This window comes from Anthonomus grandis, chromosome 13, assembly GCF_022605725.1.
Source record: "Anthonomus grandis grandis chromosome 13, icAntGran1.3, whole genome shotgun sequence".
Lineage (NCBI taxonomy): Eukaryota > Metazoa > Arthropoda > Insecta > Coleoptera > Curculionidae > Anthonomus > Anthonomus grandis.
The window spans coordinates 16954775-17058398 of NC_065558.1; the positions used below are offsets into that span (position 1 = coordinate 16954775).

The 103624-nt window shown below is 31.8% G+C and overlaps 3 protein-coding genes across 20 annotated transcripts; 1 reads left to right on the forward strand and 2 right to left on the reverse strand.

The window, feature by feature from the left end:
- Positions 1–6747: 6747 nt before the first annotated feature.
- On the reverse strand, positions 6748–57390 carry LOC126743492 (uncharacterized). Of its 13 annotated transcripts, XM_050450599.1 has the most exons (30): positions 57251–57390; positions 56879–57066; positions 53962–54114; positions 53565–53785; positions 53488–53515; positions 53065–53093; positions 52891–53002; positions 41747–41929; positions 36623–36667; positions 36472–36567; positions 36279–36407; positions 28886–28948; positions 28752–28832; positions 28637–28696; positions 28483–28578; positions 28338–28433; positions 28231–28284; positions 28065–28106; positions 20823–20939; positions 20443–20583; positions 20310–20372; positions 20154–20249; positions 19798–19890; positions 19602–19742; positions 15860–15973; positions 14298–15572; positions 14033–14247; positions 10153–10344; positions 7063–7255; positions 6748–7007 (listed from the first exon to the last, which is right to left on the reverse strand). In XM_050450599.1, exons 2-30 carry the CDS (start codon positions 57059–57061, stop codon positions 6855–6857), a joined length of 4464 nt encoding a protein of 1487 aa, XP_050306556.1. In that variant the 5' UTR covers positions 57062–57066; positions 57251–57390; the 3' UTR covers positions 6748–6854. The 13 variants fall into 13 exon arrangements, with proteins under 13 accessions (XP_050306556.1, XP_050306558.1, XP_050306560.1 ...); XM_050450601.1 differs by lacking the exon at positions 57251–57390 and having other exon boundaries at positions 53565–53725; positions 56879–57243; XM_050450603.1 differs by lacking the exons at positions 41747–41929; positions 57251–57390 and adding an exon at positions 37137–37214 and having other exon boundaries at positions 56879–57243.
- A 5-nt stretch (positions 57391–57395) lies between these two features.
- Positions 57396–72933, forward strand: LOC126743502 (WD repeat domain-containing protein 83). Of its 5 annotated transcripts, none has more exons than XM_050450635.1 (5): positions 57396–57579; positions 65590–65763; positions 65986–66282; positions 66337–66445; positions 72344–72933. In XM_050450635.1, the coding sequence occupies exons 1-5, from the start codon at positions 57513–57515 to the stop codon at positions 72603–72605; spliced, it is 909 nt and encodes a 302-aa protein (XP_050306592.1). In that variant the 5' UTR covers positions 57396–57512; the 3' UTR covers positions 72606–72933. The 5 variants fall into 5 exon arrangements, with proteins under 5 accessions (XP_050306592.1, XP_050306591.1, XP_050306590.1 ...); XM_050450634.1 differs by lacking the exon at positions 66337–66445 and adding an exon at positions 72182–72290; XM_050450633.1 differs by lacking the exons at positions 65986–66282; positions 66337–66445 and adding exons at positions 71831–72127; positions 72182–72290.
- Positions 66771–93909, reverse strand: LOC126743498 (Y+L amino acid transporter 2). 2 transcript variants are annotated; one of them, XM_050450626.1, is made up of 9 exons: positions 93594–93909; positions 87862–88090; positions 85985–86100; positions 85592–85717; positions 81929–82070; positions 77976–78099; positions 77715–77915; positions 77402–77663; positions 66771–67063 (listed from the first exon to the last, which is right to left on the reverse strand). In XM_050450626.1, exons 1-9 carry the CDS (start codon positions 93733–93735, stop codon positions 66921–66923), a joined length of 1485 nt encoding a protein of 494 aa, XP_050306583.1. In that variant the 5' UTR covers positions 93736–93909; the 3' UTR covers positions 66771–66920. The 2 variants fall into 2 exon arrangements, with proteins under 2 accessions (XP_050306583.1, XP_050306582.1); XM_050450625.1 differs by lacking the exon at positions 66771–67063 and adding an exon at positions 72616–72908.
- Positions 93910–103624: the final 9715 nt, after the last annotated feature.

Genomic DNA, 103624 nt, shown 5'->3' on the forward strand with positions numbered 1-103624 from the left:
GTGGCTGAGAAATTTAATGTACCAAAATCAACTGTAAGTGATATAAAGAAAAACAAAACTAAAATAAGAAGATTTGTGTCGGAGTCATTCAGTGGAGCAGGTATGTATGATTTAATTTTTATTGTAGGTAATGTTATTATGAAACATATTTTTATCTTTTCAGGTAAAAGGCAGGTTATCCGAAAGGGAGAACATCCCGAAGTTGAAGCTGCTTTATATAAGTGGTTTCTACAGCAGCGTAGTGCTCATGTACCTGTTTCTTCTGATATCTTACGAACGAAAGCTAAACAATTTTATGAAAGAATAACTGGGAAGAGTGATTTTTTAGCGAGTTCAGGTTGGCTTGACAAATTTAAGAAAAGGCACGGAATACGCTTTCTTAAAGTGTGTGGTGAAAAACTTTCCAGTGATGTAAGTGCTATAGTACCTTTTCAAGAAAAATTTCTAGCTGTGGTTAATGAAATGAAGCTAAGTCGTGACCAAGTTTATAATGCTGATGAATCAGCGGCCTTTTGGAGAGCCTTGCCGGACACTACATGGGTTCATAGTCAGGAACAATCAGCACCAGGGCGAAAAATATCTAAAGATCGCGTAACATTCATGCCCTGTTGCAATGCGGCTGGAACTCATAAGTTACCCCTTTTAGTTCTTGGAAAATCCGCAAATCCAAGGGCATTTAAGAATGCTACTTTACCTGTTAAATACAAGGCAACCAGCAAAGGTTGGATGACCAGGACATTGTTCTTCGAATGGTTTAAGACTTGCTTTATACCAGACGTCAAACGTTTTTTATCGGATGTTAACCGACCTCATAAAGCATTATTACTTGTAGATAATGCTCCATCTCATCCACCTGAGACAGAAATAAATTTCGATCCTGATTTCAGAGTCATGTTTTTGCCGCCCAACTGCACAGCAGTTTTACAGCCAATGGATCAAAACTTAATCCAAAACATAAAAGTAGCATATAGAAAGAGGCTACTAAATCACATTATCGCTCACGAAGGTGACGATTTAGTTACAGTTTTAAAGCAATTTAATTTAAAAGATGCACTTGTTAATCTAGATATTGCTTGGAAGTTGATATCTGAAAAAAATATCCAAAAAAGTTGGATAGCATTATGGCCGAACCAAAGAACTGATGCAGAAGAAGAGGAATCTGATGAAGAAAACATTCCACTTTCAGAACTTCAAAGACGACTTTGTCAAATAAACGAGGAAGATTTAAAAACCATTACCGCTTCCTTGCTTGTGATAGATCCTGAAAACAGTTTGAATCGGGAAGAAATTGTTGAATGGGCTTTAGGCAAAAATGAAGTCATTGTTGATTTGACTGAAGAGGAGGTAATAGGTGATGCGCTAAAATCTAAGGATGCAGAGAGCAATGATTTAGATGGAGATACTGAGATTATTGCCACTAAAGTGAAACACAGCGATGCTGTGAAAGCATTAACATTGGGAATTCAGTGGGCTGAAGAAAACTACTTACCAATGCACGAAATATTGCTTTTAAAGAACGTCAAAGAGAAAGCGACTGAATTAGCAAGCTCTAAGGCAGTTCAGAAAAAAATTGATAGTTTTTTCAAAGCCATTTAAACTTGCACTTTTTTGTCTTGTATTTGTAATTTATGTTTTGTCCTACATAATGTATTTTTATTTCTAGTTACATATATGTTTGTGTACCTGCGTGTACAACATGTGTATGTATATGTTTACTTATTATGTATGTTATAATTTGAAATATAAACATAATTTTCTTTTTTAATTAGGGTACAATGATTTATTTATACCTAAAAAAAGCTAGTATGTGGATAGTATATTAAAATAAAACTTTTGAAATAATAATCCAGTTATCCGGACACCTCGCTACTCCGGCGCTGCTTGGAACGATATGTGTCCGGATTATCGAAGTTGTACTGTACTGTCTATACGCAAAACCAATCACTCTATCCCATGTATACACCCAAAATCACTTGCCGCAAGTATTGTCTAGCTAGAGCACTTGCCGATAGAAATTGCTGCAAAAATTTGCTTCAGTGTAAACACTTCCACAAGTTACTCTCACAAGTACTATCGCAATTTCCTATCTCGTGTAAACTACGCTTTAAAGAAGTACAAGAAAAATCTCAGATCTAACGCAACTATCTTAAATTCCTAACTAAATGTAACTTTCTATTTTGTATTTGTAAACATAACCTCTCAAAAACTTCTATTGTTTCCCTACAATTGGCACAACTTAAATTTGTCAGAGTGACCAACATCGAAAAGACACAATCACGCAAAATGGCGACCCCCTAGTAGTGGTCGTTTACTTTTCATTGAATTGAATTGGCAGTCCAGGTCTATTTATTAAGTTCGTGTCTGTCCTCATCCCTGGAAAATCTGCATAAGCGGAATGAAAAACTTAAAGTTGAATTTGAAAACTTAAAAATTAAAGAAGGTGAATTGTTGGCATTACTGAAAGTGAGTGAAAGGGCAAGTCTTAAGTTCAATTCACAAATTAGCGAGCAAAATATCCTAAATAAAAATTTAATTATAACGATAAAAACATTAGAAAATGAGTCTTCAACCTATAAGACTGAAATAAACTTGCTACAAAAAGACGTAAACGACTTAACTAACTTAAATAAGAAGATGTTAGACTCCGTAAAGGCGTTGGAAGTTAAAAAAGATACCTGTTATTCCGACATTTGTGCATTGAAGGAACAGTTACAGATATCTATCTAAATAGGTTGTTATTAATTCTCCAACACAGCTACCAACTAGGCCAAATACACCTGACGATAGTCGACCTAGGCTTCTCTTTGTTGGTGGAAATTGTAGCAGAGTGTTCCTAAAACATTTACGTTTAAAGTTTGAAGCTTACTACAATGTCCAGTGTTTCTTGAAGCCGGGCAGTTCAAGCAGTGAAGTGATTAGGACAGCATCAAATTTAGTTTAAGACTTTACGAAAGAAGATTTTTTAACAGTAATGTTAAATGGAATTTATTCTTCATCTGATGTTTTAAAAAAATTAATTCAAAATCATGTTGATACAAACACTTTAGTGATGACAAGCCCTTATACTTATTTAAACCATAATGTTATCTATAATAGTAGTAAGGCCCTTTATCGTACTTTTCATGCAAATAATATTAATCTGTATGGGATTTTAGAGTCTAATCACGCCAGTAACTTTGGTTCAGACTTGGCATCATTATTACATGCACATATTTTCAAATATTTTAAAATTAATATTTCATCGAATAAATTGTCTTTGAATCATCAAATTAATGAGTCTGAACTGATTACTGATCGTGAATTGAATTCTTCTTTTTTATAGACATGTCCGCGAAGGTTGAATCTCATTCATGTTCATATTCTACTAGTAAGATTGAAATTAGCTCTTCGAAAGGCTTAAGTATCTTTATTCTTAATATACAATCCCTAAGAAACAAGATGGATGAGCTTCATCTTTTGCTGAACACATATAATTTTTCTGATATTGTACTTCTGACTGAGCACTGGTTGAGGCCTTGTGAATGTTTTTTAATATCTGATTATGTTCCTATATCAAATTTTTGTCGTCAGCAATCTATACATGGAGGAACCATCTTGGCTAGGCAAACAATTGAAACGATTTTTTGTAATATTGATAAGTATGATAATCTTCTGTTAGAGAATGTTTTTGAATTCTCTCTTTCTTTTTGTAAGCGTTTTAATTTATATATTCTTTGTGTTTATAGGCCACCTACAGGAGATATTGCTAGGTTTCTGGACAAACTTGAATCTCTTTTATCCCAGTTGTCCCTACACTCTAAGGTTATATTGGCTGGTGACTTTAATATCAACTACACTGATGAAATCTTGCCAAGTACTTCTCTTTTAATATTTTAAATTCTTACGACTTGAAAATGCACGTTCTTTCTCCCACACGAATAACTTCTTCATCTGCAACTACAATTGACTATTTCTGTACAAATTTTGATGACGTTTTATGCACAGTACTCCCATCTGGTATTTCCGACCATGAAGCTATTCTTGCTAAAATGCCATATAATACTGTATTATCTTCATCTCATTATATGGGAAGAATTTTCAGCAGGAGAAATTTCAATGCTTTTTCTGCTGCTACAGCTTCGGTAAATTGGAATGCACTTGAAACGGCTTCTGACCCACTTATTTTAATTTTTCAAGTTCTGTGTGATAAGATCAATCAGTGCTTTCCTAAAATGAGGCTTAAAACTAAGAAACGAAAACCATGGGTTACAAGAGGCCTTAGAATTTCAGCTAAAAACCCTCGTTTTTTGACTAAATTGTGCAAATATACCACAAATGAAAATATCCTTGTATATCATCAGAAATACCGTAGTCTGTACAGAAAGACAATTAAAGCAGCAAAATCTAATTATTTTAGGGATCGCTTAAATATGTCATCAAATAGGCAAAGAGAGTGTTGGTCGATTATTAATGATTTTAGACATTGCCATAGAAAAGTATCTGAACCGGAGTTAAGACCTGACATTTTAAACGACTATTATTGTGATATACCTAATATCTTGCTCAAGGGCATTCGTAGTAACATTGATCCCTTACACTATCTTCAACAAGTGTCGGTTGAACATTCATTTTTCTTTTATCCTGTCGATCTTACCGAAGTAAAAAATGAAATCAAACGCCTAAAAAACCATAAATCATCTGAAGCTGATGGGATATCTTCGAGGTTGTTACTCTTTTTGCCTGATTCAGCCTTAAATGCTTTAGTTTCTGCCATACACAATTCCTTACATATTGGCATTTTTCCTTCTTGTTTAAAAGAGGCAGTGGTTATCCCTCTTCATAAGGGTGGAGATTTGGATCAGCCTTGTAATTTCCGTCCCATTTCTATTTTGTCTACCCTCTCTAAGATAGTTGAAAAACTTTCAAAAAGCAGAATTTTGTCCTTTTTACATCATAATGGCATTTTGTCTGCAAATCAGTTTAAATTTCAAGCCGGTAAAGGGACTCATGATGCTGTTTTTAGCTTTTTGGAGAGCGTCTATGTGTCCTTGAATTCAGGAGAGTCATCGGCGGCAGTGTTTTGTGATCTATCCAAAGCATTTGACTGTGTGGATTATGGAATACTGTTATCTAAGCTCGATAAATATGGTTTTAGGGGCGTAGCATTGCGATGGCTTGAGTCCTATCTATCAAATCGTACTCAGAAGGTTACAGTGTCTGGGCGTTTGTCTGCTTCTAGATCCCTGAAATGCGGCGTTCCCCAGGGTTCAGTGTTGGGACCACTGTTATTTTTACTGTATATGGATGACTTGAGTTCATTGAAACTGCAGGGCAAGGTGGTTCAGTTTGCTGATGATTTTATGGAGCCATAAAAATTCTGATTATATTAAGACTTGTATCCTTGAAGACCTTCAGATTTTATCAGGGTGGTGTGCTTCCAACAGGCTCGTGTTTAATGCAAGAAAGACGTCTATTATGGGGTTTAAGTGCGACGTTCAGGGTCTGATGTTTGACGAAAATTCCCTCTTGCAGAATAAAGAGTGCTGCAAGTTCCTAGGAATTACCATTGATGGTCGCCTTCGGTTTGAAGATCATATTTTACATTTAGCTGGGAAATTGTCTTCTGGATGTTTCGCAGTAAGAATGGCAAAACAAGAGCTGGGAGGGGTGGTTGCACGTTCAGTGTACTTTTCACTTATTGAATCTTATATTCGGTATGGCTTGCCTTTTTGGGGTTTAACCAATAAGGGGCTACTTAACATTGTCTTTGTTATTCAAAAAAAAGCAGTTAGATACCTTTGTTCTGCTAAGTTAAGAGATTCTTGCAAACCCCTTTTCATTTCTGAAAAAATCCTAACCCTTTTTTCACTCTTTATCTTAGAAACAGCTGCTCTTATTCACAAAATTCCCAAACTACCCTCTGACACTGGCCATTTGACTCGTCGTGTAAATGATTTTCCCCTATCTATTGCTACGTCTTCCCTTACCAAAAACTCATTAATTTACATAAGTAAAAAAATTTACAATCATGTTCCTCTATGTGTTAGACATATATCGGATGTTAAGAAATTTAAAAGAGAATTAAAGACGCTTTTATTGGCTAAGGCATATTATAACCTGGATGACTTTTTTAATGATAGGTTTTACCCTTGGACATGTTGGAAAGTTTTTTTTCTCTAGTTTTGTCAACAAGTTTACCTTTATTTGGTAATTGATTGTTTTATTTAGTTATCTTTAATTCAAGTATGTTCAAAAAGTTTTGTCTTCTTGTGTTTAATTTTGTTCATTGTTTTGTCAATTTTTGAAATTGTATTTTTGTTTTGTTTTCTTAGCTTGTAGGATGCTTGTACACAAGATTATTCTTACGTAATATAGCACATTTTCTTTCTTTCTTTCTATTAATTTATGTATTTGAAATTATGGATTTATAAGTTATGAGTTATAATTTGTATATATACAGGAGGTTCTGTCACACTTTTTGCGACATCCTGTATATTTACATTTGACAAAATGTGCCCAATCTAAAAATAAAATCGACGCGTCCATATTTAAAAAAAAAACCTCCGTTCTATTGAATTTATCCATTATTAAATTACGACGCTGTATCACAAATCTGTACCATACATTTTGTGAAATTTTGATAAGCATTTAATAATGCAATTTTGCCTCAATTTATCCTTAACCGACTATCTCCGATGGTTTCCGAGATCCACGCTAGCCACCCGCGAATTTGGGACACCCTGTGTATCTTAAAGGGTAAAAAATATGTTTTGTTTATATCAGTCTTATATTATTAACGTCATTTGGCACACAAAATAAAATATAAATATAAAAATTAACATAATACAAAAAAAAAGCTAAAAAAAAATGGTATATCACTTTTTAATGTCTTTGGTAACCCTGCAGTCCTTTTTGGACCTACAACTCTCGCTCTTCCAAAACCTGTTGGATTTCCTCATCTGTTGCGTTAAATGCTCCAATGTATTTACGCAATAATCCTCTTCAGATTCGTTATCGTCCGATTCAGCCTGCAAAATCCCTTTAAATGGATAATTTGTTTCATTACAAAACAATAAAACTCACTCTAAAAGTGGTCGAGTACCAGTCGTTATTCATGCCAAGATCTGGACTCGGAATTGGGCTCTCTTCATCATAAAAAGACGCAACTCCTTGAGAACCTAAACTGCATGGTGAAGCGCACATATTATTACATGGTCCTGCCCTATTAGATTTAGAAATCCTTGCTGGAGGTCGTTGAATCGGGCAAGGAGTATCTCTGAAAAAAATATTCAAAAATAACTTAACACAAGCAGTTTTCCCAATTGGTACAATTTTTGAATTATTTTTGCATAAATTAATACCAGTTAATCATTTCTTAGCGAGGCATGTTTTTAGTACAAATATACTATAGAACTCTAGGTGAGAAATAGAATGTGATATTAAATAAACTGTACTATTTAAAAAATTATACTAAAAACACCTTGTGCTTGGCCAGAGGTAAAAAAGGTATAAAAATTCTTTAATGATGCGAGGCCTTTCGTATTAATACATAATATAAAAAGAATTTTGAACTATTTTAAAAATTGTACACTTTATCTGTGAATAGAGACCTCGTATTACCAGGCAATTTGTCAAATTTAAAAAAAATTCGCATTTAAATTAAAAAAATTTAGAAATTTCTTAGTGATGCAAGGCCTCTAGCCACGCACAAAGTGTTTTTAGTACAAATTTACGACACAACTTTCGGTGAGAAATAGTACCAAATATTATATATTCACCAAATTGTGTATTATTTAAAAAATTGTACTAAAAATTCTTTGTGCGTGGCCAGAGGCCTCGCAACTCAAGCAGTTTTCTCAATTAATACAATTCTTGAATTTAAGCTGAAACCGGTTAATAATTTTTTAGTGATGCGGGGCCTCACCACACAATTTCACCAATTGTACATTTGCATTTAGATTGAAACATTTTACAGATTACTGAGTGATGCTCGGGCCTCTGGCCCAGATAATCCCGAATTACGTGAAGAAATAGAGCTATCAAACGTACAAATTGAAAACCTACCACTAAACGCATTACCAAACTACAAAAGTATAAGCCTACAAGAAATAAGAGATGTAATTAATGACCAAATGAATAAGAAAGCACCAGGCTATGATGAAATAAACAACAAAATGCTGAAAACACTACCTGACAATACACTCTTGGACATAAAAACCATTTATAACAAATGTATGAGCCTGTGCTATTTTCCGGTCGAATGGAAAAAAGCAATTGTGGTAGTAATACCTAAACAGGGTAAAAACATAAAAAAACCAGACTCAGAAGTTACAGACCGATTAGTCTGCTGCCATCACTGGGAAAAATCTTTGAAAAGACGGTACTAAGCAGATTATGGGAGGATCTAGATGAACTCAAAATAATCCCGGAAGAGCAGTGCGGATTTATAAGAGGATTATCAACTGAGTTGCAGCTTGCACAGATACAACAGAGTCTGGTGGATTCATTTAATGAGAAGGGATCTACCGCCATGATCACGCTCGACATCGAAAAAGCCTTCGATAGAGTGTGGCATGACGGTTTGATCTATAAGTTGCAGAAATTTGGAGTGTCTGCAAGGTTCACTAAATTTATAAAAAATTTCCTGAAAGACAGAGGGAATTTACTGTTAGAATAAATGGAACTATCACCTCCTTTAACAGGATGAGAGCGGGAGTTCCCCAAGGCTCCCCGCTCGCACCAATTTTATTCAACATATACCAAGCGGACATTTCAAAAAGCACACACGATTCGCAAGTCGCATTATTCGCGGACGACACTTGTGTTTTTGCGAGTTGTAAAAATTTAGTCCAGATATCAGCGTATATGCAGAGTCATCTAGATAAAATTATAGAGTGGGCAAACAACTGGAAAATTAAAATAAATAGTAAGAAAACAGAGGCCATTCTAATAACAAAAAAGCATGACAGCAACATCCCAAATTTGGCAATTTCGGGCACGCTGGTCCCCTGGAAAGACGAGATTAAGTACCTAGGAGTATATTTCGACAAAAAGAATAACTTCAACAGGCACATTATAAAGCAAATTAACTCATGCAATGGAACCATTCATGCTCTCTAGTCCTTTCTCTGCAGGAGCAGTAAGCTCTCTTTGACTAATAAATTAATGGTCTATAAACAGGTTCTACGTCCTAAACTACTTTACGCCTCAAACATTTTCTGGAATACCACGAAGATGAACATCAGAAAGCTTCCGGTGTTTCAGAATAAGTGTTTGAGGACGTTTCACAAATGCACCCTTCTTCGTAAGGAATGTTGATCTGCACACTGACTGCAAACTTGATACAATTCAAGAATACATAATTAAAAAACATTCAAAGTTCAAGGAAAAAGTCAGAAGTGTAGACAACTCCCTTTCTCATGAGACCAAGAGAAAACCGGCCATGGAAAGGCGTAATGTGATATTAACCGCCGAACTCAAATATGACTAAAACAGTTCTTTTAGTATCTCAGGCTTTGTTTTCTCTGCGAGGAGTGGGGCTCGGGCTCTTGTTCCACCCAAAGATAACTGGCAATCTTTCCTCGCAGCCTAATTACTATTTCCTATCCTGAAATCAGTTAAAAATCCTCTAATCCAACCTCAGCACCCAGATGCTACAGAGAAAAGTAGTATAGGAGATCAAAGTACCATAGCACGCAGTTGCAACTGAGAAGACCGGCAAGAGCAATAACAGCTAGTCCGGAAGAAACCAGTGTAACAAAGGAGGCCTCTGTCCACGCATAATGTATTTTAAGTACCATTTTACTATGCATCTCTGAGTGAGAAATACTACAAAATATAAAAGAAATTTCCTACTATTTAAAAAACTGTACTAAAACTAGTTTTTATAGTTTGTCCAATTTGTACAATTTTTTCACTCAAACTGAAACAATTTAATACATTCTTAGTGATGCGATGCCTTTAACCATGCATAAAATGTTTTTAGTACAATTTTATTATACATTTGAAAGACCATAGCCTAGAAGGCATGATAAAATGGTTTACATATATACTTATTTGTATAACTTTATTGATGGTTGTTTTATCAATGAAGCGGAAAAAGGACCACCAAACGGCCCAAAAGTGTTAGTTGCCACACAATAACGGGTTAAGATGTCCAGACCAAAAACATACTTAGTTTTTTGTTTAAGAGCATCGATATATTCTTGTTCTCTTTTGGCTATGAAAGAGTTAATTTTTTTCTGCTCAGTCACCCACGCCCGTACATATTTTATCATGTTTTTACTCTCGAAACAGATGTCCTCCTTGTTGCTTTTCAGGCCCTCAATGTCAGCTTCTAGCTGCTTAAGGGAATCTGAGGTCAACCTAAATATATTTATAGGTGATAACAAACATAACATGAAACGCTAAATGAATTAAGTGGTGTGTTAAAAATGTTTTTTATTATTATACAGGGTGATTCATGGTTAATGGTACCTTACACGTTTACGGAGAACGGAAAATGGAATTTTTTTGAAAATTTGGCATCATAGATTTTAGCTGGTGATCTAACGATTAAAAAGATATTAGATCATATAACGATATTTTTAGCGATACAGTAGAAGCAAATGTGGTATTTTAAATGGAATACCCTGTATATTATTTTATTTTCTGGTCCGCTATCGCTTTATGATTGTTTTTTTATAAGGTGTTCCTGTACCTATCTTTAGTGGTTTTCGAGAAATTAATTAATTTGTTTTTTTGACCAAAACATAGCTCCAAATAAATGTTTATTACTACGGCATTGGAACGCGCAGAAAATTGAAATTATAAACGTAATTTACGGAAGTATTGTACATTAGTTTTCACTATAAAAATTTGTTCTACGTTATACAGGGTTGCTCAAAATTAGTGATTTTACCGCTAGATACAACAATTGTCATATGTGCATTTTTTTAAATGGAACACACTGTATATTATAACATATTCTAAAAGGAAATTGAAATCCTTTTCTAACGAGATATCATGTTCCTATATCTAAGTAGTCCGGTTTCTGAAATAAAAGCAATTTTCTGTAAAAATCGGAATATTTTGACATATTTGCTTTCGGTGGCCATGAAAGGTCATGACGCAACAATGCTATGCTATTGATGTTTGACAGTTATATTTAGTTGATTAATAGTAAATACGCTTGGATGTTTTTTTAAAATACTGACCTAAAAATTCATTAAAATGGAAAGAAATAGTTATGTTATATTCAAATGAAGTTCTGATGAATCTATTTATTATTCAGGGGCAATGTGACAAAATTGTAGCAACAACATGCAGAAAGTTCAACGAAATGTACCCCAAATTAGAAAAAAATGGATAAAATAAAATGTGTGCGAATACAAAATAACTTTATACAATTTTATTAACAACTTAAATATGATACAAATTTACCCAAGCCTGTAACGTTCGATGAGGACAACATCGTGAATGTTTTAGCCTACTTTTACGCATATCTACAAGCTTCCATCCGGAGTGCAGCAGATGATTTAGGCTTACTTAATTATTATTCTGTGCAAAAAATTCTGGACGACAATAATATGATTCTCTTTAAATTTTCAAAAGTACATCAGCTGAATGATTACCAACATCGCGTTCGATATTGTGAGACACTTCTGACAGGCACTCAAGAAGATCCAAACTTCAAAAAAAAAAAATGGACAGATGCAGCAAATTTTTCTAGAGAAGCTATTATAAATAGAAGAAATCAACACTTTTGGGCTAATCAAAATCCACATGCGGTTAAAGAAATGGGATTTCAGGAAAAATTTAGTTTTAATATTTTTTGTTTACCAAAAGACAATCAAATAGCTTTTTTCATTTACGAAGGGCCATTAAACTCTCAAAAATATCTTCAGATTTTGCGCTCAATAGTAGAAAATTTTCTGGAAAATTTACCGTTGAAGATTATCGCACTTGCTGGTTCCAATTGGATGGGACACCCGCTCATTGCACTGAGGAGGTGACACGTGAGTTATTTGAGAAATTCGATGACCGCTGGTTTAGGCGTTTGCGACCATGGGACTGGCCTGCGAGATCACCTGATCTTACACCACTTGATTTTTACTTTTGGGGTAATTTGAAGCAAATGGTATACAAGACACCGGTAAACAGTAAACAGGAACTACGTCAACGACTTATCAATTGCATTGGTCAACAAGATGCTTCTGAAATACAAGCAGCGACAACACATGCTGTACAACGCAGGATTTTGAAGTGCTTAGAAGTCAAGGGCAATCATTTTAAAAATTTAATGTAAATTATGTTTAATTTTGAAATAACTAATTAAATTTTATACTAATTTACTAATACTTAATTTATGAAACAAATTGATTAAAGTTATTTTGTGACCAGAAAATAAAATAATAAACAGGGTATTCCCTTTAAAATAACAAAATTACTACTACTTTTTGGTATAAGCGACAACGCTGTATCGCTAAAAATATTTTTAATCATTAGATCACCAGCTAAAATCTATGATGCTAAATTTTCAAAAAAATCAATTTTCCGTTCTCCGTAAACGTCTAAAGTACCATCAGTCACCCTGTATGTTAGGCGATATTATTATTAATCAATTTATATCCAGATTTAAATTATCTGAAATTCCAAAAATTGAGGGATTATGTAATAAAACATAAAGTGGTAAATATTCATTTTTAGAAATATAAAATATAAATATAAAGAAAATCTGGAAAAAGCTAAATATCGCAAATCAGAAATAGATTGTTTTTTATTGTATATAATCAGAACACAAAAATGAACTCATATATATGCCCAATATATTATTGCCATACAAGTCTGAAATGAGATTAATATAATATTACGTTTCGTTGATGTAGGTATAGTTTAAGAGTGATGAAAAGATTTAATTAAAGTGGAAAAAAAATCAGGTCCGTATTTAAAAAAATTAAGTTAATGATGGTCGCTAGAAGCCGAGTTATATAGAGCAGAAAAAGTGGCCATGAAAATGTGTTTTTCATTTTGAGTTATCTAAACAAACAAAGCCAGGAAAAAATAAAAACCAAAATTGAAAATTCCAGTTTTTGTCGAATATCTTCGGAAGTATTCGGAATGTTTTAAAACGCAAAACGGCATTTTATTGAGCATCAAATTACCTTCATTTAACCGACCCTATATCTCTTACAGTTTCCGAAATCCCAATGATGCGCATCGAATTAGAGCCACCCTGTTCGGTACCTACAACCGGAAGATTAGGTTTGGCGTATGCAATTTTGTGATTGGATCAATATAATAATCATCCTGTTGTATCGCGCATACTTTTTACCAATAAAGCAACATTCACCCGTGATGGCATACAATATGGCGAATAAACGTGTGGCATGACATGATCGAAAGTTATTTAATTTTAGAAAATCATCTCACAGGAGAGAACTTATTTTTTTTTTTTTTTTGAAAATGAGTTAAAAACATTACAACAGAAAATTCCTCTAAACATTAGAATTTAAACGTAATATCATCACAAAGGAGTTCACGCACATTTCGCTCGTCAGGTCAAGCAATATTTGGACGAAGAGTTTCCAGGACTATGGATTGGTCGCAGTGGTCCTATTAGTTGGCCTCCAAGATCTCCAGACCTCACACCATTGGACTATTGTTTCTGGGACTGGTTTAAAAATTAGGTATATACAAGGTGAAACTCGACACTCGGGAGGTCCTAATTCGATGCATTAGAAATGCGGCAGTGTTTGTCAAAGAAAAACGTGAATCACTTAAAAAAGCAACAAGGGCTCTTCGCAGACGAAGTAGAATGTGTTTAAAGGTTAACGGTGGTATTTTTGAAGATTTGTTTGAATAGCGCTATAATAAAACCATGTTAATGTAGGAAATGTTGTTTGTTTGTAATTACGTTATAGTTTGAAAACAAATGAGATTCGCATAAGAACATATGAGTTTTTTAATTTTTTTTTCACGAGTACAATACTCATCATAAATCATTTAAATGTTTTTTATGTTTTCTTTAAAGTTCAAAATTGATAATTACTCAAAATATGAATCAATACTCTACCTGTGATGCTTGTCAGTAGTACATGTCATTGACTGAAAGGACCTAAGCTCATACACCAGTTCCTTATTCTTCCTTAACAATGTTTCTTTTTCAGCATTCAGATTCTTAATTCTCATCAAATTCTGCTCAATTTGCTCCTTCAACATCTTATTTTTCTCGTTCAGACAATTGTTGTTACAGTTCAACTCGGCCATTTGCGACTGCAACTCCTCATTCTAAAAAAATAGTAATTAACCTCCGCCTCTGCTACAAATTATGTTCTTACCTCTCTCTTCAAATTATACTGCCTATTTAAAATATTCGTCATGTCATTCTTTAAATTGCTTATCTCCTCTTGTGCGCAAGCCAGCTGCATGCACTTCGACTCGTTAATGTCATTGGCGCTTCTTTTCACATCTGTCAGCTGCAATGATTTCATTTGAAGCTCCTGCTTCAATCTGTCATTTTCACATTCTAACTCGCAAATTCTCCTATCATTTAGTTGTCCGAAACTTAACCTTCTTTCAAGTTCTTCTTTGGCCTTTAGAGCTTGAGCAAGCTGAGAAGATTTTTCTCTCAGTTGCTCTTCTAGAGCTTTATTTGCTTCTTGGGTGTCGCTTAGTTTACGTTTAAGCTCCGTTACAGATTTCTTTAACATATCAACCATTTTTTGATAAAACTCTACCTCGCAAGGACAACTAAGGCAAATATCTTGAGGTTTCGTTTCATCTTTATCGAAATTTTTACGACAACTTGCGTTTTTGCAGGTGGATTTAATATCTTTTTGAGCAAGATTTTTATTGAGTTCAGTGTTCAGCTCCATCATGGTGGTTTTTAAATCAGTAACAATCTTTCTGTACCTTTTGATCTCCAAATCTTTAACAGCCTCTTTCCTGCTCAAATTGGCCAATTGTCCTTGTAAATTTTCGCATTCGCAGCATAATTTCTTGATACTATCCTCACCTTGTTGAAGTTTCTCCTTCATTTCTTCTACGGAACTCACCAGCTCTCGCTGGTTCTCTTGCTGCAACCTCTCGGTCTCTTGCAGCTGTTTCTGAGCAGCCTTTAAGGCACGTTTTTCATTGTTATACGCCATTTCAAGTTTCAGACATTCAGCGGTTTTATCTTCAAGATCTTTCTTAACATCTTCCAGTTTGCAGCAATATGATCCGATTTGCTGTTGAAACTCCAAACAGCTCCGTTTGCTCGCGCAGTTCTCATATTCGTAAGTTTTAATGGCATCTTGTAGACTATTAATGGTCTCGTTTAGTTCTACAATCGTTAGCTGCAAGTCTGCATTTTGCTTTAAAGAATCATTAAGGGTCTTCCGGATATTTAGCATGGTCTCATCATGTTTACTCAGGTTTATCTCTTTTTCACTCACAAGCTGCTGAAGTTCGCAAATTTTGGCCTCATGGATTTGGTTCATTTGGCTTTCTAGTTGAACTTTTTGTTCGCATGCGCAAAGCTGGTTGGACAGTTTTTCGTTGATCGTTTGAACTTCCATGAAAGCCTGCATGATTTTGGAGGACTCTTGATGGGCACTTGCATTTGACAAAGTCTGAAACAAAGAAAAAAAATTTGAAGGATTTGGAAAGGGATTTAAATATAAAACGAGTAGTCTGTGGTGATATTAGTAGTGGGGATGGTATTATGTGTAAAGTTATGTGGGTGTAATAAGAACCTGGAAATTGTATGAAATTCATAAAACCAATTTTAAATAATTATGAAAAAATCATACTTACCTTAAAATAACCACTTTACAAAGATCGCGATATTGTAACGCAATTAAAGTAAAAATCCGTCTATAAAAATAAAGAGCTTTGAAAAAATATAATTGTTACTTACCAAAAGTTCCTGAAGATTATTCAGCTGCTCAGCCATGACGGCCATTTCGTTCTTAAAATATCCAATAATATCTTCGTAGCACTTTTTCTGTTTTGATAACTTTTTTAATTGATCCTAAAAATAATAGAAAGAAAATCTAGTTCTGAGTTATGCTTCATTTTTATGACCTAAGTATAAAGTATGCCTCCCTCTCTTTGGACCTGCAATTTGTATGTAAAAATAGGTATGACATCAGAATGCTAAATTTTAAATTACGAAAAGTGCAAATTACATGGAAAAGGCTTAGGATAATTTTTTTTAAAGGTACTTTCACGTACTTACGATTCCGTAATGTATTGGATGGCCAGGACAAAGGGAACACTATAACTTATTTGCTTTTTAGCAAAACAAATGAAGTTTACGGGAGAGTTGCCTAAAGTGCTTTAACCCGATACTCACTAACTATTCTAATGATATCCACCGTTTACCTGGAACTTTCTCATTAACTCTTTTTTATGTTAAACTATAGTTATTCATTATTATCTTGAAAATAACATAGAAAAGGTAGTATTAAAAAAAAATTTAGTGTCCCGTTTTGCACACCTGGTCGGGTAAAATGAGATAGTGTTGAAAAATAATTAAAAAAATCATGAAAACCGTAAAAAATTAAATATACTGAGCTTAACTGAAAGCAGAACAAATTTGGTGACTTACATTAATATTAAAATTAAATGGATATTTTAATCCCGACAAGAATGACACGAATCCGGCGCAAGCCCAATGTCGACAGTTCGACAGTCCTAGCACATAACCCAGCCGTCTTACATGTAGAGTATAGTTCTTTACAATAAATGCAAGTATCTGATTTTCTCCCAAATTTAGTGTGGGTCTCTTAGTGGGCTCTTTTAATACCAGTTCTTCTTTGTACGACCTTGAAGTTAGCACAGCTATGCAGCGCTGCATTAGCATTCACTTTTCTTTCTGCGCAATGAAGTGGAACTATTTGTTGAGATGTTACTTGAAATTCCGTGGTAGTATACGAACATAAGGCAGTCGCATTTCCATAAAAGCAAATATTTGGATAAACATTCGAATCTTTTCTTTGGCACTGTCATTATACCCATGTTTCATCGACGTTACAAATCCGTCTGATCAAGCACGTTGCAAAGTAAGAAGAAAAATTGTACAGCAGGTCTATTAAAGCCCATAGCTCTAGCAACTTTGAATGTCTCTCTAAGAATGTGTATAACCAAATTTTACCCGCCATTTTTTTGATTTTATTAAATTGATGGGCGTTTCGCTAACTGAAAGTCGAATTTCGGAGATCACTTAAAATTAAATCAAAAAGTCTTGATTCCATATGCAAAATGTTTTGCACCAATTCTGCTTCTTGCTCCTTAGGGAAAAACTAGTCTGTGACGCCCAAGTTCTTTTTTTCCGAAATTCCTCGTTCAAGAAATCTGTGATTTTTAATTTTAATTACTCTCGCTACAATTGTTCGTGGTACTCCAAATTGCTTTGAAGCCTTAAGATAACCCATTCGAGAACCTCTTCTATAGCTTATTGCCTACATTCCTCATTCTAAGACTGTCGATTAGTTTTTCTTTTATATTTGCCCAAGGTAAGACTAAAACAAATATACTCACACGATTGCTAAAAATAGAATTTACCCATTCTCTCTTTTTAGCAGTCAGGTTTTTTTGTTTAAAATCTATTTAATTTTGGAGTACACAATATTTAAGTCACAAATCGAAAACTAGTATTAATAGTATGGCTTCGGAAAACAGTATTGATAATATAGTTTCAGCAGGGTGGGATCAGAAAAAAGAATATGGTTGAAGTATGCGGCATCTGGAAATAGATAGATGCTGATAAAAGTAAATAAATAGGTTAATATTAAAATCTAAAGCATGAAAAAAGACCACTAACTTCGGCCATATTAAGTTTAATAAAATAAAATATAGGCTGTATATCATTCCTGGATTAACTCCTACTCAATTGGTTAAAATTATTGATTCAACAATTTAGCGTCTAGCGTAGAATAAACATATACAGGGTGGCCCATCGAAAAGAGTCCAGCAAGATTTGGAGCCCTTTTTTAAAAAATTACAAATTTAAAAAAAAACGTTTCCTGGTAGATGGATTGGAAGAAAGGCCCGCTATCGAATGGCCTGCGAGATCACCCAATTTATCTCCTCATGATTTCTTTTTGTGGGGACATCTGAAATCAAAAATTTATGCCCCCGCCAAGGGGTTAAAAGTATTAAAAAAAATTGTCCCCCTAAAATCAAAAATCGACGGGTCCGAGAAATTTTTATTTATTTTTTTAAAGGGGCCCTAAACCTTGCTGGACTGTTGTCGATGGGCCACCCCGTATATTATACATATAGATACATCCCAGGTATCCCATTTTACCCAACTGCACATGTTTAAAGGTGCTTCTAAATTTTCACAACAAAAAAAATTTTGTAATAATCACTTACCTCTCAAAATACAGCCAAAGACTTACAAAGTCATAAAACATACACACCTTTATTTAATTGCCGGCTTAACTCCAAGAAATTCGTAGCTGAACACTAACAAAACAAAATACCATAATCTTGCTTTTTCCTACCTATTTTGATTACTCACCGTAATAACAAAATTAATAAGAATCTCCACTTACTACATATTATTTTTAGCGGTTAACACCGTCATTTGACAGACGTCATTTGCTTGTTTTGAGAAAAGAACTGGTATCCTATTTTACCCTGCTATCCTATTTTGCGCAAATCTCCCCTATATGGAGGTACGTTGCATTAATGCTAATCTTTATTATTAAGTATTCAATTTTTTCTGTCACTTTCATTTATTTTAACCCTGCTATCCTATTTTGCGCAAATCTCCCCTATATGGAGGTACGTTGCATTAATGCTAATCTTTATTATTAAGTATTCAATTTTTTCTGTCACTTTAATTTATTTTAACGGAAAATTGCCTTAATTTTCTAATTTTAATTAGGATACCTGGTATATTTTTACATATTTTGATTGAAAATCCTATTCTAAAAACAATGATACCACTTGCCATTTTTTGACACAATGCCGGCAAATTATTTTGGGAAAAAAACTAAGTCTAAAAAATTGCTTCCATTATGGTGCCATTTGATCACAAATTTAATATTTTAACTTATTTTTGAATAAGTTTTAACTTATTTTTGAATAAGTTACATATATATTAAATTTGAACACTATTTTTCAAAACTAAAAATATTATTTTTTTGACGTTATATGCCAATGCGTTTAGATTCTTATTTTACATCAAAACATGTAAAAAAATAGAAGTCAACTTTCGTTAAACCGGATATTACAGAAAACAATCAATACATTAAAAAATGAGCATTTACATAACATTCCCAAACACCAAATTTAATTTGTTTTGCTTAAAAAGAAAAGTTATAGAGTATCCCCTTTATCCTGAGTCTGGTATATACTAATTGACACGTATATCCTAATAAAAGCCCCAGTGTGCCCAAACCCACCAGTGCCTTTATAATGAGATTACTGCAAGAACGCCATTAAGAATTTTTTTTTGTTAAAGATATTTCTACGTTAAAAAATATTCCACTTCAAAAAACCGTGGCGATAAAAGCCACATCCAAACTATACATAAAATAAATGAATTAAGTGAAAATATTTGAGGGGGAGCTATTGTATATAGGTACATTATATTTAACCTAGGCGTGTAACAAAAATATTGCAAAGCAGCAAAAGCAAGCGCTTACCTCCCTAATTTTAGCAAAATTTTTATACTTATACAGTTGCTCTTCTAGCGCCTCTACATCTTGCAAGCTATCGCAATGTTCCACTTCCAAGTTAAAATTTAAATCTTGCAAAATGTCTAATTCCCTGCTTTTAAAATCTGCCTAAAAATTAAATACTGTACTACAAAATTTAGATAAATAATCGCTTTTCCCAAACCTGTTCCTTAATGAAATCACTCTCCTCTTCAAGTTCCTTTAGAAGAGCTTCCAATTGGGTCAACATTTGTTGCCCCTTGATTCCCTGAAAAGTCTATCAAATAAAACTAAGAAACTTATTAAAACTGTATTGAAAAATTAAGTACGATCAAATCAAGCAATAAATTAAATGAACTAAAAAAGATAATACACAAACAGTTAATGCTTAAAACTACTATAGAATTCTACACTAAACTACTATAGGACCCACATTTAAATGTCATGCCCTGATTGGTTATTAATAACAGATGGTTTATTTGAATTATTGTTATTGGTCACATCACTGGCAAGGCCAAACCATGCTGCCCAACCACTCACATTTTCCTGCGATTTTCTTCGCAGTGCGTCTAGTTCTTGTTTGGCCTCTACTAAAGCCTCTTGAAGATTAAAAATTGTCACTTTTTGCTGCTCAATCTTGATAACAAAAAATCTCTTTAATAGAAGCAAAAACATTCTAATTGTTTTCAAACTTACTTGGCATTTGGCTTGTTTGTCGCTACTCTCCAAAACATTGACGGAATTTGAGTAAAGAGTGACCTAAGTGAGCGAAAATTGGCAAGAAAAAATCAAGCAAGAAGCATTTAAAAGTGCGAAGAATACAACTTACGGCTTCCTGTAGATTAGCTGCTCGTTCTTCGCAGGTGGTAAGTGCTACTTCCAGTTCGGTAATTTTATTTTTTAATGATCGGATTTCGGCGTTTTTCTTGTCTGCTTCGATCTTCATGTTTGATTTTAGTTCATTCGCCACCTAATAAAAAAAACTTTCTTAACACCATAAAGTCCCTAATAAATACAAGCAACTTTTTATATATCCAATAATTATTACAGCCTAACTGTATACTGGATACCTGAATTGTAGGTGCTTACTGTATGTTGAAAAAAAAAACGTCCTTTTAGTCCTTAATTTTAACAATAATAAAGTAATTAATATTTAAAGAAAATTAATTCAAAAGTTTATTTAAAATTAAAAAAAAAAATGAAACTTACAGTCTCTTGTAAGTTAGCCGTTTGTTCGAGTTCAGATACTTTATTTTTTAAACATTGAATTTCACTATCTTTCTTGTCTATTTCTAGTTTCATGTTTGATTTTAGGTCATTTGCCACCTGAAATAGACGTAAAAAATTCTTTGGTTTAGTAGATCGGGCATTTTGAACACAGAAAAACTTAGCTCTATTGATTGACTCTCCCCCTAGATCATACTACTTAATGATATAATGTTGATAAAAATTAATCTAAATACCTAATTACAACGCTGTATGTACATATTTATTTAATATATTTTATAACAAATTTTTTAAATCACACAATCTTGTAAAAGAGTGCCTTCTCTGTTTATATACCTACTATAGTTATATACTTGAAAGCTACTATTATACTATGAGTATAAGCTATAAAGCAGCCAAAATGCAACAATTTAAGAAAGTAGTACATTTAATCTGGCATATAAAAAGGCCTGTAACTAAAAAAAACATTCATGCAGTCGTGGTTTTTTATCTACGACGAAAGCTTAAGAACGAAAACATATATCACTCATTAGCGATTCTGCATTACATTTTAGAGAGACAATTAAATTCCTTACAATTTACTTTTTGGGAGTGAATCTGTGCAACAAACGGCAAAAAGTTATAGTACGCCAATGTTACCAAGATAATTTGTTTATTTTTGTTTATAATTTTTTTAGTTACTCAACTTACTGCGTGTTTTTTGTTTTAAAATATTTTTTTTAATAACTTTGACATCCTCTAACTTTATATCTGTTGGTTGTATAGCTTCGCGCCCAAAAGGTAAATTGTAGAGAATTCTCTACGATTTTAACATTTGTACCTGGGAGATTTTAACATCAACTTTTTTAATTTATCTAATCCTATACTGGATACTTTTAAGTCTTATGGTCTGCAACAGCTTATAAATAAGCCTACTAGAGTGACGGAGACCTCGAGCACTCTTATTGATCCTATATTTATCAATAATTTTGACATAGTAAAACAATGTGGACCGATATGTTCAAATGCAATTTGTGACCATAATTTATAGTATATGTTAATGTCTCTTAATATTAAAAAAGCACCTCCTAGAATATTCTCTTTTAGATCATTTAGAAATTTTAATCAACTAAATTTTGAAAATGATCTTTTAAATATGTCGTGGCATCAAATTTTATGGGAAGAGAACTTAGAAAGTAAACTAGAACTTTTCAACCATTTCATTATAAAACTTTTTGATAAACATGCTCCCATAATAGAGGTCCGAGCAACAAAACCAAAAGCTCCTTGGTTAAATGATGAAATTCGTCACCTAAAAGTATTGAGAGATAAAAGTTGGCAAAAGTATAGAAAAACTAGATCGGATGCTGACCATTTACTCTATAAAAATATTCGTAACCAGACATTATCTGCCACTAGAGCTGCAAAAAAGAGATATATTATAAATACTTCTCAATTAAACAATACAGCTAAACTCTGGAAAACTCTTCAAGCTTTAAACGTTCGCTCACAAAAAAAAAACACATTATACCAAGTAACCTCTCAAATCCCTCAAATAATCAAATTTTATATTATAACACCCATATATTCATCCCAGAAATAAACTTCAAATTTTCTTTAGCTACAATAGATGAAATACACTCCGCTCTACATAACATCCGAACTAACGCTGTTGGTACAGATCAAATTAATGCAAAAATGCTAAAAATATGTAGCCCTTTAATAGATCATATAATTTTACACATTGTTAACACGGCCATAGAGAAGAAACAAGTTCCAACAATCTGGAAAACTGCTCTGGGAATCCCACTACCAAAGAACAGTCAGCCCTCCCATTTTTCTGAGTTGAGAATTATAAGTATTCTTCCCACCCTGTCAAAAATTTTTGAGCGAATCCTTTATAACCAAATATGCACTTATTTTACTGTTAATAAAATCCTGTCTGATAATCAATGTGGATTTCGAGAGAATTTTAGTACAGTATCTGCTTTAGCATCTGTGCTTGATATATTCAGGGCCTGCGATGAAGGCTACATAAATATTTTGGAACTTCTAGACTTCTCCAAGGCTTTTGATACTCTGGATCACCGTCTCCTATTAGCTAAGCTAAAATATTATGGGTTCGACGCGGACTCTGTTCAATTAATTAATTCATTTCTAAGCAAACGGTCGCAAAAGGTGGTCTATAACAATATTACGTCGAATGCATTGGATGTTCTGTCGGGTGTGCCACAAGGAGCTATTTTATCACCCCTTCTATTTATTATTTACACCATTGATATAATTCTCGCACCTAAATACTGGAAAACACAAGCATACGCGGATGACACACAAATCTATGTCTCTTTTGATTATAACAAATCGCAAGAAATGGCCGATAAAATAAACGCTGATCTTCAGGTAATTAAAGAATTATCTGCTGAACATAACCTAAACTTAAATTCTGACAAAACTAAACTATTATGTATTGGCAGCAAAATCAAAAGAAACTCTATTAAAAACAACTTAAAATTAAAAATAAATGATACTACATTAAAATTTGTATCCAGCGCAAAAAATCTTGGCTTAACTATCGACGAAGATCTCAGATTTAGTGCACAAGTTCAGAATATAACAAGAAAAAGCTTCTGTGCGCTGAAATTATTATATAATAATCGGCACATTCTTAACTACTCGTTGAAAAAAAGCTTCTCAATACCACTAACACCTCGAATACTGTTAAAAATTAATTTCTGCCAAGGACAAGCATGCATGGACAAAATTAGAAACAAAAACAAATTCTCTATCCCGTTACATAAAACATCTATGTATAAAAGATCCTTTTCATATAATGCAATCACCTTATAGAATTCCATACCTGATAATTTTAAAATATTTAATATTAATAAATTTAAATACAAAATGCGTTTATTTTTATTTAATCAACAAACTCACAATGAATAAGAAAGGATTTTTTTTTCTTTCTTATTAAAGACAAAAAGACACTTAAAATGAGCATGTTTGAGGCAATACTTAATAAAAAGATAATAATAACCAGAAAGTGTATCTAACTTGTGTAATAAACCAACCTTATAATATATTTGAAGAATTTATAAACAGGTATTGGCATTGTATGCTGAACTGGACTAGGCTTTGAAATTATTTCAAAATATAACTATCTACTTTTTAATGAAAACCTCTACCTGCTACTGGATAAAGCTATATTACGGTCTTTTGTATCGCACATTTTTTCGTTGTGTATAATAATTCTTTAAGTAACTTTTTTTTTCTACAATGTGTGCGTACATTTAAAGAGCTATTTGCTAATAAGTGGCATGATATTGTTTTATTTTCACTTCAGAGGGATTAGGTAGGTTAAGTAAGACTAGCCACATGGTTAGACTTCGCCTCTCTTATATCCCTATAGAAATGTATGTATGATAATCACAACTGTAAATTATTTGTTTGTTAAATAAAAGACGTTTATTATTATTATTATTTACGGTTTAGCCAGAAAATTAAAATCAAAGTTTCCCAGAAAACAGTAAGGAGATCAAAACAAAAGCTACAAGGATTCTTATCAACAAAATTCAAATGCCAGGATTGATTGCGCTATAATAATTAATATATCAGATCAAAAAGACCAGTGGATTTGGGACTCAATCGTTGGATTCGATAACTTAACGATTTCTCTAAAGCTTTTGATAAAATAAGATCCCATAGACCTAGTATAATATTTCAGTTTGTTTTATATAATATTTTTTCTTCTTTATGATATTTTGTTCAAGCCAAATGACAAGGGGGGGGGGTATTTATGACTGTTATTTATCACTACTGAGATTTTTTTTAATGTATTAAATAGACGGGATCACCCCATTAAAGCATTATAATAGCAATAATTTTCTTAAATCTAATTATTTACGTTATTCATTACACTCTAAAATAAGGTACAAGGTTTTTCCCCATATATTGATCACCCCTCTACAGCAGTTAATGAAAAACTAAAAAAAAATTATATAAAACTTTTGCGGTTTGACTTTTATTTTTTTTGTCAATTTTCTTTTAGAAATGTCAAATTTTGACAAATTGTCAGTTTTGCCTATGGAACCCCTATATATGACTTCATAGTTAAAAAGACAGGAATTTTCTGATTTCAAATATTTATGGTTTAACTACTTTTAATTAAACGGTTTTGGAAATATCAGGTTCCAAACCTTAAAAAAATAACATATTGAAGATCTTTATATGCTGTTCATTGTTAGGGTTCGACGTTTCTTAAAAAACAAATGATTCAGATGACATTATCATTTTCCCGTTTTTTTTAAGATAAATGAATTAAGTAGAAACAATAACACCTTAAGATTTAATATTTATTAAGCAATATTTAGTTTTTTTTTGAGAAAAATACATTATTTTAATAATTGTTTAACTTTAAATTAAATCGAAATAATTATATTAATACAATTTATATAATCTTGTTTAATTTTTTCTATCGTATTAATTATAAATTGTATATGATTTTGGTCAATACAATTTTAAATAGAATTATTTGTTTCTGGTCAAACAATAATAATGTACCACCTACCAAGATCTTCAATATTTAATTTTGTTTTAAATTTAGAGGCCTATATTTTTAAATATAAAGTCGTATACAAAAAGTTCCATAAGAAACCATCTGTCAAAATTTAACATTTCTAAAAGAGAAAAAAATTTATTGACATCGGATTCAAAAATTTTAAGTAAAACCCCAAAAGTTTTGTATAATTTTTTTTTGTTTACTTTTCACCTTGTAGAGAGGAGCTCAATATATGGGGAAAGAACCTGTACATTATAGGAAACAATTCTAAAGCTTACCATAGATCATAGTTTAAAATTGATTTAAACTTAAGTTAAAAGGACTTATATATTGTATATATTATATCAGTGTGTATTTAAAAAAACCCTATCGAATGGATTATTACAGGCATAATTTCTAGCATGAAACTTTATATGAAAAAGTTCAAATTATTTTAGTCTATGCAGTAGAATATAGAAGTTTATTTTACTTAAGTTCAGAACATTGAATCACGCTATTAAATAATTTATAAATAAATACAAATGCCAAAAGTTATAAAGTGTTAGATTTAATCTATTCAAAATTACTTTTTTGTCTATATTTGTAGCATAGGAATTCCCATTTTATAACCACAATACCTAGGAAACTTATTTTGAACTTTCTCGATGAAATTATTATACTGATCATAAATAGAAAACCAGACCAGCGTTCCATATCCGAGTTGAGAGCGTACAAGAGAACAATACACAACTTTCGTTACATCAATTGGAAACTCACTAAAATTTCTCAATGTAAAACCAAATTTAAGAAATCTGCGAATATGGTCATTGAAATTAATGCTTTCATTAAAAGTGATACCAAGGTCTTTAACTTCATTTTTGCAGTTTACGTTAAAATCATTCATGAAATAGTTTAAGTTGTATGTTTTATTAGAAGAGGGAAGTGGCTGTGTTGTTCGAAGGATAATATATATGATATTCGTTCAAGAACTACAATAAAATGCAAACAAAACACGAAGGACACTAACATGCCCTCTTTTTTAAATACTCTTCGTCCCGTTTAGTGTTCTGTATATTCTTTAAAATAAGCGCTTTTAAATGTAATATACTATCAAATGTGTTTCCAACATGAAAAACTCCAGCGCCTGCTAAGCTTTTAAAAATAAATTGCTTTGAATACATCTGGTTTGATTAATTTGCGTGTTTTATTACCTTTAAAAAACTAATAAAAAAGCATTTATTAATATTTAAAGTAAGATTATACTTTACACTCCAATTCCATAACCTGTCAATATTCTTTTGCAGTATACAGGGTATTTTCAAAGTTGAATCATTTATTTTAACTACTTGTAGAGCTCGTCAACCAGGGTTGATTTAAAAAAAAACAACAATATAAAAGTTCCATAATAAAATATTAAAAATTTGAAAAAAAAAATGCTAATAAAGTTTGATATTCTCGGCGAATGTCGTGTAAATTGTTACCGTTTATTTTTTACTGCTCTTACCGTTCATCCCAATTTGTGTAATTATATAGTTTTCAGTACGAATCTTTGGTTCGATCAGTTGTATCAGTCTTTTAATAATGCGTATTTCATTTCTATGATTATTATGTGGGGAAAAATGGCCCATGTTTACGAAAACAATGAACTAGCGGACATAGTATTTATTATTACTTGCATAGTACATAGTAAACTTCGTGACACAGGATATTTAAAAGAAAGAGGAGGAGAAGAGGAAAGACATTTTAGAAATGGTCGAAAAAGACCCAGCAATGAGTACTAGAGCCATAACAGCTCAAGTTAAAGTTTCTCATAGTAAAATATGGAAGGCAATACTAAAAACAATATTCTCCTTATCAATATCAACTGATACAAGCATTACAGCCTGAAGACTATCCTAGAAGAGATGTATTTTGCCAATGGCTTTTAGAACAATTCGGCAAAAATGAAGATTTTACGAAATTAATTTTGTGTACAGACGAGACCACATTTACGCGAGATGGAGTGCAAAATTTTAACAACAATCATATTTAGGCAGTAGGAAATCCGCACGTTAAAAAAAGATCTAATTTTCAATAAGGCCCTTTTTGGATGGTTGTTAATAGAAAAATTTCATTCTACTTCCTTTAGGATAAACTTTCATTTTAAATTATTATTACTAAAAAATACTGCAAAAAATGTAGCTAAAAATCAAACAATATACCGAGTGTTACATTAAAGAAACATTCATATGTTCCTGAAGTTTGGAACACACTTATATCATAATTTTAATTTTAAAATGTGTCTCTAGTACCAAGTATTTATTTTATCCCATTAAAAAACAAACTTATACATTAGCTATAATATTCCGGGACGCACCCGGAATGATCTGTTTGCTCTATTTTGAGTAGTTTTCTTTATACAGAGTACTCCGAAAGTTGGAAAAACATAAAACTTCAAACAACACCCCATAATTGGAACCACTCAAGTAACTGACCTACATATTCAGTTACAGTATGAAAAGATTATCATAAAATAAAGAAATATTTCAAAAAGAATTACCTTATTAATAAATTGTCATGAAGCAATAATTAAGGAAAGGAATAACTATCCTAGTGCAAAAATCCTCAAGAATAATGGTATTCACAATAAATTTTAAGTCTCACTACTGACCCCAAAAATGTAACGTTACACTAACACGACTATTACTACTAAGTTTAAACTAAACACGTACCTTAAGCAATTCAGATTCTTTGCTCTCAATATTGACCTGAACCTGAAACAAAAACAAATCTAAAATTAGAGGAAACGGCAAAAGCAAAAGAGAACGCGCGTCAGGCTTAAATAGCGGTGGTTATTTTTAGAAGTGCATTTTATTAAAGGCCATATGTACCACGTACCTCAGAAGTTTCAAGGAATCCCACTTTGGACCTTCCTCGACAAATTTTGCAGGTCTAAAAAAATCAAATATTTCCAAATCTAGTGTTTAGAGTTTTAGCGTATTTACCTTAGTGTCTTTTTCATATTTCTCCTTTAAAATCTTAATATTTTGCTCTAGATTGTCAATTGTACTTTGCAGCATAGAAATTTCATTTTCGTGTGCCTAAAATTTCTTATATAAATTAATAAATACTAAAATGCAACCAAAGCACCTTTTCCTCATCCTCTTGTATCATTCTAGTCTTTTCCAAGTTATGCCTTAACTCGTCTATGGTCAGGTTCAGTTTGCTGATTTCATCATGCGTAAACTGAAACAACATCTCCATGCTAAACATTATAAAACTAGGTTAGGGAAACCTGACTTACACTGTTAGTATATTCGCTTCTTTGTCTTAAAACATCAATACTTTGGGATAAATTTCTATTCTATAAAGATAATTAAGTTATTTATGACATTTGCATAAAAAAACTTTAAACAAACCTCCTCATTTAGGGAAATTATTTGTTCTAAAATCTTGCGATTCTCGGCTAAGACTGCGTCCATTCTTTCTTTACATCCTGCCTATATGAAACCACTTTCAGTCAAAAATTCAATTATAAATAAAAAAAAATTACCGATTCGCAAGTGACCTGATGCAAGGATTGTCTACTAGATTCTACCTCAATTTGTAACTGAGCCTACATATATATGCAAATTTCAAATGTTGTTATGAGTTGTAGGAGAACCAGTTTAAAAACAAACCATAGGGAATACCGTATGGTAAATCAACATATTTAAAAAAAATATTTCCCATATCCTCATACTTTCAGATTTGAACAAATTTTTTGACACAGGTGATCATAAAATCCTTTTAAGTATTTTAGTTTAGGGATTTTTGGTATCATACAATTTTGGTATCCTTAAAGGCTTCAGGCCTAGAACATAAGATTGAAGAGATGGAAGAGAGGCCTATCAAGCACTGAATATTGAGAAAAAGCAACTCTGTCAAAAAGACCGAAAACATTCATCTGAGCCAATTATGCAAAGAAATAGAAAAATCCAAAAACAAAACTAAGGACATGTTTAAGAAAATAAAGCAGATAATCTTCGTACCAAACCATAATGCCATCAAAAATGAGAACCTGGAGTCCTGCTCACAGACAAGACATATTGAATAGATGGAGGGAATACTGCAAAAATCTGATGATGAAGGAGGATGTAGAGAAATCACCAACACAAGTGAAATACAGTTTTGAAAAAGGACCTGACATACTCAGAAGTGAAGTGGAAATAACAATAAGAAGACAAAAGTCATAAAGTCACTGGTATACATAATAATACACCCATCGAAATGATTTGAGCCCTAGACGACATCGGACTGGAGATAATGCACCGAGTCTACCAAAAAATATAAGATTTATGCACGTGGCCAGAGGACTGGACAACATCAATAGATATTCACTTTATAAAAAAGAAGCAAGAGACTTGCAGCAACAACTACCGCATAATAGCACTAATCATACGTTGCAGTAAAATCATATCACAAATAATACTAGCATGGACAAAACTATTTCTACTATCTAGAAGGACAGGCAAGTTCCGTCCCGTGCCGCAAGGAGCGGCACTATGATGCGAGCAAATTTTGAACATAAGGCAGATCGAAAAATCCAAGCAATTTAACATCACGACATATATGTGCTTTATCGATTATAACAAAGCTTTTGATCTGGTGAATTGGAAGAACGTATGGCAAGTTCTCTAGTTCTAGTAAGAAGTTCTAATTCTAGTAGGTTAGAGTGAACAAGAAATTAACTGCACATTTCTGTGTTACTAAGGGAACGAGGCAAGGCTGCATACTAAGTCCAATTCTATGTAATATGTAATAAGCGAAAGGAAGATTTTCAATCTGAGATATGCAGATGACCCAACCATTTTCGCAAATCCTGACGTGCCAACCATTAGATAGAATAGAAAACATCAGTATAGAGGCAAGTCTCAAAATAAACAAAACAAAGACAAGGATCATGGTAATAGGATAGAGCAAACAACTAAAATCAACTAACAGAAATAAATAATATCGCCATTATAAACCAGCTTTTGTATCTGCAATAACTAACTAGCCTAAATCTGGAAGTCACGAAATCATTGTAGCGACCAAAATGAGACTGGTCATGAGAGTCAAAATGAGACATGCCTAGTCTTAATAATGTTCCTCTATGTGACGGAGGGTCGAACTCTTAAGGAAACTGACAAAAAGAGCATAGATGCATTCGAGATGTATTGCTGAAGAGGTCTGTTCAGAATTCCTTGGACAGCTCGCAGAACAAATGTGTCAATAATAGGCTATTTTAGACATGTCTCTCGATGAAACGTTCTTGAGAAGCTTGCGATACAGGACGGGGTGGAAGGTAAAAGAAGTCTGGAGATCTCCCACAATCTTGTGGTATTTACTCCGACCACATTGTCGCAACAACTGCCGTTCCACTAACAGAATGTGCAAGACTGACGGAAAACCGGGTAAAATGGAGAAGCATAGGCAAGACGAATTTATGCTATCACGATACCTGTGTCAGATTAGCGACTAAGAAGAAGAAGAAGAAGAGTTCGAATAAAGTAATTGCTCATGATACAATGATCGTGCACATCTATTACATTTGTTCTACTCATCTTGGTATAGTTAGCATGGGCATCGCAATATGGTTCAACGGGAAGCTGATGTCCATCTCCCTAGGGATTCGACAAATTAAAAAATGAAAGCGAACCAATTTATTTACGTATTTCACATCTGTCAAAACACAATTAAAATTAAATATAAGTTTTATTTACTGGAGATTTACTTAGATTTATACACTTATAGACTAGATATATTTTTTATTAAATAAAGAGTATTTTAATATTGCATTTCTTTAAAATGGTTGTTTAAAAAGTGATTATGCAAAGTAAAAGTAGTAAAAGGGTATGTTAGTATGCAAACTTTAATCGCAAGTATCTACAAGAAGATTTGCCACTATCTACTAGAGACATAACAAAGTCTGATTTTGAGTATTCACCAAATCAGAATATGAAGCATAAAAGACAAATCTTATATCCAACTATTCTTTCAATCCTTGTCAAAGCAAAGTCCTGATAAATAAATTTAAAGAAAAGTATTCTTTTTAACTACAATTTTAAGCATTGCTTTAGTACAGCTACCAGCAAGGGGACACTAATAAGTTTCAAAGGTATTTTGTTAATTTTGCTAAATTTTCTTGATTGCCATATGCAGAGAAGCACATATGACTAAGAGAGCCACGTCTATAAACTGTTCACAAAAATAATAATAACGAGACTTGAGAGAAAAAAAAACTGGATTTCTATCAACCTCTAGAGTAGAGGGGCTTCCTAAACTTGTAACAAATGACCATCTGCAAAGCATAAAAACTGATTGAAAAAAGCATCGAATACAAAAGATCATTGGTCCTTGCTTTTGTAGACTTTCAAAAGGCCTCTGATACGTTAGAGCAGATTACGGTCCTCCGTGCAGTACAGGAATATCGGGTGGAATCATAGATACTCAAAGCTCATTTATAATATCATATAAAGCTTCATGAAAATACTAAATGCAATTAAATCGATGGGAAAACACGATATCGCCCAAATGCTTTATAACAGTCTGGAAGTATGCTTTTAAGAAACTGAATTGGGAAACCAAGCACCAAATGTGAATGGTCCAAACTTTACAAATCTACGTTTTGCAGATGATAGAATTTTGCTATCAGATACATGTGCTATAAGAAACCTGTCCTCATGTAGGGCTAAAACAAAATATATGACAAATTTATAAGATGAAGGTAAAAAAAAATCTTATTTTTATAATATATAATCTTAATTTTTCACAAAAATACCTATTTTTATTTTGTGACGTCCCAATAGGCACGATCAATTATTATTATAAAAGAACTAAGGTTCTTACATTAGTTAAAACAAAAATGTTCACATATACTATGGCTAAGAGATGACAAACATACACCTCTGAAAAATTTCTTTAAAAAACATACACCTGACAACACAGTTAAAACGAAATGAAAACAATCTAAAAATCATAAAACTATATAAAAATCATATAAAGAAATCTTATCTCTTAAACTCACGGTTAAAATCTTATTGCGTATACCAAAAATACTAGGTAGTCGGGTGTAATTTGAATTGCAGATTGTTGTTACAATAAATTAATAAAAAATAAAAAACAAGTGGCTCTAGCAATGGAAAAGTAGAGTGACATAGCATTGGAAAAATGAACAAATTTGACCCAATTTTAAGTAAGCAAATTTTAACATAAGGCGAAAATTAGGGGGGAGGGGGTTACAAGAACATTAGAAAATTACTAGTCAACCAATATTTGAATCAAATTGTTTGAACGGTGTCCGGTTTCCATCATATGTTTTGCAAATAACGACTCAGGATTATTTTGCCTAATGCTCCTATCATGTTTAATAAACCTGATCTTAAAACTACGCTTGGTTCGACCCTCATACAAACAACCACACTCATAAAGAAGTTTATAAATGCCTTTACAGTTTAAATTATCTGTCCGATCCTTACTATTAACCAAAAGACCACCTAGGGTATGTTTAGTTCTAAAAGCAATATCAACATTAAGAAAGGAAGAACCCTCTGTATTTTATATGAAACAGGCCCGTTATATGTTATGAAAAATATTTTGTTTTGGGTTGATCATCTAAAATTATTTGACTATTATTTTTTATTATTTAATTATTTAATTTTATTATTTAATTATTAAATTTTTTTTTTAATTAATTTAAATATTTTATTATTTAATTATTAGGAATATAGGCGTTTTTGGATGCATTACGCAATAGACAACTCTATCTACCCTCAGCCGACATCGAAACCTCCAAATCTCTATTCACATAGTTATTTAAGGCGGCTTTCCTCTGTGAAAAGGGGTGGAATGACTCACTATGGATAATTGTACCAGTGTGACAAGGTTTCCTATAAATTTTAAAAACGTGCCCATTATTTATGTTTTTAATACATAAGTCTAAGAAGGTTATTGATTTATTAGTTTATGTTTCTAGTGTAAATTTTATTTTAGGATGGATGTTATTAATAAGACACGAAATCATTTAGAGTAAAATACAATTTCTTTAAAATACATTCCACAATAAAATACAATCATCTACGTATCGATAATAAGAGTATTATAAAATATTTAAATTATTTAGAATAGTATTAGATTCAAAGTAGTTCATAAAAGTGTCAGCTAATAGAGGAGAGCCCATTGCAAGACCATCGCTATTCGACTACGGTGATGTGGTTTATGGTTCATCTTTGACGATGCAATTAGCACACCAAATACAAAAAATACAAAACAGCTGTATGCGTTTTTCTTACAATATTCCATTTAGAGAACATATTAAACCTCATTTAAATAATAAAAATATCCTTAATATGAGTTACCGTAGAAAACTTCATTTTTATACTTTTTTACATAGAATCTTAAAAACTGGACAACCCTCATACCTTGCAGCGTTATTTAATCCATTTTTACATCAGCATCATACAAGATTTGTTAATAAATACAGGGTACCTCAACATCGCACTGCAGCTTTTCAGAAATCTTTTACATTTATAGGGATTAAATTGTGGAATGATTTACCAGATGAAGTAAAGGAATTTACTTATAAAAGATTCCTAAAATACGCTAAGCAATTTCTTATTAATGAGCAAAAAAAATTACCTACATTTCTTCCAAGCCATGCGTGCTGTGCTGTTGTCAGATTTTCCCGCAAAAATAAAATAAAATAAAATAAGATAGGATATCCTGTGAAATTAATATATTTACTGTTAACTGCCCTTGTTTTGTCTCGCGCACGCCTTTCGCCCTTTTTTCTGCCATTTGCTGTTCCATTGAAAATTTTATTGACTTATTTACTTATTTATGTATAGTTTAGGTGATACAGGGTAACCGCGCACAAATTCACATGATTTGTGTATTTTGTGTTATCGGCCACTATGGTCGCGCTGTAGTCCTTTTTGTCCTTGGGTTATATAGTATATAGTTGTAAAATTGATTGTGTATAATTTGTATATGTATATATTGGTCAAATAAAGAAGTTTGATTTGATTTGATCTTCCTGAATGTATGTTTCATCGTTGATATTAAAGACATTTTGTTTAAAACATACTTCTAACAGGTCTAAAATCTCTTGCACTTATCACTATCGGTTAGCCTAGAACTAACCAATTTATTTTTAATAACATTAACCACTTCTCGTATGGGGATGTTAGTGAAAAGGTTTGTTACATCTAAAGATGAAAAAGGCATTTGTTGGAATCTCTATGCCTTTAATTCTCTCTACTAGCTGTATGTTATTTTTAATCGTGTGAGAAAAATTGCTCTTGAAGTTCAAGAGAATGATATTAGAAACAAAATTGGAAATTTTAAAGAAATGTACGTTTGTCGTATCTTAGCCATAGTATTTGTGACAATTTTCGTTTTAACTAATGTAAGTACCTTAGTTCTTTTATAATGATAAGTGAGCGTGCCTATTGGGACCTAACGCATTTATGCCCCCTTTTTGATTTTTAGTCCACGACCTGATGATGCGATAAATTTTATAATCGCGAAACCGGTGGTCACAAAATAAAAATAGGAATTTTCTGGAAAAATGAGACCTTTTTTTACCTACACCTTATAAATAAAACCCCAGGATATGGACATCACTCTACAAAATATGAGAAATTTAGTTCCCAGTGTAGTAGCTCTGATGAACAAGTATAATTAGAGACTTTCAAATGCAAACTTGCTTGAAAAACGAAAGCTTCGTGGTGATTTAATTTTTACATTCAGAATCCTTTATAATTATTTGGGCTGTGATCTAAACGAGCTATCTGAAAGAAATCGGGCTATTTGACTTCCCGGTCACACTTTGAAATTAAAAAAACAGATGTATAAAACAAAAACACGTCAAATGTTTTTGCCTAATAGAATGTTCGATGTTTGGAATTCGTTACCGTAGATGTCATAACTGCTCCTTCAGTAAACTGTTTTAAGAATCGTCTGGACAAATTGGACATATCTAGTGTTTAAATTTGGAAGCTGACATTTGAAGATTTATTAAAATCTATTGTAATGCCTACTTAGTTCATAGAGCTATACAGAATGTAAATTATTGGCTTTTATCTAATAAAATAAAATAGTAAATAAAAATTATGTTGGTCATGAAATCCAAATTCCAAGAGACAACCAAACGTGCTAAATGAAAAGAAGAATAATACTATCTTGGGCAGCCTATGGAAAGCTTGTGCGAAAGTCTTTAAAAGCGACATGCCACATTGTTTAAAGAGAAAGGTGTTTAATCAATCTGTGTTTCCGGTCATGACCTATGAACCTGAAACCTAATACCAGCAAGTTATAAGAAACTTAGGGTAACAGCGCAAGATGGACAATCTATGCTCGGGATGTCATTGCGGGATCATATAAGAAATAAAGATTTACAAAGCAGAACAGGCGTCACAAATGCAGTTATCCACATTGGCAAATTCAAGTGGAAGTGGGCTGGACAAGGCTGGAATGACGGACAGGAGATTGACAAAAAGGCTGCTCAAATGAAGACCCGTGCTTGGATAAAACAAGTAAGTTAGACATGTTGGACGGACAATCTAAAAAGATGTGCAGGCAACTAGAGATAAAGAGCTCAACATAGAGAGGAATGGGTAGAAATGGGGGAGGCTGTAGTAGTGGACACTGAGAGCTGAATGATGATGATGAGACTTTTTATTGTATTTAGCTGATTTAGAGATTTATTTAACTCTCCAATTATGGCTCTCAGCACATGCCTAATATATGAATATCTTCTGATATTAAAACATTTTGATCTATTTTGCTAGACGCTGTAAATTTTTTAAAATAAAATTTAAGATCCACTGTGTCAAAAGATTCTACAAGCACCGTCATTTATTTCAAGACCAACTAACTGAAGCAAGAAGATTCCCTCTGGTTTGTTTTTTTTAGAGCTATCTTACATTTTTGGCTTTAAGTTTTTTTATTTCCTCTCTTAAGACTTCGCATTCGCAATGAAGAGTGTCTTTGTCTTTTTTGGCTTTTTTTTCTGCCGCTTTCAGTTTCTTTTTAAGCTCGTCCCTTTCTTGTAACTATAGTAAAAGATACTAATTTTACCTATAAATCATATTAAAATAATTAAAAAAAAGGTCTTACAAATGACTTAAATTGAGCATCTAGTTCTTCCACGTGGTGTTTATCTACGCTAAGGGTCTCTTTTAGGGTGGTGTTTTCAAGGTTCAGTTTATCTATCTGTAATTATTTATTATTGTAAAAATATTATAGATTTAAAGTGAGTGGTAAGTACCTTACTTTGGAGACTGGACTTTTCTTGTTCCGATAGAAATGAAGTCTAAAAATATGGATTTCTGATTAATAATCACTGATAAGACTATTTATTGCAAATGAATTAAAACACTATAGTTTGCCTTAGTGTGAACAGGTATATTTAAAAAAAATAAGCTATTTCAAGGTGTTTTCCAATAAAGTTTTAACATGCGCCAGAGTCTCTTGAAATTTTATTATGTCTTCCTGGTTGACTACTTCAGGTTTCATTTCAGTCTAAAATTAAGAATTTTGGGACTCAACAAGTAATTTTCCAGAAAATAAATTTACCACAGATAAAGCCCTTTCTTCTAGCAATTTTAACCCCTTATCGACATTATAAATTCGTATAATTAAAGTTTTAATCAGCTCAAACTGCTCTAATAATAAACCATCTTTAAACCTAATATGTTCCTTCAGCTCATCAATTTTATCTATTTTTTCATCCTATAAAAGCAAACTTCACTTTTTTTATCGATAAAGAAACTTTAACTTACCGACGTATGATTTGATTTTCGCTTTTCAAAACATGTTTCTAACTGGGAAGCTATTAGAGTCAGGTACTTGGAAGTCACCTAAAATGGAGTGTGCTACTACACCGCCCTGTATTAATTTCGTTTTTTTTTTTTAATTTTTTACAGGATGCGTATATCAAGATTTACTTCAGTTTTTAATTATGCGGACAAAACTTATTAACGTATAAATGCAAAACTACGAAGGCAAAAAGTTAAATGTTGCCTCGTAGCAGGTTTTAAAGAGTCACTTATTTCATCAAGTAAAATGAAAGTTATACAAAAAATAAATATGAATTTGTTTGTGTAAATTCGTTACTTATTGAGATTTTTCCATATTTTTTTTAAATTCAAATATACAGGGTGTTTCTTAACCTATACGCATAAACTTGGGAAATTATTGCTAATGATAAATAATGACTAATAGTGAAAAAAAAATTAAGTAAAATATTTTTAGTTTCTGAGATAATTCTTTTTTTTTTCACAAAAATGTAATAACTTTATCAGGTGGAATTTTGTTTTCAAATTAAGAAGTAAACAAGTCCGGATGATGTTTATTATGTTTAGTAGTACCTACTTTGCTATCAGTTGATACAGTTGTGGTCGTATTTCGTTTTTTATTAAAATTACGCCGTATAATTTTTCAAATGAGGAACTAATGGACATGTTACTGGCATACGGGGAATCAAGACAAAACAGTGTGGCTGCAGCTAATCTTTATGCACAAAGGTTTCCTCATAGGTATCATCATCCATCGCGTGAAGCTTTTTTGCGTGTGGTTCAGCGGGGTAGAGAAACTGGAAATTTGCGGCCGAGGCCAGGGCAACATGGTGGAGCCATTAGACCTAGGTGCATTTTAAATCTGGAGAATTTGATTTTAGATATCATCGAAGAGCATCCTGACATAAGCACTAGAACAATTGCAACGCAATTTGGATTATCACCAGTCACAGTTTGGCGAATTTTAAGGCATGAATTACTGTATCCATTTCACGTCCAAAGGGTACAAGCTTTTCTTCCAAGGGATCATGAGCCTCGAGTAAACTTTTGCGAGTGGTTGTTACATCAGCAGCAGTTAAACCCAAACTTTACCAGGAACATTTTAGCTACGGATGAAGCAATTTTCACACGCAATGGTATTCACAATTTTCGCAACACGCATTTTTGGGCAGTTGAAAATCCGCATGTCATTCGACGAACAAACTTTCAACAACGATTTTCAGTAAATGTGTGGGCTGGAACTGTAAACGGAATACTTATTGGCCCTTTCATTTTGGATAATCGTCTAACTGGTGCTCTTTATTTACAATTCTTGCGACAAAATTTGCCGGTACTCCTTGAAGAAGTCCCTCTTCACATTAGGCAGAATTTGTGGTTTCTTCACGATGGTGCTCCACCATATTTTGCGCGACCAGTGCGACGGAATTTGGATCGAATGTGCCCCGAACGATGGATAGGCCGAGGTGGTCCAATTGGATGGCCTCCTCGATCACCCGACCTTAATCCGCTTGACTTTTATTTTTGGGGCCACCTAAAATCTCTGGTGTATGTAACCGAAGTTGACAATGAACAAGAATTAAGAAATCGGATATTTGCTGCCGCCGAGGAAATTCGACTACAACCTGGATTAGCTGCTGTCTGCAACTCTTGGATTAGGCGTGCTCAATTATATATTGAAAGTCATGGAAATAACTTCGAACAGTTACTATAATAGTTAAATAAACATTTATTTTGGAGAATTTACGTTTTTTTTTTTGAATTTTAATTAATAAGTCGTTTATCTCCGTAACTAAAACTATTTTACTAAATTTTTTTTTCACTATTAATCATTATTTGCCGTCAGCAATAATTTCCCAAGTTTATGCGTATAGATTAAGAAACACCTTGTATAACTAATAGTATTGGTATTATCCTTGTTTAAGAAAAAACTGCTATGGGATAGAGTGAAAGCTTAATTTTCTGCAGCTGTGCAGTTCATATTTTATTCTGAAAGGCTCCCATCCGAACATATAGGAGTTTAAGAATAACGTATTGTAAGACATATTAGATATTAAATACCTAATAACACTAAAACTTTGAGGCATAATCTGCAAAAATAAACATTAAAATTTAAAGAGGTAATATCCAGGGTGTTTCTAAAATATAGGCACTGTGGGTGGAACCCACTTCCATTTGGATGTGTTCGACCGCTAAGTATCTTTGTTCTATCGTTATTTGATTTTGCATGGCTATCTCAAGCAGGCAATTTGATAACTTGGTATTCCGGTTTTGGTATCCGCAACCATCGCTCCACATTATAATTTTAGCAAATTTATGCTTTTGTATTTCACTTAAAAGAAATTTGTGCATAATTGAACAAAAAACGTCACTTTCCAAGCCACCATTGGTTTCATGCCACAAAAAAAAAACGAAACATCAATTCATCGTTCGACTTGTAAAATGTCAAGTTGTGAAACTTTAGTTTGGTTTTAAAATACACTGCTGCTGCTTGTAAACGGGGACCCAACAAAACTGCCTGAATGTCTACAGTGTAAACGCAGATATTTCCATCATCGGATGAGTTGGTTAATTCTTTCTTTGTTTTTTTCTTCGCGCCCTAGATTTTTTCTCTCAATGTGAGCCTTATAAAGAAAATTTGTTAGGTTTCCATTTTTGTGCATTATGCATGAATTAGAATGATCTTTTTTAGGGGAAAAATATCAGGATTCATTGACCGAAATACTTTCAAAAATATTCCCCAAGAAGAATATTCTTTTTTATTTTCCTGTTCAAAGTTCTCACAAAACGCCCTAAATAAATCCCTGTAACTATTCCATATAGGTTCTAAGTACAGCTTTCTACTTGAAGATCTACAATAATGGAATTCTATTTTTGGTAAGTTTTCCTTAGAAAAAACATAAAAGTTTAATAATATTCCAAAAATGGTTCACGCAAAAATCTTTGGCGATCACTTCCTGAAGATTTGTCTTCATCAGGGGGAGAAGTTGGCGTTTTGATATTCCGATCATGAAGTATCTACTCTCTAACGGTTTTTTCACCAATGCCTAATGTTCCAAGGAACATTTTCTTACACACATGTTCGCATTTCTTCTTAAAATATAAAGATTTAAAGAAGTCCCCAAGTTGCACCAAACAAAACACAATTTTCAAGTCTTGGACCACTTAAAACGCTAGCCACTTGTGACAAATTTGACATAAAACAATTTGCAGTCAAATATTGTAATGTGTAGTCAGATATTCGGACTAGCGACATTGGTCGTATTGGTTAGAGGCGTTTTGCCGCTTTTTCATTGGTTGTTGACATACCGATTCCTTACAGGGTCATACAGCCACTGATATTGACTATTTTGGCTATATTAACACAAAACAGCTGTTTTTTGACATACGACTTATTGCAGTACGACGATAAGTACTTGATTCCTATGCCTTTTAGGACATTGAGTATTTGTATTTTTAAATTTTCTGTAAGATGGAAATCTTTTATATTAATGTATTTGTTTCTTTTTTATTTTTATTTCATTTTATTTGTAACTTGTGCCGTTTCCTAATTTTTATACAATTATTATTAGTTATATTTGATTTTGTTATATATTATGTTGTATCCGTTTTAACCCATAAAAATGCCATATGTTTGGTTTTTACCGATAAATTATATCAATTTAAAAGAAGTAGTAAATAGATTGGCAAGGGACTATAATTATAACAATTGGGAATAACGATAAATTAAATACAAAAAATTAAGCATATGTGACAAGTTCCATCTAAACTCAGAGGCAGAAGTCTTATAATGCTTATCTTCTTCTTACCAAAATTTAGCAAAAGAACATGGAAAATTTCACTTAGCATAGGATAAAAATAAAACTTGACTGATATTTGGTTTAAAACCATGAATTTTACCATGCTTAACACCTCAAAGACGTTATCACTTTTCTTATATTAAACCAACGTCACACCCTGTATATAAAACCTTCGCATTTTAATATGAACAGACACAAAAAACTGCAAATGTCCATGTTGTACTTTTAATAAACAATAAAGCTACAATATAAATAAGAGATATAAATACGAACTACTCTAAAACTATTTATCTCCCCTACCATTCAATTCCTCAAACGCGAAATCATTCAAAGTCTGCTTAGTATGGCCTAATGTAAATTTCGAACGAGGTTTTACAGGTTTAAGTAAGTTTTTCGCATTCACCAACATCAAATCACTCTCACTTTTACAAATAGGAATATTTTGTGGTTTAGATGTCATCAGTTTGCTCTTACATTTGACACAAAGGTCGGGGTGGTTTTTCGATTGACTGGGAACGACCGCGTTTTGTTCATAATTCACCTCCTTATGCACACTCCCCTCTTTCGTAATGTAAATTACGGTGTTTTTCCCTTGTTCCTTTTTGGAACTATGATTTACTATGATATAAGGCTTATGGTTTTCTTCTGATGCTTTTTTTTCGATTTTCGATTGGGATACTTGGGTGTGTTTATGGTCGAGGGATTTTTGGTTTAGGTTCAATGGTTTTTCTGGGACTGAAACCTAATTGGGAAAGGAACACGTGAGGGCGCAGGAGAAAAATAATGTAACTTATTTACCTGTTGCTTTAGTTGCTTAATTTCCTTTCGTAGCTCCCTAATAATGTCCTCTTTAAAAGCGGTTTGTTCATCGGCTTGTAAACAACGATCTTCCAATATTTGAACGTCTTTTCTTAATGCAATTATCTGGTCATATTTTAAAGCTACTTCTTCTGTGAGAGCCTGTCTTATGTCGATCATATCCTACAAAAATAGGAAAATTAGGTTAATGAAATTCGAGTCAAAAGTGGGTTACCTTTGCTACATAAAACGTCTTGCTCAAGTCAGCAAAGTCAACTGATAATAAAAACTATATAGACTTATAAAAAATAAGTCTTTAATTAAACTAAGCTATTTTGCGAAAATATTCAAAAATAATTTGAATAAAACAACGCGTCAGTATTTGATAATATGAATATATCGGGAAATCATTTTAATCCTGGGACTAAAGGGTAAATACTTTTCTTTAAAGTAGTAGACTTTCAAAAATCTACCTTAAACGCGTATTTTAATTTAAACAAAAAATAAGTTAAAAGGAAGAAACATTAGGATATTATATAGACGCATAATAATATATATTTTTAAAAAGTGATTTTAAGTTAAATCTGTGAGCAAAGGTTGAAATAAAGGTTCAAAATCTTTTATACAGGGTGTTCAACAAATAAACCGACAAAATTTTTTGGCATATTCTTGGGGTCATGAAAGCTTTTTACCCTAATACCTTGGGTCCTAAAAGTTACTGTTATCAATATATGAGTTTTTTATTGTTTTCAAATTACTTAAAGTCAGCAGTTGAGCAGTTAGCAGTTACTTAGCAGTTGAGCAGTTTAGCAGGTAGGTAAACCATCAGATATAGTAGTAGGTAAGTCATCAGAGGGCTCATCCTCATCCCTCTCCTCAAAATTTAAGAAACCCATATCCCATGAAAAACTCGATTCAAAAGGCATTAGTACCTCGAAACTATCCCTAAAAACCAATCCAGACCCGGACATGCCAAGGGGATCTGGTGAGGCTTGTGGAGAAGCGAAAGAGGGAACTCGAGCTGGAGGTTCAGGGCAAAGATCATAAAATAAATGAACTAAACAATAAAATAGCAACGTTTGAAGAGCAATTAAATAAAATAATAGCTGAAAACCAATATTTTAAAAGTCAGATCTCTGTCCTGACCCAAAGGCTCGAAGGGATGACAAAGGAGAACGAAACACAAATAGAAAATAATAAAAATCTCACCGCACACTTAAGGGCGATGGAGGAACGCATTTGAAATAAAAATAACACCGAACAACCCAGAAAACGCGCCAGGGAAGAGGCAGGTGTTACGTCGCCCCCACAGGGTGACGAAATGGCTGTCACCGACCAAGAGGGTACACAGCAAAACATAAATGAAAACGAGATGGCATCCACCTCGGGTGTGGTAGTGAAAAACAAAACAAATAATGAAGACGTTAATAAAGATTTAAAAAACCCACTTTTTATGCCTCTGAGCGGGCTATCAATGGCAGGGAAGAGAAAGAGTGCTGAACACACCCTTTCTAAAGTACCTAAAGTTGTTATAAGGGATACAAAAAACTGAGCTCATAAGTATAAAATAATAGTGGAAAATAACATTAAATTTACAAAAATTCAAAAAGAAAAGTTGGGGTTAGCAATCTGTCCTGTCACCCCACAGGACCACAGGAATCTGACGAAACTCCTCAAGGAGAGAGACATTGAGTATAATTCCTTCTTCCTGGAGGAGGATAGAAAGTTGAACATGGTCCTCAGAGCGTTTGACCACAACTTTGACCTTGAGGAGATCAATAATGAATTGGTCCAAATGGGCTTTACCCCTGAAGAGCTTTCCTGATTTTAGACGGGGCCGGGGCGAAAAAGACAAACTGATTTGATAAGATTTCTTGTTCCTAAAGAGCAAGATGACATTTTCAAGGTTGAAACTCTCCTGAATATCAGGGTACGTGTTGAGATACTAAAGTCCTTCACTATTGACTGTGTAAAACAAGTGGGGCAGTGCCATAAATCTAAGAGTTTGGGCACTCCATGAGCATTTTGATCCTGGGACTAAAGGGTAAATACTTTTCTTTAAAGTAGTAGACTTTCAAAAATCTACCTTAAACGCGTATTTTAATTTAAACAAAAAATGAGTTAAGAAGGAAAGAAACATTAGGATATTAAATAGACGCATAGTAATATATATTTTTAAAAAGTGATTATAAGTCCTAAATTAAATCTGTGAGCAAAGATTGAAATAAAGTTTCAAAATCTTTTATACAGGGTGTTCGGCACATAAACCGATAAAATTTTTTGGCATATTCTTGGGGTCATGAAAGCTTTTTACCCTAATACCTTGGGTCCTAAAGGTTACTGTTACCAATATATGAATTTTTTAATGTTTTTTTCTCAAATTACTTAAAATGTCGCCTTTAAAACCTTTAAAAACTTTTTTATTAGTGAAAATAAAATTACGATTTTTGAAAAATAATATTCCCTAATCTATGGTATTTAAATAGTTAACAGCTTTTGTACAAACAAACAAACAAGTAACAAAGTTTTAATTTAAAAAAAGTAGCAGGAGTTAGGAGCTTCATTACATTTTAATTAATTGCCTTTTTCACAGTATGCTAAACATTGATAATAAAACATAATATTTGCTTCAAATAATAGGTAATCTGTCAGAAGATAAGAATTGGTCAGAAATTAATTTTAAATCGTTAAAAAATTTAAAATCGTAATTTTATTGTCACTAATAAAAAAGTTGTATGGTTTTAAAGGCGATATTTTAAGTAATGAGAAAAAACATTAAAACATTCATATCTTCGTTACAGTAACTTTTAGGACCCAAGGTATTAGGGTAAAAAGCTTTTAAATGACCCCAAGAATATGCCAAAAAATTTTGTCGGTTTATGTGCCGAACACCCTACATAGGTTTGGCCTACAAAATTGTAAATAAGTGCGTAAAATCTTTTTTTCAATAGATTAATGGATATGGGAATAGATTTTTGTCGATATTTTTCCGTAATATGCAAAGTTAAAAACAAAAAAAATTCAAAACTGATATCACGGTACTTATTTATTCAAACAAATGAAAAATATCAAATATATACCAAGTTGGGCAAATGACACTGAAAGCATTAGGTTTAAAAATATTTTATTAGGTATTAAAAATATATGTACTAAGTAATCTGTGATATTATTATATTTTTTTTAATTTTCGAAAAAAGGCAGCTTAAACAGATATTAAAATAAAATTATAATGAAATGGAAAACTTGGCCGTCAAATATGATAAATCGTATTCAATGAGGTTTCTATTGTTCAAAAAGTTTTCTTATACACTAAATACAAGAGGAATATTGACATTTTGTAGAATTTACATTCTAATAATCGTAGCATTTTAGGTACATACAAAGTTAATCATTTACAAATATTATAATATATGCTTATCTCTGTATGATATATATCTATACAGGGTGTGCCAACAAGGTGTACGGCTAAGATAGCGCCTTAACTATACGAGGTAGAGCAAAAAGTTCTCCAGCAAAGTTGTAGGGTTGACAAAAACCTACGAACTAAAAATATTTTTATGTATACTGGGTGCGTCATAAAAAAGTTACTACAAAATATGATTTTTTTTTAAATGGTACGCCCTGTATATTATGGTACTAAAATGTGAGGCAAAAAGATTACTTTACTTTGGTATAACGTTTTTAAAATTTCCGTGCGGCGTTGCAACATAATTAATTTTTTTATATTATTTTTTGCCTTTTAGAGGGTTTGTATAAAAAATCCTAATTAACTTAAAATTTATTCTGCGCCTATGAAACTTGTACCACAGTTAGTCTAGGGTACCTTCTCTTGGCTGACTATGATAATTTGTACTTTTTTAATATAATATGTCATGAAAGCTTTTTACCCTAATACCTTGGGTCCTAAAGGTTACTGTTACCAATATATGAATTTTTTAATGTTTTTTTCTCAAATTACTTAAAATGTCGCCTTTAAAACCTTTAAAAACTTTTTTATTAGTGAAAATAAAATTACGATTTTTGAAAAATAATATTCCCTAATCTATGGTATTTAAATAGTTAACAGCTTTTGTACAAACAAACAAACAAGTAACAAAGTTTTAATTTAAAAAAAGTAGCAGGAGTTAGGAGCTTCATTACATTTTAATTAATTGCCTTTTTCACAGTATGCTAAACATTGATAATAAAACATAATATTTGCTTCAAATAATAGGTAATCTGTCAGAAGATAAGAATTGGTCAGAAATTAATTTTAAATCGTTAAAAAATTTAAAATCGTAATTTTATTGTCACTAATAAAAAAGTTGTATGGTTTTAAAGGCGATATTTTAAGTAATGAGAAAAAACATTAAAACATTCATATCTTCGTTACAGTAACTTTTAGGACCCAAGGTATTAGGGTAAAAAGCTTTTAAATGACCCCAAGAATATGCCAAAAAATTTTGTCGGTTTATGTGCCGAACACCCTACATAGGTTTGGCCTACAAAATTGTAAATAAGTGCGTAAAATCTTTTTTTCAATAGATTAATGGATATGGGAATAGATTTTTGTCGATATTTTTCCGTAATATGCAAAGTTAAAAACAAAAAAAATCAAAACTGATATCACGGTACTTATTTATTCAAACAAATGAAAAATATCAAATATATACCAAGTTGGGCAAATGACACTGAAAGCATTAGGTTTAAAAATATTTTATTAGGTATTAAAAATATATGTACTAAGTAATCTGTGATATTATTATATTTTTTTTAATTTTCGAAAAAAGGCAGCTTAAACAGATATTAAAATAAAATTATAATGAAATGGAAAACTTGGCCGTCAAATATGATAAATCGTATTCAATGAGGTTTCTATTGTTCAAAAAGTTTTCTTATACACTAAATACAAGAGGAATATTGACATTTTGTAGAATTTACATTCTAATAATCGTAGCATTTTAGGTACATACAAAGTTAATCATTTACAAATATTATAATATATGCTTATCTCTGTATGATATATATCTATACAGGGTGTGCCAACAAGGTGTACGGCTAAGATAGCGCCTTAACTATACGAGGTAGAGCAAAAAGTTCTCCAGCAAAGTTGTAGGGTTGACAAAAACCTACGAACTAAAAATATTTTTATGTATACTGGGTGCGTCATAAAAAAGTTACTACAAAATATGATTTTTTTTTAAATGGTACGCCCTGTATATTATGGTACTAAAATGTGAGGCAAAAAGATTACTTTACTTTGGTATAACGTTTTTAAAATTTCCGTGCGGCGTTGCAACATAATTAATTTTTTTATATTATTTTTTGCCTTTTAGAGGGTTTGTATAAAAAATCCTAATTAACTTAAAATTTATTCTGCGCCTATGAAACTTGTACCACAGTTAGTCTAGGGTACCTTCTCTTGGCTGACTATGATAATTTGTACTTTTTTAATACAAGGTGTTTTTAAAGAACTTTCAAACTTGCTGAAATTAAATACGCAATATCTCAAATTTTTCAAATGGAACACCCTGTATATTTTTATCTAATTAAGTTTGTCTCTCAAATACCTTCATTTTTTATTTAATATGTCCTATAGCTGAACCAAGTACTTTTTGAGATATTTTAACTTTTCTGTAAAATACTATGCATAAAACGGGTATTCTTTAAGTTTTGATCAAGATTGCTTAGAAAAAATTATTGAAGAATTAGAATTATTACTTTTCCTACAACTATTATTATTATTATTACATACTTGAAAAATGAACCAACACAATTATTCACCTAAACTGCTAAAAAAAACAGCAAAATTAAATTACATACTAGGTAGGTACTTACGTATTTTTGCATAAATGTACATCGTTACACTAATTTTAAATTTTAAAGATCAATTACAATTATTATAAATTGTGTTCAATGTGATCTCCTAAATTTTTTACGCAAGCGTTTACCCTTTTTGAGAATGAGTCATTAACCTTTTCCAACATAATTGGCGTGACTGAAAAATCTCCTGAATTTTATTTTTCATATTTTCACTTGTGGTAGGAGTTGTTTGATAGACTTTTTCCTTCACATATCCCCACAAGAAAAAATCCAGTTTGGTCAAATCTAGGGACCTTGTGGGCCAAGGGACCGACCCACCTCTCCCTATCCACCGGTCACCAAAATGTTCATTTAAAAAATTTCTAACAGCATGGCTATAATGAGCTGGAGCGCCGTCATGCTGAAACCAATTCCTATCTCGAACGTGGTCAGGCAACGTTTGTAGAAGGACATTAAAATAGTTTTGTAAAAAGTTTAAATACATTTCACCTGTAAGATGTCCATTAAAAAAGTGCGGTCCAATAACGTAATGTCCTATTATTCCTGCCCAAACATTAAGCGACCATCTATGTTGATGATGAATTTCTCGGGTGAAGAATAGATTGCTGGTGTCGTAATAATGAAAATTATGTTTATTAACAGTGCCATTATTATGGAATGTAGCTTCATCCGAAAAAAGCACAAAATTAAAAAATTCAGGCTGACGAATCTTATTTTGCGCCCACTGACAGAAAGCCATTCTTCTTTCATAATCCTGCGGAAGTAATTCCTGCAACAATTGAATATGGGAAGGATGGAATTTTTCGCTTCGAAGCATGCGAGATATTGATGTTGCACTAAAGGGTAATTCTTTAGCAAGCTGCCTAACGCTTTTATGAGGATCTTCAACGACACTTAAAGCTACTGTCATCCTGTTTTCCTCATTTGTAACTGGCTTCACCCGTTCATGTTTTCCATAAATTACACTTCCTGTTCTCTCAAATCTTTCTTTTAGTTTTTAAAACACTTGTGCTTGGGGATGTCTCCTTTCAGGATAAAGTTGCGCATAAATTCTAGATGCCAAAAGGCTACTTCTTTCAGCAGCTTCAAGGGCATATATCATATCAACAAATTCCTCACGAGGAAAATTCATATTGATTACAAAATGAACAATAAAAATTAAAAATCCATTAACTAACTCACTGATAATAATTTCTAAAATGGTTTATGAAGAAAAAACATTGATCTTGTCTGCTGCTGTCATAAAACTAATAATCTGACAATTATTATTTGACGTTTGAACCAATGTTTCTAAGCAATCTTGATCAAAACTTAAAGAATACCCGTTTTATGCAAAGTATTTTACAGAAAAGTTAAAATATCTCAAAAAGTACTTGGTTTAGCTATAGGACATATTAAATAAAAAATGAAGGTATTTTAGAGGCAAACTTAATTAGATAAAAATATACAGGGTGTTCTATTTGAAAAATTTGAGATATTGCGTATTTAATTTCAGCAAGTTTGAAAGTTCTTTAAAAACACCCTGTATTAAAAAATTACAAATTATCATAGTCAGCCTAGAGGAGGTACCCCAGACTAACTGTGGTACAAGTTTCATAGGCGCAGAATAAATTTTAAGTTAATTATGATTTTTTAAACGAACCCTCTAAAAAGCAAAAAATAACATAAAAAAATGAATTACGTTGCAATGCCGCACGGAAATTTTAAAAACGTTATACACCAAAGTAAAGTACTCTTTTTGCCTCACATTTTAGTAGCATTATATACTGAGCGCACCATTTAAAAAAAATCATATTTTATAGTAACTTTTTTGTGATACACCCAGTATACATAAAAATATTTTTAGTTCGTACGTTTTTGTCAACCCTACAACTTTGCTGTAGAACATTTTGCTCTACCTCGTATAGTTAAGGCGCTATCTTAGCCGTACACCTTGTTGGCACACCCTGTATATAATCTTTAAATAAAGAATACAAAACGAGGACGAATACTTTCCTGTTAATGGAACGAAATAAAGTTTTATGTCCTTGCTATAGAAGTTTACAGTAATCTGTAAATGAAAGAATCAAAAGAGAGTGCAAATTATGTAAATATTTATGTTAAAAGTAGTTTTCTAGCATATGCCCAATATACAGTGACAGCCAAAAGTCCGGAATAAATTCATTTAAAATTCAGGGGTATGTTCAAAAAAAAAACGCTCGGACACGTCGATTTTTATTTTTAGCTGCGGGTTTTCTTACTATAATTTTATGTATACAGGGTGATCCAAAAATAAGTTACGACCATCAACTTCAATTTTTGAAATGGAAATACCTATTTTTTATTCTGTATTCTTTAAGAACAGAAAATTCTAGACATATTTCATGTACAATGTCCTATACCTATCTTCATTTGTTTTTGAGTTATTGACAGTTGAAGATCGGCATATTTGCACTTTTGACATGTTATAAAATCCAAACGGTTAGACATAGACAAATGCGGTTTGCACTTTTAATCGAAGCTTTTTTAAAACCATCTGTTGACACTAGCTAGTAAGTATCAACAATCTGAGAAATTTACGGTTTAAATTATTGGGGCTGCCCAACGAATGACGTTAAAAAGATTTGACAGTAGTTGAAGCCCACAAAACAAATTGTGCAACTTACAGCCTCCTTGACAAGCTACAATTGTTATTATTGTCACTTGATACCGAGAATGTTATTGAATAGGTATTTATTGTAGGAAAATTTTCAAAAAGGTTTCATTTACTAAAATTGGCTCTGCAAAAAAAAATAATGGAATTTAAGACAATTTATACATTTTCGGAAAGGGGATTTAACAGGCTTTCATGTGAAATTAAAAAGTACAGGGTGTTACATTTAATATTTTTGAGAAATCGGCCTTTGAAAATCATCAATTTTTTTCCTCCTATTTCAGGTAAATTTTGAAACTTGGCAACACTGTCAAAAAAAAACTTTAAAAATATTGATAAAGTTCTGTGAAAACCGCACATTGTTGTCATTTTCCGTTCACGACTTATAAGCAGTTAAATGTGTCAGGTTATAGATGGAAACCCTGTATTATTTCAGACATTTGAAGGATATTTTTACGCCTTCCAGGGATTGCAATTTTTTTAAATATTTCCCAGGAATTTTGCGTAATTTTCTGTCTTCCACGCATAAAACGTAATTCTGTAAAATAAAATGGAAAATGACTTCAAATAATAAGGATGTAACTCTGAAGTAATGTGTGTGCACTACTACGGTATTGCATTGCTAGCATTTCTGTCTAACGTGTAATATAATAATAATTATGGTTTATTTATTCCCAAATTTACATGCTTATAAATGAAATAATACATAATAAAACTATGAACTATTCGGAATAATATTGACATATTTATTGACAGTTTAAATATTGTCTTGTCAGTTTATGCATACTGGCCTACTATGCGACAAATTTAGTTTTTTTTTTCCAAAAATTCAGGTTTTTAAAAATTAAAAATATTACTTGTTATACATCATTAAAAAGGAAATTTTGCAAAAATTTTAAAAATGCAAAAACCAAACATAGCGCCTATAAGAAAAAACAAAGTTGATGATGGTGGGCAAAAGACGAAACGTCGTATCAAAAATCTAAAACACCATCATGTAGCACAAAAAAAGTGGCCGCGCAAAAGTGCAAATTATTACAAAATCGGATAAGAAATAAACTCAAATAAAAAATAAAATCGATTTTTCAAAATTTCGTATTATTTTGAATATCTTCGGAAGTGAACATTCGGAATTTTAAATTTTTTTCAATTGCATATTGCTCAAAAATTCCCAAATTTGCCCCAATTTAACTATCTTCGTATCTCCTATAGAATACGGATAGATTACGGATCTCCATATTGAGGATCGAATTTAAAACACCCTTATAACAGCATCCTATGTAAAATACTATGGAATCCCATTATGTTAATTATTTCGCACCGAAACTTTATAATAATGTTACCTCAGACTATTAGGCGCGAAAAGAATGTGGGTAAATATCATGATACTATTACTGTCAAGATAAACCCACTTGGCGATGCAATTTCGTGTGACTTTGCGCATGACGTCAGTCGATGACAAAAATTCTGTTTGTCGGTTGGAAAAGCAGTATTTTAAAGCCTTTTTTTATTTAACATTACTTATTAAGTATTATTATATTTTGTTATATGAAATATGCTATGATTATTATAAAAGTATGTAAAATATTTTCTTAATAGTATGTAGGATTCGTGGATCCGTGCAAGGATAGTAAAGCCTTATATAATATAAATGCCTATTTTGGTTTTGGATAAGGTTTAAAAAACGATTTTTATTATTTAAGGTATTTTAATTTGAAAATAAATATACAGAATATGAAACGTCTGAAGGCTTGTTAATTAATAATAAATTAATAATACTTTATAGCCAAAAAAAAAAGGATTTATGGTTTTTATTTAACTTTTTTTTATGTTAGACGAATGCCTCTGCAGAAAAATATCAGTGACATAATATGTACATATTTTATTATGTTGTAAAAAAAATAAAACAAAAATAGAGGATTGATGTACAGCCTATTGTGACAATTAACTTTCATAAAATTGTGTGCGCTAAGTATACATATGAGTACCCATTGGTTGTTGGTAATAATAGTTTATTAAAATGGTTTTGTAATCCATTGTCGGCAAAGTTGTTGTCCTTTGGAAATCGGCAATCCGAAACTACCTTACTTTTTTTGTTGTTGTTGCTTGAACAACCCACAGCTGCACAGTACACCATGATAAAAAAAAATTTAATTATTATAATTTAATAAACTCTGCCATATTTGTCACACAAAATACACACAAAACAAATAAACCATGCCCTAACCCTAAATCCATCGAACATCTAAAGCAAAAACGAATATTAAAATGTATTAAAACTCTGTTCATGTATTAAAAGCTGTTCCTGGGGAAATTTGTCATCGACTGACAGGCGTGCGAGAGAGATAGGCTCATCTCATGCGCGTGGGTTTATCTTCTCGAGTATTAGTATCATGGGTAAATGTAGAAAACTAAGCTAAACTAAAATCCGTAAATTTTAAGAACAATTTCAATAATTGTACTGATGTATCACACAATATTATATTTTGGATGTTGAATAATATGAATATCTTTATTATACAAAGTTTATAACTTTAAGAGTATTTACAGTTTTCTAAAGAATTTTTGGAAATGATGCATTTATTATATTTTTCTAGCACATAGTACTGCATACCTAGGTACCAAATTTGCTTTCTTTTTATTTAATTACTGTGTAAATTGCTATATACTGTAAAAAAATAATTGCTAAAAAATATATTTATTTAAATACCTGCTTTAAAGTATCACACTCGATCCGTCTACTTTGCAATTCTTTAGCTAAAGCCTCCAAGTCGCCGAAACTATTGTAATAATTCACCCTCTGAGTAAGCTCATGAACTGTCCTAAAAATATTTCAAAAAACGGGTAAAAATCCAAATAATAAAAACAGTTTGTAAGTACCAACCTCTCTTTTTCATTAAGCATTTTCTCGCCCTGAAAAGAAAACCAGTTTAATGTATAGGCTTAATATTAACGGAAAATAGGATATAGCAGGATTGACAAATATTGCCGAAAAAAATCCAGTAGTACGCTTAACTTACTATTAATTAAATACGTTATTACGTCTTAAATACGTCTTTTAAACTATAGTTTTCTACCAAAGATTAAAGTACAATAAGATTTACTCGAAATAAGTTAGACGGGAAGTAAAAAAGGTTTATTATTAAGTCGAATTCAAAAGAAATCAACATTTAAAACAAAGTTTCTTTTTGCAATTTTTCGGGGATGGTGTTCGGGATTTCAGGATAGATTGGTTGGAATAATGGAAACAACAATCTCCGCTTTTTTGTCGGTTTTGATTGAAGAGCAATCTAGCAGTTTTACGCACCTCACTCAACTCTCCTTGATCTGGAAAACTAAAATAAAATCATATAAGTATATTGACTAATAAATAGATAAACTTACTTAAACTGATTCTTTGTATAGCATTTGCATTTAGGCCCCAATAGCTCGTCCCTAGTAATATTATAAAAGAACAAGCCATCGGTATTCCACTTTCCATCCTCCCTTATGCGTCTGATAAATTCAAGAACGTTTTTAATATCATCCTCCAGGTGAGAGATTTTCTGTAAAGGTTCTTCCAGTAAATCGACAGCAAAGTCATGTTCCCTATACTTTTTGATCACCTAATTAGTGAATAAGGCATGTTAGTATGTTGCTGTAACTAGTATGAACAACTTACTTGGTTTAGGTTTAATAAATTATTAGGATCGGACACTTTGGGAACATGGATTTTTCACTCAAGATGATTAAAAATAAGGAGGGAAACTTTCGTATTTTTATAAATAAGAAAACCACTCACCTGACAAAGGGATTCTGCGCTTTTTTGTAGTTTTTCTTCCAGATGTTGCACTCGTTCAGTCGCCTCAATTTCCAGTTCTTGTACTGCTTTAACCAGCATCTCATTCTGTTGTATCAAGTTTTTAATCCATTCGCTTTGCAGTCTTACTTTTTCCTAAGAAGAATGATTAGGAATTATAATATATTCTTTTCATTTATGAAAAAGATGTACTAAAAACTAATAGTGATAATTAAAGCAATCAAAGCAAAAAGTTCACCGAATTTGAAAGTAAACAAGATATTATTAATGCAGTCATGCATAAAAAAAAATGCAAATTTTAGAAAAAGCAGATCATAAAAAAATTAATCCATCAAAAAATGTGTCTTAACTATAAATAATTGTTTGCTGATATTCGTAAAGACTGTAAAGTTTTAGCAGAGAAATACAAAATTGACAACATAAAAAGCTTGGAGAACTTCATGACAAATACTAATCAGTTCTGGACCTATATGCATAGCAAGTGTAAGCATTACGACATGGAGTCAGACAACCACAAGCAAATAGCAAATGTGTTTAAAGAGCATTTTGCCAAGTCATATGTTGATACCTAATAATGACTGTAATATTCCTAGCTTTAAATGTAAAAAAAAAACATAAATATAAATACCTGTGATATTAGTTTATTAGACATTTTTAATGAAATTTAAAAAAAAAAAAGATTTAAAATTAAGTAGTGGGCCGGATGACAGCAGTTTTTATATATAAAATTCGCTTTGCTTTGTCACCTATCATTAAAAATTTTAACTATTTTTGCCTTATGGTGTTTTTGCTCATGAATGGAAAAACAGTTATACTACACCCATTTTTAAGTGACAATAGAACCCAAATTGAAACCTGCCATTCTATTTTCAAAATTTCCAAATCAATGGTAGCTTCAAAAATCTTTTTCCCAACAAAAAATATTATAATTCCTGAACAGCATGCTTTTATGTCGGGTAGGTCTACAGTACAGCCACAAATTTGATGGGGTCCTTAAAGTGTTTATTTTAGATGCCTAATCTAAAATAACCTTTTGATGTAATCTACACCAACTTCTCAAAAGCGTTTGATAGAGTGAACATCAAAATCATAATTTCAAAATTAGCAGCTTCAGGTATTCATGGATCGTTACTTTCATGGTTGGGGAGCTATCTGACAGAGAGACTTTAGGTGTTCAGATGTAATCTGACCGAAATAACTTCACTAACTGGAGCAATGGTAATAATTTATAACATGAATAAATGTAAGATTATGCGTTCTAATAGAAATTCTCAACTAATCTTTTTTTAATTATAGCCTAGACAACTCTTTTTTGAAACCAACGACCATGTTTGAGGATTTAGGAGTGTTTTTCGATTCAATTTTAAGTTTTAAAAACCATTATGACTTTATTTCAAATGAAGCACTAAAATTGTTGAACAGGATTTTTGAAAAGGAGTTTGTGTGACCTTAACAGTATTATGTGTTTTAAAAATGTTTACTGTTCCCTTAGGAGATCTGTCATAGAATATTCAAGTAGTATTTAGTCACCATTTTATAAATACCATATAAACAAGTTTGAAAGAATTCAAAAAAATATAAGTAAGTTCATATAAATCCCCTTAAAAAGTAATTATTCATTTTGATATACTGCAATTACTAAACATTCAAATCTTTAAAAAATAGGATTATGCTTGATTTAACTTTTTTAAGTTAAAACTGTCACTGTCTTAATCTGATTTGGTATTTTTTGTATAGTGAAAGGTTTAATAACTATGTTATGTGTTAGTCTAGGAAATTTATATTATTATAATATTCAATATTTATTCTTGGAATAATTTGTTTATATTAATTTATTATACCTAGTTATTAAAAAAACAATTATTGTAAATCTTTGTAAATGGTAAATCCATTAATAAACTATTTGATTCTATAAATAATTAAAAGAATAGCAAATATTTTGAAAACCTGCACCCTATATAATAATGTGAATATAAACATGTTTTAAAAATTTGAATTCTTTACTTCAGAAGTCTCACTAAGGTTTCTGAAATATCTTTATACTGTAAAGAATGATACATATTCATACAAGATTTCTTATAAAAAATGTTAGGATACTTTTATATAGAATAAGGCCACAGGTGGTAATTTTTATATGTAATATAATAAACATTGTAATTTGATGATCTATGTTTCATTAAATGGGCCAAAAATTAAAGTCAAAACATCTAAAAAATAAAGCATTTTATAATATAAATCCATATAATAATCTGAATAATGTTCTAATTCATAAAACGATGGTTGTAACTATGAAGAGGGACTCAAGCAGGTCCAGTTAGATAGGTACACCTTTAATGGTTGTATTTTAAATTAGGTATAATTTCAATTTGAGTGGGTATACTTATTTTAAACTCAAACTTATTTATTAGGTATTAAATAATTATTTTTTAAGGGCTTTTTGTCCCTTAGTTACATACGTTTTTGTTTTGTATGTTTTATTTGTTACCTTTATATTATATTTCTTTCTTTATTCTTTTGTAGTTTTTTTTTCTATTTTCAGTTAGTTTAATTTTAGTTTTCTTGTTAGTCATACAGTAAATGCCTGGAATTTGTAAGATTTTGCAATAAATCTCAACCTAAACTTTATTGAGTAAAATATAGTAAGTCCTTAAGAACATTCAATTCTTTGATGATTCATTTTTAATTTTTGTATTTAAAATGTTTGTTGCAAGTTTTGTTCTATTTAATTAACATATTTTTTATATAATTTTTTTTCTTAAATGGATTTAGGAGCAATATAGCAGTGTCGCTAAGTGACTTCACAAGCTGAAGGATAAACTTTTACATCAGATGTAAAAAGTATAATCTTAATGCTTTTATGACTCAACTAATAAGATATATTATCATTTGATTTGGCTACCTGCAAGCAATCTCCTCCAGCATCCGAATCGACTTGCTCCATTCTTTCCTCGTAAAGTCGATTAAACTCCTTCATAATATCCAATGAGTTGGCCTCACCACAAATGCTATTCCCCACAGTTATGGTGCATCTTTGGGAAGCCTCCGAGGGCCCCAAACAGCTGTTATTCTTCCTCGAACACATAATCACTGTAAAAACTGCATATAAATTTTAAAAAGGTAAAAATATACTTGAAAAATTTTCGTCGCTGTCACACTGTGACATGTTGTTTACAGGTGGCCTGCTTTGTTCTTAAAATTTTGTCTTAAATGTTGTTTATTTCAATTTCAATGTAAGTTTTTACTAGAATAACATTGGGCTTGGTTTGTTTACCTTATTCTGGACATTTGTTGTTCTCCTTGTCCTTGACCTAATTACCATATTTTGCTTATGTAAAGTATATTTTCATTTAATTCTCGGCATGATGTGCAGGAGCAACTACCTTTTTTTGTGTCATTGCCTTTATTGTCACTTTAGTTAGGTTATGCTACAAGTTTGTTTTCTATTTTCTATAGATTTGTTTATTGTAAGTTTTTGTGTAAATTATAAACTTCATTGAATTAAACAATCTATAAATTTGTTTCCTGCATAAACAATGGACTTGCAATGTATAAACAGCATTGATTGTAATCAAGGAGCAGTAAGAGCAGTAAGATTTAATGGTATTTTTCCATAATTATATGCTCATAATTTTTAATAATATTTATAATTCCAAACGACAAACATTTCTTCTTGTTTGGATCATATTTACAGAAAAACTAAAAAAAAGCAATACAAATTAATCATAAATGTAAAATAACAAAATTCTTAGAAATTAAATAATTGTTAAAAAATTATGTCTCTATTATTCTCCCGTTCTGTGCAATTTATGATTTGGTGTTTTTGTGAAGATGCGGTAGTCCTGGAGTTTAATTATGTAGGATCTTTTCTTGATATCAAAGTCAAGTCAAAAGTGCTTTATTAGTCAAAAAAACATACATATTTTTATTGACAAAGCACAGGTAAGGCTATAAAACTAAGATGAAAGTCAGAGACAAACCTAAAAAATGTAAATAATACAGACTAAGCTAAAACTTGACATATAATTATTGATACACTATATTATAAAACACAAAAAAATCACTATGTCATCCCAATATAATTCCTTCACACTATAATAAGCCTGGTTTAGGAGTTCTCTCTTCAACAGTCCACAGAAGATCTTAAGGCATGAAACAGTTCTAAGAGCAATGGGTAAATGATTATACAATTTACATCCCTCATATATCAATGTTCTCTTGACCAATGTTGTTCTTGGTTGTATCAATCTCAATCACATTGTTGAATTGTTATTTTGTAATAATCTAAAATGTGATCTCTAAGGGTAAAACTTTAAAGGTCATTAACAAGATAAAGGGAATAAGGTTATTGGTACAGATAGACTCTAACTTATCTATTGAAGGATTTCTATATTGAGGATATTATAAGATATCTTTTTAATATTGGTATTCTCAGAACTTCAATTTATTTAGATTCTGGCTCTGGAGATGAAATGAAGAACTATCACTCAATTAATTCAGTTGTGATAAGTCTGCTATTACAAACTTGTTGTATCCAAGTGCTCTGGTAAATGCTTTGGGGAGGGGTGAACAAGTGGATGTAATATATACAGACTTTTCCAAGGCATTTGACAGTGTCAACCATAGCTTATTACTGGAAAAATTGAGACTTTTTGGCTTTTCAGACTGTTTGGTGGCCTGATTTGCAAGTTTTCTTTCTCGCAGTTTTCAGCAAGTACAAATTTAGAGTTTTATAGGGTGATCAGTTCAGAACAGGACATGGTTCTCTTGCAAAATGATCTGAATAGATTGTGTGAATGGTGTGTTGGTAATAAAAATAAATAAAATAAATAAATAAATAACGCCTTTATTCAAGTACTTCTTTGCACATACAATGCAAAAACATATGAAAAGGTACACTCACATCATATGCACAAGAATAGCGCAACTGGCGAAGTTTAGCCTCCTGGCCATTCTTTCACTCAACCAATTCTCCAGATATTAAGTTCACCATTTTTAAATGTTAACAGAGAAAGTCCAATAGAATGCTTTTAAGAGATAACACTGAGGATAAAACAGTTTTAACCAACCATAACAATATAACAATGCAGTACATATATACATACAATATAATTGTCACTAAAAAAGTTCTAAAAATCTACTGCACATCTAATAAATACCTCTTGTACTCAGACCTTAAATAACCAGTATTGCATACCTTAAATTGAAGAGGTAAGTTATTATATAAGTTAACACAATTATAACTGAAGCTCTTTTTAAAAAAAGAAGTTCTATGTTGTGGCATTGTTAAATATTTTTTATCTCGCAAAAAGCGATTATGCACAGCCTCCCTATAAATTAGTTTTTTAAACAAATATACTGGTTGTTGACACATATTTAGTTTTCTAGAAAAAAGAGTCAAGTTAAAATTATACCAGTTATCACACTTAAGCCAACCCAACTCTTATATTTTCTGAGACATGATCAAATTTTCTTAATTTATAAACAAATCTGCAGCATGTATTCTGAACGTATTGTATCCGTTTTTTATTTACAACATGTAAGAATGGATAATATACTATGAAACAATATAAATAAATAGACATAATAAGTGACTCACAGAATTTTTTTCTGGTTTTAAAATTTAAAAGGTGTCTGCTAGCATATAAAAGCTTTATTCTCACATAACTTCTTTTTAGTAAAGATTTTAAATGTTGTTCAAAATTAAGCTGTATATCTATACACAAACCCACATTTTTACCGCAGTTAGCAAAAGTCAACCGAGTATTTTCAATCTGAATATTAAGTCGATTCATAAGTATGCCCCTTTCCTTTTTAGAACAAAACAGTAACATTGTAGTTTTTGCAGGATTAATTGTCAGATTATGTTCCGTTGAGTATCACAAAATATTAGATAAATCTGAATTTAAAATCTCAGCAGCATTATCAGGACAGTCTGGATTAAACTGAAATAATAATGGTGTATCATCCGCATATGCTTGCATGTGCGTTGATACAATAGAAAACATATCTGCAGTATAAATAACATACAACAAAGGGCCAAGTATGGAGCCTTGTGGCACTCCCGAAATAATGTTTCTACTCTGCGATGTCTCACCACCTATCCTAACTACCTGCCTTCGACCTGTTAAATATGACCTAAAGAACAGTATTTCAACCTTCCCAAAACCATAATATGATAGCTTGGCACACATCAACTCATGATCAATAACATCAAAGGCTTTAGAGTAGTCTATCAAAATCAATATAGCAGCCATTTGCCTATCTTGAATTTTTACAATGTCGTCAGTAATATTTAGAAGTGCAGCTGTTGTACTATGACTAGCTCTAAAGCCCGATTGATGCACAGGAAAAAAGCCATTTGTATTAAAGTAATCAGTGATCTGAACATGAACCACTCTTTCCAGAACTTTTGATATTACAGGAAGCAGACTAACAGGCCTCAAATCTGTAAAACTGACAGGATCATGTTTTTTAGGTAGTGGGGTAACAAGAGATTCTTTCCAGCAATTTGAGAAATGACCATGTTCAAGACAACTATTGACAATATGAGTTATATGTAATATTATCACATGCAAACATAGTTTCACCATCTGAAGTGTTATGCCATCAATACCTTTTGCAGCATTTGACCTAATACTCTGCACATACTTAAATACTTCAGAGGGATCGACCAATTTGAAAGTAAATGTATGCCTTCCCTTATTTTATTATTATTATAATATGCTACTTTATTATCACAGTTGTTTGATTTTCAAAAACGCTGCAGAAATATGTATTTATCTCTTCCACATTTACCAATTCAGGAGGAATCTGAATAACTGTATTTGTAGGAACATAAACATTGAGGTCTCTTACAGTTTGCCAAACTTTTCGTTGTATTGCAAATAAGCCAACTTTTCCTTACGTATAAAATTCTTAGTAAGATTTCGAAGCATTTTATAATGTCCAAAATTTTCTGTAGAGTTGTTTAATTTACATTTGAGTCTAGCCCTTTCCCTTTCCCTCATTAAACCTCTTATTGCATAAGTCAACCATGGTGCATAAGGCTTAGTCACTCTAATGGACCTTACAGGAGCATGCTTATCAAATAAATACTTTATATTATGAGTCAGATACTCAACTTTACTATATATATCATGAAGGTAGAACAGTTAAGTATGTTATATTAAGTAGAACAATGAGTAATGGTTTGGCTTTGAATGTGGGTAAATGCAGTTACATTAGTTTCTAAAAAAGAAACAAACAGGTAACTTCCTCCTATACTATTGATAATGTTAACCTTAGGTACACTGAAGTATCTTTTTTGATGAAGAATTGAATTTTAATACCCATGTTAATACTATTCCAACTAAAGCATCTAAGGTTTTTGGTTTTGTCCTGTGCAATTGTAAAGACCTGTCGGTTAAAACTTCCAAAAGGTTGTACATATCACTAGTGGTCTCTTTGTTGGAGTATGGATCAATAATTTGGTCTTCTTTTTACATAAGTAATTGTATAGCACTGGAAAGAGTTCAAAATAAATGTTTACTATTCTGCCTTTACAAACTTCAATTAAATTGTTAATTATTCTTGTTATTCTTTATGATAAGTTTGATAATTATTATTGATTAATAATTAGTGGTTAGATAGTTCAGCTTTTTTTTTCAGAAATATTTATATTTTTTTCAATAGGGTGGATCCTGTATTGACTAAATAAATAAATTAAAAAGAAAAATAATATTATGAGGGGTATTTCTGAAGTCTTAGCAATATTAAAAATGCAAAGAGATTATTATTTTCCAATGATTTAGAATGTTTTATTTAGATTCAGTTAGAAAATTATTGTTAGGCATTGCAAGATGAATTTTATAATATTGCAAGCTGGTATGAATTAAATCGTACATCAGCGTGTATATCGTTCACAGTAAATGGTAATCCTATAATTTTTAATTAGACCTTAAATGTAACTTTAACTTCCCCAGCAGAAAGATCTAGGAGTAATTTTTGACCCCACTCTTCAATTTTTTTGTACAAATTTTATTTGAAGTAGAAAATGCACAAAAAATCTAGATTTATTACTAGAACCACCAAGGAGATGTGTTGAAGTCATGTTTTGGACAGTTTGGTTTTGCCAATCTTGGAATATGGGTCTATTGTTTGGTCCCCCCAGTAAAGTGCCTGGATAGCAATAATGGAAGGGGTTTAAAGGAGGTTTTTAAAGTTCATATATTTCATGAAGTGTGGTATATATCCCCAGAGAGGCTGTGATGATCATTTGTTAGAAATTTTTGATAGACTGTCTCTGAGTAAAAGAAGAATTGAAAATATTTTTGTACTTTTACACTCTTTTTAAAAAAATTAAACAAAATAAATCATCCTGAGATTCTTAATCAGTTACCTTTTGTTTTAAACATAATAAACACTCGCCATAAAAAAGTATTGAATCTAGATTATCCACAAACCAACCTTATAAAAATTCTTCCAATTATAAATTTTGAGAATATTTTTACCTGTATGTTTTGAAGTATTGGCATTGATTCAGCTAATCTGCATCAGTTTAAGACAATAATACTAAATAAACTGAAACAGAACTGGACTGACAAGTAATATGTTAGATATATGATATTGAATTTTACTATAATTTCTGCATTATTAAAATTCATAATTTTTTCTGATATAATAAATTATGTGAGTCCATTTAAACAAAAAAGGGAAGTCCTTCAAATTAATTGTGGACCCCTTAAATCAATGTGAAGCAATTATTTTCTTTTAGTTACCAAACTTTATTATTTTGAATAGGACTATAGTCCATTTTTTAATCCGTAGGACCACAGGAAAGGGTCGATAGCCATAAAACTGTCGTAAACCATTGGCGTCCCACTTTTCAAGTACATTAAGATCTGAATGTTTTCATTTGTTGGGTTTATTTAATAATGCAAGAAATAGGCCAATTTTAGCCATAAATTCTTTTAATTACTTAAGTACCTAATGAACAAGTTCTTTTTAACCCTTATAAGTAGATATTGTCTAGGTAGGTAAATATGGAGGTATAAGTATTATAGGTACCTAAATTGTGCAATCTTAAATGCAAACAGGTAGTTATATTTTATGGTATATAATGTAGATATATCCTAAAAACTTAATTTATTTTTCAGTATTGTTGCGCATTTGTTGTAAGAATGTCAAAGTTTAGCCCCATAGTGTGTAAAGGTGTTTTAGATTTTAAAGCGAGGACTATAGTACTAAATGTACATGATGCACTTGTGCATCAAATGCTTCTAAGTACTGTTAGAAATCTAGTTTCTACATGTGCCAATATGACAGGCATAAGTAAAGCAACAATTTACAGACTTCTTAGTGACAGAAAAAGTGAAAACCGTGAGAACTTGCCTAAGAAGAGTGTAAAGAAAACTGCCGGTAGGAAGCCCATAGCAGTTGATGAGACAGCAAAGCAGATCATCAGGAGGACAGTACATTCATTTTATTTTAAGAATGAAATCCCAACTATCGACAAAATTTTGACACTTATAAAAGAAGACGAAAATGTACCAGAAATGGGAAAAAAAATTATGGAAAATTTTACACGAATTACATTTGGCAAAAGCAAAATAGAAAATCTAATTTAATAGATAAAGAAGAAATAGTCTGTTGGAGAAGAAAGTATTTAAGGCAAATTAAGGAGTATCGAAAGGAAGGTAGAAACATTTATTATTTGGATGAAACCTGGCTTAACGAAGGACACACCGTGAGCAAGTGCTGGCAGGATAAAAATGTTGGAAGCTCCCGTCAGGCTTTTTTAGAAAGTTTATAGACTGGCTTGAAGTCTCCTTCTGATAAGGGCCACAGATTAATAATTACACATATTGGGAGCTATAAAGGATTTTTAAATGGCGGTCTGTTTGAATTCGAAGCGAAGTCAACTAAGGATTACCACCAAGAAATGAAGATTATTTTTCCGAAAAGATCAAGTCAATTCCCGAAAATTCAATTATTGTTATGGACGATGCCAGCTACCATTCAAGATTAATAGAAAAATTACCATCATCCTGCTGGCGAAAAAAAAAACTGGCTTACCGAAAAAGAAAAACCTTTTGGAGATGACGCGGTAAAAGCAGAGCTTCTGACAATAGTTACAAAAAATAAATCAAAATATAAAAGACACGTTATTGACGAAATGGCAAAACAACACAATATAACTGTACTTCGTTTGCCACCTTACCATTGTGGATTAAATCCTATAGAGGTAATTTGGGCTCAAGTAAAAGGATTTGTGGCTAGAAATAATAAAACCTTTAAATTGAAAGATGTGAGAGAACTTCTGAAAGCAGCAGTGGATAACGTTACACAAGAAAACTGGAGCAATGCTGTGAATCATGCTATAAAAGAAGAAGAAAAGATGTGGACCCTCGATAATCTTCTAGAAGAAACTGTCGAACCCTTAGTTATAACAGTGAGAATGTCTGATTCGGATGAAAGCGATGAGAGTAGTGAAATGTGTGATTTATAAATTGATTTTTTTTTATATATTTCGTAAATATTTTTATTGTAATATATGTAAATATGGTTAATAAATTAAAAGATCCTTATATTTATGTACCTTTCTTATAAATGACAAGATATGTTTGGAGAGTTGCATTTTTTATTGGTTGGTATTAAAAAAATAAAATTTTACAATAATTTTTTAAACATTTAGAAAAACAATCAAATTGCGGTATTAATCAAATTTTTATATTTTATTTTATTTGCCATAGTTTTATAATGAGGCTTTTCCGCTTTTAAGAAATGTTTCTTGTTAATTTAATAAATATAGGTTATACCTACTAACCATACTTTTTCTAAAAATCTTTATCTAATAGATAATAGATAAAATCCAACATTATTTATAAATTTTTCATAACAGATAATTATTTAACTTAAAAATTAAAATCAATATCCATAGTCGGGACGACACTGGCAACCCGTTTGTCATAAAAATGAACTCGAAACCATTGTTCCGAATTTTACGACCTATTGTATTTGAGACCATACAGGACTTGTCCACTTAAAATTGGTAAAAACAGCCTGGTTTATCATTTTGTTACATGTAGAAAAATGGAAGACTCACCCTATATTTATGCTACTTCTGCATAAATAATGAGGCACTGTGCTCTCACCAAAAAGGAAATAGAGTATAAATAAGTTAATCAAATTCTATTAGCTAAACCAAATTATAAATTCTTTTATGAATATACTTTCTCTTTCAGCCCCAGAGATAATTTGACACTTTATAGCAAAAAGTGTTAAATCAAAGATGTAGGAATATAATGAAATTATCGACATAATATTGTGTTGTAAGTTTTACAGGGATACTTTTCAAAAAAAAACCCTTTTGCTTGAGTACAGCCAGGCTCCTTTGTCGTTAGGAACTTAAAATTTATTCCTACCCATTTCTTTTTGCCACATTCAACTTTAATTAACTGATTTTTTCCCCAAAGCTTCTGGATTCTGCCGGGATATGGTACCTTGCCATCATTAATGAAATACAATGTACAAATACCTAATTTTATTTATTGAAGAAAATTGTAAATATATTGTAAAGCATCATGAGCCCTTAGATAGGGTTATAATTTAGTTTTTTCCGATTTTTTTTAGTGGATGGTTCTTACTGCCTTACATGTGGCTCAGACAAAAAACTGAAACTTTGGAACCCCTATCGCAAATTACTCCTTAAAACATATGGTGGTCATGGGAATGAGGTCCTTGACGCTGCCGGCTCCTGTGACAGCAGTCAAATTATATCTTGTTCATCAGATAAGTCTATTATCGGTCAGTATCATCTTATACATTTACCTTCTTTACAAAATATATGATGTTAGGAAAATGACTAGAAGAAAAGACTTGAAAAGTTTCAGTACTTCTATTAGTAAAACATAGACATGGTCTTCTACAAGGCTTCATATAAATCTTAACAATTCTGTGCTATTTTAATTACTCACTTTTACAGAATGGGATGCTAAAGTTATTTAAATAAAATATGGTGTATTTTAGTCTGGGATGTGTCAACAGGACAGCCTATAAGGCGACTAAGAGGCCACATATCAACAGTTTCTTGTGTCAAATACAATGAAGAATCAACTGTTGCAATATCAGGGGGTTTAGATAATTTTGTTATGTGCTGGGATTTGAGGTCCAGAAGCCAAGTACCATTTCAAACCATAAAAGACGCTAAAGATTGCATTTCTTCTATTAAAGTGAGTGATCATGAAATATTGACTGGGTCAGTGGACTGTTGTGTAAGGAGGTACGATATAAGAAATGGGAGATGTGATACCGATTTTGTTGGAAGTACGTTGCTCTTTATTAATAATATTAAATAGCATTGAAAAGTACGGTTTTCAGGTGCAATCACTTCTGTGAGTTTTTCGAATGATGGGCAATGCATTCTGGTGAGTTCTGCGGATAATGTAGTGAGATTGTTGGATAAAAATGGTGGAGAACTTCTTGGAGAGTAAGTTGGCTATTATCGTAAAACTTGTTTATATGAATAATATATTTTTTTAGGTACAAAGGCCATAAAATCAACAATTTAAACATTGAAAGTGATATTATAACAAATGATAGTTATATTTTATCTGGGTCGGCTTCAGGAGAATTATGGTGTTGGGACTTGGTCTCAGCAGAGGTCAAACATAAATTCCTCCATACAAGGAATAAAGCATTAACATCTCTTAGCGTACATCCTACAAAGGACATTATTCTGACAGCTTCTGTTGGTTCATTAAAACTATGGAGCAACCCTGAAGATCTACCTAAAGACGAATAATAACCCAAACTGCAATAAATATATTATATTTTCTTAAATAACACTAATTGTACAGTTTGGTCAATAAGGTTCATAAATTAACAAAAAAGAGTAAAAGCATTCGAGATCCAAAGTTGTAAATACTTCATATAAATATATCACTTAAGGATTTTAAGAGACTTTAGGATTGTGATAGTAGCTGCGTGGCTTCAGGCAAAGTGAGGTCCATTAGTTGTTGTAAAAATCGATTCATTTTTTGGGTAAATACGGTGAATCTGTGTGGTTTATTTTTCCATTTTATGCAAAGGTAGTAAACTGGAATACCTAGAATAAAAAATGAAAGTCAGTATATTTGTTGTTTTTTTTTTAAATGGTAAGCATGTCAACTTCTTGTACATGCGTGTATACAAATTAGAGACGAGTTGCAAGAAAGAATAACAAAGAAATCTTAACAGATTTTTTTAATATTATGGTGACCCATGATATTAAAAAAATTAACTATTAATAATAAACGTTAATTTCTTAATGTTGGCCACGAGCAAAGATAACTTAATTTATTTCAGCAAGGAGCAGTTTATGTAAATAAAACATTTTTTTGACGATTTCGAAGGAGTTTTACGACAAAAGTGAAACAGGCGTTTTTTGTCTATAATTCATTCATAATAATAATAATAATGGACGGTTTATATTTCCTCATAAGATATTACATATGCTCACTCATAGATATAAATAAGTTTACAATATAAATACAAAGAAAAAAAAATCCATCAGTGTGTAATAATTCAGCATGTAACTGTAAAGAGGAAATAAAGGTCATATTTCATGGAGGAACAGGTATATTGACTATATTTCTGTTGTAGACTCTTATAGTAGAGAAAAATATACATATAAAAATTTATATTTCCAAACGCGCGCCAGATCCAAACACGGAATCCCGACACAAAAGAGAGCAGAACCAGGGAGACTGATTTACCAGAGATGTCAGTATTAGCAAGAAATTACATAAATTATTTCAATGCATTAAATATTATTTTGTTTAGATGAAAGAACCATTTTTATTGATTTTTTAAAAGCTGATGTAGATTTAGAAAAATCCCAAATTTTGTATTTATTAATTTTGGACACAATATTATAAGAAAATGACTTTTTAAAAATTTCTTTCTTATCTAAAGGTATAGACAAAAGGTCATGTCTGCGAATATTTATATTGTGAACGTCAGTACGATATCTGCCCAACTAGCAATTTTAGTTACGGCTACAACATTGTTTGACTATATTACTTTATTCAAGTAATAAATCGGTAACTGGTACCAAAAAAATATCTTATAAGTTTAAATAACTGCCAAGTAAAAAATAGTAGTAAGAAATACGTAATATTAACTTAATACTTGACTATATAGTAATTATTACTTTGCGGTAACTCTGATGGTAGCTGATACCGCTTAGCGACCTGACCTAATTACCTTTACAACGTCGTTACTATAAAGTAGAAAATATTGGTCGGTGGGACGATTGAATGGGAACTTTTAAGTAAGCGCGATTACAAAGTTAAATTTCAAGTTCTTGCGACTACATAGGAACATCAAAATATTACCACGCAGTAATACACTTTAAAGTAATATTATCAGTAACAAGACCGAAATAGTTACCCTTATTTCTTCTTTGAAGTAATATTTACCACCTTGGCTATTAAAGCAAATTACCTTTCAGTAATTATTTCTACTATGCAGTAAAATATACTTTATAGTAGCATTTTTTTGAAATAATTTACTTATTCCTAAGTCATTTTTACTTTGAAGTAACAAAAGAAACTTCTTGGTAACTCTAACAACAATTCGACATATTTTTTTAAATTATTTGACTCCATTTTGTGAAAAGGTATTGCACGATTTTATGAATTTGCTAAAATCGGAATACTTTTATATTTTATGCAATTTTTATTAAATTATAGACTTCTTATATTCATAGGAGTAAAGAGGAGTGAAAAAAATTATCTACCTTCTTTAAAAAATTAAATTTAAATATTTAGACTTGGTATATTTTTTTGTTAAAAGTCATTATTTTAATGAGGCGTTCTTTATTTTCGTGCTATATTGCCTACGTTTAACAGTAAAATTTGCTTCGTTTACATTTTTCCACTCCGGTAAGCGATAATATCAGCTGTATTAAATACAATATGAAGTAGATTAACCCCGATACAACGCCATCACTTAGAATAAAGATGGACATATAAAATTATTTTTGTTGACAAAGAAAGAGAATCAAAATGTTTGCATAATATTGTCTCAGTAACTTCTTAGTAACTAGCACTGCACAATTACTACTTTATGACATCCCGAAAACCACTATGGGACGTTAAAAAGATGTTCCCGGGACAATAGAATTACGTATTTGCTACAGCAAAATCATTCCCAATTTTGGTAAAAATGGTAACAGAACGGTGCCTAAACGGTTCCCGCGACTAGTAACCACAAGTTTAAAGTATTCTTTATAGTCGCGATTACGTAGCTGTTGCCAAAAATGCTAGTTGGGTGAGCTTATTATAGAGATATGGTGGTGCTTTAAATTTCATTATTTTATAAAAGATACATATGGAGTGCAACTCTCGGCGATTTAACATATTAAGCCATTTAAGATCAACTAATTTATGCGATACCCTTTCCCTACGTCTAATTCCACAAATAACCTTATGCACGAGTTCTGTAATTTGAATTTTGAATTCTTGCAGAGTTAGCGCAGTCTAAAAATCGTCCATATACTGTATCTGCATAATTAAAATGAGATAGAATTAATGAGTCGCATAAAATTTTTTTTGTTTCTTTTGACAAATAAGATCTATGCTTGTAAAGTTTTTTTAGCATTGAAAATCCTTTCTTAAGAGAACTTGTAATGTGACCTGTGAACTTTAGCTTGACGTCTATCATTAGGCCTAGAGTTTTAGTTGAGACATGAAAAGGGATAAGTTCTCCATTAAGAATTAGTTGGACATGATCCAAAACCGCCCTTCTGCTATTATCACCACAAAATAACATTGCCACGCTCTTGGCTGGATTCAATTCAACAAATATAATTGTGTGTCGTCGGCGTAGAGGTGGTATTTACAGAATTGCAATTTATCCATAAAAGCCGACGTAAAAATGATATACAACAAAGAACCCAGAATGCTACCCTGTGGGACGCCATACCTTACTATTGCCACCCTAGACTTATCTTCTCCAATTAAAACTCACTTAAAGTGTCTATCACTTAAAAAAGATAAAATTAATTTAGTAGCTGTAGTATTAAAACCGAAATAATGTAAAATATTGTCCAAACTGGCGACAACCTCATCAGTGACGTCAATAAGAGCGGTAACACAGCTAAATCCCTTTCGAAATCCCGACTGTTTTTGTAATATAATATTCTTATCAGTAACATAGGCGGTAATTTGTTTTTCCATTATATAAAAGAAGAAGAAAAGATGTGGACCCTCGATAATCTTCTAGAAGAAACTGTCGAACCCTTAGTTATAACAGTGAGAATGTCTGATTCGGATGAAAGCGATGCGAGTAGTGAAATGTGTGATTTATAAATTGATTTTTTTTTGTATATTTCGTAAATATTTTTATTGTAATATATGTAAATATGGTTAATAAATTAAAAGATCCTTATATTTATGTACCTTTCTTATAAATGACAAGATATGTTTGGAGAGTTGCATTTTTTATTGGTTGGTATTAAAAAAATAAAATTTTACAATAATTTTTTAAACATTTAGAAAAACAATCAAATTGCGGTATTAATCAAATTTTTATATTTCATTTTATTTGCCATAGTTTTATAATGAGGCTTTTCCGCTTTTAAGAAATGTTTCTTGTTAATTTAATAAATATAGGTTATACCTACTAACCATACTTTTTCTAAAAATCTTTATCTAATAGATAATAGATAAAATCCAACATTATTTATAAATTTTTCATAACAGATAATTATTTAACTTAAAAATTAAAATCAATATCCATAGTCGGGACGACACTGGCAACCCGTTTGTCATAAAAATGAACTCGAAACCATTGTTCCGAATTTTACGACCTATTGTATTTGAGACCATACAGGACTTGTCCACTTAAAATTGGTAAAAACAGCCTGGTTTATCATTTTGTTACATGTAGAAAAATGGAAGACTCACCCTATATTTATGCTACTTCTGCATAAATAATGAGGCACTGTGCTCTCACCAAAAAGGAAATAGAGTATAAATAAGTTAATTAAATTCTATTAGCTAAACCAAAATTATAAATTCTTTTATGAATATACTTTCTCTTTCAGCCCCAGAGATAATTTGATACTTTATAGCAAAAAGTGTTAAATCAAAGATGTAGGAATATAATGAAATTATCGACATAATATTGTGTTGTAAGTTTTACAGGGATACTTTTCAAAAAAAAACCCTTTTGCTTGAGTACAGCCAGGCTCCTTTGTCGTTAGGAACTTAAAATTTATTCCTACCCATTTCTTTTTGCCACATTCAACTTTAATTAACTGATTTTTTCCCCAAAGCTTCTGGATTCTGCCGGGATATGGTACCTTGCCATCATTAATGAAATACAATGTACAAATACCTAATTTTATTTATTGAAGAAAATTGTAAATATATTGTAAAGCATCATGAGCCCTTAGATAGGGTTATAATTTAGTTTTTTCCGATTTTTTTAGTGGATGGTTCTTACTGCCTTACATGTGGCTCAGACAAAAAACTGAAACTTTGGAACCCCTATCGCAAATTACTCCTTAAAACATATGGTGGTCATGGGAATGAGGTCCTTGACGCTGCCGGCTCCTGTGACAGCAGTCAAATTATATCTTGTTCATCAGATAAGTCTATTATCGGTCAGTATCATCTTATACATTTACCTTCTTTACAAAATATATGATGTTAGGAAAATGACTAGAAGAAAAGACTTGAAAAGTTTCAGTACTTCTATTAGTAAAACATAGACATGGTCTTCTACAAGGCTTCATATAAATCTTAACAATTCTGTGCTATTTTAATTACTCACTTTTACAGAATGGGATGCTAAAGTTATTTAAATAAAATATGGTGTATTTTAGTCTGGGATGTGTCAACAGGACAGCCTATAAGGCGACTAAGAGGCCACATATCAACAGTTTCTTGTGTCAAATACAATGAAGAATCAACTGTTGCAATATCAGGGGGTTTAGATAATTTTGTTATGTGCTGGGATTTGAGGTCCAGAAGCCAAGTACCATTTCAAACCATAAAAGACGCTAAAGATTGCATTTCTTCTATTAAAGTGAGTGATCATGAAATATTGACTGGGTCAGTGGACTGTTGTGTAAGGAGGTACGATATAAGAAATGGGAGATGTGATACCGATTTTGTTGGAAGTACGTTGCTCTTTATTAATAATATTAAATAGCATTGAAAAGTACGGTTTTCAGGTGCAATCACTTCTGTGAGTTTTTCGAATGATGGGCAATGCATTCTGGTGAGTTCTGCGGATAATGTAGTGAGATTGTTGGATAAAAATGGTGGAGAACTTCTTGGAGAGTAAGTTGGCTATTATCGTAAAACTTGTTTATATGAATAATATATTTTTTTAGGTACAAAGGCCATAAAATCAACAATTTAAACATTGAAAGTGATATTATAACAAATGATAGTTATATTTTATCTGGGTCGGCTTCAGGAGAATTATGGTGTTGGGACTTGGTCTCAGCAGAGGTCAAACATAAATTCCTCCATACAAGGAATAAAGCATTAACATCTCTTAGCGTACATCCTACAAAGGACATTATTCTGACAGCTTCTGTTGGTTCATTAAAACTATGGAGCAACCCTGAAGATCTACCTAAAGACGAATAATAACCCAAACTGCAATAAATATATTATATTTTCTTAAATAACACTAATTGTACAGTTTGGTCAATAAGGTTCATAAATTAACAAAAAAGAGTAAAAGCATTCGAGATCCAAAGTTGTAAATACTTCATATAAATATATCACTTAAGGATTTTAAGAGACTTTAGGATTGTGATAGTAGCTGCGTGGCTTCAGGCAAAGTGAGGTCCATTAGTTGTTGTAAAAATCGATTCATTTTTTGGGTAAATACGGTGAATCTGTGTGGTTTATTTTTCCATTTTATGCAAAGGTAGTAAACTGGAATACCTAGAATAAAAAATGAAAGTCAGTATATTTGTTGTTTTTTTTTTAAATGGTAAGCATGTCAACTTCTTGTACATGCGTGTATACAAATTAGAGACGAGTTGCAAGAAAGAATAACAAAGAAATCTTAACAGATTTTTTTAATATTATGGTGACCCATGATATTAAAAAAATTAACTATTAATAATAAACGTTAATTTCTTAATGTTGGCCACGAGCAAAGATAACTTAATTTATTTCAGCAAGGAGCAGTTTATGTAAATAAAACATTTTTTTGACGATTTCGAAGGAGTTTTACGACAAAAGTGAAACAGGCGTTTTTTGTCTATAATTCATTCATAATAATAATAATAATGGACCGTTTATATTTCCTCATAAGATATTACATATGCTCACTCATAGATATAAATAAGTTTACAATATAAATACAAAGAAAAAAAAATCCATCAGTGTGTAATAATTCAGCATGTAACTGTAAAGAGGAAATAAAGGTCATATTTCATGGAGGAACAGGTATATTGACTATATTTCTGTTGTAGACTCTTATAGTAGAGAAAAATATACATATAAAAATTTATATTTCCAAACGCGCGCCAGATCCAAACACGGAATCTCGACACAAAAGACAGCAGAACCAGGGCGACTGATATAAAAAATTTAACGAACTTGTCTATGGAAAGACCCAAAAACTTACTGAATGGTGGCATGGTGATGGCTTCAATATTTAAACATACATCATTTGTATTACATTTAAAATTAAGGATATTTGTTTTGGAAACATTAAATATCAAAAAATTTGCATCACACCAGTCTTTTATTTTTAAAAAATCTGCACGTATATTGACCTCCATTTGAGAAACATCAGAGTCGTGCCAGAGGATGGTGGTATCATCGGCAAACAATGTAAATTTGCCAGTTACCTGCAGTTGTGGCTCACGCAGTCAAATGCCTTGGACAACTCACAGAATACCGCTGCTGCAACTTCACCAACATTCAGTCGGTTGTACAGGTCCTCTAGAAAGCTAAAGATAGCATCATTTGTGCTCACAGACTCACGAAAGCCAAAGTGCTGAAGACTCAATAGGCCAAACCTATTTAAAAATGAAACCATCCTCACCTTAACGAGCCGTTCCACTATCTTGGCTAAAGTAGGCAATAACGCTATAGGTCTAAAGTTAGAAGAACAGTCGCGATCGCCACCCTTGTAAAGAGGAACAATAATTGCTCTTTTAAGCACTCTGGGAAAACTCCAGACATAAATGAAAAGTTAATTGATTCGGCCAAGACTTGCAAAGCAACAAGAGGTAAAACAGAAAATATTTTAAGAGAAAGCCCATCCCAACCTGATGAACTCTTATTCTTAATATTAACCATTAACTGTTTAAGCTCTTCTACACTTGTGGGGGCAAAAAAGAAAGATTCGGCTACTACCACATTGCTGAGATAGCTCCTGGGATCTATTTTTTGTGAGAGATTGGCTGCAAGGTTACTAGCAATATCACAGTAGAAGGAATTGAGGACATTGGAGGTACTTGGAATAACCAAGACATTATTTTTGCCCCTTAGCTCATTTAAAATCTTCCAAGACTCTTTTGCTCTGTTGGAGGAATTATTTATCCTCCTTTGAAAGTAGGTCCACTTAGCCATTCTGATTGAGTTTCTGTAAATCTTGCGGTATCTGTTATAATAATTTAAAAATGTTGCATTATTCATAGCGTATTTCCTAATGTAAAAAAGGGAGCGCATATTTTTCCCAGATACTCGTAAACCCTTAGTATACCAAGGTTTTCTATTTCGTTTCTTAATATTGACAACAGGAAAAGCAGTGTTAAAATTGTTTAATACTATTTGATGAAAGCTATGCAGTGAGTTAACAGTAGTCAGTAGTCAATACATTATTCCAACTTGACATATTGCAAAGCTAAGAGACTTGACTTGTTATAAGGGACTGATGGCGCTAAAAACTAAACTTATGAAATTAAAATTTTTGGTTAAACTCATTTAACATACTTAAATCTTATATTTAAATTAAATATTATCTTGCTATCAACTATCCTGAATTTCTAACTTAATAAAACTAAACCCAAAAATCCCGAATAATAAAGTTTTAAATACAAATAAATTTTAAGGCCGGACCTGTGACTAAAGTCAGGCGTTTAACAAAATAGTACGTGGGCGCATGTAGTCAAATTTTACGAATCAAATATATAAATTCTTAAAAAAATGCTTAAAACATTTATTTATTTAATAAAATGATTAAATATCGCTTAGAATATTACTTTATGACTCTTTTCACATAAAATTTTGCGATTTAAACATGCATGTCATGTGACAATACAAGCAACACCGGCACACGGACTATTTGCGGTACATCAAAGATTCTAATAGATCTCTGAACTGAACTATACCAGAGATGTCAGTATTAACAAGAAATAACATAAATTATTTCAATGCATTAAATATTATTTTGTTTAGATGAAAGAACCATTTTTTAAAAGCCGATGTAGATTTAGAAAAATCCCAAATTTTGTATTTATTAATTTTGGACACAATATTGTAAGAAAATTACTTTTTAAAAATTTCTTTCTTATGTAAAGGTAAAGAGAAAAGGTCATGTCTGCGAATATTTATATTGTGAACGCCAGTACGATATCTGAGCTTATTATAGAGATATGGTGGTGCTTTAAATTTCATTATTTAAAAAAACATATGGAGTGCAACTCTCGGCGATTTAACATATTAAGCCATTTAAGATTTATTTATGTGATACCCTTTCCCTACGTCTAATTCCACAAATAACCTTATGCACGAGTTCTGTAATTCTTGAATTCTTGCAGAGTTAACGCAGTCTAAAAAATAAAAATGGTCCATATACTGTATCTGCATAATTAAAATGAGATAGAATTAATGAGTCGCATAATTTTTTTTTGTTTCTTTTGACAAATAAGATCTATGCTTGTAAAGTTTTTTTAGCATTAAAAATCCTTTCTTAAGACAACTTGTAATGTGATCTGTGAACTTTAGCTTGACGTCTATCATTAGGCCTAGAGTTTTAGTTGAGACATGAAAAGGGATAAGTTCTCCATTAAGAATTAGTTGGACATGATCCAAAACCGCCCTTCTGCTATTATCACCACAAAATAACATTGCCACGCTCTTGGCTGGAATCAATTTAAGAGAATGATCTGTTGAGACTCTATTTACTAGAGCAAGGTCAGCATTCAAACAAAAATTAGCTCTTTCAATATTACTAGCATTAAATGACAAATATAATTGTGTGTCGTCGGCGTAGAGGTGGTCTTTACAGAATTGCAATTTATCCATAAAAGCCGACGTAAAAATGATATACAACAAAGAACCCAGAATGCTACCCTGTGGGACGCCAGACCTTACGATTGCCAACCTAGACTTATCTTCTCCAATTAAAACTCGTGTTCTATCACTTAAAAAAGATAAAATTAATTTAGTAGCTGTAGTATTAAAACCGAAATAATGTAAAATATTCATCAAAAGTTCGTGATTTAGCACATCAAATGCTTTAGAGTAATCAAGCAATATTAAAATCATTGCATCACCCTTGTCCAAACTGGCGACAACCTCATCAGTGACGTCAGTAAGAGCGGTAACACAGCTAAATCCCTTTCGAAATCCCGACTGTTTTTGTAATATAATATTCTTATCAGTAACATAGGCGGTAATTTGTTTTTCCATTACTTTTTTCAAGATTCTTGAAGGGCTGGCAAAATTGAAATTGATCTAAGTTCGCCATAATTTAAGGGATTATTATTTTTAGGAAGTGGCAAAATAAAAGCAACTTCCAAGATTTTGAAAAGTACGAGTTTAACAAACAGCGCTTTATAATATGGGTAATAAATGGTATTAAAAATGGACAAAAATGAACCTAATTATAGCAAAAATAAATATCATTTGAGTTTAGGACATTTAACGACCTTAGGGCTAACCATATTTTTTAATGTTTTTCTGTCCAGAAATAAAGTAGAGATAGGCCTTTTTTCGGATCTCAGTACAGAAACTGTAAAATTGCGCAGCTCTTTGTATCGGTTCCAATCTTGAGGTTCTTCAGTATGCTTAAATTTTTGTAAGGCTTTATGACGCCAATTTTTCTGTTTTTTTTAGGTGATCTGTTGTTGTTATGGAAGACTGTTAAAAAATTTTTGTAATTTTTATGCCAGTATTATGTAAATTAATTATTGTTAACTATTATATTATAAGACTTAACTATTTTCATGGAATTAATTATTTATTTTTGTTAAATTTATATTTGTATAACCTTATTATTATCTTGTTGTTATTTTGTAATGAGGTTTCCCGTAATATTCATTAAGTTTTGTTGTACCTCTGATTTTTTGAGTAACATGACGAATTTTAACATTTAAGGTAGACAGTTTTTTTAGACCTTGTTAAAAATTATAATAATAGAAAATATATATAAAAATATATACAATCCTTTTTCTAAATAGCCTTTTGTGACTCACCTGACAACGTTATAGCAGCCCCAATAACGGTATTCCATGGCTGCGATGGTATAGGAAATAAAATTAAAAACGCACAAGCGCATAAGAAAATAATGGGTATAGAAGTGTGCACTCTAATGGGTCGTGGTGCATCTGGTTGCTTGTGCCTTAGAATGAGCATGCCCGCAATGCTCGCCGCAACAGAAAACCATAAAATTTGTCCGTAGTAGTTTATCAGGGCAATTACGTCGCTGACGAACAACATTGCCAGGGATGTTAAGCACTAAAAAGGGAGCAAATCAGTGTTGGAAACATTTTTATTAGTAAAACCTACTGTAAATATTAGGCAAGGAATAGGTGTGTTTCGTTTCACGTGGATGTAAGAAAACAGCTCTGGAAGGTGGTTTTCTTGAGCTCCAGTAAGGAAAAGTCTGCCTGATGTAAAGAGGACTCCGTTGACGCCTCCGAAGCATGATAGAGCTACGAATACTGGCACTAGCCATGTGATGTTTCCGTACATTTTCATGCCAAAAGACTAGAAATAAGAGGTACATTTACTTTTTTTTCTTTGACATTTTAAGCATTAAATACTCACTAATGCTACTGCGAAAGAGCTTTGCATTTCAACGCCTGATAGGACCGCAAAATATGCTACATTGGCTAAAACGTATACTGCGGTTACTAGGGGGATGCCGATCCATATTGCCCTGGGCAAATTTCTGAAAAATACTTCCTTGCTGTTTTAAAAGCTACTTTTATCGATTAAAATGAGATGAATATATTACATGCAATGCAAAACTATATTTGCTACAAATGTATTAAAAAAATACTCATTAGTCATATACAGTGTGTATCAACCCAATGAAATAAATTCTAAAGTGTTTAATATTAAATTCTAGTTGCTAAAAAATGCTCAGATAGGTATTTTTACATGCCTATTTTTAAACAAAAGAAAGTATACATGATGTGTGATATTATGTCGCAGTGGCCAATATCAACTTTCTTATTTTAAAGGCGACACCCTGATTATTACTCAATTTTTAGATTATTTAGAGTATTCTCACTTCATCTACAATATAATATTTTCAACTGTTTCAGAGATATTGTTTTCCGCTCTATTTCAAAAATTCGTTACTTCACACTCAATACTTATTTCCAATGTTAGTTTTAATTAAGTATAGGAAAATAAACACAAACCATTTCAACATACCTTATTACTGATATGAGATTAAAAAAATGTGTTTTTCACTTTGGTTTAAGATGCTTGGCCTTAAAAATTATTGTCTATCAGCAATAATTGTCAGTTATACTCGTTTGAATTTCATTAGCTGCTTATCAGAAAAATGGTTCATTTAACAGAAACGCACAAAATAATAATTTTACAGATGATTGGTTATGGAGGTAACACTCGAATACAAATAATCAAAATCTGGCGAGATAGCTCATTAAATTGTTGTGAGTTGTTGATACAAACGTACAATTGAAGAAACCTTGGCTGTACTTAATTTTTAACCATAGATAGACGTAAAATATTCATAAAAAATAAATTGAAAATAATTAGAAAAATCAACATTTAAAATAATCTAGTAGTAATAAACAGTTTTGGTGACATCGTGTCGCCTTCCCGTTCATTCAATAGTTATGAGGTTGGTATTTTGTATATAGTTTTACTGTCAATGTTGCATTTTTGTAGATATTATGAATGAGTTGGGTATGTCGGTATTATTCAATGCTACATTTCAGAAGTGTATTCCATAATGCAGCTCTACTGTATCGAAGGCTTTATGGAAATCCACGAATGTTATTACTAAAGCTCGGTTGTATTCAATTGTCTTTGCTATAAGTGTTTTGAGGCTTTGGAAGTGGTCTACCTGTTGGACAGGATGATAGAAATCTAATGTATTTTCCTGTGGGTGGTTATAATTTAAGTAAACAGTTTGAAAAGGTGATTTAAGAGGCTTATTTACTAGAGATCTAACTATAAGAAGCTTTAAGTCTTCTGAAAACAAAAATGCTGGTCTATAGTTGCCTAGAAAGTTGCCCATATGAGGAAGCAAGTTAAATTTTTCCCAAGAGTATCTAACAGCTTAAGAGAATCTCCAGTCAATAGACGAGCATCAGAAGAAATTTGTATTCTTAGAGTTTTCTGGATCCTATTCATAATCAATTTGTTAACTACTCTTTAGTTCTGATCGCAAGAAAATTCATCTTCATATTCAACAATCATACATAAACACTAGTCCAATAAATGCTGAAACTTCCACCGTTAACCTCCATGCAATAATACAGATTTTGTTCAAATCAACGTCACACATTTCGTAGCATATCAGGAGTTATCTGTTGGGATTTGAATGTAATCCTTTCGCGCAATTCTTCTATTGAAGCTGGTTGGGTAGCATAGATTTTACTCTTTAGGTGACACCACAGAAAAAAATCCAGAGGTGAAAGATCAGGCGTCCACGCGGGCCATTCAACAGAGCCTCTCCGTGCAATTTAGCAACCAGGATAGTTCTCATTTAAATAATTGCGGACAGTTATTGCGTAATAAGGGGGCGCACCATCCTGCTGAAACATCACCTCTCCTTCAACGTATTGATTGTTATTTTCATTTTCAATAATGTTCGTTATTGCTGGATCGATAGCTTTTTGTAATAGCCTGAGGTACATATCATATTAACATGTCTCAAAACCGCAACCTCTACTGATGCGTTTCTTACCGGTTTTTCAACATTCGTTTTTTTATTGTCCACCGATCCTGTTTTCCTGATTTTTGTAATTAGTTCTATGACATACTTTCTTTGCTTGTTTCTGTTTACTTCACATTCATTGAAAAGTTCCTCTGTTCGAAATGTATTTTGATTGTTAGCAAAGAATAACTCCACTATCTCTATTCTCTCTTGTAGGGTATAAACCATTTTGACTATTAGTTTGTTTAACACGATAAACTAAAAATCAATGATCCGATTTCACTCTGACCAAGTTGAACTGACCTCTAAGCGTTATTATTTATTTGTATTTTGACATTCTTACTTTTTTCCCTCCTAAATGTCGATTTGAACAAAATCTGTATGCAATACATGGAGGTTAACGGTGGCCATATTTAGCATTGGTTCATGTGTGATTGTTATGAATTAATAGTTTGAAAAATAATTGCAATTTAATACAGTTTTCGAAAAACCCATAACATATAATACAGGTTTTCCAAAAAACTGTATTAAATGTTAAAATAGTCAAGTTTGAAAATCGCCGAAGTAAAATCCTTTAAACTAGGTATAGCCGTAAAGAGAATCGAAAGACAATAAAATTATCGAGTTAGTTTCACCCTGGCTAAGGGATAATAGATCCGGTGGTATTATACTCTGAAAATGTTTCCCCTTGGTAGTCTAAATTGACGTGTCCGAGCGTTTTCATTTTAAAGTCTTTACGAGCCCGACATGGCCGCCGTTTCGTTTTCATTTAGCCATCCTGTATATTAAAATAACAAATATATTGTCAGTTGTACATATTTCTTTTCGAGAAATCAATCTTCACAATTCATCGTCACTCTTTATACAAAAAAATTACGATAGATTAGATAGAAGATACGTAGATCCAAAATTAGATTTAAAAAAAATAATGTTCCATTTAAAAATAATGTATATCACAATTTATTATTCGAAATTTTTAACATTTTTAAATGGCATTTTAATGAACATCAAATTATGATTTGATATAAATTAACCCATCTTGTATCTCTTATGGTTTTCGAGATCCCAATAGTCACCCTCGAATTTGGGACAACCTGTTCATTACAAACAATACGCCTAAAGCAGGCATATAGCAGGGCTTGTAGGAAGAAATCAAACCAATTTTATACTACTTTTCTATTTTATTTTATCTTTTACCGAGCATTAAATTAAGTGAAAAGGCAAGAATACAGAAAATGCTCTTATAACAGAGAGAAGCGAAATAAATTGAATTCGTTGACTTAAAATCACGTTCCCAGTAGAGAAGGATCCCTCGATTTCTTAAGACCAACACTTTATTTTATTCGGTTATTTAATCAAGCCAAGTAAAGTGCTTTTGCTAATATCAGGACTTTTATATCTTTAATACATGCTTACCTCATTCATTTTTCAAGGCGCTAAAAGGCTACGGATGCATTATTCACGAAAAACAATGACCGTTTACGCTGCAACGTGTCGGAGAATTCTTGAAGCAATTTTTATAACTATTATGTTACCGTCATGTTCTTTTCAAATTATCTATTTATTTAAAACCAATAGCAAGGTTTGTTAATTATTTTTTACGTCATGTTGGCGCATATACCACCTCAAAATCTCATTTTAAGCCATCCCATATAAAGAGTTTATGCCCTAAATAGAATGTTTACGTTTATTATCGAGCTTTTAATCCCATTATTCTCTTAATTGTAATAGAATTGGCCCAATTTCCCTCATATGTAATTTTTATCGCCACCTTTTATTTATTGCTTATTTTATTATGGAAAGTTTTATGGGCAAATTAGGATGTTAGTATCAGTTAAATAATAAATTGTCGCTTACTTACTTGTAAGGGTCTTGCAGTTCCTCAGTAACGAAGTTCAAATAATTCCATCCCCCAAAGGCGAACAGACCAGAGTAAAAGCTCAGTGCTATACTAGAGAGGTTGTAACTTCCTTCGAAGGCATTGGAAAAGTTTTCAGTATGACCTGAAATTGTTAATGGAAGGTATTTTAGAGTTCAAATAGTATAAAAATACTGTTTTCTAAGGTCTCCGTCTCTCTTTAAATAAAAAAGAACCCAACCCATTAACTTTTTTTTTTAACTTATTTGAATTTTAATTTACATATATGGTTTATTCCTCATTAAAAATTACTGTAGAAATTCTTAATTCAATACTTTTTTTAATATGCTTTTAAATTCTTGATTTATCCTTTCTAGATCTTTATATTTTATATACAGGGGTTATCGAGAAACGTCTTATATAAAAAAGCGTAGGGTTGTTAAAAATCTACATATCGGTGATAAATTAAAATATTCAGGATCGCCCACAATGTTGTGAAGAAGGATAATAACAATTTTAAACATTTTAACCAAGTGTTATACCTAATTTCATTACTTTCCTACAATTGATTAGTTACAAAACACAAAATAAATTTCAATAAACAATTTACTAAGTTAACTTTAGCAAAAGCGTATAACAAATCATGGCAAAACGGCTCTATTTTTTTAAAGTTTTGAAGATGACCCTCGGTTACTAACTGACAATGATAAAAATGATCGCAAAAATGTATTTGGGTGCTTAAAACCATTTCCCTTGTTATTTTCGCACTTGCATTGACAATTTTCATTCTTAATTCTTCTAAATGATTGCATTTGTTTTGATAAACTATGTTTTTCAGGTGACTCCAAAAAAAGAAATCTAATGGCGAACAATCGGGGGAACGTGAAGGTCATTCGATAGGCTCTCTTTTTCCTCTTCATCGATTCTAACTTCGCGATAAAATGTGGATGAGGCCCATCTTGCTGACATCAGGTTAAATGAATATCAGCATTTAAATTGTTTATAGCTGAAACTATTTCTTGCCGGAGATATCGATCACCGGTCAAAGTTCTCTCGATAAAAAAGGGTAAAATTACATGTCCCGTAACAATCCAACCCAGACATTAACTTTTTCTGGGAATTGTGTATGCAGTTCTTCATACCAGTTTGGATTATTTCGCGCCCAGTAATAATTTCGCTCATTTATCATTCCGTGTAGTGTAAAAGTCGCTTCATCCGAAAACACAATATTTTTTGAAAAATGCGGGTTCTGTTCAATATTTTTAGCCATAATTTTGCAAAATTCTAGCCTTCGATCACAGTCAACGTCAAAAGGTTCTTGTCCAACCTAAACTTTGTATGGATACATTTTCTTAGTATGAAAAATGAATCGTAGAGATTTTTGATCAATTTCATGCTGCAGAATGTCCAGCAAAGTGGCAGTCCTAGGTCTTCCCGATCTTGGCCGGTTTTTTACATTACCAATAATTCTGTAATGCTCAATGTTTCGAAAAACTGCATTTTTTGCATCGTCTGGATGCAAATTATTGTACTATGCTCGAAAATTGCATCGTTATCCGTTACTATTTGAAAAGCCGATTTTTAGGAAACTAATGAATTTAGATATAAGACATGGTTAATAAAAAAAAAATTAAATTGAGCCAACAATCAAAATAAGTAAAAATATACAAGGTGTTCAATTTAAAAAAATATAACTTCTAAATCATTTTTCACAACTTTGTGGCCGACCTTGTATATTTTAATTTATCACCGATATATAGATTTTTAACAGCCCTACATTTTTTATACAAGACTTTTTAATAACCCTTGTATATTTTGCAATAACCCTGTATAACCAGTCCCTAAAAACAGGTCACATTTGATTTTTTTGGAAAATGAGTTATGTGGTTCCCATCCATAAGTCTGGTAATACCTCAGATGTGAAGAATTATCGGCCAATATGTATTTTAAACACCATCCCTTAAATTTTCTGAAAATGTAGTTACTAAGTTTATTATTTCCTCTTTGGTATCTTAAATTATTCAGGAATAACTTCTTGGTCTTGGCATATGGGGTTCTCTTTTGGACTGGTTGAGGAACTACCTTACTGGTAGCACTCCGAGCTGTACGGGTCAACTTTACATCTTCGCCAATAGCAGTCTCCTCAGGGGTGCCATCTGGTTCTTATCTGGGTTTTTTGCTGTTCAACTTTTTCATCAAGGATATCAAATTCTGTTTTGACCATTTTCTCTTCTTTGCTGACGACCTTTAGTTGATGACTGCCTTGCACTTCAGGATGACCTTAATAATCTGGTATATTGCCATGCCAATGGCATGGATCTCAACATCTTCAAATGCATGGTCATTAAATTTATTATTAAAGGCAAAACAATCATGTAACTTTATTTATCATATAAACAATACACCTTTAGAGTGTGTGCAACAGATAAGAGATTTGGGACTGCTACTTGATTCCAACCTAGACTTCACTATACATATGAATCGCATTATTAATAAATCTCTAAAGTTGCTAAGATTCATTAAACGTAGTACCAGAAATTTTAATCACAGTACCTCCATCTAAACCCTGTACTTTGCCTTTGTCAAAACTTCTACTTGGAATATGTGTTCATATGAGTTCAGCATAAATTATGCAGGCATATTCACTACAGGTTTTACAATGATCAAGAATTTCATTGTAAGACTCTCTGCTCAATACTTAATCTTAAAACCTTGTCAGCTAGAAAAAAGCAAAAAGTCTCTATAGGTTAGTCCATTCTACCACAGATTGTCCATATCTCACTTCACAAGTCACTTTACATGTACCATCTCGCAATACACGTTCTATTCAAACTTTCAATGTACCTTTTTGCAATGACAAACAATGCCAAAAATAAATATTTTTAAAATTGTTTTTCTTAACTTAGAAACAAAGGAATAAAAGACTTTCCTAAAACTTATTACAGAACTACTTCTTCCCTTTAACCTACTTTCGCTCGGTGTAGTTTTTTTCGTTTAAATGCCTCTCCAGATACCTTGGGAGATTTATTACAAATTGCATTTGGTTGCATTGGTGGACAGTCAATAAAAATGATTTAAAAAAACTAAGATAATGGATGTTCAGGCAAATTAAAATATACATACTGTACATTTTTAGTACCTGGATATTCACGCAGTTTAACCCAAAGTGGACAAAAATATTTGTGGTTGAAACAAATAAATTATTTTCTCCAAAATTAATTATTAGATTCCTCATTTGCATAATTGTAATTTTAATTAAAGAAATGTAAGGTTTAGCATTGAAGATCAATTTTTATAATTTTTACTTTGATATATTAGAATTAAAGGCATAGACAAGTGGTCCAATGATATCGATGTGAAATGATTTATTTGAATATTAATAATTGTTGAGGTAGGCTATTATATCATTCAATAGCTATGTAGGCGGTGGTAGTGTCTTGACCTTACATCTCTTCTGAAAAGTACCGCAAAGCAGCATATAAGAATGAAAGTACTCGACTATGGAGATTGTTTAATATACAATTCTACTATAGCTTCCTAACCTTGAAAAAATAATTTGAATGACAGGCAAAACGTTTTAATGAGTTGCATACTTGAATTAAATAAAGCCGTTATTTTATTTACATATATTATACTAATTACTTTAACATATTTCAGTTCACTTACCATTTAATATATAATACAGGCCGGTTAAAATAATGGAAATTAGTGCGACCAGTTTGGCGATGGTAAAGATATCTTGAATCCGCATGGCCCATCTTGTGCTCAAGCAGTTAATGGCCGTAAGAAAACCTGAAATTAATTTTCTCAGTGACCCAATTCCTAATCACTACTCCTTTCATATTCAGAGCAAATAACAGACAAAAGGCCCTGATGGGAATATCTCGTATTCTAAAAGCCTCTCTATTCATCGCTAATTGAGCGTATAACTTGGAGAGGCTCTTGGTAAAATAGGGACCATTTAATATTTTATTAAATATTAAATATATGACCTATACAATTCACATAATTATATTTTAATTAGGCCAATTACGAGATTATAATTAATTAAATACTTACACAAGCATGCAGCTGCTAAAAGTCTTATGGCATTTTCAGGTGGTTTACATTCAGGAAAAAACGGTTTTGCCGCATATTCTGCGAAGGTTATTGCCACTATCGCTTGTGTGGTTGGCCTATACACAGAAATTGTTATTGAAATATTTTCAGAATATAAAAAGCAATTTACCGGTTTGGGTGATAAAAAAGGTCGATGTGCGAAAAAAAAATTTAATTCCTATAACTTTAAAGCGCTTACTTCTATTAAAAAGTTTTACAGTAATTTTGAAAGTTATAGAAAGCTCTAAAACTGGTAAAAGAGATACCGAAGATATGATTAATATTATTGATTTTCGGTTCGGAGCCATTCTAGAGGAAAATAAATATCTCGTTTCCTATTGATTTTATATCAGTCTTAACGGTTTATCCAAACAATTATCTGATAAATGCCAGTTATTTGAAATTACTGACATTTCACGACTAAAAGATATCTGGCAAAGCTTCTTGGGTGACTCCTCAAGAACTCCAAAAAGACAATATTAAGTTACTTTTCAACAGAAATTTAAATAAAAATTTCACAGCAGTTTTTACACGAGGCATATTCATAAAGTAAGGCCCGTTTGAAAAACATTTTATTGACACTTTTAGTCAGCTACAAACCATTCTCGACATAATCGCTGTTATGTCGAGATTGTTATGTTATGCGATTAATCGCTGTTATGTCGATTCTAAGCATTTTTCGTACCACTGCACCAGCTTCTTTAACCCCTCCGCATATAAGCTCGCCGACTGAGAGTTGAACCAGTTGACAACTTCGTTCTTAAGCTTCTCTTCGATTTCAAAACATTGTTTAAGTGCAAGAAAAAGTGGTCGCTTGGGGCGAAGTCAGGCTTATACGGAGGGTAGTTAGAGTTTCCTACGAAAATTTTTAATTTTCTTTTTGGATTTGGAACCAGTGTGAGGACATGCATTATCGTGGAGGAGAATTAAGCCAGATGACAGTTTCCAGCGTCATTTGTTTTGGATCGCACATCTCAGTTTGTTGAGCATATTTCGCAGTATACATCAGTTGTAATTGTTGTACTACGTTCCATAAAATTAACTAAAATAGCATCCGTTATGTCCCAAAAAAACGGTAGCCATCAATTTTCGATCTGGGAACGGAGTTTGCTTAAACTTTTTCAGTTTTGTTGAATATAAGTGTCTGCATATATTGCTATTTTCTCTCTAGGTTAATGTCTAGGTCTAGATAAGATATCCACGTCTCGTCTTGTCGTTAAGTAACGGCCCAAAAACTCTCCCCCACTGGACATTCTTTGCTCTTTGGGGTGGTCGATGAGCATTTTCGGTGCTCATCTTGCATACAATTTGTGGTCTCCGAGGTTTTCCGTGACAATATTGTAGACAGTAGCACGTTTAAGATAAGGAAATTGTTCAGCCTATCACTTGACAAATTATTTCATCGGTCAGGATACTGGGCCTGCCACTTCGCCCTTCCTTATGAACAGTTGTTCGTCCGTTGCTAAAACCAAGACATCATTGTCTAATTTTTCCTTCACCCAATACTTTAGGTTCATAAACTAGGCATGATTCCCGATGAATTTCAGCATCCGATGATCCTTTAGCACAGAATTCTATGACAGAACGAACTTCACAGGTGGCGGAATCCACGCGTTGTTCCGGGCATTATTGGATACATGCACGGACAAATATTTAAGCAATCGGCCCTTACTTTATGAAAACGCCTCGTGTATCATAAAAAGCTCCAAACCTTTTACTAATGTACTGGCCGTCTTAAAACGAAGACCAAGGAAGCTATGCTTAATTTTCGGTTCAGATCCGCTCTATAAGAGAATAAGCAGATATCTTATTAATGCTATAGATTTTACGATGCTCACCTAATAATTAGTAAAGCAATCCACAATCGTAAAAATGCTGCTAAGGGCCCGAAAGCCACGTAAATATAAGCATAATCGCCTCCAGACCTGGTGACTGAGGTGCCCAGTTCCGCATAGCATAATGCTCCAAGCATGGAAAATAATCCGGATAAACACCAGATTAGGATGGATATACCTACGGATTTTGTTGCTTCGTATACTCCGGTTGGAGATACGAAAATTCCGCTGCCTGTAAAGAACAATTGATTCATTTACATAATTTCCTCATGCTAAGATAAAATCACTTGTGTTGTAATTACCAGGAATTAAGGATTATCCAAAATGGGTGACTTATTTTTGTTTTATTTATTATCAAGTAACAAGGTGATGGTTTTTAAAAATTATTGAAATAAAAAAAATCCTAATATTTATCTGAGAGCAAAAACTATGTTCATGTCAATTCAATACAGAATTAGTTCTCGTCACGCATCATGGGACAAGATCCTTCAGACCTAATTAAATCGTCTTATAGATGAAAAAAAAAATTCAATCGTCAAAGTCATTTACTTCGAAACAACTTTTGAAACAAAGCTAAAAATAATTTTTAACAATATTTTTTCTAAAGCTAATTACTTTACGCTCGAATTTACCCGTTTGAAGAATAACTCACTCATCTCCATAAGCTATTGTGTAGTGGGAATTCTTTAGGCGGACAATATGTTTACCTGAAACATGTTCCACAGCAGATGTGATAACACAGCTACCTGTATTTTGTTTTAGAAAGTTTATTGAAAATTCACCCAATCAACGTTTCTGTCCGAATTATTTTCTCAATATTTTACTCTTGACCATCAATCAACTCGTAACATTAAAATACAAAACTTACATAAAGATTATCCAACCATATTTCTTAACCCTGTTGGTTCTCAGGATATCTAAAAGTCTTGCTATTTAAATTTTCCCTTAAAAGGGGCAAACGTAGTGCATGTATTTCAAAAAGGGAAAAAACGAATATTGCTAACTATCAGCCGGTACCCATATTATTATGGATATCAAAAGTAATTGAAAGGGTTATCTATCAAATAATTATGAATTATCTAACTCATGAAAAAAAAGGCTACAGTAGCTGGATTATATTTCTATTTGTCTAGAGCGTTTGACCATTCTTTACTGCTGGACATTCTGGAATGGTATGGCATCAGGTGCAGTATCTGAATTTCTTCGTTCATACTTAGGTCAAAGAGAACAGACAGTACGTTTGAGACATTCTGGCTCACCAACATTCTCTCGCCTTCAAACTATAAAGAAACGCCTCAGTACTCAATCTTAGGACTTGTTTTCTTCCTGTTGTATCCAATTTTTTGCCTGAGCGAATGGTAAATCTCTCACAGGGCTGCTCAACTGCAGTGAAGCGCATGGGAACCTCGTGTCTAGACAGGAAGTTGTCTTTGAACGCTGATCAAACGGTGTTGATTCATTTTTCAAGCACCACTGGCTGTCTCGGAATCTGTACTTGTGTGGTCTGGTGGGCAGTCGATGCCGATAGCCAACAGTATTAAAGTCTTAGAAATACATATTGACCTTCATTTAAATTGAGAATCATATTATAGTGTCTTCGTCTATTGTATTTTAGACAGGTACAGTCGATCTTACAATATGGCATGTGTTTCTGGGGATCAGCAAGTGCAGCTCTAGATATGTTTAGAATGCAAAAACGTATCATTCGTTGTTTTTTAGGCCGGACCAAAAAACCCTCCTCTAGACCTTACTTCAGCAGACTAAAAATACACACCCTTCCCTCCTTATACTTTGCATACTTGGTGTTATTCGTGAAAAAACACAATTACTTGTTTGTTTATTTTCAACAATATACGTTGAAGATATGACTATGCGACATAGAAACGATCTGCTCATTCCATTGCATAACTGAGCCTACTATGAGAGAGGTCCTCATTAAATGGCAATCGGGCTTATAGAATGCTACCTGCTCATATTAGAAGCATTGCATCTCCAGTCAAATTTGAAAAAAAAACTTTTTTGCCACTGGTTACACAACTTATGCAAGATGTGTAGAATATTTATTTAAAATTTTATTATTTGTTGTTTATACACGGCTGTCTCGCTGTGTTTTAAATAAGAAAGATCAAAATTGTATATACTACAGTATCCTTTATGGGAACTAGATCTTCCTTTGTATGACATTGCTTTGTTGTTCTGTACACGACTTTGTTGGCAAATAAAGGATATTATTATTATTAGTATTATTTCTGGGCTTCCCTTGGCTCTTTTTAAGTAGCTAGATCTAGAGCTAGAGCTAGTAGAACTAGATCTTCCTTTGTATGACATTGCTTTGTTGTTCTGTACACGACTTTGTTGGCAAATAAAGGATATTATTATTATTAGTATTATTTCTGGGCTTCCCTTGGCTCTTTTTAAGTAGGTATTTTGTACGTTAGTAACACCGGGTGCAAATTATGCACCTAGGGTGTTCCATATATTATTAATGCCAATTACAATTTTAATTAGAGTTATAATACTTTTCGAAGTCTGTCTGCTGTATTCAGCACTATTGCTTTCTGCATGCTCAGAAGATTGTGTTGTGTCCTTTATTACGTTTTCTGTGACTTTAGAGATGAACCCTGTTACCATCCACTTTTCTTACATTTTTAAGCTTTTTCTCTGCTTTTGTTTGTGTGATGTAGTCTGTTGGGACAACGACGTCTATTATAAGACGTTGTTTTGCTTTCGTATCTTCTTCTTCTTTGTGTGGACATATTTTCTCAACACAGATAAGTGTTAAGTCTGGGCTGTCGACTACTGGATCTGGTTCATGTACATGTACGTATGGTTCATGTATGTACCACTTGTCTTCCACTTTGATGCTGTAGTGCTTACATATGTTCCAATGTATTTGCTTTACCACTTTGGTATGTCGGTCAAGGTATCCTTTTTTTGGCCAAGGTAGGGCACCCAGATACTAACTGATGTGTTGTCTCACTGACAGGCCGGCAATGTCTACATTTTACGTCATTGCCAATGTTTAGGATTTTTGTTTTCAAATAATTTGTCGCTTGATCCTGGTCTTGACAAGCTGTTATTCGGCTGTTATTCGGTGTGCTTCCTTTGCTATTTGGCCGTGTAAAGGTTTGGCTTTCCGTTTTGTTATTAGCTTTCCTGTTATCCCTTTCTTCATCTTATGTTTTATCTTTTTGACTCTAATTGTTTCAGTTTCGTTCCTGTTTAAGTCTTGAATAGGGGTTGCTGTTTATTTATAGTTGGCTCCATCGACACACTATGCTGAGGTATTTGTCTTTCACTTTCAGTTTCAGGTAGCTCTAGAGTCCCACTTTGGCAATGTTATAGGTGGTTTCGAGATTGTCATACCTCCGCCTCCTTCTTGTTTTGGGATATAGAGCCTGTCGACATTTACTCGCGGATGTAGTAAGGTTTTTTTTTATTTTAGTGTCGAGTTCTCTAATCTCTGCCTGGATCTATTTTATTATGTCGATGCTGCAGTGTATTACTGGCACTGTGAGGAATTTAATAGCTGTAATCTTTGTTTGTGTTTCAAGTAACTTGTGTTCAATTAAGTTTTGAGCATTGCTCTTATTCGTTTGTAATATTCTTTCTTTAATTTGGCCTTCATGGTGTTGTATTCCGTCATGTTCGTCGATACCTAGATAATTGCACACGTCCAGCTGATCCAGTAATCTGATATTATCTGTGTCTTTTAGTTCATCTTTTGATGTAAGTTTTTCTTTCTCGAATGTGGCTTTCACGCATTTGCCCATGCCCATTTTCATTTTAGTGTACTCACTCTTTTATTATGATCCTAAGTAGTTTCCTTAGTTCATTATCATTTTTCGCTATGACCTTTAACAAGATATCAATATAGAGAGGATTATTTTTATTTTTTTTTTCGTTGGAGGTGGAAATCTTCTAAAGGTATCAGGAGGTATGCCGGATTTTTACAGACTAAAACGGTTTCAGAGAGCATTGACCACTAGAGGAATTAAACTTTTAACTTACATATACATAACAAAAATTGAAAATAAGTAGGTGTTTTTGTGTATGTATATGTATTATGTCTGAGATTTCAACTATATGTGTCTAATTTCTTAGTAAAAGCTAAGATTCTTAATAAAGATAATTACGAATTTTAGTGTTAAATAAACGATATAAGAAAGTAGACATTAAGAATTTATATAAATAAGGTATTTTAAGCCATTTCAAATCATAAATACTCAGAGACACATGATGATTTTTTTTAAATCAAAAATGAAACGGCAGCAGGTGTTTTGCACATATTGCAAACAATATTACATGTTCTGGTCCAAACAAGGAAAGAAGCTATCAAAGCAATATTGAATTGAGATTTTTTTTTGTTTTAAAATTTAGAATTAATTTATAAGCAAAAATCATGTGCATTCCCAAATAACACCTCTACATATGAATACTGACATGATCTCAGAATCTCAAAGTGTCGGCCCAAATGTGTCGTTTAATCTAATATTGACGGACGAAACAATATTTTTATTAGAAAATAATATCATTTTAGTTTTGTTGGGATTAATAATTAAGTTATATTATTTTAAGTACTTCGAGATTAAATTAAGTTATTCTCAACTAAATCATCGTCAGAAACAAAGTCCTAATGAATACCGCGTGTATCGTCAGCATATTTCTGATAAATATAAAATACTTCGTAGGTTTGAGGTATAAAGGAATAAAAGGTGCCCGAGAAACTATACTTTTTGAATCAGAAAAGCTGTTATGTATGCGTACTTTCTGCGTACGATTCCACAGGTATGTCGTAAAAAAAGATAAAACTATATCATTGCAGCCATAGTAATTCAACTTGCTAATAAGTAGGTCATACATAGTCTATGATATCAAATGCCTTACAGTAATTGAGCGACAATCATAACAAAAATATTTTTTTGTCAAGATCTTTTATTATATTATCAGGAATATTCAATACATGATCGGCGAGTAGACAATTGGCTTATGATGATAAGTAAAATATAGTCACATTAACACAGTATCTGGTTCTCTATAGATGCCTTAATATCAATACATCGTTCATAATAACTTTTTTTTGAAATTCGAGAGTCTTCGTTTAAAAAACCAAACTTGAAATAAAGCTGTAATTAGAAAAAAGTCTTGGACTAAATTTTCTAAATTTAGTAATTTTTTGCAAAGCTTTAAGGAATAGTCAAATGCTGACACATTTCTTTATAAATGTAGGTGATCATTCATGGCCTGAATTTAAATGAACCATTGATTCTATTTAAAAATAAGAACAAGAATATTTGAAACGATGGTGTAAAGTTCTAGAACATAGTTTTTTCCTACGATTTTTGAAACTTAAAATTACAATATTTTTACGTTTAGTGGGTTTGTGTCTCTATAATAATAATCAGTGATGACTAAAAAAATAAGATTTAATGACTAACACTAATATTTTCTTTAAACGTCATATACTTTTTGCCATATTATATATAGGGTTGTAATTTTTTTTTAGTGTCCTACAGTAATTAATCCTTAACTAGATTTAAAAAATTTAGGCACAATCAATTAGAATTACAATATTTAATAAGACTCAAACCTTTAAACTTATTCCAAAAATATCACGATTTTAATTATTTCTTTGGAAGGTTGGTGCACCAAAAGAAAGTTTATTGCATCATTTTTTAAATATTGATATTTGCATAGATAAACAAAAAATTGCATAATTGAACAATACCACTTACCAACTATGGTTCCAACAATTATCCCAACACCATTTAATAAGGTAATTTTTCTTTTGGTCTTCGGCGACTCCTCATCTTCAGGTATAAACTTTTCGATACCGTTGCCGGTGTTTCCGTTTTCGACGCTCGGAGACGACACCATTTTATTTATTTTACAGATAATTAAATCTCAGTTTGTTACATGGTCATAGTTTTTCAATTAATTATTTTATTTTAATATTTAACGTACCATGCGGTCTTTACGCGTCAGTATAGCGTAACGTGAACCGCGATTTCAAGTAAATACTACAACTTTTGCGTACGTCTGGCCCAGTCTAGCCGGTGTATTACGTTTCCCCCGCTATTTTATGAAACAGTGGTTTTGTGCTATTGGAGGAATTATGTACAGCCTATTTTAGAATTGTACAACAATAAATGGCTAAAAGAGCTATTCATTCGTCAAAACTATTTTGAGACAAGTTTTATTTATATTTTTACAGAATTCTTTATTCTTTTTAATTTTTTTCAACCATTAATGATTACAATGCTTTTATTGCGGTTTCTTATAATAGAAAAACTACATACATGGAACTTTTGAAGAAAAGTTTTTCCCTTAAAGAAGCAAAGGTTATCCTCATTTTCAAGAATAAATAATGAACTGAAAACTCACTTATTATAGAATTATCGCCCAATATCCTTTCTACTAATTTTTTCAAAAATATTTGAATTTTTATCAAAATATCTGACTATAATATTGTGAGACTACCAACTTATATTACATATTACAGAAGCAGATTTAGTTTTTAACTGATAAATCTACAACGCGGGCTTTATTAAATTTATTACTGACGAGATCGATCAGTTCTTCTTATTATATACAGGGTGACTGGGGAGGAATGCATCAGACTCCAGGAGAGTATTATACACGTGAAAATAATTTTAAAAATCCATATGTTCTTATGCGATTCTTATTTAGTTTTCAAAATAGTAATAGCTTAATTACAAACAAAATTTTCTGCATTAACTTAGTTTTAATTATAGCGCTGTTTTAACAAATGTTCAAAAATATCGCCAATAACCTCTAAACACATTCTAGTTCGTCTGCGAATGGCCCTTGTTGCTTTTATAAGTGATTCATGTCTTTCTTTGACAAACACTGCTGCATTAACCATTAAACCAGCCCCACATAAGTCCCATGAGCCTTAGAGGCCAATTAATAGAACCACCACGACCAATCCATCGGAAGCTCTTCGTTCAAATATGTGTTTAGAGAAACCTCCTCTAATAATGTTTTTAACCCATTTCGCAAAAAAAATAGTTCTAGATAATAAATATGGTCTAACTATAGTAATAACTATTGACCATACCACACCATACGTTTGCCGAAAACATGTGCTTAAAATTAATTTCTACTGTTGTGTGTGGATTTTTGTCTGACTCTTAGAACATTGAAAGGCCTTTCAATGTTCTAAGGCCTGACCATACATAAGAGTTGTGAGTATTATTGATGCCATCACAGGTGAAACACACTGACACTAACACTTAAGACATGTCAGAACAACATACGGACCAAACAATCGGTACCTACGGCATTTGTGATAAGAAGCGGTAAATTATTAAAAGATTTTAATTACGCTATAATTGCATATGAGTTTTTAAAATTAATTTTCACGTGTACAATACTCACCTAGAGTTTGGTGCGTTCCTCCCAACTCACCCTGTAAAATTATTCACATTCATTTCTGTCAATCTAAATCACAATCTCACTTGCGAAAAATTTTTAGAAATACTTGGTTGTTTTCTAAAATAATCTATATTCTATCTCAGCAGGTATTTGAATCAGTGTATATAGTGCACTGATTAGTTACCTATTTACTTGGATATTATACATTAATTACAACTAGTCCTATTCGGTTTATTCTAGCTTATCCCAAATCCAAGGATAATCACATCTTGGGTACAGAATTATTTTTCTGGGTAATATAAGCAGTTATCTCATCTAACTGACGTTATAAACATTAAAAAACGAGCTACATAATTGTATGCCCCTGTATTTTGTCATGGGATTTAATATATCAAACCGAAATCTCTTCATCAATGTTTATATGATATATGATATATGATATTTTTTCTAGGTTGTAGACCTATACTTAGAAAAAATATCTCTGATTTCGCAGTGATTGTGAAGAAGCTGCACGTTGAAAACGCATATTACTATATTAATATGAGAACACTGACTTATTACAATAAAGTAAGAATTTCATATTATTATTCTGGTTATATATTTGTTTTCATTTAATTAGTTTTTTCTGAATATATTATATCGATGATGTGTAAAAAATATATGCTACACTTTATTCCCTTCATATAAAATCATGATCGTAAAAATTAAAACTCTAGGCGCTGCCAAATAAAATATAATATGCAAATTCTAATTTTTATGTTAATAATATACGTCAAATTATTTAATATAATTAAATATAATAAATTAATATACTTTGATAGACCAGTAACGTGGTATCCCATATTATTTAAATCATCTTTTAAGAATATTTAGCAGTAAAAATGTGCAGGGATATTTTTATCTCGAGTATTGTGGATATTTCTGTCACTAGGTCTTTGATATTTATTGCAACTGAATTTCATGTGACAAGGATTATTTGATATCGCTACCCTAAAAAACCATCAAGAAATGCTCCCTGAAATTTTCGGAAGGTATCGTGGAGCCACAAGGCAGTTTCCGTGACAGCCAACAACATGGTTAATTGTCTGGTAGATAACTTATATAAATAGTTAAGAATAATTAAAAATAAATAAAGAAAACGGTGAAAGAGATTATGCGGAGGTAAACAAGTGAGCGTAAAAAATAAGCAAGATGTATGGCTGCCACATACTATATAGATATGCCGTTCATGTTTTGTTGTCTCAGATTTTTTGATAGTCTGGTGTTGCCCGTACTGGAGTATGATTGCATTGTATGGATTGATAATCTCTAAATATGGCTTTCTTTGGAAAATCGTCACACCAAGGTTAGTCATGTACAAGATTTTAATCAATAAAATTAATAATCGAGAAATACTTTCAATACTTTTATTCTTTGTCAATACTGGTAGCACTAGACAAAGACTTTTAACTTGGACTTTCCAGGATAAACATTTTCAAGGGTTCACCGATCAATGAAATTTGAATTTTTTTTGAATAGTTATGCAAGTGACTTAGAGTTAGATTTAATTAGCTCGGATCGATTCCTTAGAACATTGAAAGGCCTTTCAATGTTCTAAGGATCGATTCACAAAACTTGTAAATGACAGATTGTTTATTCTCAGATGCAGGCTTTAAAGCTATATATGCATTATTTATTTATATTTTTTTGCAGGTATATGACTTGCTTTTAATAGTATTTACTTCTTCTTAAATTTTTAGTACTATTAGAATTGTAGTATTAGTTATTAGAATTGTATCTGTAATTGGCCTTTTCGCTGTTAATGCATTATAAATAAATAAATTTATGAATGCCTAGCCATAGTAATCGCGATATTCCAAATGGCTAAAATCCATAAACACTACGTTCTACACCAAAAATATGTTCATCTCACCATATGGTGAGTAACTTTAAGAAATTAAAATAAATTGTCCATTAGTCAAAAAGACGCAATACCTCACATTTTGTTGAGACATAATTGTTCACACATTAAAATTCACATTCATTAAGTATGAATGGAGAATAATGAATATTGAGGGTATATTTATTAATATAATAAACTATTCCGTTTACAAAAGGGAGAAAATTTTGGCATTAAAAAAAATTGCTGAGTGATTACTACACCTGAAATATTTGATAAAATAACCTCGATATGACATATATGCCACTATATAGCTTACCATATACTTTTTATGCATATATATATTTATAGTGTAATAATGGAAATCTAGATAGGAAATAAATTAACGTGTATGACATATTATCGTAAAACTAAAAATAAATTAAACATGATTTTCTATCAATTACAAGAAAAAAAATTGTTTACCAGTGTCGTCCGTAAGGGGCTTATCGTAAATATTTATTAATAAAAAAAAATAGTATGCCACTGCATTTTTCTAAAATAAATTTAATTTTTGAAATCCTTGTAGCAAATATGTATTCTTTCTCTATATATAAGTTCTATTAAAGGCATTTTGTAAACGTCTCTAAAGAGTATACGATAAATGACCTAAACCTTTAGTAAATAATATTTGTCTATTAACTACTAACGTTTATCACGTGGACATTTTATCCGATATTTATCGTTGAAATTCAACCAAAAATTTACACCTGGTGCAAAAACCAAAAATAAACGTTTATTTAACTATTGTGTGTTTCTTGAAGAGAGTTCTCGAAATATATATTTTTTAATATATATAAATAAACACCTTTATTGATGAATCATAGAAATATAATAAAATCTTAAACAACGTGTAATGGTGTTAAACTAGTAACCAAGATAATGATACAAAACGTTCAAAAGTCATTATTTTATAACTGAAACAAAGTCATGGCAGCTCTTACGTCCTAGAAAAAGCTCCACTATCAACGTCAGTGAAAATTTATAAATTTGAAAGATCCGAAAGGAAAACACAAATTCAGCAATAAAGAGATTGTTCTTCAGCGAGAGTTGTGAAGCCTAGAGTGACACATGAAAAGTAGTTTAAATATTGATATAGAACACCTGACCTACAAAATTATAAATTTAGTTTTAGATATTTGCTTTTTAACTGCATTATATTTTACTAATCATAACATAAAAAGTTGTATAAAAACTAACAAAAAAAATAAACACTTTATAATTTAATGCATTTGTACGACATTTTGTACAATATTATGCTTGCGGTTAACCATAAGCTAACTTGTTGGTCCCTCCAGTGATTGTGAAATAAAGCGACTGCGCCGCCGACCGACGGCCCACAGGATCCCTTTCATCCAATTGTCGCTTCCTCCTTTCCTAGTTCATTGAATTAAAGCGAGAAGAGTTAAGGTGGAAAGTGGAATAATAAGTAGTTTATATTTAATTTCGTATATGTATGTACTCGTATAACCGTTACAACACCAATACAATCAGGTTTTCACTTGTAGGATGAGCTGTAAATGTAAACATTTCTGAAAAAAATATTTGGTTATGTTGTATAAGGCAATAAGTAGGCGCCCAACGCGAGGATTAAAAGAGAAAGACTTGAAAAATTCACCTCGTTGGGTGACAAGTCTTGAGTTATACTTGAAATATTCTACAAAATTTGACAAATAATACCTAGCTTATAAAGTATCCTTTAATAAAACTTATAAGACTAGAAAATAAGAATAAGCTTAGTGCCAAAAATACTGGAAGACCTAAACAATGGCTAAAAATTTGGGAAATGCGAAAAAGTATTTTATATATATATATATATAGTTTATTCAGGCTAGTTACTAGACATAAACTCATCTACACTGCAGAATAATAGCACCTTAATAGAGCTCATTAATGACTATTTTAAACTTTTTATATATATATATATATATATATATATATATATATATATATATATATATATATAGTTTATTCAGGCTAGTTACTAGACATAAACTCATCTACACTGCAGAATAATAGCACCTTAATAGAGCTCATTAATGACTATTTTAAACTTTTTAATACCTATTTAACTGGTGAGCTGATTGTTATAAAGACTTAAATGGACAGTGATACTAATTTGAATAGTGAGGCATACAACATGAAAATGACTTTCGTTTTTCTAAAGAATACTTGATTTGTATATGCAGTTACAACTTAAGAAAAAAATTGAGTATTAGTTGCAAAATAATAATTCTTTGAGTTTTGTAGTTTTACACACTATACCTAAACCAACGTTGTTCTGGGTCTCTTTTGCCTTTTAGGACTGAAACGTTTTTCTGATATGAGTCTCTGTTTTTATGTATATTAATTAAGGAGTTCAAAATGTATAGCCTCGCAAGAAAGAGTTAAAATATTTTTGATTTCTTGCTTTTATAAATGACGGCTTCTAGTTAATTTGTATCTGTTATTGTGTTATTCTAAGTGAATGAGTGTCTATGTCCAGCGTGTAGTTGTTCAATTTTTTTTTCTATAAATTTTTTAAAGCGCTAGCCCTAGCTGAGAGGGTAACTAACAAACTTTTAATAGAGAAAAAGCATTTTCATTTTACTTTAAAAATAGAAAAGTCGAAAAAAGCTTATTAAAGTTCATATATCGGACTTAAAATTCAAATTCTCAAGTAGACTTGCAGATAACTTTAACACTTGTACAGCTGAAATGGTGGGAATATATGAAGGCATAAACACATCTGTATTCAAAAAAAAAACTTAATAATTAAATTTTACTAATGAACGCAATGAGCACTCAATAGGTATATTTTTATGACACAACCCCACAGGAAGTAGAAAATATAACTCTTCAGTTGAAAACTAAAGTGGCGCCTGAATATGACGGACTAAAAGCCGAAGTACTACAAAAATTAAAAAGCATATTTCAAATCCCTTTTGTTTAGTATTATCAACCTTTGTTTTAGTAGTTGCACATTTCCAGAAGCACTTAAAACAGGTTAGTTATACCGCTGCATAAAAATGGATCTAAAGATGACGTCAATAATTACAGACCAGTGTCACTCATATCACAGAATAAACGATCTCTGAGATCGTTTTATCTTGTGTGTTCATATCAAATATCTCAAAAATTATTGGGAAAATAATTAAAACAAGGATTGTAAAGCTTTTAACAAAAAGTCATGTGTTGTCTGATGGATTTCGCGAAAAAAATCTACAGAAAATGCCATATTAAAACTAACTTCAAGCCTGTATGATTGATCCCTTGATAAAAAACAACACTTTGTATTTTTGTAGACTTATCAAAAGCATTTGAAACTGTAAATCACAAATTTTGTTAAAGAAACTGGAAATGTATGGCACTCGCGGTATTATTAAGTAACTAATTGAAAGTTGTCTTTCAAATAGATCACAAACAGTAAAAATAAATGACACTCAGAGCTAAACCGGAAGTAATGAAAAATAACAGAATATGTCAAAAGATGCTTTTATACCTATTCCATCGATATACCAATTTTGATTTATTTATCTTAAAAAGTAAAAAAGTTATTAAGTGTTTTTTTTCTTTTTTCCTGTGTCACCTGCTATATGAACAGTTTTTTACATTTATCCATCACAGGAAAAATTGTAAGTTACGCAGACGACACTTTAATACTCTATATAGGAAAAACTTGGAATGGTCACTGAAGCAGAAAGGGACTTTTTGAAAGTAACGAAATGGTTTGAGGCAAACAAATTATCATTTAATGTTGATAAAACAAAATACATAAATTTCACTTAATACGACAAAAGCTACCAAAATTATTAGGTCCTTTAGAAGTAAATCTATCAATAATTATTCCAGAGACAAGCACCATGGAGTCTTTAGGTATTCATATTGATCAGCGTCTAAAATGGAATACACAAATAAAGGAACTTATGTGAAAGATCAGAGGATTAGTTTCGAAATTTAAGTATCTAAAACAGTACCTAAGCATTAACCAACTTAAAACGTTGTACTATTCTCTAGTTCAGTCTCAATTAAGTTGTGGCCTTGTAGGACGGGGTGGGGTAAAGGATTATCATCTAAGACAACTAAATACAGTACAAAAATGAATAATTAAAGTAATTTTTGAGAAAAATCGGTTACTTCACGAGGAAACAAAAATAATAAACGTACGACAGTTATATTCATTTACTCTTTTAATGAACGTAGAAAAGAATAAAATTCAAATAAGTCCTCTAGCACATCCCTACATCACCAGAAAAAAGAAAAATAAACATGCCAAAATTCCAACAAGCAAAAAAACTATGGGTTAAAGACATTTTAAATATATCGCACCAAAACTCTTCAATATACTACCTAAAACCCTACAAGATAATATGAGTCTTTTAAAAGTGATCTTAAAAATAATTGGATACAAAAAACAAAAAGATCAATATTCTATAATTTGGTGAATAACTCTTGAAATGTATTTTATGTATTATCTCCATCGGAGTTATTAAAGTTATAAGGTTTTAAATAAAATTTTAGGCTTATTTATTGTATAAGTGTTACTAATAAGGAGTCAAAAGGATGTCAAGGATTTGACTAAAAACTGTCAAATATGACTACAATATTGAAAAGTGTCCTATTCTCTAATGTGACTAGTTTTATCGAATGTGACTTTTACTACCGAAACGCGACGTAAAAACAATTTCACAAACAAGTGGCAAATTAGTGCAGCTTATGTGAGTATCCGTTTTATTGCCCTTTTATGTTGATGTAATTTTTATATATCTTTATATTGGCAAATAATATTTAAAACCGCAATAGATAAGCTAAATAGAAATAAAATAGGCGCAAAACAATATTAAATTTAAACCATTCAAATTAAAGAACTAATCCATGTAGATAGGTACGACTTGGAAATTCTTTTTACCTGGATACGGGGCCAGTTCAGTGATAACCGAGAATGAAACGGTTGATAATTTGGCAAACATAGGGAGATGCCTAAACATGCCCAGAAATATTAATTACACCAAGAAGATATTTACAATTGAACAAAAGAAAAGAACATTATATAAGTTTAACATGGAATGGAAAGTTCAAGTTAAAAATAAGAGCTCATGGTAGAATGACATTAAAAAAGTATTTCCAGTCATAGCTATGTTTGCCAAAATGAATATATGGCTAGGAGACATTTAACAACACATAGAGTAAAAATGAAAACAAAACATGTGTTAACAGCTTAATACTTACATAGCATTCAGGTGAAGGATTCTTCGCTGTGCGAATGTGGACAAGGAGATAGTATTAATCATGTTTTTTTTAATGACCCATAAACATGATACCATACTTTAATATTTATCAGGACATCAGGGGGACTATAGTGAGAGTCCTATATCAATGAAAAAAATACTTGCAAAAATCAATAACAATAAAAAGAAAATTATTAAATATGTGAAAGTCTTTTGTTTTTCGCAACAAAAAATTAATAATAATTATAAGAATTTTTTTTGTAAGTAGAAGTCCATTCTTGAAATAAAGTCGCTATAATATAGCGCGTTAGAAAGAGCGGGAAGAATAAATTCATTTGTGGAGCAAAGTCTTCCCGCCCTTTCCAATCTGCGAAATTATAATAATACAAAACTTTTAATAAATTAATAATAAAAAATTTAAAATAAATATATATGAATAAAAATAAAACTGAAAAAAAATCTTGAACTCCATCAGAGGAGAGCTGACAGATAGCTTCAGAGGAAACATAGCCATTAATTAAGAGAAAAAGAAGAAAAACTGGTTCTAGTATCCCGTAGAATTAAAATTTCAAAATAGTTCTTAAAGTTTTCTTTTGAAACATTCTTATTGAGTGAGAGGAGTTAACAGAATATGCGACCTTAAGATATGTGCGACCAAGGAAATGCATAGAATGCCCTTAAAAGACTATTTATATCCATCCAATCTCTAAGTTGTTTCGAAGATTACTTGATTCAATAAGCCTCTGAGTTTCTCTCTAATTGAAGTCTGTCGAACTTCCTTCGAACCGATTTTATTTCCTTAAAAAAAATTCTTGGCCCTTGTCATATAATAAACATCATACAGACATTAAATTGCTCATTATAATAAAGCACTGTCATAAAATAAAGAGAAAAGACAATTCGGCCACAGAAAGGTAAACAGCTCATCATGATGACATGGGACTCAAATTTACTAGTACAAATCCGAAAGCCGCCAGTTACAAAGGTAGATAACATCTAAAGAATGTCAGGACTACTACTCTAAAGCCACATACAAAGTCTTTTCACTTTAATCTCAGGGTTGACACAATCAAAAGCAGCAAGGCTTTTGATTGCTAGTCTTGCTAGGTGGCTTAGTCTTGCTAGTGTTTTCCCCCAAAGTCCTCGACTATGCCATCGCCAAGGCTACGAACTGCTTAAGTGATGAATAGACCTGATCTAAAAGTATACTTTGTTGTTTTGTAGATGTTATGAAGATCGATAT

Coding starts and splice junctions, on each gene's coding strand:
- LOC126743492 (XM_050450599.1), bottom strand. CDS start 57,061: ATGTGTTCGAGGAAGAATAACAGCTGTTTGGGGCCCTCGGAGGCTTCC. Junction 28,434..28,482: donor TACAAGAGGATGAGGAAAAG/GTGCTTTGGTTG, acceptor AAGAAATTTTAG/GCACACGAAAATGAAATTTC. Junction 28,285..28,337: donor AATATGAAAAAGACACTAAG/GTAAATACGCTA, acceptor TGATTTTTTTAG/ACCTGCAAAATTTGTCGAGG.
- LOC126743502 (XM_050450635.1), top strand. CDS start 57,513: ATGGACTTGCAATGTATAAACAGCATTGATTGTAATCAAGGAGCAGTA. Junction 57,580..65,589: donor AAGAGCAGTAAGATTTAATG/GTATTTTTCCAT, acceptor GATTTTTTTTAG/TGGATGGTTCTTACTGCCTT. Junction 65,764..65,985: donor ATCAGATAAGTCTATTATCG/GTCAGTATCATC, acceptor GGTGTATTTTAG/TCTGGGATGTGTCAACAGGA.
- LOC126743498 (XM_050450626.1), bottom strand. CDS start 93,735: ATGGTGTCGTCTCCGAGCGTCGAAAACGGAAACACCGGCAACGGTATC. Junction 88,091..93,593: donor AATTGTTGGAACCATAGTTG/GTAAGTGGTATT, acceptor TGTTCTTTACAG/GCAGCGGAATTTTCGTATCT. Junction 77,664..77,714: donor TTCCTTGCCTAATATTTACA/GTAGGTTTTACT, acceptor CTCCCTTTTTAG/TGCTTAACATCCCTGGCAAT.